The following is a 121896-nucleotide window of genomic DNA, read 5'->3' as shown; positions in this document are numbered from 1 at the left end:
GGAGTCGGAGGTTTCAGTGAACTGAGATCCCGCCACTGCACTCCAGCCTGGGTGACAGAACGAGAGAACGTCTCAAAAAAAGAAAAAAAATAAAAATAAAAATAAGAAAAACAACAACAAAAAAGAAATCTTGGCAGAAGCTTTTCAGTAAGCTACTTGGGGAAGTGAAACTGGGAGCTCTTTCCTTGCGGATACTACCGTTAAGACAAAGACGGCTCCACTCCAGCAGTGGGGAAAGGCGGTAAGTACCGCCCGAATTCGTGGGGATCACACACAGCTGAGCCCTGCTGCTGGGGACCGGGAACGTCCGCAGGCTGAACTTCATCTGAGCTCTAGAAGCGAGTTTTAGGTTTTCATTCTGCAGGGAAATCCTTTAAAAAGGCACCAAAGGGCATGGAACCATCTTCTACCAAGGACCTTTCTCCTCCATTCTCCTACTTCGCAGTTAACTCAAGAGGCGGGAGATTTTCTCCGGGGAACAAGACATTCTAAGCACCTTCCTAGGTCGAAGTTAGGTTTTTAAGGTGTGGAATAGGGTGGGCCCCGAGGTTCCGTGGGGTTCGCGCTTCCATATAACCCCTAGGACTTGCATCTCCTTACTCCCCTGCTTCTTGTCCCCCATTTGAGGGATTCAAATAGTGGGGTGTCCGTTCGGGCCTCTTTGGAAAGCGGGGCCCCACCCTGACTGGACTACGTGAACTTTTAGGGGCAACCAAAAAGTATCTTCGGTGACGAGGATGCAGGGCAGCTTCTGGAAACCTGATGATCTCAGCTCCTCCCTCTCGCTGTTCGGGTCCTAGGCACAGGCTGGGCACCCCCCAACCCGCCCACTGCGGCCCTGGGCCCCCACCCCGACCCCGCCCCTCCTCCCAGCCGCCCCGGCCTGCTCTCACACCTGCCGCCAGCTCGGGTCCCGCTTTTGCACCGTAGAGAGACGGCGTCGAGATCCTGGCCTAGGGTGGGCACCAGGTGCAAAGCCGAGGGAGCGCGCAAGAGAGGGCCGGCAGCCCCTCACCCCGGGGGAGGTGGGCGATTCGGGACTGAAGGACAGACGTCCCTGGCCCGCCGGGCTGGGGGCGGGGAGGAGGGGGTGGAGCCGCCGGGGAGGGCGGTGCCGCGGGGAGCGGAGCCCAGCCTCTCCCCCCACCCGCTTTGGTGCCGGAGTCTCAGTGACAAAAAGCTCCTGCTCGGTGCCCAGCGCCTGGCGGCGGTGTCCGACCGCGAACGCAGAGGGCGGCCACGCAGGTGGGGGTGTAGCCCGAAGGGCCGGGCCGGGAGCTGGGGCTGCAGGCTCCGCCGCTGCGCTGTCAGCGCCTGCCCCGTGGCTCTCGGCTGGAGGAGCGGCGGCCGCCTGCCCGGGGCGCGCGTCTGGCTGAGCGGGGCTGGCGCGTCGGGACCACCTGGCGATGCTGTCGCCGCTGCCGCCGCCTCTGTAGCGAGCGCCCAAGCCCGCCGCGGAGAAAGGTCGGTGAGTTTCGGTTTGTTTCTTTGCCCGCTCCGGGTCGGGGGCGGACAGAGGGGCGCGCGGGGATGTCTGCGCCCCTACGGCGGCCGCGCCGGAGCCGGGAAAGCGGGAAAGGGCAGCTGCCGCCTGCTGTAACTGGGGGGATCTTCTGGACGGCGGATGGGGTGGCGGGGCCGCAGGGGTCCCGGGGAGAGGAGCGCGGGGTCTGGCGGGGCGCGCGGGAGGTGGTCCCGGGAGTTGCGTGTCTCCCGAGCGCTGGCGGAGTTGAGCGGGCGGCCGCGGCGGAGAGCGGCGCTGTCGGCTGCTCGGCCGAGTCCTCGGATGCCCCCTGGAGCTCCGGTCCGAGGGAGCTCGCCTCGTGCCCGCGCCGCGCGCGCCCCTGGGTGTGCACGTGCGCGCGCGCTCGTCCCAGCTTCGCACCCGGCCCGCGCACACCCCGGCTCGCCGCCTCTAGGTCCCCTTGTCTCGCGCCTTCTCCACCCCTAGAAGTTGCCCCGGGGCCCCTCCCGGAAGGAGAGGACGCTGTGACGGGCAGATGTTGGGGGTCTTTTGTGCAGACACATTCGCCGGGGGCGCTTGCTCCTGGAAGGACAGCGGCAGGACAAAGCCAGCTGGACTCGTGGGGCGCTGCTCGGAAGCGGCGGTCTCCAATCCCGCCTGGGGTGGGGGCATGGCTTGGGGAGCGCTGCGCGGGTCTGGAGAGAGTAGAGAAATCGCCAAAACAGAGTGACGGTGACTTGATGAGGTAGCGGACAGGGGCAAACGAAAGAAAGATGCTCCGGATTGCCGCGCTGTGTGTCTGCGCGAATAACTAGGCGCCCCGCATTCCCACATGACCGGGTTACCTAGTAGATTTTGCTAGTGTGTCTTTGCCCCAAGATGTTATTCTCCACCCGCTCCGATTTCTTTTTCCTAGGGCTTACTGTTGCTAGTAGACGCTCTGCCACCAGAGGGGAACTCGTGGGCGGGGGATACTGCGGAGGAGAGGGGAGGTGGTTATTTATCCTATAGAGACAATTAGGAGCCGTGACGCCCCCTTCTCGGCCGCCAGCCCTCCACACCTCAACCGCCTTGCTCCATCTCCCCAGTGTACCCGCTCCAGCCCCGCCGGCCCGGCCTGGGAGGGCGCTTGGATTTCCTTCTCTAAGGCGCGTATCTAACCCTTCCTGCATGTATTTCACTGCAGGCTGAAGAAAGCTCAGTCTCAATTGTGTTTCCTGCCTGTCAGCCTCTTGCCTCCTAAACGCGTACCATTTCCACTTGATGTCATCATGCAGAAGGGGGTGAAAGAGACTCGGTGACAGATTCAGGTAACCCCCCACGATCTGGGTAGCCGCCTGGGTGTCTCTGGGTCATTTGGGCCGACAGTGCTGGCACAGGGCTGTTTGGGTGGTTTCTGCATCAGCATCGTTCCTATCTGTGAGAAGGTGTGGGGGCTGCTAAAACTCCAGGTTCAGAGAAAGAAATTGCAAATGACTTTATACCTTCCCTTTGAAGAAGCCATTGGAGGGAGGTGCAGGGTGAATTTGGGATTGTAGAAATCCCACCTGGTTTCCTTTGATGGGAATTTTGATATAATTAATACACAGGCGGTTGTATCTGAATGTGAGGTTTCCATAGATGCCTGCTTTCTTATCTGTAGTAATATATTTAGGCTTCAGTCTAGAGGTGGGGTATCCTTTGTTGAAAAGGTGTCATTGGAAGGCTGATTGTACTTTTGCCCAGTGCTCTAATTGAGCACTGGTCAAATGAGGTGACCTTCTTATGAAATACTTTCCCCTGTTCCTTCATTGTAATAGTGTTTGTAATATTAAGAGAGACACCCCAGCAGTGAGTACTGGGAGGTGGAAGGAAGGGCCGTTGGGGGCAGCAGAAAGAGAACAGAGAAAACAGCTTGAGTGAAGTTTCCATTTAGATAGCCATGAACCTCTCATCTGTATTTTATCTTTAGGTTATTGGGGCTTTTCCAAAAACTCTGGCCTGTTCTTTTCTTTCCAAGGATAGTTCTGTTTTGATGTCAGCCTAACCGGATCTGGGGTTATCTTGGTAAGAGTGCAATGAAAAAACATAACCTTTAGACTTAGCAGGACACTCCGGCATTAGCATTTTCTCCTAGAGGGCAGAGTCCTGCGCATCCTACACTAGTAGCAGGGAATAAGGATGGTTATGGAAATTGGCTTTCGATTTTTCTTGTAGGAAGACAGATTGCTGAGGGCCAAAGGCTCCTGGTATACTCTCTTTTACACTCAGTAGCACCTTGGTATCTGTGACAGATTCTCTCTTCACCATTTTCCTCCAAATCCCTTGCAAAATGAAGTTAAAAACTTGAAAGATTATTCACCTCTAATGTAGTTTTGTTTTGGAAGGTGACTTTAAAACCATAGGTGACACTAGCATTTATCCTTCTACTACAAGCATTCAGGAGTCACTAGTAAAAGTAGTTGGGTTATCTAGTCCCAGGTGAAACAAAGGCCAGTGCTTTGCAAAGATCAGATGAGTAATATGGTGCTAAGCTAGAGGTATTTTTGACAAGTAATTTTTATGTCAGCAATAGTACAGGGTGTGTACTGTGTTGCTGCAAGAAGAAAACACATGTGATGGCATAATAAGGAATGTAATAATGCAATAGAAACAAGGGTGTGGTTTTCTTTTTTAATAGAATAAACACTTCACACACAAAATTCCATACGGCAAAACAGTAGCCTGCGCATGTAAATGCACGTCCAAGAACAAAGATAGCCACAGTGCAGTGTTAGGTTTCATTGTGGTTTTAAATTGTGTACAGTGATAAATCATAATAAAGTGTCCATTGATGCTTATTTTTTTTTTTTTTTTTATAAGAAGGAGGCTCCCCACCCTCAGATGTGTTTAGCTTTAGGCTGGAGGATCCCTAGACACTATTAGACTGATCTTTGCCTCCAATGCCTGCTTCCTTTCTACAATGCTCATTTATTCATTTAGCAGATGTTTATTGGCACCTGATAGATAATGCTCTGTGATAGGTAATGGACTCAAGGGGTTGGGATTGGGTGTAGGGGGAGACACAAAATTCAACTCCCTATAGGAAGACCTGATTCTAATTAACTTCAATGGAACCTCAAGAATGGTAGGATTGGACTTCTGGGGAGATAAAATATGGTCATCCACCCTTGACTTTAATGCCTTTTTCACTGAGGAGCTCACTGCTTCATAAATGGCTGTTCCTGTTGTCAGAAGGTGGCCTTTTCATTGTAGTCTTTTTAGCTGAATTCCATACAGTTCAATCCTTACATTGTTGAGGGTCATTCTGGTTTCATTTCTGATTTCCTTAGAGTTGTTTGAACCCACCTATACTGTCAGCAACCTCTGCTTTTCAAGATAGTGTTCCGTTCCTGATGAAGCTGAATTTTGAAACAAATGCTGTTTTTCCGTATTATCTGATTTAGAAAACAGATTGATGGGATGCTTTTGCAGATTTTTCTCTTTTTTAAACAGTGACGTACCAGCAAGATAGGTGGGGTTATGCTGCAGTAACAAATACCTCCAAGTCTCCATGGTTAAATAGTTTCTTTCCTTCCCGTGCTGCATCCAGTGTGGTTGGCAGGCGGACCCTGCTCATCGTGGTCACTCAAGGAGTCAAACTGATGGAGTCTTGGTCTTGATGTGAGCTTGCAAGATCATTGCAGCATTGGGAAGAAAATGCTGCAGGGTCTTGCTCTAGCAATTATGTGATCTCACCCAGAGGTGAGTTCCATCACTTTGGCCAGAACTCGGCATATGACACTATTTAATCCCAATTCAATATTTCTTGTGCTGAAAAAGGGAGAAGTGGATATGGGTGAGTAGCACTAGTGACTTCCACAGTGATCTGGTCTAGGTGAGGTTAGAAAGTGTGTCCTACGGGACCTAGCTCAGTGCTTGGTAGGTATTGGATGTCACAAGAGTATTGACTGAATCAACAACCTGTAATTTACAACCTATATATTTACTATTCCAACCTGTAATTTACTAATATATGGTCCGACCCCAACCTGTAATGTACTACTAATATGTTGATATATTATTTACTAACATGGTTGTACACCGGTCATCAAATAAAATAATTATAATCCTCTCTTTGCCTATTTCAAGTGCATGTTTACTCTGAAGTGAAAGGCCATTAGGTATTTTCAAGGCTGATTCACAAGGAGGTTGTGAGCTTAGCATTATGTAATAGAGAGGCGTTACTTACACACTTTCTCTGCCTCACCATCTGCCTCTTGTTTAAGGCTTCCTGAGTTTGTTTGGAACAGCCCAGGGTAGAAAGAGAGTGGCAATGGGCCTAGGACCACCCAGGAGGTGGCCTCCTGAAGCAGAGACCACAGGGCAACAGATAAGATCTAAAGGGGGCAGGAATGTGTTTAGGGTAAGCTTGGGGTCACCCTTTTGTTACTTTGATGTTTACAAAAAGAAATTTGGACAAGAGGCTTTTTCTGGTCACAGGACTAGCAGAACACCCAGAGAGTTCGGGGACATTTGTGCTTCCATCAGCAACTGTATTGACTAGGAGGGTGGTGAGTTTTAAAGCCTTCCTTACCTCACTCTCCCTAAAAAGAGTTGTATGCTATGGAATAGGCATTGCAAGGTGCTCTGGATTCAGCAGTTGGTGGCTTGCAGAGATTTTGCTTGGGGAAGAGCTTTTCACTTATACATCTTTGTTCACATTGTGATAACTGCATGCACGGATGAGCATTTTTAAGATTTGATAAATACCTTAAGCATAAGCATAGAATTTAACAAAATGATACTGCTTTTGGTTCAGTACTCACCTTGGCAAAGTCATTTTTATAAAGATAGCTCTCCAAATAAGAAAGTGGTATGGTAAACTATGTTAGTCTCCAAGTCACAGTGACTGAGGGACTGAGGGGATATCAGTATCAACCTAGGGAGGTTGAGACCACCCGGCTTCATTCAAGTGATAAGATGTAGCACCCAAAGGGTTTCTGAATTGGGAGATGAGCAGCTGGGAGACCAGCAGGAAAAACCAGATATAGACCATCCAAAAACCCATTCAGGGTACCTGGGGTTGGGCTGAGGGCCAGGCACAGACTGAGGGAGAAGGAAAATGAAGCCCTAGGAATAGTCTTGAACTATATTTGGGAAGCCCCAAAAGGCATTTCTATATTTTCTCTGGCCTCTGCATCCCTACCACTTTAATTTCATACCCAAGTCAGCTGGTCAGGTAGAGGACACTTGTGGCGTGAAAGTGGTTTCTGGCACTGCCCATTGTGACGTCATGGAAACTGGAAAGGAAGAAGGCGTTGGTTTTCCTGCTCCTTTCCCCATGGCTTCGAGAGTTCCACTGTGTGATCCTGCAGTCTGACTCCATGATTGAAATCACAACTGGGATAAAGTTGGTAGAGATGCTTCTTAATTTACAGTGGGGCTACATCCTCATAAGTTAAAATAAGTTAAAAATATTGTAAATGGAAAATGCATTTAATACACCTAACCTACTGACATCACAGCTCAGCCTAGCCTACCTTAACCGTGCCCAGAACATGCACATTAGCCTACAATGGGGGCAAAATCATGTAACAAAAAGCCTATTTTGTGTTAAAGCATCAAATATCTCATGTAGTTTATTGAAAGTGAAAAACAGATTGGTTGTATAGGCACTCAAAGTACGGTTTCTACTGAAAGTGTATTGTTTTCACACCATTGTAAAGTCAAAAAATCCAAAGTCATAGGTGAAACAGTTGTAAGTAGAGAACCATCTGTGTTTGTTAAATGCTTAAGGATTTTCTATTTCTAATTGACTCACTGTCATTGTAGGATTTAAAGAGGGAGGCCTCAAATAGTATATCTGTGACCTGCATCTCCTTTGGGTGGTTCTTGACATCCATGATTTCTTGGCCTAGATCATGTTTGGCTGCTGAGGCCTGGACTATGTGCTTTGTGGAGTTGTGAGGGGGCGGCTTGTGATCTCCTGCGAGTGGAGAGGATGCCTTTCTTACCCCTTGATGTATTAATGCCTGCATAAATAAAACTCGTTGCAAACATCCTGCATGATGAAACTTACTCAAACATCACATAGACTTCCTGGGTACCTGCCTTCCATGCAAAGGAGGGGTTGAGCAGATGAAGATGTGCTGCTGGTGGGAGCAAAGTTATGAGGAAGTGGAATCTCCAAATGCTGTGTTCTGTGCTTGCATTTTCTCTTTCTACAACCTCCTCTCTCCTGCCACTGTCACATTCCCACCTACCAAGGAAGTGTAACCTTCCCAGCTCAGTTCTGATGTAGACATCCAGATAATCACACTTAGTGCACTCCTCACTGAGGTTTGACAAGAATTGATGAGATTTTGGTGAAAGCTTTGACAGGTACTATGGAAATAGGGAATACTCTTCTTCTTTTTTTTTTTTTTTTTTTTTGAGATGGAGTCTTGCTCTGTCACCCAGGCTAGAGTGCAGTGGGGCATGATCTCAGTTCACTGTAACCTCTGCCTCTGGGTTCAAACAATTCTCCTGCCTCAGCCTCCCAAGTAGCTGGGATTACTGGGATTATTGTTTTCTATTTTTAGTAGAGACAGGGTTTCACCATGTTGGCCAGGCTGGTCTTGAACTCCTGACCTTGTGATCCACCCGCCTTGGCCTCCCAAAATGCTGGGATTACAGGTGTGAGCCACTGCGCCTAGCCAGGAGCATTCTTCTTAATATTGCTGTTCTGCTCCTTAGTAGATTTACTGTTCCCCTTAGTGACAGTTCCCACTGCCGCATCTTAGTCAAGAACCTTGTTTCTCTCTGGGCTATGACAGTGGTCTTGCTCACTTTCTGGCTTTCCCACCCTCACTCCAGTTTGGAAAATGCTGCCACTCTTAGACCACTAGGCTGATTAATCCTTCATCCCCTCAATAACTTTTCGTTGCTCTTGTGGGAGGAAGCTCATATTGTTCAGTCTTGCTTTTCAAGTTTCTGCAGGTTGACCCCAAACTTCCTTTCCAACCTTGACTTTTGCTCTGCCTGACTTTAAAACTGAACATTAGCTGGGATGGTTAATCCACTGTTGCCCAAAATGTTTTTCATCGCCTCTTTCTTATTCTAGCACATTCTGTGGCCTAAAATGTCCTCTTCCTTCCTCTGCCTCTATCCTATCGTTAAAGCCTCAGTTCAGCTCTGAACTCTTCTGAAAAATTTAACTTGATCACGTTAGCCTTTAGCAATTCTTTATAATCGAAAGTTCGCTGGCAAAATTGCCTCCATGTCTCATTTCATTCAACATTCATTCATTCATTCTACAAAGGGCACTTGTCATGGATTGTCTTATATTATCACCTAAGATTGAAGTGTCTTTTTCTTTCTGTTTAATTGCAAAGAATAGAAATTCACTCCAGCTAGTTTGCAAAAAGGGAGGTAAATTGAAAAGATGTCCCCGGATGTCTTGTCATCAAGCCACATTTCCTAAGAGTTCCGGTGAATGGGACCCTTCCAGTTATCGCTCACCCTGGACCTGCTTAGCTGCAGGAGAGGGTTGGGGCACAGTTCCTTCCAAGAAGACCTGTGGCTGGCTGATGTAGCAATTGTGACCTGCAGTTAGCCTACAATGGGGGCAAAATCATGTAACAAAAAGCCTATTTTGTATTAAAGCATCAAATATCTCTTGTAGTTTATTAACACTGTGTTGAAGGTGAAAAACAGATCGGTGGTATAGGCACTCAAGGAGATCTCAGTTCTCTTGCAAGCTCCTTAAAGATGACTGGATGAGGCGTTACACTATTGTGTATTTAACAATGTTTGTACACAGGAAGGGCTCAATAAACAAATCATTGGTAACTCTTTGACAACACAGAAAATGATTTTGACTTACAGTGATTTAAAGGAATTTTAAACCCTTTAGCTTGAAGTCTCAAAGGAAGTTAAGAGAGAAACTTATTTTTAAGAGCTTCCCCTACTTGCATTCATAATGATTAAATGTTGAATCAAATTAGAATGACCAGGCTGCAGTGAGTATACCAGTGCTTGGGAGGTGAATGAGGGTCATCAGTCTAACAAAATTAGTTGTTATTCCAAGTCTGTTTTCAACTTCCATTTGCCTCCTACTTTGCCCACAAAAAAAAAAAAAAAAAAAAAAAGAAAAAGAAAAAACCTCTCATTGGTGACATATAACAGCAGCTTCAGGACTTTACAGCCCACCAGGCCACCCCACAATCTAAAGGAGCAGGCATTGATGTCTGGATTTGCAATGACTGGGTGTAATTGCCCAGGACTGACCACGCCATCTCCCTTTATAATTAAGGCTTCAATGCCTTTGTGATATACATCTGTTTTTCCTCTCTTCTTTTGATTGTGGAATACTCATTGACATGATAGAAACTCTTCTTTGATACTCAAAATGCTTGATCATTATGAGAGTGTTATTATGAAAGAGGGAAATAAGTTCAGCTGCTTGAAGAAAATGATCAAAAATACATTAATATTAAAAATAATACTCTCAGCTGGGCGTGGTGGCTCATGCCTGTAATCCCAGCACTTTGGGAGGCCGAGGCAGGTGGATCACTTGAGGTCAGGAGTTTGAGACCAGCCTGGCCAACATGGTGAAACCCCATCTCTACTAAAAATACAAAAATTATCCAGGCATGGTGGTGTGCACCTGTAATCCCAGCTACTTGGGAGGCTGAGCCAGGATAATTGCTTAAACCTGGGAGGCAGAAGTTGCAGTGAGCTGAGATCATCCACTGCACTCCAGCGTGGGGGACAGAGCGAGACTTCATCTCCAAAAAACAAAACAAAACAAAACGAACAAACAAACAAAAAACACTCTCAGTTTGAAGGGTAGTGAATGGGGTTGAGATAAATGTCTCAGGAACTAAGTATTTGTTGTGATATTCTTTTATACTTGTGTTGCTCTGGGGTAGGTTTGCAAATTGCTTCCTCAAAGATTAATAATATGAGATTAGAAGTGGTTGGTGAGCACGTGGACAAATTTGTGTACTTTGGAGAATTTACTGCTTTGTTGCATGAGACATAAGATTACTGCTGTTTTAAGTGAGTAATAGTTAATTCAACCATGCAGTTAAAGAGGCATCCTTAACTGGGATAAATACTTCTCCATCTGCTCCCACTCCTTCGCACTGGTACTTCAGAAACTGAAGGTTTCCATCTATTCACAGATCCATCTATTCACCTGTGGTGGTGTGTAAAGTGTCATTTGAAACCCTGAGCATCAGGGATTTAAACCACTTATTGGGCAAACAATTGCATTCATTAAATGTATTTGAATGGCTGGGCATGGTGGCTCACACCTGTAATCTCCGCACTTTGGGAGGCCAAGGTGGGCGGATCACCTGAAGTCAGGAGTTCAAGACTAACCTGGCCAACATGGTGAAAACCTGTCTCTATTAAAAAATACAAATTAGCCAGGCATGGTGGCGGGCACCTGTAATCCTAACTACTCTGGAGGCTGAGGCAGGGAGAATTGCTTGAACCTGGGAGGTGGAGGTTGCAGTGAGCTGAGATCGTACCAATGCACTCTAGCCGGGGCAACAGAATGAGACTCTGTCTCAAAAAAAAAGAAAAAAAAATAATGTTGAATGCCTGTTTTTCCATGCATAATTCCAACAAAAATCCCTGCCTTCTAGCGTCCTGTATGTATTTAACTCATAATTAAGTTGGTTTTCTGCTTTTTTTTTTTCTTTTTTCTGTAATGGCAAAGCTAAAAGGGTAGAGAATAAAAGAAATGTATCTGATATTCTCTCAATTCTTGATACCTTAGCATATGTGCCTGCCTTACATGGCTCTAATTCAGGTAAGTAATTATGAACTGGAATTTTAAAAAGTAAGATGGGTTTGGGTTTAAATTTCACGTCTGCCGTGTGACCTGAGTGCACAAGGTCTGACTGAGCTTTGTTCTTCAGCTGCAAAATGGGGGAGAAGCAACCTCATTAAGTTCGTGTGAGAAAAGGAGAGACTTACATATAAATGCTTAATGTGTTGTCCTCCACAATGTAAGACTAAATAAATGGCAGTTGTCCTCCACAATGTAAGACTAAATAAATGGCAGCTGTTGCTAACGTCATTACACCCAGCATCTAGCATCCACCAATCACTGGGCTCCGTTCTGGCAATATCGGGATGAATAGGCATGGTCTCACCTGAAGAAGCTCTTAAGCTAGCCAAGGAGGTAAGGACATCCAAATAACTACAGCCTCCAGCGTTTACATGGGAGTTTCTTTTGCATGTCATTATTATCAGAGTCTTTCGGTTGGAAAGTCTTTGTAAAGCTTTAAGTGGCTCTGAGTTTAAAATGATAGGCCTTCTCAGGAGGAAGCGGGAAAAAGCTGGAAGCAACTGGAGGAGAGGAGTCTGAGAAAGGGTTCTGAGCTAGCCCATAGGTAACCTGGGCCTGCCTTAAGGGAGACAGTCGCCTTTCTCCTGTGGCTTCACTCTTCCCAAGTGAAATGAAGGACATCTTCTTTCCCAGGGTCTGCTTTCTTGGAAACAGAGTGACTCCCAGATTTGCCCATGACTAGGAGCATACCTGGGTCATGGAACTTTCCATTTTAAAACAGTCCCAGAAAAATTGGGATGAGCTGGTCACCCTCCAGTCTTGTTCTGTGATTGTCGTTTGGCATCCTGAAGCAGGCTTTGTAGAGATCTAACATGGTTAGTAGAGATACAGCCATCCTACAAGAGAGGAGCAAATGGGGCAGAAAAAGATGGGAAAAAAAACATCGTGGCTTTGGCAACCCCTTTATTAGGAATCTGCTTTTTGGAATGGGATATTTATTATGATTATTAAAAAGAAGAGAACTGTTTAATAAAGGCAAGGAAACTAGGCTATACAATATAAAGTGAATGAGACCTTTTAGAAATTCCTCTTAAAAAGGGGTAGCTGCTTGGGGCCCGGTACACACTAGACACTCAGTAAAGACTTGTTGAAATGGTGGCATCAATTTTTTCTTCAGAAATATTTTTGAAAGCTGCATAGAGAAGTGCAAGGGGCCTCTTAGACCTGCATTCCAGGACAGGTTGAGTGGCTGAACGCTGTGGGCTTTGAACCACTCTGTGCCTCACTCTTCTGGGCCCTTCCATCACTCATTTGAAAATGCATGCGTCTAGATATGCTCTGGGCTTCCTGTGCTGATATCTGAGTGTGTTTACGTATGAGCTGATGCTCTTCATGACTCTGTTTTTTTCTTTCTGGTGGAACCGCATGATGCTAGCAGACGAGTTGCTTTGCCTTTTGTTTGAAGCTAGGGTGCCTCTGGAACGTTCCTGTGTTGTAAACATGATGGCAGTGCGGGCTGGGTGGAGTGGGGCATTGTGTACTCAGCACCCTGTGTTTTCTTTCCAAAGATTCCAGAGGGTTTTTGTGATGAGTCTGTAATACTAAGTGGTGGTTGGGGAGGGAACCAGGCCTGGTTCCACCCTATGGCAGAGATCTTAGAGATCTCAGGAGCTGGACTCCAATTTGCCAGCATTTCCTCTCTCTCTCTCTCTGAGTCTCCATTACTAACATGTGGGATTGATGGAGACTGTTAAGGCCCTTAGCCAAGCCACCGATTCTTCTAGTATTTCGCTGATACCGCAGATGATAACCCTTTGTGCTCTCTTTCTCCTTGGAACCTTAGCAAATTGCCAGCAACAGTGATTAGTTTGTTGGTTGCCAGTTCTGTAAACCTCATGCACAGAGCACCTGAAGGCAATTGCCAGACACTTGCGTGTCTCTTTCCCATGTAATCATGATGCACACCAAGATACTGTATTCACTGTGTTCCTGGCACGCCAGATTTCTTCATAGTCTATTACTTCACCGAATAAAAAGGCAAATGACTTGTTTTTGGAAGGGGAATCTTATAGGCAAACAGAATGCATTTAATAAATTGCCTTTATTTTTGCACACAAAGTGCTAAATATTAGTACAAAGAGTTCATTTCTCTGCAGATTAAGTACAGGCTAATCTATGTTTTGGATTTTGGATTTTTTTTGATTTTGTAATATTTGCATTACACTTAACATTCAAACATTATATTTACTGGTTGAGCATTCCACGTCTGAAAATCCAAAATCCAAAGTGCTCCAATGAGAATTTCCTTTGAATGTCATGTTTGCACTCAAAAATTTCTGATTTGGGAACATTTCGGATTTCGGATATATGAATTTGAATGCCCAACTGTAGTTTACTTTTCTTTTTTCCAACAGGGACATCAGATCTATTAAAAATTAATTGTTCATACACCCTATGTCTTATAACAAAATAATACATTATTTAAGAATTGCATCTCAAGGCAGTCCGCACTGCCCTATAAGAAGTCTGTTAATTAACAAGGAACAATGTCTTCACCGGGAAGGAAATAAGAATATGTCAGATTTCACCCCAAATTTATTCCATCTTATTTGTAGAACTTGTGCGTGGAGATGCTAAACCCTCTCTTTGTGCTCCTTAAAATAACATTCTCTTGGGGTCAAATCTAGTTTGCAATGAAGATTGAAAAATGGATGCCATCTAGACAATTTAGAATTCCTCATAAATTAGGAGGACAGTGACAATCAATTTTGGATTCTCAACCTGATTCAGCCTTCTTATAGTTGCCTTGGCATTCATTTGATTTCATGTCTTTGACTGTTGCAAAGGACAACAGTATTAGCTTCTGTTACCGCTTTTAGGAAAGGTGAATGTGATTTTACTGAGACAAAAACCCTAGAAATAGGTTGTTTGCCTGCAATCTGCAATTCTCCTCTCCCCGTCAGGGGAAGCAGTTCTGAACAGGTTCTTTGTCCTCTGGGTTCTGGAGTCTGTTTCCCTCATTTTTATTTCTCCCTCGAGATTCTGACTTGTAAAGAAACAAATTTCTTCCTTTTATGAGGCTTTTTAGTACCAGGTGACTGGTGTCGTTCGATATAATCTGTAGTACTTAACAGCTAAGTACACTTTGTTTTCCCCAAGCTGATTACAGTGAAAATAAAATGAGAGGGAGAAGGCTGGGCGTGGTGGATCACGCCTAATCTCAGCACTTTGGGAGGCCGAGGTGTGCGGATCACCTGAGGTCAGATGTTTGAGACCAGCCTGACCAATCTGATGAAACCCCATCTCTACGAAAAATACAAAAATTAGTTGGGCATGGTGGCGTGTACCTGTAATCCCAGCTACTTGGGAGGCTGAGACAGGAGAATCGCTTGATGCACTCCAGCCTGGGCAACGAGAGCGAAACTGTCTCAAAAAAGAAAAAAGAAAAGAAAAGAAAACTAGAGAGAGAAAGACAACAGTTTGAGGGAGGAGGAGTGAGTAAAGAGAAGAATAAGGGTAAAGAACTGTGTAGGTGTACAGTATTTTTAAAATTCAGTTTTAGTCAAAATGAAGAACAACTGTTGTTTACATAATGGTGTTGGCTTCATAATTAAAAACATTTTTCCCGATGTTTTAGAAAATGACCTGGAAATTTATCAGATACTTTTCCTTCCCTAACTATTTTGGATTCCACAATGTATTTCATGACAACCAAAAGACAATTTGGGAGAGTGGGGGAGATAACTGTAGTACAAATATAGCAGTAGATAGTGTTTATTAGACGCTAGCATGCTTTCAGTTTAAAGTGCTTTAATCACATTACCTGGGAGGCAGTGGAACTTGGAAAAGTCAGGTGACTTGTCCAAGGTTACGTAGTGAGTTTGTACTGGAGCTGGAACTGGGATGTGTGACCCTGAGCAGTCTGGCTTGAGTCCTTCCTCTTCACTGCCTGTGAGCCACACTCACAACTGGGATTAGGGTTCGAAAGCATTTTGAAAACTGGTTCAGTGTAACATAATTTAGGAAGAGATCCGACTTCTTTGCCGATCTGTCTTTGGGAACAAAGATGGACAATTTCGGCCACCCATCTGTTGAATGTGTTTGATGTTAACTTAGAGAACGGGTTGTTTGAAAACATGGATGTCAAGTTTTGTAGGGAAATTTGCAGCGAGATTTCTGGCTATTACCTGAGCTTTGTCCTGTGCTAATTCAGGTTTCTGTGAAGTCAGGTGGTGTGAATTGTTTCTAGAAGGGCCACTTAACTGAACACCAGTGTATATAGTTATGTGAGAGATTCTGTCAGATGCTAGGAGCTAAGGACTTTTGGGAATACACTACTAAAAAGTGTGAACAACAATTTTTTTTTTTTTTTTTTTTTTTTCTGAGACAGAGTTTCACTCTTGTTGCCCAGGCTGGAGTGCAATGGCATGATCTCGGCTTACTGCAACCTCTGCCTCCTGGGTTCAAGCGATTCTCCAGCCTCAGCCTCCTGAGTAGCTGAGGTTACAGGCGTGAGCCACCACACCTGGCTAATTTTGTGTTTTTTTAGTAGAGACGAGTTTCTCCGTGTTGGTCAGGCTGGTCTCGAACTCCTGACCTCAGGTGATTCTCCCGCTTCGGCCTCCTAAAGTGCTGGGATTACAGGCGTGAGCCACCGTGCCTGGCCTCAAAAAACTGTTTTTACAATCCTCCCTCCCTGGTTACTGTTTCCCCCTGACCCCATACCAGAAAGTGGAATAAATCATACCCTTTTTTATTCCCATTCCTTTGTGTAGTTCCCTTTCCCTGGAACACCCTTTCTCCCTATGTTCCTCTCCGCCCTCCCGCAAAACACAGCATAGTGATGGAAAGCTGTAAGTACCACATATACAGCGATATCTATGGGGCACTGAATCCAGGAACCCCCTTAGAAACCAAGATTCATGCATGCTCAAGTACCTGATATAAAATGTCATAGTTTTTGCATATAACCTATGCACTTCCTCCTGTACACTTTAAATCATCACTAGATTTCCTCTAAAGCCTAATATAATGTAAATGCTATGCAAATATAATGTAAACATGATGTAAATATAAATGTAAGTTTTACCATATTGTTGAGCAAGTAATGACAAAATGAAGAAGTCTGTGCACATTCAGTGCGGAGGTAACCATTTGGTATTATTTTTCCTGAATACTTTTGATCCATGGTTGGTTGAATCCACAGATGTGCGAACCAGATATGGAGGGCAGACTGTACTTTCTTCGATACTTCATTCCCATTTCACTTGTCCTATCGATCCTCCTCCAGCTCCCTCAGGCGGACTTACTTTTCTTTCCATTTGTTCTTTCTAATCCCACTTACCCTGTCCGTGATAATTCTGCATATGGTTGCCTCTGCAGCTCTATTGTAAGTTCTTTAGCTGTAGGAACTGCTATCATTTGAATGTACGTGTCCCTCCAAAATTCATGTTGGAACTTAAACCCCAAGATGATGGTATTAAGAGCTGGGCCTTTAGGAGTTGATTAGGCCATGAAGGCTCTGCCCTTTTGAATGGGATTAATGCCCAAAGAGGCTTCAGAGAATGTCACGCCCTTCCATTTCTTCTGCCACATGAGGACACAACAATAGAGTGTCGTCTTAGAAACAGAGGCCTCTCACTAGACACGGAATCCACAGGTGCCATGATCTTGGATTTCTCAGCTTCCAGAACTGTGAGAAATAAATATTTATTATTTACAAATCACCCAATCACAAGTATTTTGTTATAGCAGCACAAACAGACTAAGACAGAAATCTTGTCTTGTTCAGGAGTTTGGATGAATGAATGGAGGCTCGAACAAGCAAAGGAACAGACAAATGATTAACACGTGAGTTTGTTGGGATTGCTTAGGGTGTGTGTTAGTGGACGATGATGTTAGACCTGAGGATGGACCTGTGACTGTGGCAGAGGCTGGCTAGATGCTCACCAGAATCTCAGCATTTTGACCTCTGGGGCTGGATAATTCTTTATTGTGGGAAGACCGTCCTGTGCAGTGTGGGATGTTTAGTAGCATCCCTGGATTCTACTCACTAGGTGTCAGTTGTCCCAGTTCAATCAAAGATGTCTCCAGACATTGCCAGATGTCCCCTAGGGGACAAAATTGCTCCTAGTTACAATCACTGTACTATACCACTTTCTATACCTAGGTGGGGCCATGTGACTGGTACTCACCAATGGGATGTGTATGGAAATGAGAGACAGTTCAGAGTGGGATACCTTTTCTACCCTCATTTCTTTCTAATCTGCTGGTCAGTTTCCAGGGTCCAGGGGAGAAGTCTGAAGTCCTAGGATATGACAGAAGGCACCTGGGTTCCTCAGAGACCTTGTGGAGCAGATCCTCCGTTGCCAAGTGTCATTGGAATACACTGTGAAGAAGAGACTAAACCATTACTGCATTTGGCCACTCAGATTTGGGGGTGTTCATTTCGGCAGTCTACTGTCTGACCTTCCCTGACATTTGGGACGAAGGGACCTTGCTGAAGCAGCCATGCCAGTGAATAAAAATAAAGATTCCAAACTAAAAAATGGGACAGATTTTGTTTTTCTCTTGTGCAGCATCAGCCTTATTGCTATAATGATTATAATTTCTATATTTTATCAGAAAATGAGATGATGATAAAATTCGTTATTCCTACCACTCTAATAATGTTGATGTGTGATTAACAAGCAGCTTTGAGCTGTAAATACTCTTAGTAGAAAGTAATAAAACCTCAAGTGTACTGGCAGTTTTCATTTCACTGTGTATGTATATGTATCTGCAACACAAGTTCAAGTTGAGATATTTGCGGCAATTTATGTATAATGCATTTTAACTTTTTTTTGGGAACAGTGACAGATGTGGTTACCGTGCAGTCACAGCTGTTTCCCACACCATTAATAAATACATCACTGTATGATATGACAGTCTTTGGAATGGACTCTTATATGCTTAGTCCAGCTGAATGCCATGGATTAGTGTCCTGTAAAATGCTGAACCCAAGAACTTGCTTATCAGACTAAATTCAGTGCACCATTCTAAATTTATTCTGCCGCAATCAATTGTATTTGTCATTGTGTCTACGCAGAACCCCTGACCAAAATACGTAAGTCAAATGGTTTCATTTGGTGCCCATCTGGATGACAACAGCCGAGTTGTTTGTGGGAGACAATGGCTATTTGTGGATGAGTCTTTTGGTGGCTGGAAGCTCTGTGTTTGGTTCAGTGGTCTGTGTGCCTGCTCTATTTGCACAGGATTCAATCCTTTGTACAAAGAGCAACCCCAACTGAGTTTCACCATACCTGTCAGTCAAAATCCCTGTCTCTAGGAAATATAGCAGATCTGGCTTGAGGATACAATGGTCAAGTCCCTTTTTCTAGTAAATATCCTGCTAGGTGTCTTAACTTCCAGATGTCTGAGTCTAGTGTTTTGTTCCACCATATAAAGCGTTTGCACAATAATTAGCATAAGACTGACACTTATGCCATGAATCGTGTGCTAGGCTCTAAGGGTTTTGCTACAGTACGTGCATACTCCTCACAGCAATCCTAAGGGGGAGAGTAGACAGTACTATTAATATCTCTATCATATGGGTGAGGAAATTGAAGCACAGAGAGCTTAAATGACTTGCCTGAGGTCACAAAGCAAGTAAAAGCCAGAGCTGGGATTAGAACCCATGCAGGATGTCTCCAGCATTGATGCTGTAAGCCACTGCAGTGTGCTGCCTCAGCCTTGTCTTTTCTGTTAAGGAGATGTGCTTTCTCTGAGATCTCTTGTATTTGCATGACTTCAGCTAACATCTGTATATGATGCTTAAAAAGAGTTGTTCATATTATTGCTTAATTTTTGTGTGGGCTGAGTGTACTTTCTCAACTTCATTGTCAGCTGATGCTCTTGTATCTTTCCTGACTCTTGGCATAATGCTTCCATGTCAGAAAGTAGTTCATTAGCATGTTGATTTGGTTATTTTTATACCAAGATGCTCCTTTAGGAGGTTACCCAGCAGGAGTAAGAACATGTGTACAAAGGTATGCAAATGTCAGGTGGTATGGGAATGAAATGGTAGTGGAATTCGGAGGATTCAGAATGCTTTCACAAAAGATGTAGTATTTGACAATGCCTGTGAAGGGTAGATAGTAATTGTCTGGACACATGGCAGTGAGGAATGGCATTGGTGACAGCATGGGGATAGGTGACTCCTGTCTTCCAGACAGTGAGTCATGCTTTATGACTGGGGCTGGGAGTATGGGAGTATGAGAGTAGGAATAGTATGAAAAAGGATTGGAAAGGTTGGTGGGAGGGGGACTTAGGGATTTATTTGCCAGGAAGCCATTGATGGTTTGGGGACTGGAGGAGGATGTGGTCATAAAGCTGTGTTTTTAGAAGCTTAATCAGGCAGTCATCAATATGGATTGGAGCAGGAAGGGACAAAGGTGGGGAGACCATGGAGGTGGGTGGGGGAGGTCCAGAGATGTAGTGAAGACCTGAACCCCTGGAGAGGGTGGCAAGAATGGGAGTGTGAGTGAATGCAAGAGACGTTTCAGAGACAGAACTAATAGTTGTTTGGAGATTAACTGAATGAGTGGTGAGACATACACAGGTTTTCAAATCTGAGGTATTGGGTGAATAATGGTAACAAATATAAAATTGCAGGGAAAAAAACAGATTTGGGAAAAATTAAGAGTTTGCTTTAGAAACAGCATTGAGCGGACAGGTCAGAGCTGTACCTTTGTGGGTAATCCACGCCCAAATGGTCATTATGAATGTGAGGCTTAAACACCTTGCCATCAGGGAGAGAAGCCCTCTAAACAGCTGACCATGTAAAGGCATAGGTCTGAAGGATTGAAGGAACGAAGAAGAAAAATGTGTTTTCTGGAACAGAGGACACTTGCATGCGCTGACAATTAAATTATATGTCTTATTTAAAGTTAAGATGTAGCTTAACTTATATTTATTATTCCCAAATTGGTTATGATTTCAACTGGATTTAAAATACTGAAAATATTTTACAGACTGTGCTTAAGGACTGTTCCATATAGGACCCTGTCTGGAATATTGGGAATCTGGTTGGCAGATCTCTTCTCATACAAATTGGTTAACTCATTAGCCTCCAAATGTTACCCAAGTTGTTGCCTCATTTAGAATGCCTGCCTTCCCTTTCTTCCTCTATCCTTCTATTCAAACCCTAACTCTTCCTTCAATACCCTGTTCAGATCCCATCTCTGAATTCCTGATTCTGACTGGAAATGGCCTTTGCTGCCTCCAACATCTTGCAGACCATGGCATGTCACTGGGGATGGCCAGGTGCTGGCCGGTGATGCAGGTGGGTCTTTGAGGGCTGGACTTATCTTATTCATCTTTGCATCTCAAGAATCTTACTTATTTTTTTCACCAGGTCAGCATAAAGAGTGTTTAAGGTCTGTACCCAATAAAGCTAAACTTCATCTAAGTTGTAAAAAAGCCCAGCTGAAATAAAATATACTGTGGAAGTGACTTTTTATCCTGAAAACACAAGAGCTAAGAACCAGACTGGGATTAGATACCCCACTATGCTTAGCCCTTAACCCAAGTAGTTAAATTAACAAAACTATTCACCAGAGAACTACAAGCAACAGCTTACACCTACTTGGCGGTGCTTTATATCCTTCTAGAGGAGCCTGTTCTATAATCGATAAACCCCGATATACCTCACCATCTCTTGCCACTCAGCCTATATACCACCAGCTTCAGCAAACCCTAAAAAGGCCTTAAAGTAACCATGAGAACTGTTATGTCTCTCACTAGTTCTGCCTTCTTAAGGACTGTGGTGATCTAATGCTTTTTAAAATAGTCCCACACTTTTTTGAATATGATTTCTTCGGTGGTCCTGGTTGGTTGATGGAGGACTCTTTCATCAAGAAACGTTCTTTCCACTCTGTGCATGCTAACTACACTTTGGTAGCTGAATCCTGTGTCTGTAATCAGAAATACAATATGTTGGCTATCACCAATGTCTAGGTTTATATTTGTCTGCTCTTCGAAAGACACTGACTACCTTGATGGATTCTTCTCTTTGGTCTGTTCATGCGCTGTTAAACTGCGGCAGCAAGGAAGTAATATTAGGGGAAATTATTATGTCATTTTGCCTTTGGTTTTACCTAAGATGTCAGAGTAGCTTTTCAGGAACTGAAATACACTCAAGCCCAAACAAGTAAAACAGTAGTAAAGTATAAAATTAGTTTTTATATTTCTAAAATTAAATTAATTAGACAAAGTACACTTATTATGGTATGAAGAATGATCATGAATAAGCAGAATGAAACTATGCTTATTAAGATAGATTAGGAAAATACTTTAGAGGATGCAAGGGGTTTACTGTTCCTTTTATGAGATTTGTTTACTAATAAAATTTCATCTCCATCAGCCTCAACAAACTCGCAGTAATTAGTTCCGATTAGCTGAGATCTGTTACCCTGGGCTTGGACCGTTCCATTTTCTCGGAAAACAAGTCCACTTTCCTTGGGCTGTGGGGAAAGAAGTTTTATTTCCTCAGAAAATATGTCAGGTAAACGGATGTTCATAACAGACTTTTCAATAATTAGAGTTTACTATGTTAGCAGAAGAAGAAACAAATGGTGGTGGTAACCCCACTGCTGTAAGATGTGAGGCCTGCCCGTGTTTAAGAATGGAGACTGAGGCTGGGCGTGGTGGCTCACACCTGTAATCCCAGCACTTTGGGCGGCCGAGTGGGTGGATCACCTGAGGTCAGAAGTTCAAGACCAGCCTGACCAATGTGGTGAAACCCTGTCTCTACTAGAAATACAAAAATTAGCCAGGCGTGGTGACATGCCTGTAATCCCAGCTACTTGGGAGGCTGAGGCAGGAGAATCGCTTGAACCCAGGAGGCGGAGGTTGCGGTGAGTCGAGACGCCATTGCACCCCAGCCTGGGCAACAAGAGCGAAACTCCATCTCAAAAAACAAGCAAGAAAAAGAAAGGAGACTGCAAAATTTTAAGTACAATTTTAAATATTAAATATTTCTGATATTTGTACTTGTGTAAGTTAAAAAATTACTAATATACTTGGCAATAACTAACTTTTAAGCATTTTGTGAAACTTTGCAGAAGTTACCCAATTTCATTCTCATAATAGTTTAGGAGTAGGTTCTGTCTTTGCCCTGTATTTTTTGATGGGCAGACAGAAAGCACAGTGAACTTCAGTAACTTGCTCAAGATTGTGTTAGCAAGTGGCAGAACCAGAACAGAACCCCAAATCTAGTAAGTAGAAGCATTGATATGTTGTAGTCCATTAAAATATGTTAATCTTTCAAAACTTTGCTGTAAGTTATTGAAAAGTACCAACAAAAGGAAGCTATTATCAGAAACAAAATAAACTAATAATAAACATCTTTAGAGTAATTATTTGCTCACTACAAAAATGAGCATGGTATTAAAAATGAAATATTACAAATTTTAAGAGTTTTAATTTCAGTCATGGTGTGCTATAGTAATAATAGAGTTGTAATATCTTATTGTGGCTATTTTGTTTCTATACCAGAAATTCATCAGGAAATTATAGCACAACAAATAGCTGTGAAAATCATGATAGTAGTAATTATATCAATGACATAGTTGTGGAAGAAGAGAATAATGAGGTTATTTTGAGGGAAGTCCACTACAGTAGAATAGCAAATGCTTTTCAAAGGTAGGGCAAGCCAGAAGGGAAAGAGACCTAACTTTGGGTTTATAATGTATCATGAAAATAGGGGATTGGGAGCAGGGGGTGGTTTCAGGAATACTTTGGTGATTAAAAATTGGACTGCGAGGAGTTAATTTGGAATTTTTAACCAGACATTTTCAAGGTTGTTAGCAATAGTTTTGGCTCTGATAGTAAAATTTTTAAACAAGCATTGTTAGTCTCTAGCTTGTTGCTCTATGAAGTTTGTTAGTCTCTAGCTTGTTGCTCTATGAAATGTTGGAGATGGGGCCTGGTGAAAGGTGATTGGATCATGGGGGTGGAACCTTCATGATGGTTTAGCATTATCCTTTTGGTGCTGTTCTGATAGAGTTCTCACGAGACCTGGTTGTTTAAAAGTTATAGCCCCTCCCCCGTCCTTGGTCCTGCCATGTAAGATGCCTATTCCCACTTTGCCTTCCACCGTGTTTGTAAGTTTCCTGAGGCCTACCCAGAGCTGAGCAGATGCCAGCATCATGCTTCCTGGACAGCCTGCGGAACCGTGAGCCAATTAAGCCTCTTTTCTTTATAAATTACCCAGTCTGAAGTATTTCTTTATAGCAATGTGAGAACTGACCAATATGCTGCCTTTAATATAGGATCCTTTCTTGGAGGCTCCCTCACAAGAGGTTTTAGTTGTTGCCATGAAGATATGTAGCTGTCAGAGGCTTACTACCTCCCAAGTAAATTGCTCTTATTTTATAGTTGGAAAACCTGAGACTAAAAGAGGTAATTCGATAGACCAAGGGCTCTGCAGCTCCGAGGTGGACCATGAATTGTCCCTGCCAAAACAAGCCAGGCTGTTCATGCTCCGAAGCCCAGTTTTACCTTCTGAAGGTTTGGCATCAGGATACCATGAACCCCTGCCATAGAATCCCACAACCTGCAGAGTAGCCTGGTTTTACCATTAGAGATTCATTTCTCAATGATGTGGTGAAAACAGCATGAATTTTGTTCATTTGGTCAGCTGAGGGCAATAACCCTTCTGTTTGTTTTCAGCCCTGTGATCCTAAGTAAATTACTCAGCCTTGCTGAGCCTCTGTGTTCTGGTTTAAGGTGAGACCAGCAGTACCTATCTCAAGAGGTCATGGAGATGATGAATCCTGGTTATTGATGTGGTGGAGCACTTGCAAGGTATCTGGTGCTGTTTTCAGTATTGTAAATGTGTTACCTAATTCTCAGAACAGTAGTCTAAGGTGGGAATCCAGAGGCAGGCCCAGAGGAATGAAATGATGTGTCTGAGTCCAGAAGCTGATAGGTGGACAATTCAGTGTGAATCAATTCCCTTCTGTTTTTTTTTGATGGTGGGATGGGGGGCGGTTCACTGTCTGCGAGTCCTATCCTAAACTGACAGTGTCCTTGTGGAGGTAACACGCACACAGTTCCGAGAGGTTGTAGTAGCCAATGATTTCAATCGAAGCCTAAGGTAATAGCCTCTAACAGAAAATACAAATGCTTCTAGTAAATTCTAATAGCCTCTCTGGGAAGCAGGTGCAGGGCCTTGGGATGCCATTATCAGGATGGGGTTGGGGATGTCTGATGGAGGGAATGTGGAAAAGACTAAAGTGGCCCATTATCTAGACAGCTGGGCTGAACTGATTTGGGGCTGGAATCATGGGTGTGATGTGTGCGATGGGTTAGGAGTCAGGTGGGCGTCGGAGGTCGAGAAGGAGTTAGGGGGACAGAGAGAAACAGGGATGCTCAGTTTCCCCTGGACTCTTTTGCCTGAACTGGACCTGGCTCCTTGTGTGGGTTTAGCCCAAAGAAGGGAGGTCGATAAACCATAGTAGGAAAATAGGACCTTGATCGTTTTTCTTTCTTGGTTAACCTTGAAAGAACTCCCCTTCTTCCTGCATCCTAAAAAAGGAGAGGAAGAGTGCCCTGATGGAAAACCTACAGGGGGTAGCTTTCAGAGTTCATGCTTGGCCAAGAGGGAAACGGCATAGCAGGCTTTGGAACCACAGAGTCGGCAGGGATTTGAAGTCTTCTCTGGAGGGACAGCAAGCTAGCGGGTAATGTGACAGGCATGGTCTCCCCTTTCTTCCTGGGGTGGTAGAAAACCAGAGCAGGGGAGAGCCCAGAAGTAAGAAAATACCATGTGGGAGATGAGGACAGGAAATGCATCAGACATGAAGATTTCCAAGCCTGTGCGTATTTACAGTAATCAATCCCACCCTCATAGGCTGGGATCAGGAGAGCCTGTTTCTCTTTGGAGTGCGGAGGCCACGTCACAGCTGCAATGGGATTTGACCACCAAAAGCTCCCTGCTGTGTTTTCCACACCCCCACCCCAACACAGCTTCTTTGTAATCCTAAAAGCAGGGTATTCATGATACCTGATGTGGGTGCAGGAACGTAATATTTCCAAGTTTTCAAATTATTTCTTTCCAAGAGAGTGTGAGGTGTAGAAGAAATGGAAATACTTTTTTTATGGTATAACAAGTTATATGGTGACTTGCCTGTCTTTTCCTTCATGGATAGAAATCAGAGTCAACAAGCCCAAGGTAAAAGCCTCTATCAAGAAATACAAATGCTTCTAGCAAATCCTAGTGACACTGTTTCTCTCATGGTTTCCTGTTCAAGGTACATTTGCTTATAAACTTTGATTTTCCTTTACATCATTGTTGTGCCAAGTTCATGGACACATGAAAGCTGAGGAAGTTGGTGGGTAAGTGGCTTGTCTGAGTTTATGAAGATAAGCTTCCAGGTGTGTGGATATGTGTGCATGTGTGTGTGTGAATGTGTGTGTGTCCACTCAATTATATGAGTTTTCCTTTTCATTCATTTACTGGACATTCATTTATTTTGAAGTTCCTTCTAAAACCTGTACTTATTCTAATGATCTGTGGTGTCTTCCCGGCACCCTGCAGGATCAGCTAAGTTCTTGATGCCAAACTTTGCTGCATCCTTTATTGAAGGTGTGAGTGTAAAGTAAACCCAAACAAATGGAAATAACACAAAAGTTTGTGTTCCTTTGTCAAGTGGGTCTCTGGGTGTTCACCTTTAGTGCCGTCTGTGGTGAGGTGACAGGGCATTCCACATTTAGTTCTTTTTCAGTAACAGAATCTCTTTTCAGGTGCAGGAGACAATACCTCCAGGGCCCACATTTATTTGGAAGTAGGGATTGTTTTTATGTATCCTAAAAGATGAATCTTGGAGACCAGTTTTTTTGAACACTTGAGTTGCTTGGAAATATGACTGGAAGAAGGCCTCTGACAACTTTTGACCCCACCGGTGATTTTGTGGAGTTAGCAGTTGAAATTTAAGGATAGACATTCCCTATTTCTTTGGATTTTACTAATTAGGGTTTTGTGGTCAGTGAAATGATTAAGACTGGGCTTTCCTTATAGCTCATCCTACTTAAAGAGACATGGTGAACTTAGGACATTTTATATAACAAATGAGATTACCTCTGAGATGTTAGAATGTTCTCAGAATCTTTTCTGATAACCTCAAATGCTTATGAAAAATGTGTGTTCTTACAAATGGTGAATGCTTTTTAGTTACTCTAACCATGAAACTGGGAACCCTAAGCACCTCAAGTATGGGCAATTTATTGTCCATTCGGTTTTAAGTCATCTATGAAGATGTGTGGATGCCGCTGGTCTTTTCGCACTGTTGCTTTGTATGCCTGCTCCTGACTTGACTACACGCTCCACTCCTCTGTCTTTCCGCCACATAACTACAAGGCACACTACTGATTTATGCTTTTCATTCATTTCCTGGACATTCGTTTACTTTGAAGTTCCTTCTAAAACCTGTACTTTTTTTTTTTTTGAGACGGAGTCTTGCTTTTGTTGCCCAGGCTGGAGTGCAATGACGCGATCTCGACTCACTGCAACCTCCGCCTGCCGGGTTCATGCGATTCTCCTGCCTCAGCCTCCTGAGTAGCTGGGATTACAGGCGCCTGCCACAACGCCCGGCTAATTTTTTTTATTTTTAGTAGAGATGGGGTTTCACCACGTTGGCCAGGTTGGTCTCAAACTTTTGGGTAATCTACCCGTCTTGGCCTCCCAAAGTGCTGGGATTACGTGCGTGAGCCACTGCACCCGGCCTAAAGCCTGTACTTATTCTAATGACCTTGGTGGCTTCCCAGTGCCCTGCAGGATCAGCTGAGGGGTGGCTGGGCTGCATTTATCTCTGTCCTGTGGTCTCTGAACTGATACTGAGCAGTGTAGCGGCTCTTGAGACTTGGAATAAGCTGGGAGGAAAAGAGAAATATTGGGACAAATTTTTAACATGCTTTTAAACATCCCTGAAACATAACACAGATATGTGCTGTAGGTTTACAGCAACCCCTAAAGGCCAACCTCTACAGTGGGCAGCATGTTCTGAATGCCTGTGCTGGCTGCGAGGAAAATGGGGAGAGGAGCCAGGAAAAGCCCAGCTGCCCACATTACCGTGAATCTCCTCGGACAGCTTTGTAAGTGAGGAGCTGGGGTATCTGAATTGCCCCTAGGAGGCTCGTTAAGTTCTAAGAAGGTGAGCAAAATTGATTTAATATATTTTTTGTGTTAGCTAGCATATTCATTTAAGGTTAAATTTACATAATAGTAAAGTTGTATTTTTATGTGTGTTTTGTGTATTTTTATAGTACAGTGGGGGTTCCTTATAGAATTAGTGTGCTCTGGACGTTCGTGGCCATTTTATAGGATTTAGGAGCAGTATTTTACATTTTAAATGATTACTGTGAATCTAGTTGTTATTTTTATTTTTCCTGCTGCATTGCTGGTAATATCTAGGTTTATCTGATGCTGAGTTTATAGTCAGAAATGGATCCCAGGATGGTGAGGCCAGCGATGTGGAGAGTTCAGCCTGGTTTACATATGGTTCACCCTGGGTTGGGGGTTGCCATACAGTTTCATCAATAGTGGGTGCTCTCCCTCCTTAAAATTAAAAAAATAAAAAGCAGAACAACCAAACTCCTTTCAAATATCTCTTTGACCCTGCTCCCCCTCCTCCCAGGAAACAGCTATAAAAACCAGGCCGAGCTAACAATTCAGTTTGTCATCTTTTTTTTTTTTTTTTTGAGAGGGCGTCTCGCTCTGTCGCTCAGGCTGGAGTGCAATGGCGCAATCTGCGCTCACTGCAACCTCTGCCTCCCGGGTCCAAGTGATTCTCCTGCCTCAGCCTCCTGAGTAGCTGGGACTGCAGGAGGATGCCACCATACCAACTACTTTTTTGTATTTTTAGTAGAGATTGGGTCTCGCCATGTTGGCCAGGTTAGTCTTGAACTCCTGATCTCAAGTAATCCACCCACCTCCCAAAGTGTTGGGATTACAGGTGTGAGTCACAGCGCCCAGTCCCCAATCTCTTTATATTTGTCATGCGTGGGTAACTCTGAGTTCCCACCTCTTGCTCTGCCACAGGCTTTCTTCCTACTTCAGCTTGTGAGATTCTAGGTGTTCTCCCCTCTGTTGATTGCAATGTTTGATGTTTGGTGAGAAAAAATATTCCTGATGTGCAGTGTTAATAAGGCCACATAAGCCCCTTCCCATCCCTCCACCCCTGCTTATAAGGGATCTGACAGTCATTTTGGGACAAGCCCCTAAGTCTGTTTTTTTGTGTTGTTTTGCTTTTTAAAGTTTCACTGATGATTTGCCTTAATGCATTCCTTGGTGCCAAAGGTATGGGCCGTCTTGTCACATGCTGCTCAGTGGTGGGGACAGCGGGCAACTAGGGGAAAGCCAGAGCCGCTGCTTTGAGGTCATACCCCCAGTGTCACCGCCAATGTTGGGAGGAAGTAGTGAACGGTTGATGAAGGGATGAACGTGGCACTGTAGGAGCACATAGCAGGGAGAGGAGACACGGAGGAGCACAGGGAACACCATGTGCAAGTAACTGATGGAGATAGAGGGCAGATGGAGGGCAGGGGTCAGATGAGGCTGGTAACATAGCCAAGTCACCAAAGGACACGGAGACCCTGCTGGGGTGTGTGGCCTCCCTCTTGGTACTAAGGAGCCATGGGATGGCATGATCAGGTGGCTCAAAGCACAGAAATGCAGGCCGAGAGTATGGGTGTGAATCTCGGCCTCGCAGATCCTCACTCTATAGCTTGGGGGACTATTTGAACATCTTTGCTGCCAGCTCCTGGTCTATAATAAGAAGACAATGAAGGTGACTTCCTCAAGTTGTCCTGAGGATAAAGGAATCCCCATGTATAAGGCACCTGGTGGAGAGTAGCCGTCCATGGGGCTGCCTGGGCCCAACTTGCTGTCTAGAAGCAGTAGGTTGGATGGTTGGCACTGGGGAGAGATGGGAGGCAGGGAGAACCTAGTTTGCAGGGCTTTGTGATGATCTGGGCAGTGGTTACCAGAGGGGGTGGGGCCCTGTGCCACCACCAAATTCCCTTGGAGGTGGGAGTATGTGGCCAGGAATATTCCTGCCTGTTCCTCCACTCAGCCATAAGAGTGAACCCAGGCAGTGCGAGGAACAGACCTGAGAGAAATTTTAGGAGGCAGAATAACCAGGGCTTGGTAACATTTAGGAAGCCTTATATCATCTGTTGGACAACAGGGTAACTCTAGTGCCTGATTGTTCTAACAGGGAGATATGTAATCGACACTCAGCTGACTAGCCTTCCTTGCAGACTAAAAGAAAATAGGCATTTTAAAAAACGGTTTTAAGCAGATTTTTTTTGTAGGTTTCTTTGGGGATTGGGACAGCTTTCATGGGAATATTGGCCTTCAACTTAAAGTGAGTTTCCTTGGAAGTCCATTAGGCTCCATGTCTAAACTCTAATGTTCAGAAAATTCTTTTCTGAGGTACAAAGTATTAGTCTATTGTGAAACTCTTTGTGGCAACAGAGACTCTAAGAACTAAATTCCATAACGGAATGGAAGCTGCTAGCAGGGGATTATCTAGTACTCCGGTTTAGGCAATTTGCAAAAACAGTTCAGCAAAGTCTATAAAGGCAATGGGGGACAAATAGTATTGCTTTTTTTTTGTGCTGCCAACCAGGTTTGTCACGTGGATTAGTAATTTAGATAGGAACAGCCATGAATCACTGCTTAGAGTTTTGCATTTAATTTTATCCTGGAAGCAATTTCCTCTCAAATTCTTGAGCTGTAGTTATTAATGAATTAAACATTATGAAACCCAGAGAACTATTAATTCATTTCAAAATAAGTAGACATTTAAATCTGGAGAAGAAACCTTACATTTTTTCAGTAGTGTTTAATATTTTCAAGCTGACAAAATGTGGCATGGCATTTTGTAGATGTGGTTTCCCCAGAATGATTATTGGTAGGTATCAGAGTATATGTGCCAGACAATTTGGCTGCAGGTTCTATGGGTGTGATATTGTGATATAATAAGAAACATATATATTTGGTTTTCATCCTCCATTTCCTGGTTCTGAGCTCCTAAAACCCTTGTAATTTCCTGCGTGATAGAGGTTATAGGAATATCTTTTGTTTTTCATCATAAACTCCTTTTTTTTTTTTTGAGATGGAGTTTTGCTCTTGTTGCCCAAGCTGGAGTGCAGTGGTGCGAGCTTGGCTCACTGCAACCTCCGCCTCCTGGGTTCAAGTGATTCTCCTGTCTCAGCCTCCTGAGTAGCTGGGATTACAGGCACGCACCACCACGCTCGGCTACTTTTTTTTGTATTTTTAGTAGAAACAGGGTTTCACCACATTAGCCGGGCTGGTCTCAGACCTCAGGTGATCCACTCACTTTGGCAAGCATGAGCCACCGTGCCCAACCATAAACTCCTTTCATCCGTACCTTAGCTTATGCTAATATGGTGACTCTTGGTGGGCTCTTAGCTGGCCTCAGAGTGCCAGCTGGTTGCCAGAGGAACCAACCCTGTGATTAGAGGGTTATGACTTTCAGCCTCATCCCAGACCTCCTGGTAGGGAAGAAGGGCTGAAGATGGAGTTAATCCAGAGCGGCCAATAATTTAATCGACCATGTCTACACGATGGAGCCTCCATCAAACCCCTAAGTGATAGGGTTCTGGTAGGTGAACACTTGGAGGAGCTGGGGGAGGGTGACGCCTTCTACAAGGTCATGGAAACTCTGTGCACCCAACCTGGCCCTGTGTATTTCTTCCATTTGGCTGATCTGAGTTATATCCATTATCATAAACTGTTCCTGAGTTCTGCCAGCCATTCTCACAGAGTTCTGCTAGCCATTATCACAAGTTATTAAACCGGAGAGGGGGTAGTGAGAAACCCCACTGATAGCCAGTCAGTCAGAAGCACAGGAGGCCTGAGACTTATGCTTGGTGTCTGAAATGGCGGCAGACTTGTGGGGCTGAGCCCCTGACCTGTGGGGTCTGTGCTGACTCCGGGTAGTTAGGGTCACAATGGAATTGAATTACGGGACACCCGATTGGTGTTGGAGAGTTGGAGACTTGGCTGTTGAGGTGGAAGACACCCATGTGTTTGATGTCAGAAATGTTCTATGGGTAGAAACAGATTGTGGCTGTAAGGGGCAGAAAAGATGAAGTCAGGTTCTCTTGATAACCAATGACTGGGTGTTTTTCAGAAAGAGGAAGATTAAAATATATGGAAAAGGCAGCTGATTAGAGTGGGAGCTCCCCACCTAAGTTCCTTATCAGCAGTGCTGCTCAGCTCAACCCTTTCAGTCCTGTTCTTACCTCGGACACCTGCCACTCCGCCCTGGCTCTGCCCTCCTTACTCTTGTCAGGTGTTGCTTTGGGGAAAAGATTTGTCCAGTCATCAGATGTCCTTGGACATCAGTGTGTAATGCACCCACCACTCAAGCACTCTTCGAAGCCCAGCATCAGGAAAACATTCTTTGTACAGCATGCTAGTTGAGGACAGGCCATACGGTTAGACAGGATCGCTTGAAGATTTGGAAGCACAAAATGAGACAGGATGCAAAAGCTGAAGACTTGGCTTTTTCAGCCTGGAAAATGTGCTTAGTTTTTTTCCCCAAAGATATTAAATACTTCATGTAAAAAGTCAGTAGGAGAATCTCCAGATTGTGTCTGCAGTGATGTTACCTGAACAACTGAAAAAAGTCAGGAGACTACTTTTTTTTTTTTTTTTTTGAGACAGAGTTTCACTCTGTTGCTAGGCTGGAGTGTGGTGGCACCATCTCTGCTCACTGCAACCTCCGCCTCCCAGGTTCAAGTGATTCTCCTGAGTCAGCCTCCTGAGTAGCTGGGACTACAGGTGCCCACCACCACACCCGGCTAATGTTTTGTATTTTTAGTAGCGACGGGATTTCACTGTGTTAGCCAGGATGGTCTTGATCTCCTGACTTACTGATCTGCCTGCCTTGGCCTCCCAAATGCTGAGATTACAGGTGTGAGCCACCGCACCTGGCCAAGGGACTACTTTTCAAGAGCAGATGTTTTATGGGCAGCACATTTGGTTTGTTTTGGACATGGATGGCTTCCAGAACCTTTGGTTAACCTGTCTCCAAAATTTTTTAAAGATAGTATTTTGGGCTGTGTGTAGGGAAAACTCTGTGTTTTTTTCTTTGTTCTCACACGACAACAATCATCAGCACACAACTAGAGATACCAGCTGAGTATCCTCTAGTTCAGTTCCAACACTGTCTACCCAGAGATAGTGTCAGATCCCACTGGTTAAGGGCTCAGTCCCCAAGACCGCCCCTACCCGCACACCAGTGATAAGTCTGGGCCTCTCTGGAATTTCTGACCCACAAGCTTCAAGTTGGGGTCCCCAGAACCCCTGCTTTGGCTTTGATGAATTTGCTGGAGCAGCTCACAGAACTTGGTGAAACCCTTACTTATGTTTACTGGTTTATTCTAAAAGATACTACAAAGGATACCAATGAAGAGAACGTGGGATGAGAGATGCAGGGCAGGGTGTGGAGCTTCTATGCCCTCCCTGGGTGCACCCTCCAGGAACCTCAGCGTGTTCAGCTGTTTGGAGACTCCTTGAACCCTGTCCACTGGTTTTTTAAGGAAGTTTCATGATGTCTGCATTCCTTCCCGCAGGGCACAGGGTGGGACCGCTCATTGGAGGGTCTTAAGACCCTCCATCAGAAAGACAGTAGTGTTCTGCCCTGGGACAGGTGAAAGGGAGGCAGAAGAAGATCAGAGGCCTGCCCCTGAGACCCAACATACCCAGCATTATAACAAAAGACCGTAACAAGGGCTATGGAGGTCATGAGCTGGGAACCACAGAGGAAAGCCAGTACATATCATAACACCACAGACGGTTTCTTACCCTTTCCTGCCACCTTTTGAAAAGACTCTTGCTCTTACTTCACCTCTTGCTCTTGCTTTGTCAGCTGAAGTTCTTCTCAGGACGGTCATCTCCTCTCTGGGCAGTCGCTGATCCCATCTGAGCCTTAGTTTCCTCGTGTGTGAAATGGGAATGAGAATTTTTGCCTCCTTCTCTGCCACGCACATTGTCGTGAAGATTAAATGAGATGATAGACATGAAAGTACTGCGTCTAGTGCCTTTCTGGAAGCATATGAAGCAGAGAGGAAATGGGGGGTCAGGATGGAGGAGGCAGGGCTTTGTATTAACATGTAAATAGGGAGAAAAAAGCCTCAACTCCTACCTTTTCCCACTCATGGTCCTTCCCCAACTTAGGACCTGAATTAGAGAGAAGGTCCAGCTTCTTCTGGGAAGGAAGGTTCTTCTGAGGGCCTCAGGGAGTTGTCTCCGTTTTTCCAATTTAACCAAGCCACTGCTGTGAAAGGTCTTCCTTAGTGGTGTAGTTTGGATGTCTGACTCCTCCAAATCTCATGTTGAAAATTAATGCCCAGTGTTAGAGGTGGGGGCCTAACAGGAGGTGTTTAGGTCACAGGAGCAGATCCCTCGTGAACAGATGAATGCTCTGTGGGTTGGGGAGTGGGTTCTCACTCTGTTAGTTTCCATGAGGGCTGGTTGTTACAAAGAGCCTGCCTCTTCACCCTTGCTTCCTCTCCGGCCATGCGATCTCTGCACATGCCAGCTTCCCTTCGCCCGCTGCTGTAAGTGGAAGCAGCCTGAGGCCCTCTTGAACCTTCTGGCCAATGGAACTGTGAGCTACATAAACCTGTTTTCTTTATAAATTACCCAGCCTCATGTATTCCTATCTAGCAACACTAAAAGGACTAAGACACTGAGCGTAACATGTACAGTCATGCCTCACTTGATGACAGGGATATATTTTCAGAAACGCGTCTTTGGATGATTTTGTTGTGTGAACATTATGGAGTGAGTACACTTACACAAGCCTAGGTGGTGTAGCCTGGTACACATGTAGGCTATACAGTACAGCCATTGCTCCAAGACCGCAAACCTGTGCGGCATATTATTATACCGAATACTGCAAGCAGTTGTAACACACACAGTATTTGTTTATGCAAGCATGGAAGAGATACAATAAAAATATGGTATAAAAGATAAAAAAGGTACATCTGTGTAGGACACTTAGCATGAATGGAGCTTGCAGGACTGGAAGTTGCTCTGAGTGAGTCAGGATGTGAGTGGTGAGTGGATGTGAAGGCCTAGGACATTACTGTGCACTCCTGTAGACTTTACAAACAGTACACTTAGACTACACTCAATTTATAAAAAATAGTTTTCTTCCATAATAATCTTAGCTTACTGTAACTTTGTAACTTTATAAACATCTAAATTTTGTTTAGCTTTTTGACTCTTTGATCATAACACTTAGTTTAAATCACAAATATTATACAACTGTACCAAAATGTTTTTCTTTATATCCTTCTTCTATAAGCTTTTTTTATTTGTAAAATTAATTTTTTTCTTTTACTTTTTAAACATTTTTTGTTAAAAACTAAAATACAAATGCACACATTAGCCTAGGGTTACACAGGGTCAGGATTGTCAATATTACTGCCTTCCACCTCCATATCTTGTCCCACTGGAAGGTCTTCAGGGCAATACCATACATGGAGCTGTTATTTCCTAAGACAGCAGTGCCTTCTTCTGGATACCTTCTGAACCACTTGCCTGGGGCATTTTACAGTTAACTTTAAAAAAAAAATAGGAGTACACACTAAAATAATGATAAAAGTATAGTACAATAAATGCAGAAACCAGTAGCATAGTTGTTAATTATCATTATCAAGTATTATGTACTGTACATGATTGTGTGTGCTAGACTTTTATGCAAACCGGCAGCACGGTAAGTTTCTTTACACCAGCCTCACCCTCAACATGTGAGTAATGCATTGCAATGCAACGATACTCTGATGGCTGTATCACCAGGCAACAGAAAATTTCCAGCTCCATTATAATCTTACGGGACCAGCATCTTCGATGTGGTCTGTTATTGACCAAAACATTATGTGGTACATGACTGCATTTTCTCTTTGCTATTTGGTGCTGCTTCTGAATTGGGAGGGTTTTATGATTCCTCAGTTGCTTGCTCCCCGCTTATATGAGTTTTCTAGGGCTGCCTTAACAAAGTAGGTGGCTTCAGACAACAGAAACTCTGTCACAGTTTTGGAGGCTGGAAGTCCACAGGCATGGTGTCAGCAGGCCCATGCACTTCTGACACCCATGGGGAGAACCCTTCCTCCCTTCCCCAGCTTCTCATGCTATTGGCAGTCCTTGGCATTCCTGGCTTTTGGCTCCTGTCATCACATGGCTCTCTCTCCTTGTGAGTCTTTTCTGTATTGAAGGACACTAGTCATGTTGGATTAAGGGCTAACCCTACTCTAGTATGACCTCATCTTAACTAATGACATCTGCAGTGACCCAATTTCCAAATAAGACTACATTCTGAGATATTGGGGGTCAGGATTTCTTTTCTTTTTTTTTTCTTTGAGATGGAGTCTCTGTTGTCCAGGCTGGAGTGCAGTAGTGTAATCTTGGCTCACTGCAACCTCCACCTCCTGGATTCGCGCCATTCTTTTGCCTCAGCCTCCTGAGTAGCTGGGATTACAGGCGCCTGCCACCACACCTGGCTAATTTTTATATTTTTAGTAGAGATGGGATTTCACCATGTTGGCCAGTCTGGTGCTGAATTCCTGACCTCAAGTGATCTGCCCGCCTTGGCCTCCCAAACTGCTAGGGTTGCAGGCATGAGCCACCGTGCCCGGCTTAGGTGTCAGGATTTCAACATCTCTTTTTGGGAGACACAACTCAGCCCATTCCCCTGCCCCACACAGGGGGGCAATGCTCCTTTGCTCCGCAGCCTCCAGGCCCTTCTTTGAAGGCAGCATCTCCTGCTCTGCATGGGAATGAAGCTCCCCGACTCTCCAGAACCCTTAGCCTTGCAATTATGTCTCTGACGCATGTGTTGGGAGCCCCGGGAACACTGTGTGAAAGAGACGTGACGTTTCTGAAGCACGTCAGGTTTGAATTTGCACCGCAACAGAGCATGCCCTCTCATGCTCTGTTGCCTATTTCACTGCAGTCAACTAAGCCTGAAACTGAGGGCCTTTGATGGTACCGGTGGGAAGGACAAAAGTCCTTCCAGTTTTATTTGAAACAATTGGTTTGGTTGGAAGTACCGAGGTGGGAATTTGAGCAAGTGCATAGTCATCCCAGTCTGTGGGGTGGAACAAGTGCACAGTGGCATCTGAATGGTGGTGATGACTTGTAGGCAGCCACCAGCCCTCATCTATAATAGGGGGTCATGGCTGAGGGACATCAGACGGGCCCATGTGGGTTAGAAAGGGCTTCCTTCACCCTCCTGTAATTAGATATTGACATCACCCAGTGCATGAGAAACATGGAGTTTCCCCAAATATGATTTATACAATAAGAACAAAGCCAGGGGACCCCAAATTTAGTTTTTGTTTTGTCGCAGGCTTGCTGACCGAACTTAAGCACATTTCCTATTAAAACGGAATCTCCATTTTTGTGAAAATAGTGAAATTTGCTGCATCATGATGTCTGCAAGGCAATTAATAGGTTGCTGAATGCAAACTTCTGGCAGACCTCAAGTAAACAGCCAGGGGTGATGATGAGGATGGCCACTCTCCAGCTTCGTCTCCACGGAATACAGAAGTTTTAGACTGGGACACAGGATTTCAGTAAGAACAAGGCCAGACTTAGGAATGGGTACTGTGGACTGGCTTGGTGGGAGCCCTGAGTGGAAGTTGAAAACTGGGGGAAGTGGAGGGGCTGCAGTAGAGTTGGGGGCCCGGGGCATCTTTCAGGGTGTTGGGTTGGGATGTGAAATCTAGGGAGAAGGTATTGGGGAAATATTTCTAGAGGTGGCTGGATCTCAGGGGCAGATTCCTCATCTAGGGTTTATGGTTGCAGGGGAGATGGGTCCAGAGAGCTTGGGAGAGGGAAGGGCTGAGAGGAATCTAACAAGTGGCTGGATCTCAGGGCAGATTCCTTATCCTAGGGTATACAGTTGCAGGGGAGATAGGTCCAGAGGGCTTGGGGGAGGGAGGGGCTGGCAGGAATCTAACAAGTGTCAGGTTCAAAGAGCTAAGGAATCAAGAAAGCACTCAATGTCACAGAGCTCTGGGCAGGAGGTCACAGCCAAGCCCACAGTCAGCGGGACCTGGGTGGAGTCCCAGAGAGTTATACCAAACTACCTAAATGTCTTTACTAAGTTTAGGGCTGGTCCTGGAAATTGGGGTAGAGGGTTTGCGTGTGACTGCAGAGGAAGATTTCAGAAAGACAGACAATTGTCTTTTTCAGCCTCTGCTGGGGTGGCTCTGCTTCATTTATTTAGTAGATTATAGCAGAGGAGACCCAAACATAAAGCTAAACCCATCCCCACTACCTCAGATTGACTAGAGTTGTTTTTTGCTCCTGCTGTTATTGTTTTAGTTGTCTGATTATTTATATAATCACAAGGCAAATGTGTTATTTTGGAAAATGCTCTTGAATGTAGATGTTTATACACTTCCATGACAAATTTACTTTAAATGACTATTGATGAACAAGACTGAGGCTGAAAGGTGTTTTGTGATAGGCTATTATCTGAAACTAGAATGAACAAGCCCGTAGTTTTTTTTTTTTTAAATTAATTAATTATTTATTTATTTATTTTTATTTATTACTGGCGAGTCCCCGGAGGATATGGAACTTGTGGGGTCATTTGCTACTTTTGTGCCCCTGTATTGTCAGAACACGGCCATGAGATGGAAGCTGTGGTCATTTAAAGGAAGTAACAGTAGGTTTGAAGAAAAATTATAGCAATAACGACAGACTGTGGGGGAACATTCTCTTGCCTATTGCTGTTTGAAGAGAAAAAGCCATTTTTATGGCTTTTGAAAATTTGCTTCATTCTGCCAGGATTCAAACTAGACTATTCTGAGGCCCTAAAGGTTCTAAAGCAATTCTCAGGCAAAATAGTTGGCAGCTTTTAGTATAAAAATTATTTCAGTTTCACCATGAAAATAAAATCATGTGGACACAGTGTGTGGTTCCCAGAGCAGACATTGAAGATCTAGGCTTTTGACATGAATTGACTTTGGACAAATCATTTAATCGCCTTAAGTCTCAGTTTTCTCATCTGCAAGATAGAAAAGTATCTGCACTTTCTCCCTGTTACAGTGTTGGGGGTAATGGAGACAGAGCTTGAACCCTGACGTGTAATGCAAGTCAGGGTAGGAATTATCAGCACAAAGTAAAAAGTGAGATTCCTCTCTTTTATGCCTGTTCCCCTGCCTGTATTTTAATTATATTCACTCTAGAGTTTTGATTGAATAATGCTGGTTTCTCCTTGTTTTACTACTTAATTAATTTAAAATGTTACCCTGGGTAATAGCTCTGTATCTAAATGAGGGCTGTTAGAAGAGGAGGGATTGTGTGTACAGATGCTTGTAAATAATGCTTAGGTGACACTATTGTGATAATTATAGCTTTTTGAAGATGAGCTTTATAGCTAGTCCTCAATTTTCCCGTCGCTTCTTTCCTGGGCTCTTCCACTTCAGGGAGCACATTTGTTACGTGGAGCTAGCTGTTCGGGGAACTGAATCCCAAGAGATGTCAGCAGCTCTGTGAATCCACTTTTCATTTTCCGTGCCTAACTTTGCAGATCCTCAGAAGTACAGAAGATTGCTCAACCACCCCTCCCCAAACTCCTCACCGCTAGTAAGGATGTGGAATGAGTACGCACAGCAGAAAGAAGGGGCATCACATCTCCTAACCACTCCAGTTTTCAACTCCCAGGAATAGCCATCCCTGGATCCAAGAGACCCGGAAGTGATGCTGGGTCCTTGGTGGCTAGAAATGTCCTAGCGATGACCCTTTATGTGGGATTTGCATCTCACGACTGTCTTCCCACCCCTTTCTGCGCCTGTGCTCAGGGGGCCCTGAGTGCTAGAGCTGGCATGAAAGAAATAGGTGCTGTGGCAGATGAGTCCCCAACAGGCATCTTCGAAATTAACTCTTGGGACCCCCAGCCTTGTAGTGTTCCCAAGGGAGGAACCCATTGTGTATTTCCTGGTGTCGTTTTCCAGCTTATGTGTGTTCTCCAGCATTTAGTTTTCAAGAGTCTTCGACATTGGCTTCATTGTCATTGCTTTACTCACCAACTCAATTAGAATCTCATTTCAGATAGAAATCAGCCAGTGAATTTTGTTAATGGATCTTTTGGAAGCTTTTAGAGTCAGAACTGGAAAAGACCTTGGAAGGTCATCTCATCCAGCCCTCTCCCCTTGCAGATGAGAACCTTGACACCCAAAGAAATCATGTGACTAGGCTAGTGAGTTAGTGTCAGAGTGGGGACTAGAACCCAGGGTTCTTTAAGTACCTCGTTGTAGGGCAACATGGTGTGGTCATATTAAAGTATGTGGAGTAGTGAATACTTAGCAGGTGTACTCTCTTTCAGTTTACTCAGTTTATTTTTGATGCTATTGTCACGGGATCCTTGGGGAGTCACTTCGCCAGCCGGAAACCTCTGTGGCCAACGGCACCTTCTGCCTGAGTATTGCTCGTGCCTGCTGGGCTCGTTCTGCCCACTTGGCCTGGCGAGCTGCGCTCAGTTCATGCTACCGGCCCAGATCCCACACCTGCCAAGGATGAGCCAGGCATGGAGTGATGAGACTGTATGGTGAGCGAGTGTGGGGTGCAGCCACTGTGCGCAGCCAGGCACACCCGGGGCTGCAGTGGGGCAGGCAGCTCCAGGCGCTGGCACAGGTACTGGCTCCATGCGAGGCTGCAGCTGCATCATATGTACTGCATGTGGCTTCCACTGCAGGCACCCACATCTGGACGAGAACGCAGTGGCACCCAGAAGGTTGGAGATGCCAGGAACCGCAAGGCCCCAAAGAGGGTGTCACAGCCCTGGCTCGGGGAGCCCCTAAGTCCAGGCTATGGAGTGCACAGTCCTGGCTGCGCCTCCCCCACTATAGCTGGCATCCCTGCAGTGGCTGCTCCAGACAGGCCACTTCTCCCATCACTATGATATCATCATAATAATGAATTACATGAACCAGAACTTCCTAATTTTATTCAACTTTTGAGGTTGACTCCTGGTAAACCAGAATTCTCTTACAATGACATCCTTATTGAAAGGCTTTATAAAATGCATTGTTTTAGTTTTCTGAATTAGTGACCACAGTTGACTCTTTCCTAGATATTGGGGAATCTTGCTGTCCTTCAAATCATTCCTCCCGCTGGTTATAATTGTGTAAGATGATAGCTTCAGAACATGGCTTTGGCGTGAACACAAGCCAGCAGCTCCCTCTCCCCACCACCATTAGCTTATTTAAAATATCATATTTAGGTTGTTTGAATTCTTCCACATGACCTTTAAAAGCCCTATTGCTGGTATTTTATAGTATTTGAGACAGTCTATGAGTTATCTGTAGTTCAGGAAAGTCATGTAACTTGCTGCTATTATACCAGTTGCATTTTGATGTGACATTGATTTTTTTCCACCCGCTATTTTCACATCAGGTTGAACACAGACATAGGCGAAATATAAGCCTGGCAGCGAGCTTTGCTTGGCTTGTTTACTTCTCTCGTTGGTAAAGTGGCCATGATTCAGCACTGGGTTCTTTTCTCCCTGATGTGCTAGTGGAAGGAGAGAGAGAGGAAATTCCAGGTTACCAATAGCAGTATGACCATCATAGTAGAAAACTGCAAATTGTAGTCACTACCTTCTGATTACCCCAGCTAAAATAATACCTCATTCAAAAAACGACTAAATGAGGCTCCAGATACCACCTTCCAGCCCTCTTTAATTCCCTCAGTTGAGAAAGAAGAAGAGGGGAAGAAACTATGGAAAATCATTGAGAGGATGGTTTCCTGTGTAATTTTGAATAGACTGTGTTGAACATGGAAAACACTGGTGTTACCTATTGTGCATTTCCTTCAAGGCTGTTGCTGTGTGTATGTCTTAGCAAGTTCAGATTATTTTGCACTCTCAAAACTGAAAGTTTGCTTTTTACCCCCATATACTTTCTTGCATGACCAGTCTCTTAGATTATTGTGACATTGTAGTCTGTATAATGAATTCCTGCCTTGGTGGGCTTTCTGGTTCCTTTGAACCTTAGGGAAAAGCTTGGTTAGTTTTCATTTGGTATGCATTGGCTGAGAAGCAGAGATAACTGAGGGAAAGTAAAAACACTTCTTGTTAACTGTATAGTGGAAGCTTGGAAAAGAAAAAAATATTGCAAACATCACCTTATCACGGGGAGTCAATAAGCAGTGGCAGAAAGAAAGTGGGGCTTGGAGTTGTAAGATTAGGTATCAGCTTGGACCATTTCCCTGTGTGGACCTGGGCAAGTCATGCAACCCTCAGCCTGAGTTTTCTCAGTTGAAAAATGGGCAGGTGCGCAGGGAGGATGGGCACAACAGGGGTGGCGATATTTGCCTTACTCTGTGGTGAATAACGGACCCCAGAGAAGTCCTTGTCCTCATCCTTGGAACCTCATCTTGGAACTTGTGAATATGTTACCTTACATGGCAAAAGGGACTTCAAGGAAGTGATTAGGTTAAGGATCTTGAAACGGTGAGTTTATCTTGAAATATCTGGTTGAGCCCAATCTAATCACAGGGATTTTTATGAAAAAGAGGTAGAAGAGTCAGAGTTAGTAGTAGGAGATACAGTGACAGAACAAGAGTAATGCAGGGAAAGGGCTTGTGAGCTGGGGCATGCAGGCAGCCACTGGCAGCTAAAAAAGGCAAGGAATTGGCTGGGTGCAGTGGCTCAGCTTGTAATCCCAGCACTTTAGGAGGCTAAGGCGGGTGGATCTTCTGAGGTCAGGAGTTCAAGACCAGCCTGGCCAACATAGTGAAACCCTGTCTCTACTAAAAATGTAAAATATTAGCTGAGTGTGGTGGCATGTGCCTGTAGTCCCAGCTACTCGGGAGGCTGAGGAAGGAGAATTGCTTGACCCTGGGAGGCAGAGGTTGTGATGAGCTGTGATTGTGCCATTACACTCCAGCCTGGGCAACAAGAGCAAAACTCTGTCTCAAAAAAAAAAAAAAAAAAAAAAGACAAGGAACCAGATTCTTCCTTTAGAGCCCCCCAGAAAGAACCAGCTCTGCCAACACCTTCGCTTTAGCAAGGAGACCAATTCAGACATCTGGGCTCCAGACCTGTAAGATAATCAATTCATGTTGCTTTAAGCTGCTAAGTTTGTGGTAATTTGTTACAGTGGCAATAGGAAACTAATAAACTAGCCTATGCCAGTTCTTGTAGTGGTTATATGTGACATTGTATCTTATATATTTATACATTTCAAAGTGCTACATAGATGTTACCACTTTTTAAATGGATCTTTTTATATTCATCTAGATTTCCAGGTTGTGATTAGAATGAGTCAGGAAGACCAGGAGAACAATAAAAAGGGCTTCTTAATTAGGCAGTGAACAGATTGTCTCTGAAAATGTTAAACCCATGTTATTGAATGCTTCTTCATTGTGAAATTATTCATGGCCATTAGTACCTGTGAGGCACTTTTTAGGGGAGCAGGCAGGTGTGTGCCTCACTTTCTGTAGCTGTGGGTCTCAACCTTGTAAGCTCAGTGGAGTCATCGGGAGAGCTTTTAAAAGTCCTGATGTCCAGGCAGCACCCCCAAGACAATTGAATCAGAACCTCAGGAAGTCAAACCACAACAATGGAATTTTTTAAATCTCTCTAGGTGATGGAAGTGTGCAGCTAAGTTTGGGACTCACTGCAGAGGTATTGTGTTTGCTGAATAAGATTATAAATCAGTTTCTCTTTGAAGACTGACAATCTAGATGTTCTTTTGAGTTTTGGGGAAAGTGGGTGGTCTGTTGAGGACTCTGTCTTATCTCTTTCAATGATGTATACAGTGAGCGATGATGTAATTGTGGCAGGAAATACAAAAGTATTTGTTACCTAACACTCTTGAGTGTTCAGCACACAGGTTGGTATGTCCTGGTGGCAAACACATTTTCAATCAGCCAACATTTTTCTCCTCTTGTTGCCCAGAGGTTTTTCAAAAAGCAGTAGTGAGGGGAAAAAAAGGAAGATGTCTAGGCCTTTTCCTCAAATGGGTGAGTCCCTTGAGACTTGAGGAATATTGTTTTTACTTCTGTCTTATGTCCTTATGTTTCCAGTCTGGAGGAGAAATAATCATATTGGAATGTTTTCCTTTGGAACCACTGTTTCTAGAAGCCACGGTTTTTGAAAATTACCATTGCTGCTGCCCTCGTCATATTCCTGGGTGTTTTGAGAGCAGATGTGCCCCCTGGCTGGCTCTGGGCTGCCTGTCACTGAGAGCGCCCTGGCCTTTGACAGTAGGTGATGTCATTTGCCTTATATATGTCACAGGGAAGATATTATAGATAAAATTGTTTTAATAAGCCACAAGGTGCTCTGCAGATGTCGTTGTTATATTTTCAATGAGACTTTTAGGTTGAGGTTGGAAAGATGATAGAAAGCCTGTAGAATAAGTTTATTATATTCCTGTACTGCTGTATAAGAACAGATGGGGGTTGTTATTTTCTAGTATCCTATGGTATTGACCAAGTAGAGGCTCTAGTGCCACGTAACTTCTTACTGGTTATTTAAGCAATTGAGTTTAATTTTCTCAACTATAAATGGAAACATTAATGCTTGGCTTTTTTAAGGTTGCCCTGGGTGAACTTGGGTGTCCAGACAGTCTGGATTATATTGTCTCAGTTTAACCCTTGGCTCTGAAACTTACTGTCTGGGGGATTCTCAGGTAGTTACTTCACTTATGTGTACCTCCATTTCCTCATCTGTAGAAAATGGGTAAATAAGATCCCCTTCCACAGGGCTGTCGTAAGGATGAGATAAGGCACGGGGAAAACTGGGCACCGTTCCTGAGCGTCTCACTGTAGCCTCACCCCTGAAGCTGGGGCAGCCCAGGCACTTGGGTAAGCGTTTTCTCCTCTTTTCCTTCTTCTCTCTTCAATAAGCATTTATTGGACACCTACTACTGGTAGAAATATAGTATAGATGCAGTGTTTATGCAAAGTGGACACCCTTGTGAAGGACTTCAGCGATTTAAAGTTTGATTTAAAAAATGAAAATAAAAAAATAAAGTTTGATTTAAAATATTGACACAAAGTAGTGATGGGAGGGAGGGATGGGGTGAGTACAGCCTGTCTCTTTCTAATGGGTCAGAAAGATAAGACCTCAGAAGGTTTATTTGCTCCGACCAGTGTCAGATCATAAGATTTTTTTGTTTTGTTTTGTTTTTAATCATTGTGTATATCAGCAGATGGTCTCGAGGACCAAGCAGAGAGAGGTTGCTGGCTGATGCACCGGGTGGTAGGTACCCTGGGGAGTGGCCGTGATTCTCTGATTTGATTGGCTACACAGTCAATCATGTATCAAAGCAAACATGGTAATTGGGCATTTCCATGTGCCCAGAGCTTCACTAGCCATTCAGGGGTGCAAGCTGTCTGCTGGATGGAGCTTCTTGAGTACCTGCACACCTCACAGCCTAAGGGTGAGGTGCTCAGGGGGAGGATGCAAGGTAGGAGGTGAGTAAACTCTCATCAGTTCCATGAGCTCAAAGAAGTGGTTTGGATAAACCATAAAGCTGTCTATATTTTAACCTCTCTGTTTTTAGAGTAACATTCACGTACAGGTTTACTTTGTTGTCCTGAATTTATATCTTTTTCATAGCAAACGGTCCAAACTGAAATCCTCCTTTTTCCAAGATTCCCTTAGTAAATATTTGTTGTGCTCTAATCAAGTATATGGAGCTTGAGTCTGCCTCTCAGTAACTTGAAATTTATTAGTGATTAGAACTGTTAACTAAGTTTGATGGTGATCATAATTGCACTGTGTTACTTTTAACTCTGCTTTTCAAGAGTGGAAAAGAATTATTTCAAGGGTATAGAATAATTCTAGCAAATGCTCAAAGAAATTTTGTTCTGTCACCAATTTCACTTAAAAACCACATATGAAAAATGAGAGGATTGTAATAATGATAATGATAGCATTCTGCATTCAAGGAGTTATTCTGTGCCAGGCGATACGTCAAGGGCTTTGCACACATTTCTCATTTTATCAGCCAGAAGCGGTATGATGTCGTGCTTTCTTAGTGTTCACATTTTACTGACAAGGGGCATTGAGGAATAACAAGGTTAGATAACGTGCCCACGTTCAAAGAGCTTCTCAGTGGAAGGCCTTCCATTTGATTCCATACTTATGTGTGCTTTCAACACTACTGTATTATTGCCTTGGGTAGAATCCACAGTTAGGTGGTTGAGAGAGAAGAAGCTCTAAAAGAGAGAGGAAGAAAATATTGGCTAATTCACCCCAATATGTCCCTGCCAGGTTTGGATGAAGAGAAACCATATTTAGACATCTTAGAGATAGTAAGCACTGAGAGAGAGAATTGCCTCAGGCCACACAGTATTTGATAGAACTTAACCCAGAAGCCAGGTGCTCCTCAAACTCATTTGATGATGTCAGGGCATGGTGGCTCAAACCTGTAGTCCCAGCAGTTTGGGAGGCTGAGGCAGAGGATTGTTTGAGGCTAAGAGTTCAAGACCAGCCTGGGCAACATAGTGAGACCCCTTCTCTTAAAAAAAACCAAGCCAAACCAAAACAACAACCACAACAACACTCATTCAATGAGGATTCAGTCCATACAACTGCGTGCTTTCAAACTAATTGATAGAGGAGAGATCCATTTTGTTTTGGATAATCTAAAACCATAGTTTTAAGAACTTTCCATTTGAGTTAAATTTTGAAATTTCTTTCTGCATACTTTGGAACACTGCACAGGGTTTGGCATCAGCTCAATGGCACTTTGGGTAGGTTACTTCAACCCCCTTCATATGGCTATTGGGAGGAAGAGGCGCTAATGACACCTAAAGCTTTGTAGGCATTTGTTGTAATTGCTCAGGGATTGGCCACTTGTGATACTTTTGACATAATTTTAGAAAAGGGAGCCAAGTTCTCAAAAGTAATTATGGGTCCAGGGAAATTCCTCAGGGTTAACTTCAAGGTAGCAAAAATGTAGATTTTCTAAAAAGGAAAATTTCTGGCCATGCCACATAGTGATTGGGTCTTGGATTTTATGTGTTGTGTACTGGAGACCATTTGCCCCAGACAAAGGATTTAGTACTCAGATTATGAGCTGGTAAAGCCCCGTAGGGCAGTACTCCCCCGATTCTCCACCCATCTCCCCTCAGTGGAGCGAGAGAGAGGAGGCAGGGAGTCATAGCACGGGTTGACACAGACTTGGCTCCCAAATCCCGGGGGATTCACAGTTGACAATGACGGGAAAGTAAGGAATGCTCGAAGGCCCTCTCCAGGCTCCCCTTCCCTGTCTTCCCTGGGCTGGTGCAGAGTCCAGGATCTCCATGGGCTATTGGTTTGTGCTGGAGATTCTGCATCCCTGTGGATCATTCTGCAGTCTTTTGAGACCTCTGTGGGCTGTGTCCTGGCTCTCCTGTCCCCTGGCTTCAGGTTGGGTTAGGCCACTGGCAGGAGACTGAAAGACAAGATGGAGAATTCTGAGTATTTTCTTCCTCCCTGCCTGAGCCTCTTATCCCATCTGTACATCAGCTCCTGCCGGGCACGCCTCTTCCGTGGCTCCAAACTTTCACTGCTTCTGGTGACAGCTGCTGTCTTGCCCCCTCCTCTCTGAGGTCAGTAGGGGCTTTCCACAGGTGCTGGTCTCTGGGGGCCTTGTAGGACCATTAACCCTGCATAGACCTACACACAGTTCCTTCCAAAGCCTCTCCACAAATACTACTCAGGAAGGTAACTGTGTTAGGCTTAGCCCACATACAGTCTGGGGGGCTGTGTGTAGAAAGCATACGGATGTTGCTTGCTATTTTCTTACTGACTTGTGGTTTTATCTGGGGGAAGGTGATGGTAGCAGGGTGGCGTTGATTTTTTTTTTCTTTGACTATATTTGACATATAAACTTAGAGCTTCTCTTTTAGGCTATGGAATCATTTAAAAATGTGGCATAATTACTAATGGTTAGAAAAATTGTGGAAGCACTGATATCTTGCAAAAATATTGAGAAAGCTAGAAAACTTTAGCTGTTGTGGTGGGTCAGAGAGAGAGGGAGAGGGAGAGACAGGGCAGAGTGAGTTAGAGCCTGCTCTTCATGCTACCTCATAGGGTTTTAGTTAGCTGATGTGAGAAGAGCCCAGAGGCACTTTTAAAATCAGGTGTCTACTGTGCGCCAGGCACAGTTCTAGATGCTGGGAACACAGCCCCGAATGAAACACACAGGGGGCTTATGTTCTGGGGAGATAGCGGGCGACACCAAGTAAAATCAGATGGGTAGATTACATAAGGTGTTAGAAGATGATCTGTATCTGGAGAAAAATAATCACAGAAAGGGAAGCGTGAGTGTTGTGAGAGTTTGCAATGTGTGAAAAGGCAGTCAAGGAAGACCTTCTGAAGAAAGTGGTATTTGAGCTCAGACTTGAAGGAGGTGAAAAGGAAAAATACATCAGCATCTGAGAGAAGAGATTCCAAGCAGAGGGAAGAATAGGTAGGAAGGCCAGGCCATTGACTGAAGGGGAGGACTGTGGCTAGAGCAGGTTTGGGAAGTGGATGGGAGGGAGACTGGGAATTCCATTTTGGAAATACTAGCTTTGAGACGCCTGTGAGAAACCCAAGGAGTGATCTCAAATGCATGACTATTGTTGATGATTAGTAGTTTTAAGTTTCAAATTGTATCACTGTTGATGGCTTGCTTTCTCTGAGGTGTGTTTTAAGAAACATAAATGTTTACACCATGGTTTCGGTAGTGATTTTGAGAGTGAGCCTAGGGGCAGAATATGCAATGCCTGTATCCTCCCTTGATAGGAAAACCACCTCTGCATAGTTAACAGATTTGAGGACACTTGCGGGAATTTTTTCCGAGCTGAGAGATTTTTGCCACTGTTTGACCAGCTCTGACTGTAACAATACCAAACCCTTTTTTAGAGCAGAGCTGTGTTTTATGGCATTATGCAATGAAAGTTTCAAGTCGCCCACAAAAGCAGACCCCATGCAAATAGAAATAGCACATTTCTCAAAGCCCCAATTTGCTTGTGTGTTAAAGCTTTGCTGCCCTTTTAGATGTATTTTTGCTTTTAAATGTTACTCTGGTACTTCTTTTTTTGTATGTTTTTCTCTCCACTTCTCTCTTTTTATTTATTTCTGAAAGTTCTGTTTTCTTGGTGGCAATGTTGCAGTTGCTCCGAATAGTGAGGTGAGGCTAAGTATGGGGGAGGAGTACCAGTGTTTGCTGAACAGCTACTATGTGCACTTCTGGGCTGGATACCTTGCTACTTACCCCCATTTAATCCTCATAACAGTATTTTGATGGAGGTGTGATTGTCCCTGAGTTACAGATGAAGAAGCAGATACTCAGTAAAGTTAACTTGCAGAAGGCTGCATTACTAATTGGTGACAAGAGTTGAGACTCAAATCCAGACTAGTGGATTTCCAAGCTCCAGAGTCTCCACAGCTCAGGCAAAGCTTTCTCTGCAGGCAGTTTAGTGCTTCTAGATATCAGTGCATTGCATTGTCTGGCTTTCGTACTAATGAAGGTGAGGAGAGCAGTATTAATATTTCTATGTCTGGTGCTTCTTTCATAAATGTTTCTATGAGTTTCCCAGACTGTACAGAACACCTGTCCGGTGCCAGGTGTTTGCTCAGTGTTGAGTTGGTGGCAGCAAGGACTTCTGGAGCTTCCACCCTAGCAAACATTTAGGAAGGAATCACTCAGGAGAAAAGTGTTGCGGGGAAAGGAAGGAGTAGGTGCTCAACGAGTGTGCATCTGTGAGTTGGGGACCACTTTTCCCCTTACCTCAACCTGTAAGACAATGAATTGTCCAGATCAGGGAGGTAGAGAAGAAACTCTTGGCAGCAGAAGCAACATGAACAGAGGCACAAGGTAGCAATGAGATGAGATTGAATGAGATGAGATTGAATGAGATGAGATTGCACAGGCACAGTGGGTAGAGGGAGGTGAGAAGGGGGCTTGCTATTTGGTAGTAAGTGACTGTGTGACTGTTGTACCTTTGACTTTTTATTACGTGACACCATGGAAACTCCCCAAAGGTAGTTTTTTGGGATTTTTTTTATTAAAAAAGAAAAAATTGAGGAAAAGGCAAGAACAAGAGAGAGTGATTGGGTTGAGAATTATGAAGTGTACATCTTTGTCCTTTGAGGCTGCTATGAGAAAATACCATAGACTGGGTGGCTTATAACAACAGAAATTTCTTGCTCACAGTTCTGGAGGCTGGGAAGTCCAAGATCAAGGCAGATTTGGTGTCTTGTGAGAGCCCATTTTTTGGTTCATAAAGGGCATCTGCTGTGTCCTCACATGGTGGAACGAGATAAGTGAGCTCCGTTGGACTTATTTTATAAGGGCACTAACCCCATTCAGGAGGGCTGAGTCCTCATGACCTAGTCACCCCCCCACCCCCCACCCCAGACACACAAAGTCCCACCTCTTAATACGTTCACATTGGTGATTAGGTTTCAACATATGCATTTTGGAGAGACACAAACATTGAGACTGTAGCAGTGTGCATTGACTAAATTTTTGAACAGGCCTATGGTCAGGTTCATCAAACAAAAGTGATTCCTGAGAGGAGGGTTGCAATGAGGAGTACTATTATTCGGACTGCCTCTGCTATGGGAGGTCAGTTCCTTGAAGAATGAAGATGGCGAGTGCATTATAGGGCAGTAATCTATAGCCTTGTTTTGGTGAAAAATTGACTTCACATAAACCCTTCAATATCTTAAAGTACAAATGTATCTACCATTTTAAAATGAAACATTATAAAAACTTTCCAAACCTGCTTTAGGGGAAGCAGCCGTTTTGACTATAAACTTCAAACTTCACCTAAATAGAAGAGAGATTGATGTTTTCCTAGCACAGAAGCTCCCAGGTGGCTGAGTAAGTTTGAGCGGCGGCAGCCTGAGTGGTCTGCTCGGCGTGCCCAGCTGGCTGGGGCTGGTGTGTGGGCTTGGCAAGAGGTCTGGCACTCTGAGTAGACTTCATTGTTTAATGAGGTTTTATTTGAGATCCCTAGCATTGCTCTTCTTACATAGCACAGCCAAAACTGTCACCTCTACAAGGGAATAAGAAAATCGTCTTGGGTGGGTGCAGTGGCTCACGCCCATTATCCCATTGCTTTGGAAGGCAGACGGGGGAGGATAGCTTGAGCCCAGGAGTTTAAGGCTGCAATGAGCTATGATCAGGCCACTGCACTCCAGCCTGGGCAACAGAGTGAGATCCTGTCTGTAAAAGCAAACAAAAAACCCACCACCCATCAACAAAATAAAATCATCTTAACTCAGCCTTTGCACTTGTATAACAATCCTCCAGTGGCACCAACGTTTTCAGCCCTCATGTCCACTTATGGCCCTCAGGAGGAACGGAAGGAATAAAATGAATGAAATAGGCTCTTTGTTAGTTGCCCTTCATAAATTGTTAATCACTGGGGCTAGTAGGTGAATAAATGCCTTTTTTTTTTTTTTTAACAAGGCCGTTGTGAATATCTAAAGGTCATCAGAGCCTTTTAAAACTGGGTTAAAATGCATTTTGCACCTTCCCTTGATAAATCAAGTTTCATCACATCTTACTGCCCTCATTAGACATACAGGTTTTAAGCACGTATGACCTACCGACCCATGCTGTGGTTACGCTTATTCTGTCGTAAACCCCAGTCATTGGGTAGACACAAGATGAACAATTTGTTGGCCTGTTTGTGCTAGTGATTTCAAAAAGGAAGCTTAGCTTTTAGATAAAAAATGCTACTGTAAATATTCTGCAGTCCTGAACATGTTTCTTACACACAAACAATAATACCAACAAGCACATGAAACTCACCAGAACCAGCGTGGCTTTTTCCACCAGATCAACATAATGGATGGTTTTCTTTTGCCAAGGTGAAGGATAGTGGTAAGGTATTGTTTTTATGATTGTCCAATAGTCTTTTACTCATAACTCCTCTCAGGTTTGTTGGTGTGAGATTTTATAAAAGATATTTGCTCATGAATTTGACTTTGACTTTCATATAAAATGATTAGTATCTCCCTTCCTTCCTTCCTTCCTTCCTTCCTTCCTACCTTCCTTCCTCCCTCCCTCCCTCCCTCCCTCCCTCCCTCCCTCTCTCTCTCTCTCTCTCTCTCTCTCTTTCTTTCTTTCTTTCTTTCTTTCTTTCTTTCTTTCTTTCTTTCTTTCTTTCTTTCTCTCTCTCTCTCTCTCTCTCTCCTTCCTTCCTTACTTTTTTTTTTCTCTCTCTCTCTCCCTTTTTCTTTCTCTTTCTTTCTTTTCTCTCATTCTCCTTATCTGCTTATCTATTTATTTTTACTGTGGTAAAATACAAATAACATAAAATCGAGCATTTCAACCATTTTTAAGTATACAATTCAGTGGTGGTAAATACATTCACAATGTTGTACAACCATAACTTCCATCCATCTTCGTAACTCTTTTCATCTTGTAAAACTTAAACTCTATGTCCATTAAATAATAACTCCTCCTTCCCCATTCCCTGGCAACCATGATTCTATTAATTCTTTCTGTCTTTATAATTTTGACTACTCTAAGTACCTCATGTAAGTGGAATCACATAGTATTTGCTTTTTGTGACTGGCTTATTTCACTGAACATAATGTCCTCAAAATTCATCCATGTTGTAATGTGTCAGAATTTCCTGCTGTTTTAAGGCTGAATAATATTCAATTGTATGGACATACCATATTTTGCTTTGCCATTCATCTGTCTATGGGCATTTGGGTATTTTCCCATGTTTTAACTGTTGTAAATAATGTTGCTACAAACATGGGTGTAGAAATACTCATCGAGACCCTGCTTTCAATTTTTTGGGGTAAATACTCAGAGGTGGAATTGCTGGATGATAGGTTGATTTTATTTTTAATTTTTGAGGAACTGCCATACTGTTTTAAAACAACAGTTATTGCTATAGATTTTTAAACAATAGCCAACAATCCTGAAGAATGTTAATATCTAATTTAGTGATGCTTAAGTTGAGAAACCAGTGAAACTGACTAGAAACACACCACTGACCGTAGTCATTTCTAGTGAGAGATGGCTTTTCTGTAGGGTGTGCAGGAGCTGAAAAGAAAATCGTTTTCTCAGTCATTCAGCAACAGTTGTTCAGGTGCTCTTGGCACATACCTGGCATTCTAAAATCCTTCCCACAAAGCAGGTTATCAGATACCTGGCTAGCTCTGAACTTTAAAATGCAAGACACTTGGAAGGAAAACACATTTAAACCACTTCCATTCTATAGAGTCAGGTTGCTGTGAATGGAGAGGTTACCAGAACGAGTCATGAAACAGGATGATATGGTTTGGCTCTGTGCCCCCACCCAAATCTTGTCTTGTAGCTCCCATAATTTCTCCATGTTGTGGGAGGGACCTGATAGGAGATGATGGAATTATGGGGCTGTGTCTTTCCCGTGCTGTTCTTGTGATAGTGAATGGGTCTCCTGAGATCTGATGGTTTTAAAAATGGGAGTTTCTCTGTACCAGCATTCCCTTTGCCTGCTGCTATCCACATAAGATGTGACTTGCTCCTTCTTGTCTTCCACCATGATTGTGAGGCCTCCCCAGCCATGTGGAACTGTAAGTCCAATAAACCTCTTTCTTTTGTAAATTGCCCAGTCTCAGGTATGTCTTTATCAGCAGCACGAAAATAGACTAATACATGGGAAGAACAGAAACTCACTCATGAAGGTGCTCAATAGTCCAGCATTTGACTTTTTGCCATGAAGGAAGAGAGAGGCCAGAGAAGAGTCTCTTGCAGGTCCTAATTTTTGTGAAAACAAGTCTCCAGGGAAACAAAGCCCTTGTGACTACCGGCTTGGGTGTGACAGCTGCCAGCAATGACAGCAGCCTCCAGAAGAGAAATGGGCCACTGGGGAACACGAAAGAATGTGTTTTGCTTTTATGTCTGGTATGTGGTCAGCTGTCAATTAATAGAACTGTGCTGTGAGTTAGAAAACTAGGCCACAAAGGGGCTTTCAGGAAATGTTTATAATGTGGAATTATTCTGACACTCACTGTGATGGCTAGAAAATGGAACAATGGCTTGTTCATGACAAATTGTTCAGTAGGAAAAAATGTCATAAGCAGAATTTCTGGTTAAGAAAATAACAAAGTGAATATGATAAACTTGTGGTAAAAATACATGTGATCCCTTAATAAAACTCAGAGCTGGATTTAGTTTTGTGATTTGCTGTTAGATTCCTTGTGCTAGCTTTAAAGTGATACCTTTTAGTATAGCCCAGGGGTCAAATGCAACCCACCTCATGTTTTTGTAAATAAAGTTTTATTGGAACACAGTCATGTCCATTTGTTACATATTGTTAATGTCTGCTTTCTGTTAACAGTGGTAGAGTTGAGAAGTTGTAACAGATGCTGTGTGCCACACAAAGCCTAAAATATTACCATCTGTCCCTGTACAAAGAGTGTATTGACCCATGTTCTACAACTTTGCCACTGAAAGCAGGATTAGTGATTCACTGGCATGTTGAAGTTTGAGACCAGTTCTTCACTTGTGGTTTCATGGAGAGGCTTAAGTGATTGCACTCCATGAAATTATACACACAATTCTGTTTTTGTACAAATGTGTGTTTTTCTGCATCTCTACCCACTCAGAGGTAGAGGGGTCTGTAAGCCTTATCACTTTCTCAGAGTGACTTCTAACTCCCAAAAGTTAAGAATCCCTAGATTAGAAAGGGTGACCTTGACTCAGTACAGGTTCATGTCTGAAATGATGGTTGGAAAGATCTTACCCTTCTACACCAAAAATAGATCCAGCTCAAGTTCATTTATTCGTTAGTCTTAAATAGTATAAATTTGCAGCACAGCACAGAGGTGGGCTATGTCATTTTGTAGCTATTATTAATGGAGAAGGGACTATTTCATGAATATTGGCTCCTTGTGCCTTAATAACCAGTGTCATGTTATGTTGCAGGTCTGCAGATATTTATTACATGCCTCTCCCACCTTGATAAAGTGAAAACTCTCTCATGTCCAGAATTTTAGGACTTTGTAGTGACTTTTAATGGGAAACTAGAAATCACAGCTAGTTAGCTTGACAGTCTTATTAAACTTCCATCATGTATGGAACCCTGCAGGAATTTCTAAAAAGCAGAAGATGAAATCTGAAATGGACCGAGCCTGACTTCTGATCAGCTTCCCTGTGAACTGCTGCTTCATGTGCCCCATGGGTCTTTCTCACCCCATGCCAGCCTCCTGCAGTAGGTAGTAGGAACCAGATAATTTATGTGTGGTTTTGTGTTACCCAGATGGACAGGTGCTTCTGGAGATGGAAGCTGGGAAGAGCAGTTAAGGGAGGAATAACAGTGGTGCTTTTAGAAAGCTGTGGTTTCACAGGTAGGGAAGGAAAAAGACTCCGAAATGCAAAACTAGCCGAAGAGAACAGACCTTGTCACTTCCATGAACCTAGAAAGGTACATGCTACACTGTCTATCCATTAGAGATTAATGTAGGGAAGGATGGACTATTGCTATTAAAAATATACATCCTTTTTGGATTTTTCAGTGGGAGAATTCTCTAGAACAAATAGGTCCCTGGGTGCTAGGCCCCCTTCTAGGAGCTGGGTTCTGGGAGCTGGAATGGAATTGTGCAAGGTTCAGGACTAGTTCTCAGGCTCCCTGGGACCCAGGGACTCCAAAAAATCCATCTGTGAAGCCACAGGCTAGAAGCATATGCACAGAGTATGGCAAGGATGATGCAGTCAGATAGAACTAGGAGTTTCCAGACTAAAATGTGAAGAGAAGAAGGACCACTTAGAGACAGAATACCCACCCCACCCCCATCCTCTGCCCTGTACCCACAGCCCCTTGGGGTTCTGGGTTATGAAGAAGAGACAGACCAGGATCCTAGGAGATTTTACAGATGTTGAGGCTTGCCTGCTTTGTGGGAGCAAGACTTTGGACACTGTGGTCCATTCAGGCTGTTATAGCAAAATACCATAGACTGGGTGGCTTATAAACAACAAAACCTTATTTCTCACAATTCTGGAGGCTGGGAAATCCAAGATCAAGATACTGGCACATTCAGTGTCTGGTAAGAACCCATTTCCTGGTCACACACAATATTTTCTTGCTGTGTTCTTACATGAGGGAAAGAGCAAATAAGCTCCCCTGGGCATTTAGGTTACATTTGTTTCCTAGCCGTGCCCATGGGGATGCATGGGAGCAGTGATACCCAGTGGCAGTGAGCACACCTGTTACCCAGGCCTTGGTTTCTAAGTGACATTTTTCACTAAAAGGAGCCAGGGCTCCCTGGAGAAATGGCTGAATCTGGGCCTGGGGATGGGGAAATACAAATTGAGCCTGAAATATTTTTTCATGTCACAAAGTAAGACAGTGCTCAAAGAATGATGGGGACATATCAAAAGCGCACAGGAGCCAGCTTGGAGGTGGTTGCCCTGGCCAAGCACCTTGGCCTGAAACCTGAAACCTGGGACAGTTTCAGCATCAGAATAAAGATAGTGTAATAGATCATAAATCACTGAATAATATGAAATCTATGAGTCCATATCACTATAAATATATAGGAAATAAGTGAGAATGTTCTAACTTCACTAGAATGCCAACTAATAAATGTGGAAGAAAAGATGGGATTTAAAAAATCATTTGGCAATTATTACAGTTGTAATTAATTTAGGCGAGACATTTTTAAGAGTGATAGATTAGTGGGCAAAAGTTTGATAAAGAATAGGATATTTACATAGTCAGGGTATTGCTCCACAAAATACTTCTTAAATGTAAAAAGAGGAGGAGAATCCAAGGAGGGACAGGTGAGCAAAGTTACTACAACACCACTACCTGCTAGGATGGAGTGGGAACATTATGGCATTGCTTCTGTAATAGCTCCTCCTCTCCAAAATAAAAACAAAAACCAAGGTAAACCTGAATCCATTCATGAGAAAACATCACACAAACCCAAACTGAGGGATATTCTATGAAATATTAATAACTTCTGGAAATCTTTACAACTGTCAACATTATGAAAGTCAAAGAAAGACTAGGAACTGTTGCAGATTGAGTAAGACTAAAGGATTATGACAAGTAAATGCAACCTGTGATCTTAGGCTCTATCCCTTTGCATTCTTGGAGGAACACTGGGTGAAATGTGGATGAGATCGGTGGTAGTGTACCAAAGTAGATTTCCTGATTTTAATGACCGTACTGCAGTTATGTAGAAAGTACTTGGAGCATATGGGCATAACGGGACCTCAGGCCTGCAGCTTACTGTCAAATCATTCAAGGAGGGAAAGTTATTAGTACTTTTTTTTTTTTTTTTGCCACAAAGTGGGATCTGATGGGTGAACATTATGTTTATTGAAGTTGTAGAAGATAACGGCCAAGTTCAGCTTGGATTGGAGAAGTGTAAGGAAGGTGAGAGTGAATGAGCAGTTTCTAATATTATCAGCAGAGAAGCAGGTTCTCACAGGGACAAGGAGGATGAGAGGGCAGGTGGGATGTGCTGTAGCCAATTTAGGGTCAAGAAGCATCAGCTGACAAAAGGAGGGAGTCAAGGAGTCAAGTCATGAGAAAAGGCTGGATGAAGACTGATAGATCTGAACGTGGAGGTGAACAGCGGAGGGAGGTGCATCAATCTTTGTCGGCCCTCTAGTGCCATCCTGATAAACCGCAGCTCTTCCTTCTCTTCCCGGCCGTGAATGTTAGTGCTGTCTGGGGACTGTCTGTGGCTATCTATAGATGCTTTGGGACCAAGTTGGGGGGTTGCCAGGGACTTCAGAGGAATGATGACTGTTCGTTCTAGAAAAGGAGGTTGGTTTAAGCTCACACTGAGGTCCATTTCATTGAATCTTGGTTCTTTGAGATTCATTTCTGCTAATGTTAATGAAAATTTGGCTGGCTGGAAGTGCAGATCCAAAATGGGAGGATGTAAGTACGACTCCTCTGTCTCTGGTTACAGGGCTGATCTCTGGAGTCTTTTATGATTGCTACTTTGGTCCCTTGAACATGCCAAAGCAAATGAAGAGCCAAAAGAGGAGTCTGAAATTGAATTAGGATTGTTTGTGTTTCATATTAATTCAATTCACCAAAGGATATGAATGCCTAGTATGTGCTTTGGATGCGGCAGTTTACAAAGATAATGAACATGTGTTTCTTGCTCTACAGGAAACAAAGTCTGATGGGGGTGAGAATGGTGAATGAACAAGTAATTATCATGCAGCACAGGAATTGTTTAATAGGGACTGATAAAGGCTGAGGGTTTGGGAGGGAAGGAACCTCTACTTTTGTATGTGGGGGCGGGAAGCCTTCAAGTCAGAGGAACCATGTGTGTGTTTCTTCAAAGACTGGCACAGAGGCAAGACATCAGAGGTTGAAGAGTGTGTGGAGCCTTGGTGAAGACAGGAGGGCAGGAGATGAGGCCTAGGTTTTGTTGGATCCAGATCCCCAGGACCTTGTGGGCCATCCTTGCAAAGTCTGAAGGGAAGAGTGCATTTGGGTGCTGTGAGCCAGGAACTCTGCTAGACACTTTGTCTGCGCAAAATAGAAATTATATCAAGAACAGCACCAAGTTAGGAAGCGTTATTTTTGTGGATCCTCACACAAGTTGTTTAAAGGGCTATTGGCAGCTTTTCTAGAAGCACAAGAGGCTTGCTATCCCTGTTTTGAGGCTTTCTCCTATCAAGAATCTTAGAAATAAAAGGAACAGGTGGAATGGAGATCTGTGCGAGGGATTTTGTTATATGGGGATGCAGATAAGTCCATAGTAATTAAAAAATACTTTGAAAAATGTAAAATATGCAGAAATGTGGAGAGATTGATACAAAGTCAGCAGTCTTAACATTTCATCTCATTTGCAGACATCATGACCCTTTTCCCTGGAATACTTCCAGTAAATATCTCCTGATAATAAGGACATTCTCTGACATAATCGCACCATTATGACACCTAAGAAATTCACATTAATTAAATAATGTCATCTAATATGCAGTTCATATTTTAAAATGCCTTGTATCACTGTGGGCATTTTCCCCACTCAATCCTGGATCTCATTGTGGTTCATGAATAAAATTTGGTTTCCTCATCTTCTTAGTGAAATCTAGAACAATCTCTTTGCTTTTTGTTTTCCTTTCCATGACATTGACAGTTTTGAGGACCCAGGACTAGTCCTACATGTCTCATCATCCCTGTCATGACTGGATGCAAGACGAACATTTAGGCCTGATACCTCATAAGGGATGTTGCCTTCTTCCCATTGCATCACCTTGGGAAGCATGATGTCAGCTCTTCCATTATTGAGGGTGCTAAAGTTGATCTTCGGTTAAGGTGATATCTGTAAAGATAACTCTCTTTATCATTTAATAAGCAATCTGTGAGCTGATACTTTGAGACATGTAAATATCCTGTCTTTCAAAAGCTTTAATCTAATGATTTTAGCATCTATTGATGATTTATGCCTAAATTGGTGATTACATTGGAGATGGTAAAATGGTGGCTTTCAAAAAGTTTAGTCAATCGTAATCCCCCCTCTATCCCTGCCTTTCTTTCCCCTTCTTTTTCTGTATGTTTCCCTCTTTGAGTGTTACTATGGAGTCAAGGATTTTTTTTAAATTCAGTGTCTTATAAAACATCACCATCTGTCTTAGCTAGCTTGGGCTGCCCTAACAAAACAACATTGACTGGGTGGGTTAAACAAGCATTTATTTCTCATAGTTCTGCAAGCTGGAAAGTCTAAGATCAAGGTGCTGACCATGGTCAGGTTCGGGTGGGAATCTTCTTTCTGGTTTGCAGACAGCTGCTTTCTTGCTGTATCCTCACTTGGCAGGAGAGAGAGAGGGTGCTGATCTTTTCTTCTTCTTTTAAGGGCACTAATCCCATCTTGGGGCCTTACCCTCATGACCTCATCTAAACCTAATTACCTCCCGAAGGCCCTACCTCCAAATGTCATCATATTGGGGGTTAGGGTTTCAACATATGAATTTTGTGGGGACACAGACATTCCGTCTATAGCACCCTTTTTTTTTTTTTTTAAATATTCAGATGTTTCCAAATTTGGCCACTCCACTGTGAGCTGGCTCCTGGGGCCTTTTGACATGTACCCATGTCCCCACTTGATAGCACAAAAGGACATTCCAGGCTCACTTTGTATTTTCCCTCCCCTAGACCTGGAATCAACCATTTCTCCAAGGATGTCAGCTTCTTTTTAGTGAGAAATGCTATTTAGACACCAAGATCTAGGAACTAAGTGTGCTCATTGTTACTGGACTGTCACTGTTTCTAGGCCTTTCAGTTGACAAGGCTTAGAAATTTACGTATTATTTTAAATCATGGGCATAATCTGATGGTTCCAATTTAAATTCAGTACAACTATGTTCCTTCTCACCTTCTCCCATTCTAAAATTTTTGTCTCTCCTTCCACAGTGAGAAAGTCTTGGCCTTGTTTTCTGACAATATCAATCTAGTTGCTTATTTGTTTTAGCATATGGTCTATACAAAATAGTTTCAGAATTACTACTATACTAGTATCAATACCAATACCAACAACTAACCAACTAGGTAAAGTTCATGACTGCTTTACAGTTATTATTGTTACAGAATGTACCCCACTAAAGGCGTATGGAGTGCTTGTATTCAAAAGAGATTTGAATGTGGTTCTATTGTTGAGTTGAATCCAGTTTACTTGTTTCTGTTTGTATTTAATTTTAGGGTTTGATTTTGTTCATCCTTTTTAATTTATTATGTTTGATATGTAATATATTTACATGGATCAAAAGTCAAAAATTCAAAAACGGCATATTGAAAGAGGTCTCCCATGCCTTTACTGTCTGTTCCCACCTCCCTCCTTATTCATGACCCTTTCCTTTAATTGATTTGTCCTTTCTGTGTTTATTTTTGTAAAAATAAACAAATATATATTCTTACTCTTTCACCTTGAAATAAGGTGAACTCTTTCACGTAACAATATAACCTGGCTCCTATTCCAAAGCCATTCATAAACATCTTTCTTATTCTTGTTTTACAAACACATACTACTCCATCAGGTGGAGAGATACAGTTTAGTCAGATTCCTATGGATAGGAATTTAGAATTTTTTCCTATTGCAAATAATGATGAAATGAATTACCTTGTAAATATGGTGTTTTGTACTATGGAGCTGTATTTTCAGAGTGAATACTTACAAATGCAATTGCGGGGTCAAAAGTTAAATCATATGTAGCTTTATTGGATAATGCCACATTCCCCTGCTACCATTTTGTCTTCCCATTTAGCAATGTGTGAGAGTGTCTATTTTGGGGCAAATTGTTAGAGCCCTTTTTAGTTAGAGTGAGGAATTATCAGTGACTCTCAACCCTCAATTGGCATCAGAATCACCCAGGGAACCTTGCCTTTTTGCAGATCTTTGCAGTGGGACCTTACACCCAGACACTGATTTATCAGGTTTTCTGTGGACATTATGAAGCATAGATTCAGATTATTTTGTAGATGTACTAGTTTAACATCTGAGTTTAGTTACCTACCTAGTAACTTTCTTTTAACTAACCATTCTGCGAGGAGATATAATAAAAGCATACTCATCATGTATGAATCTTACTATACTCATGATTTCTGAATTGCCTGCAAATACTGGTAGCCAGATATGCCTAATTTTTTTTAAATGCCTAATTTCAGTTAGTTTTCACCCCTTCTACAAGCATTTATTGAGCACTTACTGAGTGCCAGTCATTGCCTAGGTACTGCAGAAAGAATACAAGCCAGACCAGATCCCTGTCCTTGGGGTCTTCTTTGTAGCCAAGGGAGATGAAGGTAAATAAAAGTCAACAGAGTCCATCAGTTGGCTAGATGCTGGGTGTGTTCCTGCCCTTTAAGGAACTCACTTTTCAGTGTGGGAGACACAAGGACACAGAATATGATCATTCTAGAAAGGGGTCCTAGGAGAACATAGAAGTGGTGTCTAAGCCAGCTGGTGGGGAATGGGAAGGCTTCTTGGAGGAGGTGATAGACATTTGAGCTGAAAGCAATGTGCCTCTCTCATCTGTAAGCCATTCTTTCTCTTGGCTTGGGATGCTGTCCTCCTCTTTTTTGGTTCCAGGCCAAAAGGACAGCATCCCAAGCTAAGAGAAAGAATGGCTTAGAGATGAGAAACGCACGTTGCTTTTTGAGATGTGCAAGTGACTCAGAGTTGCTGGAGTGTGGGATTCAAGCCAGGACATAACAAAAATAAGATTGGACAACTAACCAGGGGTCACATCTTTTGCTCCAGTGTCTGGTGCATAGTAGGTGCTTAATAAAGCACTGGATGGTTGATTGAGTGAATGAAGACTTGCTGATTTATGGAAAAGAGCAGTTTTGCATTAGATTTTTGCTAACCACACATAATTAAAGGAGTTGGTGTTCTTAGCGTATCTAATATTTTATTGTGTGGATAAAACTTTTTTTTTTTCTAAAAAGCCCAAGTGGCAACCAGATTATGAAAGTAGCTATAATTGAGAGAGGTCACCTGAGGTGATATATCACCCCATTCTAGATCTATGGACAGAAAGAAAAATCTCTTCAAATTGTTGTCACAATGCTTTTGTCTCTTTATCTGCTTATTATAATCCAGCTTCAGGGATGGATGACATTTTTAAAATGCATAGTCCCTTTGGCCCTGAGAGCTCTTGTAATGTTTCCCATCAGCTAAAGAAAAACAAACAGATGAGACTAACAGACGGCCCTCGCGTTCAGTTATGTTAGCCCTAGAATCACTTCCTCAGGAAATCATGTTTGTGTGTGTCTGTGGTTCTGTGGTTTCATTGATATTCCATTAGGGGGAAACACAGAGGAGTTTCGACAATTAAAACGATCATTTGAAGGACAGGAGTTCTTGGTGGAAGCTGGAATTGGATTTGCAGCTGTGGCAGTGGGGCATTGTGAATCACCTTAAACTTGGATTTCTTTGAGGCTTTGCTACCTCTGCCTTCTTTCTAATGTAGGTTAAATTTCACCTTGTTTTATTTTAAGTGACTCAATAACTTGAGAGTATTAGTTAGAGAATTATTTTCTGAAATAGACTGGCTGTCTCAATAAGCCAATTTAATCTGATTCTTGAGAGCTACATCAGCTAATGGTTGGTGAGAAATCTATCTTCATTTAAATCTGTATTTGTTGTTTTACTCCTAGTATGGCTGCATCCCCAGGAAAGGCGTCAGAATATGCATAAGGCAAGGAAATAATAGTTTTCTCTGTTGGTAGAAGTCAGTGCATTTTAGTAGAGACACAGGCTGAGGAGTGGAAGAAAGCACGCTGCCATCCCTTAACTGGCACAGTGACTGAATTAATATATGCCTTACAATTTCTTCTGCTTTGATAAATATCTTGAATTAAGCAGATACAGATTTTCCATGTTATAGGTACTCATAGAATGGGAACAGACTGATAAAAGCCATAGCAATATATCCCTGTGTGGAGTGAAGGTCATGATATGCCGAGTGGCAAGATGTATTATCATCTAATTACTATTTGGTGATTGAAACCATGTTCTTTGTATCTGGCAAGACCTAGTAATACAGGTGGGCTCTAAACACAGAGTGGCCTTTAAAACCCTGTCAGTTTTATTTGCTGGCCCAGAAGATTCTTGTAAGGATTTTCTGCCTGTAAAATGCATGCCTGTTAAATCAGGCTGTTTTTTTAATTCATAGGTAGAATTAAATATTCTACCTGTGGGTAATTAAAATATTTTGGGTAATTAAAAAATATTAACTTATTGATTTTAGATACTTTTCATGACTATTCTGAGAAAGATAAGTTATTGAGAATATTTTCACAAAGGAAATGAAAGCTGAAACTCAAGATGTTGTTTGTGGATTAAACAGGCTTAATTCTACAGGGTATGCATAGCTATTTGGGAAATATTTTTGTCTTACTGAATTAGAATAGCAGTTTTTACCAAATGAAACTTAATTACTTTAACTAAAATGACTAGCTTAGGACAAATAAATATTTTATATTGTAAAAATAGACATTTTTATTTTTAAAGTAGTTTTAGTTAAGTAGTACATATATACATGTGCACTTAAAACAAAAACGAAAATCCATATACTGTGAATAACACTAGTACAGACTTTCCTACTTGTGCACATCTGAAATGCTTTAGAATGCATTCACCCCAATCAAAAATATATCCTTTTGCATTGGTAGAAATTACTATTAAGTGTTGATCATTATCGATTAATTCAGATGTTTAATGGCTCTCAACAGTTTACAAATATGACTTGAATATTTTACTTCCCCTAAAATTGAATACATTTGATGTTATGAAGGACAATTGCAACGACTGTAACAAAACCAGTTCAAGGCTTAGGAATGTGTCTCGTAGTTTCAAGAAAATGAATTGGATTTTATTTGGCCTGTATGTGTGAGTATCATTATAGATCATGACATACTCCCCTACACACACCCACACCCCCCCCCCCACATACTACTATATTTATAATAATATTTACATTTTAAATAGGTTACATAATTTTTAAAAATGTTCCGGAAGTAAATCGTTTCTTTTTTTCTTTTTTCTTTTTTTTTTTTTTTTGAGACGGAGCCTCGCTCTCACCCAGCGGGAGTGCAGTGGCTCGGTCTTGGCTCACTGCAAGCTCTGCCTCCCAGGTTCAGGCCTCCCGATTAGCTGGGACTACTGGTGCCCGCTACCATGCCCAGCTAATTTATTTGTATTTTTAGTAGAGACGGGGTTTCACGATGTTATCCAGGATGGTCTGGATCTCCTGACCTGATGATCCGCCCGCCTCAGCCTCAGACAGTTCTGGGATTACAGGCGTGAGCCACTGCGCCCAGCCAAATTGTTTCTTATTGATGACAGGACTCAAAGTTTTTACCATTTAACAGGACACTTTTTAAAACAGAAGTCATTAACATGTAACATTTTTAATTAAATGAATTATTGTTTTCTATCTGACATAGAAAATGTATTTACAGTGGTTTTTGTTTGTTTTGCTTTGCGGGTAGTTAGTGACAGTAGGAGGTGAGCATTGTGTTCTCAATTGCTTATTTTTTTTCTTACATCTTAAATACTTTGTGTATAGTCTTGGATATAAAAGTGTGAATAATCCATAACCTCACATTTCAGTTCCTGGATCCTTAGAAAGTTGAATATTCCTATTACAGAGATAATGAGGGAGACAATAAGAGCAGGGTGCATTTTCATCCTGGTGTTATTGAATAAATTAGTGCCCAGTGTGTGCCATCTACTGTGCTGGGCAAGCTTTCATTAGTCTGTAAAATGTGTCCACTCAGAGAGGAGGAAGGAGCTCAAGCTGAATAAGCAGCAAAGGGAAAGATGATGAATCTGAGCTTTTCCCCTGGCTGATTCTGTAATCACAGCCCAGGGTTTAGAGCGGGAGGGATTTACAAAACGAGAAGTGGCTGTGGACTAGAGACAGTGGTGATCTGAGGACCTAAAGACCAGCCCCAGCCTGGCGCACAGAACCCCTTCTAAGTACTTAGCTGCAGCTTTTCAGAGATGAGGAGAATTTGAGTGCTGTTAAGGTTTAATCTCTATAAACATAAATATTTGTGATTCATAGTCTCTTCCATATCCTTTGTTTCTTTCTAGAAGGCCTATTAATGGAAATACCTATTTCTTTATTGTCTAATAATAGACCTGGTGAAATATAACTTCATATAAATAAAATTATAGGGTAAAGCTAGTTTCCCAATAGTTGTCTAAATTACACATACAAGTCAGGACTTTGCTAGTTACAAAATCTCAAGGGGCAGGAGAGTATTGGCCATTTCTGTAACCTTCAGATACCACTCTCTTTGCTGAACTTTGTCACAGCTGTGCCCCTCAGAAATGCTTCCTCCATCCAGTTGCCTCACTGGGAAATCAGGGATCTTTTCTATACTCCTCCCTTACTCTCAGCTCTCTGTACTTCAAGCCAATCTCCAAGCCTTCTTCCTCCTCCTTCATCCCTACCTTCATTCCAGCCTTGCCCCTCTCTCCTTTAGTTCAGGCTCTGCCAATTCATGTCTCACTCTACTGCCAGAGTGGCTTAAAAAGAAAAAATAATACACAGTCAAATATTACTCAGCCATAAAAAGGAAATTCCGATACATGTTATAATGTGGGTGGACCTTGAAAACATGCTTAATGAAATAAGCCAGACGAATATTAGGACACTGGTCGAAGGACGAATAGTGTACAGTCCCACTCTTAAGAGGTACCTGGAACAGGCAAATTCATAGAGCCAGAACAGTGACAGGTTAGTAGGGGCTGGGGGCGGGAGAAATGGGGAGCGGTTGTTGAATGAGTATGGAGTTCTGTCTGGGATGATGATAAAAGCTCTGGAAAGGGCCGGGCACTGTGACTCGCGCCTGTAATCCCAGCACTTTGGGAGGACAAGGTGGGTGGATCACTTGAGGTCAGGAGTTTGAGACCAGCCTGGCCAAATAGTGAGACCCCCCCCCATCTCAATATACAAAAAATAGCCAGGCATGGTGGTGCATGCCTGTAGTCCCAGCTACCCGGGAGTCTGAGGCAGGAGAATCACTGGAACCCGGGAAGCAGCGGTTGTAGTGAGCCAAGATCACATCACTGCACTCCGGCCTGGGCGACAGAGTGAGACTCTGTCTCAAAAAAAAGAAAAAAAAAAGGCACTCTGGAAATAGATGGGGATGACTACACATGATGGTGACTTAAAGCCATTAAATTATACACTTTCAAATGGCTAAAAGAGTAAGAATATTAATAGCAATAATAATGCAGTTATAACAGTTACACTTGCCCTTCTGAAGTCTTCACAAGCCCCACAGCCTACAGGACAAAACCCAGATTACAGAATAGGAGGGGACCGACCTTTCTCTTCCATTCCTCAGATTCTCGCTTCTTCTCACAACATAAGAACTTCCGCTTCCAGCTGCTCCTGGAGGCTTGGCCTTTCTCAGCACCCCTTGCTTTGGATTGGAAGAGGAGGGGAAAGGTTTGGATGGCATCCTGCCCCTTCTCCCCTCTTCACTCACCATCAACTGCCCTACGATGTCTCTCTCTCTTTCTCTCTCTCCCCACCATCTCTCTCTCTCCCTCCCCCCCATCTCTCTCTCTCCCTCCCCCAATCTCTCTCTCTCCCTCCCCCAATCTCTCTCTCTCCCTCCCCCAATCTCTCTCTCTCCCTTCCCCAATATCTCTCTCCCTGGGCCTTGTTTTGCTCTCTGCTTCTGCTGCCCCCTAGTGACCTGGCCCATCCCGGCTGCAGGGACAGCTGCTCTGGTCCTTGGGACCACTCCTGCTTTAGAGCGCTGGGGCCAGCAGAGTGGACCTTAACCCCCATCTGTTTCTGGGTCTGTGCCTCCTCTGGCCGAGCTGATTAGTCATCCTGAGAACTGCCACACCGCACACCGCACACCGCTAGGCAGGCCAGTCCTCCAGGCTGTGCCCTGCGTCTCCTTCCCGCCTCCCCTTAGGGTGATATTTGCTGTGAGAAGAGCTAAACCACCTGCCGTGTGCCGCCCTACATGCTCAACATGTATGAATGCATGTTAATCTTAACAACTCTATTGCAGGGGGATTTGACTTACTGGAGGTCCCAAGCTTTGGTCCCTGCCCGTAACCACCCCAGGCACTGCCTCCCCTCGTCTTGGTCTCTGTGCCTTTCTGTCTGCTGAGTCCTCACCCTTGAAATTGAAATGGTATTTTTTCTTGAAAAATCCTTACTGGCTGCCCCAGACAGACATAAGTTCTCCTTCTTCCAGTTCAACCTGATACTTCCACGTGAAGCCCAGATCAATCACATGACTGCAGTTTCTTCATGTTGAGCATGGCTGTCTGTATTCCCCACCAGCCTTAGCAGGAGAGGACCCTATCTTTTTCTCTTTAGATTCCACAAACCTAGAGTAGTGCCTTATACTCAATATGTATTTGAATATGCCTGTGTTAATAGTTGTATTTGTTACTCTATGGCTTTCTCTGGGAAATACGAATATGAAGTTGGATGAAAACTTTGTTTCTAAAAGCACACTAAAGTACCCTGAGAATTCACCACCTTTTTTTTTTTTTTTCCTAAACCAATACCTATGGATTGGGTTTTAAATACACAAATTTGCCAGTGAAATGGTGTACACCTGTAGTCCCAGCTACTCCGGAGGCTGGGGTGGAAGGATCACTTGAGGCCAGGAATTGGTGGCTGCAGTGAGCTATGAGTGTGTCCCTGCACTCCACCCTGGGCAGCATGGCAAGATCCCATCTCTACAAAAAAATATTTTTTGGAAAAGTAGCTGGGCATGGTGGTGTGCATCTGTAGTCTCAGCTACTCGGGAGGGTAAGGCAGGAAGATTGCTGGAGGCCAGGAGTTCAAGGATGCAATGAGCTATGATCATGCTTGTGAATAGTCACTGTACTGGCTTGGGCAATATGGCAAGACCCCATCTCTTAAAAAAGAAAGGAAGGAAGAAAAAACCACAAATTCAAATTCTCTGGAAAGCAGAGCAGTGGCCATTCGTGGCAGAGATAGGGGTAGATGGATGAACTGCACGAGGCACAAGGGAACCTTTTGGGGTGGAGGAAATATCTTGATTGGCATAGTGGTTACACAGGTGAGTACATTTGTCAAAACTGGTTGAACTGTACACTGAAAATATGTGCATTTTATTGCTGATACACTTTGCCTTAAAATAAATTTAAGAAAGCAAGAGGAGAAATCTGGTTTTTTTTGTTAGGTTAGAAAAGGTGGATTAATGATGGATGGTGTTGGGTTGCACTGCTGTTCCATATCTAGTTTCAAGGTTTGTACTTTTTTCCTTCCTTGTTACCTTGCCTAAATGGAAAATCAACCCTCATTGAGTTACTGCAGCTGGAAGTAAGAAAAAGCAGAAGTAATGAGCAGACTGACAGCTGACTCCCTGTAGTGCTTAATTTTAGTACCAATGCCTTTAGGAATTCTTTGCAACTTCAGTGTAAGGCTTAACTCGTGCGATGAATCATCAATATTGAGGGTAGGTAGAGAAATTGCAGCAATAAACACTCTGTGCTCAAAGAAAATGAGGTTATGAATGGCTTTTGAATAGACTTATTTAAAGAGATATCTATAAAACCCACTGGGCTTTTACTTTACCATTCTTTCCAAATGTTACTATAGAATGTTCTCTGGGTAATTTGAGGAAATTTAAAGAAATACATATTTTTTAATGTGTGAAAGTAAATGAGTCTTAACAATTAGGTAGGTTTTTGTTGTTGTCGTTGTTTGTTTTTTCATTGAGCCAAGATTTTCCCTCTATGCATCTCCTTCCAGTCTTAGGGTACCTCAAATTAATGAAGCTCTACTCATCATAAATCGTACGTGTTCTTTAGTATTTTGAAGGAATACTGAATGTGTTTGGGCAATTTATTCAATGTCCCTTCTTGATTGTCAAGGTGAACCACCATACGATACTGCTGTGTAGAGTAAGATTAACCTGGCCAAATCGAAATTTATTCAGCTACTTTGTAGCCTGCTATAGCTATGCAAGGGAACACGGGAATTATGGCCAAAGTTCAGACTGTAAGGAGGAATTTATTATCATGTCTTTGTGAGTTTCATCAGATAAGGAATTAGCTTTAATCTGGAGCTATCATTATGACTTTTGGTATCATTGCACATATTGTTGAAATAATAGATCCCTATTTCAAAGGATGAAGAAAGCTTGGACCCCTTCCTATCTGTTCTCAATAATGACAAACAATGGCCGTTGTTTATGTTCTTTGCTCAGCTCTTTCTGATTGTCTGGAAACAGTTACTTAAAAACAAAATTGCATCTGTAAGCCTTATTGTCTCCAAAATAGAATGCACAATAATTTTGAAAATATTTTGCATTCTGGATCTTGACAGAAAACTCAGGTAAGGTAACCACTGTTAGAGCAACAAGCTGATTTCCAGGTAGGTGTCTCCAGAGTAATATACTAAATTTAGGAGAATCAGGAAAGGGCTAATGGAAAATGGTATAGATCTGAGGTCAACAAATAATAGCCTGTTTTAATAAATGCAGTTTCATTAGAACTGTTGGGGAGGAAAAGTTCTTGTCCTAGGTTCAGTGTCACGGACATGCAAATGAAAGTAACCAAAAACATGTAAAGAGGAGAAAAAGTTTGTAGATGCATACAATATGTGCCCAGATGAATGTAAGGATTACATACCTAACTTAGTAGGGGAAGGGAGGGGGGTGAGAAAGGCCTCTATGGGAAGAACAAATAGGTATCTTTAGGAAAGACAAATGGGTTTTTAGGAGTTCAAACAGGAGATAAGAATGTTTGTGATTTGTGATAAAATGTGTGTTTGCATGTGTGAGTGGTTTTTCTGTCTTCTTTGTGGCCATGAAACTACCCTGGAGAGGGGATTTATGGTGGATTTCTCTTGGTTTCTCTCCTGGAAATAGACCTGCCCTGAAGAGGGAATTTATGGCAGTTCTCATTTCTCAGAAGTTTCTGCTTTTGGTTAGATAAGGGATGTTCCACAAGTCTTCTTTCTGCATCTATTGAGTCTCAAATGCCTCCAGCTTTAAATAGCCTTTATACCAACTCTGAGGTTTCCATTGGGTCCCCACAGAACACGGGCTTGCTCATTCCTTGAGATACTGTCTATGACTGCGTTCACACTTTGATGGCAGAGTTCAGTATCTGTGAAAGGCACTGTAGGGTCTGCAAAGCCTAGAAGCTGCATATACTACCTGCCCATTTCCAGGAAAAGGTTGTGGGTCCCTGACATAGATAAAATATAATGGGAAAATATTTTTGAAAGCCAACAAATTGACTTAAGGTTTCAATTTGTTCTGGAATTTGTGGTTGGTAAAAAAATTAAGAATAGGGAACATGTGTAGTTCATTTTATTAAAATGTAAATTTGTACATGGTAACTTTGGGCCTTTGGGGGCCCTGTATATCTTGGACATGAAGAGCAGGGGCACTGGAGGGCTGTAGCAGAGAGAGGCCTTTGCTCTCCAAGGGAGCCTAGCTACTTGGAGGCCCTTGCAGCCCCTAAGGCACAACTCTCAGCCCTCAAACTCTTCACTTCCAGTGATGACTCAGTGTGCTTCCCTGGTCTGTGGCTGCCTCCAGACCTTAAGTTACCATCTTAATATCTTGCATCTCTTGAGGTTTGTGGTTGGAGTCTACCTGTATGATGCTGACAGGGTCAGTTGTGATGTTTAATCAAATAGAGGAAATGCCACTGTCCTTCCCCTGAGTTTTCTTCTCTCTCCAGTATCTCCGGAGTGGAAAGAACAATGGGCCAGCTGGTAGGCTCCTTAAATTCCAAATGTGCTTTCTGGCTCTGACAGGCGATGATAGTTCTGTTTAATGTTTCTGCTTAATCCCTATGTATGATCAATTGGACGTACAGGCTCAGTTGAAGAAGAGTCTCCTTCCAGTTCTGTCTACTCTTCTCTCTTTCCCGTGGTTCTCTTTGTATGGTTCTTTCCTTCTGGTTGTACATCCAGGCTCCTTGAGGGTAGGACTCTTGTTTGCCATGACAACCCTAGTGCCTTGAATAGTACACAAGGTGAGTTCACAATAAACATCTGCTTACTCATCACTATGTGCTTTGCAGCCGTTCAGCTGCTGGTAAGACTTAGTAGGATTTTTGTTTTTCCATCTCTTTGGCTTTCCCTGTGTGCTTGATTTGTCAGTTATTTCAACTCTATTCAGAATTCTAGCAGTCGGGGTAATTGATCATCTTTATTTGCTCTACCTGTCTGTCTGTCTGTCTGTCTGTCGGCATCTTTTATCACTCCCTCTTTCCAGGGAGCCTGGGGATCTCCTGACAGTCTTTTGTAGCTCTTTCCTTCTTTAATGACCATGAGCAACTTTTTCTTGACTGTCATTGAGTGATCAGAGCAAATGAAGATAAAGCCATGTGTTTGATAAATGCCAGTGCTAACCTTGGCTTCCTGCACAAGCCAGAAAACTGTGCAGCTTCTTTTCAAGGTAGAGTTGGGAACCCCTTCATCCGGTAACAAGTTTGGGTAATAGGAATATCTTTCTTCATCTGGGAAGGATACCGATTAGACTTGAAGGAGTTTTTCTTTTGACAGTTGCTAAAATATTGAAGTTGTAGCATTTTCTGTTAGGGTATGGGCTCTAGCTAGATGCGTTCATTAAGTTGAAGGCATAAAGGGAGAACTTTCTAAGTAGTTTACATGCCCACTCCCCCATCTCACATAAATGTGCATTCTTGCCAGATCACTAACAGATAATATTTGTAAATCATCTGTCAGGGATGAGAAGCATAGAATAAGTGGCCTGGTAGTACTGCCATGCAGTTGGAAACCCAGCAGTGCTTTCAGCAATTATTTAGGTCAGAATATTTTTACTAGAAGGTGCTTTAGGGGACCATCTAGTTCAGAGTCCTCATTTGTCAGGGGAGGAAATAGGAGGTTCATCTGGAGGTTATTTGCTTAAGGTAACCTATCTACCTGAGGACAGAATAAGAGCTAGAATCCTTATCTCCTGATTCCTAATAGTAATGATTGGCAGATGTCCAAACAAAAACCAGTAGTTATCATCACTCATTGCAATAATGACATGTGGCTTTAATTCCTAAATATGTCTAGATCCAATATACTTTGATTTCTAAATATGCATCACCAAACCGTGGAGGGGTCAAATTCATTCATTGTTTGTTAATTTGATGTAAATGAAATGCACCGGGGCTGGGTAAATACCTCTCTGGTGACCGTGGAGCTTGATGAGTTGAGTTTTGTAGTGACAGAATTGGCACATGCCCTAGCAGAGTCCCCTGGCACAGGATGCCCGTGGCTCCATGGCACATGCAGACAGGGACAGCACCTAGGCTGCAGCCAGGCCAGTTGGGCCCACACTTTTCCTAGTGGGCTGTGCTGGCAGGGCCAGGCCTTCAGTTGTGTGGTGAGTTCCTGGGGTGACCTTGGCCTTCTAGATGGTGTGCTGCTTTTGTCTGGGTCAGCCACTGTTATTCTCTCCATCCCATCCTGCCTGCCTCCGCCACCTCGGTCAGGTGGCCTCCAGCACTGTCAGCATCCCCTGCCCTATTCCCTGTTTAAATATTTAAACATCTTAAATAACCAAAAGGCCGGGCGTGGTGACTCATGCCTGTAATCCCAGCACTTTGGGAGGCTAAGGCAGGCAGATCACTTGAAGTCAGGAGTTCGAGACCAGCCTGGCCAATATGGCGAAACCCCATTTCTACTAAAAATTTAAAAAAAAAAAAGCTGGGCATGGTGGTGCACACCTGTAATCCCAGCTACTCAGGAGGCTGATGCAGGAGAATAGCTTGAACCCAGGAAGCGGAGGTTACGGTGAGCCGAGATTTCACCGCTGCATTCCAGCCTGGGTGAGTGAGAGTCCGTCTCAAAAAAACAAAAAACATGTTTAAATGACAATTTTCACTTTCTGAATTCTTTGCTTCATCAAATACAGCAAAACCAGGATGCTCATAGGAGGAAACTGTGCAAATATTAGAGCTCGAGCCAATGGAATTCTCAGTTGAGATTTGTCAGAGTCCTGCTCCATTAAAACAATGACTGTAGTTACATCAGTTGGACGATGCGTGTATGCAGCAGTTGTGTCCTGGAAGGATTGCTTTTTGCTACCAGAGGACAAAAAGTCAATGACACATCTGTCACCAGGCATTCCCATTCTTGCCACTAATTGGAGTGTTTGCTAAGATCCAATATAACTAAGTGGCTGGCAAGCCAGCTGAAATATCAGATGAAATGGAATTGTGATTATTTTGTTTAATCCCATTTCAAATATTTATATTTTATTGAAGATTTGAGTAGATGGCCTGTATCAGAAAGATGTGCTATTTTAATAGGAAAAGAAAAGCAACGTAGTGCCTAGTTTAATCTCTGCATCTGAGTTTTTTCCCAACACAACCATTGAATTTCGGGTCCTCATAGAGACTATCAACTGGAATGCTTCAAGGTCAGCCAGATGTAATCAATATCAGATAAGGCCACAATTCTACAGAGAGGCTTCATAATTAACCCCACTGTCGCAGAATGTATGAAGGTTCTTAAGAGTGTAAGCAGAGTAAAACGATCTGGATTATCTACTTCACTGGCTTTTTTTATCCTTGGGCTCATATCCCTGGACTTCTAAAAGCAACTGGGATTATAAAAATTCAATGTTGGAGAGCTTTGCTATTTTACCACCTACCAAATGAATGGGCGCACTTTGTCACACCCGTACCTTTTCAAAAGATGAATAAAATTATGTATAGTTTTTAAAAAGAAATTTTATTTTGTGAAAGTAAATTGTTATTGTAAAGGACTTTCAAAAGTACCCAATATCTATGGCCTCAAAATAACAACAGCAACAACAACACAAAGACCCCTTTTGTTTATCTGTGTGTTGTTCAATTAATATTATTTATGTAACTAGGTGCTGTTTTATGAGGTTATGTTTGAAATAAGTTCTATCTTGGGAGCCATCCGTTTTTTGAGAATGCCCTCCCTGAGCTACTGTTCTTCTCTTTGTGGTCTGTTTTTCTCTTTGATCTTGACTTTAAGTTATTTTCAAATAAATTGTGGTGACATTTAAAAATTGTTCTCACATATTTTCTTATATACTTGTTCTTATGCATTCTACTGAAGTACTCTTGCTCTTTAAATCTTAATGAGTATTTTATTGGAGTATCACATCTTGCTCTTCCTGTAAGGTAAACAAGGCCAAACACAGGTCTCCGAAGCCCCCAGCCTTTTTGGCACCAGGGATGGGTTTTGTGGAAGACAACTTTTCCACAGGACGGATGGGTAGGGAGCAATGATTTCAGGATGAAACTGTTCCACCTCAGATCATCAGACATTAGTTAGATCCTCATAAGGAGTGTGCAACCTAGATATCTCACGTATGAAGTTCACAATACGGTTCATGCTCCTATGAGAATCTAATGCCATCGCTGATCTGACGGGAGGTGGAGCTCAGGCGGGGATTATCTCTCACCAGCTGCCCACCTTCTGCTGCGTAGCCCGGTTCCTTACAGGTTGTAGACTGGTACCGCTTGGTGGCCTGGGGGTTGCAGACCCCTGCCCTAAAGTAATCACTGATATGTGTTTATTATAACACACTTGATAGGGAACTCTGAATTTCTTCTCTGGTCTACGTGGACTTTGTTTCCATTCTTTCTTCTATAGTTGACGCACATCTTTAGACTTTATGATGAAAGGGTTTGGAAAGAATGATTCATCATTAGCTTCACTCCATAGCCTCATAAATTTCCTTCTCTTGACCTAACGAATCATCATCATTACTAATTATGCTCCAGAAAATAAACTGGAATGCAGTACAGGCTGGCTTCATGTAGAACACATCAGTGCATAAATCAGAGAGGCTGCTGTCAAAATGGCTTAAGTGGCTGAGCGTGGAAAATAGGAACTTTTTCCCATTCTGTTTTTATGTTCAGCTTGAATTGTAAGGCCTAGAACTTACTTGGATAGAGTTGGAAATTGAATAGGATAATCTAATTTTAAGGAAGCTTAACACAAATCAAGAGAACATTACTTGGAACATAAATTTACGAGTAAAATTGCCTAGTGGTTTTGTTGACAAATGATGGTGCGTAGGTCTCAGGGCAGGGCCAGGAAGAACACTTGCGTGCCTCCTCCTAGGCTGTTCGAAGTAGTAGCTCTTTGATAGCCAGGAAATGCCTCTGGGCAGATCTGTGCCTCAGCGCAGAGCACTAGACTGAGTGGAGAGGAAGTGGAGAACAAGCACTGTCCTCTCTGAACCTTTCACTGTGTGGAAGTATGTGGATCCCCTGAGCTCGCTTGACCTTCAACCACAGCTCCATCATCCTTGCTTGGCCAGGGAGAAAGCAGCCTCAGAGAAGGTAAATGACTTTGGTCTATGTCACAGCTGGTTAGTGACAGAGCTAGGCTTAGAGCCCAAGGTTCTTTGAGTCCGAAATGTCGGTTCTTCCCACCCTGCTGAGCTGCTTCCCACGTTGTTATGTAGAAGTTAAGGCAAATAGTATGGAAGGAAAGAAGGTTAATAAGTAAATCGGTGGTCACTGTTTTGATAGAATGTCATGAAACATTTTTGTCCTCAACCTCATTTACAATTGAGGGTGGTTGTCCTGGGTGCAATTGTTAAGGAAAAGTCTCTCCAAATTCATAAAACTGCAGGAGTCTGTAAAATTTTATACCCTGCCTCATTTTATTGTTTCTACCCACCCGTAGCTCAGCGTGATCAATCCTTCCCCGCAGGCACAGCCACATCTCCGTAGGGTCAATCATAGTCTCACCTGATCTCTGTCTGTGCACTTTAACCTGGAGAGAGATAGAAAAGGATTCACCAACGAACCCTGTATTTTGTTTTAAGAAAAAAAAAAAAATGTATTACCTTGGGTATAAAATTATAGAAGAATTTTATCCTACTCTCTTTGACTCTTTTTTTTTTGTGAGATGGCATCTCACTCTGTCATTCAGGCTGGAGGGCAGTGGTGCGATGTTGCCTCACTGTGGTCTCCACCTCCCAGGTTTAAGCGATTCTCCTGCCTCAGCCTCCTGAGTAGCTGGGATTACAGATGTACACCACCACACCCAGCTAATTTTTTTTATTTTTAGTAAAGACAGCATCTCACTATGTTGGCCAGGCTGGTCTTGAACTCCTGGCCTCAAGTGATCTGCCTGCCTTGGCCCCCCAAAGTGCTGGGATTACAGGTGTGAGCTACTGTGCCTGACCTTCTCTTTGACTCTTTAATATCTTCCTGATTAACTTAAATACCTTCCCCAGCACCTCCAGTGGAATATGGCCCGAACAGAACTCACTGTATTTCTCTTCGTGATCCCTATTTCTCATAATGACACTACCTTCCTCTAAAGGCTTCATTTTTGGCTTCTTTCCCTGTACAACCTCATTGTAATACCCTGCAAGATCCTGCTGGAATTCTGTGAACCTCTTCAGACATGTCATCATTCCGTGCTAATCATCACTATTCACTTCAGCTACACATTAACTCTGGCCTAATGTTGTGATAGCCTCCCAATAGGTCTTTCCAGTCTTCCCTTGAATGAATTGTTCTGCTACTCTTAACCTTTCTGGTGTCTTCCCATTGCTCACTCCTGAATCCTTGGCCTGAACTGGGGGCTGCCCATGGTCCGCAGTCTGTGGCCTCTGCCTGACTAAGCTCATTTCTCCCCTCCCTGTGTGATCTGCTATCCCTGGTTCTGGGGAGAGTGCTTGCAGGTTCTCTGAGAGTTTTATTTCTTTAAAAGGCATCTGTATCAGAGACTGTTAAGAGCTAAACCGATCAAACTCTTAGAGAAGACTTCTGTAAGTTACTCTAGTATTAGAAACAATCCTCTAGCCAGTGTCCCACGTAGAGTAGGAAATAATTCTATAATCACTCAACCTTCTTTCCTTTGCTCATGCTGATTCCATAACACCAAATCCCCTGATTTTATGTGTCTAATTCCATAATCCAGAGTTTTCACGAAACTCTCCCTGATTCCTTCGGCTCCCTTAGGGTACCTTGTATTTATGTTACAATTGTCTAAGTACTTAGCACTCCCATCTCTAGGCCAGGACTTTCTTATGGGCAATGACAAGATCTTAGTTACAAGGGACAAAAAGAAACATCATGCTTGACACATAGCAGATATTCAATGAAAATTTGAATGAATAAATGAATGAAAGAAGAAAATACATTCATGTGTTCTTCTTACCTAAGTTTAAGTTGTTTTCAGGTAGAATCTGGGTCTGATTTATATCCTACAGTATTTAGCATTGTGCTTTGTGCATAATAGATATTCCATAAATATTTTTTGAATTAGTGGATAGCTATGTAGTTGATCCTGATATGAACTTTCTGAATGCTACATTACTGTATTTCACTTTCGGTAACTTAAGTGCTTTTAATGTAGCTAATATATTTTATTTTAAAGTATGTTGATCTTTTGATTGTTACTAGTTTTTAACAGTGGTTATTTTTGTCTTTGAACTGGTTTTTTTTTTTTTTTTCCATTGTCGTTTTGTTTTGTTTGAGACAGGGTCTCACTCTGTCATCCAGGCTGGAGTGCAGTGGTGCAAACATGGCTCATTGCAGCCTCAACCTTCCAGGCTCTGGTGGTCCTCCCACCTCAGCCTACAGGGTAGCTGGGACTAGAGGCGCGTGCCACCATGGCTGCCTAGTTTTTGTATTTTTTGTAGAGATAGGGTTTCACCATGTTGCCCAGGCTGGTCTGGAACTCCTGAGCTCAAATGATTCTCCTTCCTCAGCCTTCCAAAATGCTGGGATTGCAGGTGTGAGCCCCCACATCGGCCAGGTTGGCTTTTGCTGCATTCTTAATTTCGATTGTTAACACGTTATGTGTCATGGGTGGAGGTGCTTTCTTAATTTCACAAAGGAAATTAGAAAGAAAGAAGAAGAGTTAATTTTAAGAAAAATGTGAAGGAGCTTATCTATTTGTTATAGTTTCCATCTCTAGGTGTTGGTGGGGTTCTAGGACTAGCAATTTTTTCTGCAATAGTGATTGAGTAGTTCTTTCTAGAGTCATCATGACTCCATCCAGGGACACATAATTTGGATGCTTTCAATGGGAAACTGAGTCAGGCAGCCTTTATTGAAATGCCAGTGGAACATTAGAGGGCATTCCCAAACTTCAGTGAAGCTGAACTGAGTTTCTCTGCCTCCCCTCCATACCAGGATGCTAATAGTTTTGTTTGTTTGTTTTTGTTTTTGTTTGTTTGTTGTTGTTTTTTTACAATGAGGAATGCTTGCCAGTCTTCCCTGACAACCTTTAACTATAGAATATTTTATTTCAATTAGTGAATTAATGTTTCAGTCATCTCTCTATCTGAGGGCTTTGGTTCCAGGACCCCCATGTATACCAAAGCCTGCAAATACTCAAGGCCCACAGTTGGTACTATAAAACCCAAGAATATGAAAAGATGGCCCTTGGTATACAGGGACTTTGCATCCTGAGAATGCTGTATTTTAGATGTCATTTGGTCGCAGATGCAGAACCCACTCATAGAAAGGGCTGACTGTGTCTATTCAAAAAATTCGTACTTAAGTGGATCCATGTGGTTCAAACCTGTGTTGTTCAAGGGTCAATTATACTTGCTTTTAGTCATACTACTTGGTACACGCCTAAGTAGTAATGAAACAAAAAGAACTGACTGGAAAATGTCAGTGATGTCTTTGTGATGAGCGTGCCTTTGTGATCCACACTGCCTTAAGGTTCACTGCTGCTTTTGGTTTTGTTGCTGTTCGGGGTTTTTTGTTTTGTTCTCTTCAAATGGTTTGGTGGGAAAGATGAAAGATGCCTTCACGTGCTTCTTCTGTAGTGTCACTTTAATTCTCTGTGAAGAGGAACATTCCTAACCCATATATGTGAACTGAGCAAGCTAGTTATACCTAGGTTTGTGAAGTTGCCTAAATCTTGCAATTAAGACTTACAAGTGGGTAAATAGAGTCAGGAAAAAAGGTCAGAGGATCTAAGGAGAGGAATTTACTTCTAGGAAATGCTATGAACTTATTGGAAGCAGGAGAGTTTCTCCAGTATATTTTAGAAGGATGACCCAGAGTTTGCTGAAATGTACAAAACAGAAACAACATACTCTCTTTTTATGAAATGCGGAGGCATCATCTACACCTGTTGGAGGTGTTCATTTCTTTAGAAATGAACGAAGTATTTGCCATGACATGCTCTCGGAGATAACTTTCATTTACCTTTCACTGGGCGTTATGGGAATCCTGTAGTCTCAAGAGTGGTACATTTTTAGACTTTTGGCCCAGTGTCAAGTCTTTTGAGCAATGGTATAAATCCATTAGATATGTTGACATCTCAGCTTCTTTGAAATGATTAAGATTGTTTGCATTGTTTGTCTCTCTCAGAAATGAACACACCTGTGAGTACTGGATGCCTGTGAGCTCGCCATCACCCGCACTGCAAAGACACAGGGCGGCAGCCTCTGAGAAGCAGCTCCTTCCCCTTCACCTTGGCCTTGCCCTTCCTGCTCACAGTCCACCATGGAGACGCTGTCCCAGGACTCTCTGCTGGAATGTCAGATCTGTTTCAATTACTACAGCCCCCGGCGCAGGCCCAAGTTGCTGGACTGCAAGCACACCTGCTGTTCAGTGTGCCTCCAGCAGATGAGGACCAGCCAGAAGGACGTGCGGTGCCCCTGGTGCCGCGGTGTCACCAAGCTGCCCCCCGGCTTCTCCGTGTCGCAGCTCCCGGATGACCCGGAGGTCCTGGCTGTCATCGCCATTCCACACACTTCCGAACACACCCCGGTCTTCATCAAACTTCCCAGCAATGGGTGCTACATGCTGCCCCTGCCCATCTCCAAGGAGCGTGCGCTGCTGCCCGGAGACATGGGCTGCCGCCTGCTGCCCGGGAGCCAGCAGAAGTCCGTCACCGTGGTGACCATCCCTGCTGAACAGCAGCCTCTGCAAGGTGGGGCTCCCCAGGAGGCAGCGGAGGAGGAGCAGGACAGGCGGGGCGTGGTGAAAAGCTCCACCTGGTCGGGGGTGTGCACTGTCATCTTGGTGGCTTGCGTCCTGGTCTTCCTCCTCGGCATCGTGCTCCACAACATGTCTTGCATTTCTAAGCGCTTCACTGTGATATCCTGTGGCTGAACAGGGCTACAGGGAAGTCTCTTGTGGGTGCCAACTTAGGGGTTGAGCAGGTTGATGATGAGATCCCGGTGAGAAGATGGGGGGCGACACTGACCATTTGGTGCTGAGCGCTGGCCTCTGCATTGCCTCTTGATTACCCCAAAACAGACACAAAGGGCAGAAGATGAGGTCTCAACAAGATACCAAGCGAATTGTTCTGAGTGTTGATGGCAACAGCTTGGAAGATGATTGCATGCATCCTCATAATCATGTATTCAATGGACTGTAATTTATGATTTTTCAAAATCATGTTACGAGATAGACATATTCTACTTAGACGTGAAACTGTACAAGTGCGTACAATGTGACCTTCTCTAAATGTGGTAGATTCAAACAAAGATGCTATGTAGACAAGTAGAATTAAACCTGCGAATCCGTGTAAAAATTCAGTGAAGACATGCACTGCTGGCTTCTTTACTTTTTTTTTTCTTTTTATTGAAACCCAGTCTTCATTTAGTTGCTAAGGCTTTTATACGTTTTGAATGGCACCAAAACAAAATAAGTCAAAATGGACAGTCCTTTTTTTTTGGGAGAAAATATTTGAACAAGTGTCTCCAATGTGTTGTGTTTTGTCATGAACCTTCATTTTCTTCGCTTGTAATTAGAACTTGCTACGTGTTTATGAAACTGAAAGCTCGACAGGGGAGCAATAAACCGAGAAATCATGAGAAATGTCTAATCCCACAGGAAACCTGTATGCCGATTTTTCTCAAGCCATCTCACAAGCAAGAATTTCAAATGTAAATACTGTGTATGTGTGTGTGTATGTATGTGTGTCTAATTTGATTTACCTCAGGTGTTTGAGTCTTTGCTGAAGAATCCTGGATTAAGACTTAATTGGGCATGAGTGAGTCCAGCCTCTGAAGCGGTGGCCACTTCATGGACATCTTGACCCAGCAGGGAGCCTCCTGCCCGTCACCTGCAACACTCACCCCTCATCTGTGTATTGAAGTCCTGCCTTTTGTAAGAGGCAAATGGAGAGTAACAGAAGAGTGTCTTTTCTTCTGGTTTTGGAGTCTCGTGCTGGCCATGAGTGTTGTGATTGACGGCCAACCCGGGAGGGCATTTTAATAGACGGTCTGTGATTCTTTTTTGAAAGATGCTCTTCCACAAGAGTTAAGCCAGTTAGAATTCCAGTTTCCTCTTGTTGATATGAGAGAGAAGATCTTCTGCATTTTAACAGTTTTTACTGAGAAAAGTGGCAAGGTAAACTAACAGCTGAAATTCCCAATATAAGTGGACCAGTTCCTCATAAACTGTCAAATATTCTTAAATGTGTAATGATCTGTAGATGCTCATGAAGAAAGATCTGCCAGAAGTGAGTGATAAATTCCTCTCCCTGGGTGCATGTGCATTCAGAAATAGCTGTGAGCTTTACAGTTCTCATCTAACTTCTTTTAAGGAATTCATGAAGCAAGTGGTATGTGACAAGGACTCCACTTATAAATGTAACTGTTTTTATGTTCCACTGAATCCCTGAAAATGGTGAGGAGGGTGGGGGGAAGTGAAGGAAAGACAAGCAGGGCTAATTCCAAAAAGCAAGGCTAGAAAATAGCCCTGTGAGGTCAAGACAATTTAATTTATTTACATGCTACCTGTTATTTTCAAGCAGCACAAAATATGCATATAAAAGTGATGGAATTAATGTGAAATAAAACAAAAATATAGTGACTACAATACAAAGCTAATACCGCTAATTGGCATGAGAATTTCAACATAAAATTATGAGCTATGATTTTTCAAATTTGTCATAAAACCTTTAGGAAATGTATTTGAAAGCTCAAAATAGAAATTAGGTTAAAATGCCATTTTATTGTGTAAGCTCTTGGGCATTATACAACAAATAATCTAGGATTTATTTGGTATTAATAATTTAGGTATCATATTAGCTGAATAGTATCCTCTATTACATAACATAATATACTGTTGGGTTAGTGTCAATTTCTCAAACTCTCCCAGGCTGCTGTAATGCATGTCTGACCTAATTTCTATTTCTCTTGGAGGAAAATACACACACACACACACACACACAAACACACACCACAGAAATGTTGCATTGAGAATGCTACATTTCAAATAGACTTTACCCTTGCAATTTTAAGCTATGCCATATTCAGATTAATTTTGTGAGTGATATCTGCATATGTTTCTGTACAGTATGAAATGACTGATTCTGTAGTGTAGTACGTGATAGAGTTCTACTTGTTAAAGTAGGTTAGATATAGACACTAATGTGTGTAATGATAGTGTCCTGTGTTTCTTAGTGCAAATCTGTAAAAATGTCCATAGAACTTTTACTTAAAAACAATCCTGTGCTAGAGCTGCCATTAAGCGTGCAAAATTAATCCGCTGTATGGTAGATTCTTGACCTTAAATTTAACAATAACAACCCAAATCAGATTATTAATTTTTTTTTTTTGCGAGTCTTACTGACCTAAGAAACATTGTTTAAATTGTTTAAATGGATTCTACCTGCAGTTATTTGTATACCTGTTTGTTGGGGTGTGCATTCTTGTGTGTGTGTGTGTGCGTGTGTGTGTGTGTGTGTGAGAGAGAGAGAGAGAGAGAGAGAGAGAGAATCTCAGTCTGCCAGATAGAATTTTATAGGCTTAGTGATGTTTTAATGTTGCTTGGCATCCCATTGCTCTGGCCTCTTCTGGAATTTACCAATGACCCTTACCAAACACATCTACCCATGTGACCAAAGTCCACTGACACAAGAGGCCAGAATTCATACTTGCACATTAATGAAAAGTCACAACTGGAAAGCACAGAAAGTTAGAGCTGAAAGCAGCCTCCGGTGGCTTCATTTTGTAGATTAGTCCATTTTGTAATTCTGCAGACAAGGGGGGATATGAACTTTGCACTGCAGTGTCTTCTTGTTCCATCCTAGGTCTGTCCACATCTCTATCTGGCTATGATCCTTTCTAGGGTTGATGAATACCCTTTATTGAGTCAACTACTACTTTAAAGGATTTTTTTTGTAGGTTTATGTACTCATTTTAGTTAGCATCTACCTCTCTGGGAAAATGAAAGGAGGGTTGACTTAGGGATGAGTATAGATGTTGAAAGACAACTATCAAACCATGTGGTTTGAGTTTTTAAAATTGTAAAACATTGGTGTCCAAACCTCCCACCCCACTTGTATGTAAAGGACAGTGAGTGTTGTGTAAATAGTAAACTATAAGAAGCATGAGTTTTCATCTTTATTAATGATCTTGAAATAAGTAAGAGAATGCTTAATATGTTAAGTAGAGCCAAGAATGCTACTAAGAAGCATTGTCTTTGGAAAAATTTTGTATAATGACTTGGGGCATAAGTTGTGATGAAAAGGCAACTCGGTTTTCGGTTCCAGTCATACTTAGTGATCAGAAAGCTCTAAGATATTTTCTTTAAAAATAGAATTAAGTTTAATTTTTTGCATGGCTTACAGATTGAGTCCCTTGAAGGTTAAACCATGTGATGGTATAACCCGTGAGATCTTCTAGATGGGCTCTGTTCAATAGGGCTTTCTGTGATGATGGGAATGCTCGAAAACCTGTGCCATCTGGTATAGTAGCCACCAGACTTTTAGGCAGTTAAAATGGGGTTACTACAAGGTAAGAACTGGATTTCAAATTTTATTTAATTTTAATTAGCTGAAATATAAATAGCCGTATGTGTCTAGTGGTTGCCATATTGAACAATGCAGTTCTGGGTGATTGTGCTTGGAGATCTAGCATCAAGGTATTAATGGCGTAACGGTGAGGCTAAGAAAAGAGTTTGTGGGCTAGGAACATGCAGGTAGAAAAGGGCAAAAAATTCCTTTCTGGGCTTAAAAAGTGTATGATCTCAAGTATGACAGTAAAAATTCATTGTTGCCCTTTGGAACTGTTGCTTATAGACTTTAGACCAAGGAATGATCAGTGAAGCTTAAAGAGCGCTTTATTAAGCCGCTTTTCTGGGATCATTAGTTGCATGTGAACCTGTTGTCCAAAAATAGTAGTTAGACAGTAGCTGTAAAACGTTTGACTTGCAAGCTATGCATGACCCGTACTGTGAAATTGGGTCTTGTGGCCAAAAAATAAATGTTACAGGGAAAAAAAAAAAAAAAGTCTAATGAAATTCCTGTTCACTTCCAATATCTTATCCAAACTTCATTGCTGTATTAGTAAGGTGCAAATGTAAGAGCAAGCATGCTTTGCAGTGTTCAGACTGGTTTTGTTTGCCCTTGAAGGCCAGCTTGTCATTGTATTTGGTGTGGGCATATGTGGGCATCATTTTTCAGATGCCAGACTAAAATGTAGGTACTATTTTTAGAATGAGATTTGACATTGTTTTAGTCACTTTCTTTTTTAAGGAAAAATTTCAGTTATCACTGAGAGTTGAAGATTTGAAGCTTTGCACAAAAGCACTTCTTTTAACAGTAAAAAGTATTGTCCATGAAATTTAAAGACTTGAAGGTTGCTAAAGCTACAAGAATTACTTTTTAGCTAAATAAAAGGAAGCAGAAAATTCAGTTTCAGATATATTTTCCCATAAAGACCTGATTCTTACTGATAATCTGGTATTTATTCCAGTCTAGATTTTGATTTGAAGAGTTCCCATCCCTTTATTTGAAAACTTACGTTGTTTCAAAATTGGTTAGTCTACTTTTCATTGTTTTCCAAATGGAATATATACAAAATGCATTTACTTCATTTTAGCAGAAATGGGTTGTTTTTTTTTTGGGGGGGGTTTCTTCTAGAACTCATCAATGGGCAAGACTTTCCTTCTTAGCTTGCCTTTAAAAGTCATTTATTTTATTTTATTTTTTGCCAAGATAGTAATCTTTCTTTAGCCTTAAGAGGAAGATAGAAGTTCAAAAGTTATCAGTGCAAGAGGAGTGATACACAAAAGACTTCAATTTCTATCTTTTCTCAGAAAAATGATGCTGCCCACCAGTCAGCATTTTGTTTCCACATAAGAAGTGTCAGGTAGTCAGTCTGTCATCCCTGACCTAGATAGAGAAGCTGTTGCTTGACATTTCCATCATTCTCAGTAAATTGTCACCCACAAGGTAATTCTTACCAAAACAGAAACTACTGAGAAGAATAAGGTAGTCAAGATAATTCAGTAGCTGTTTTGAAAGTAGTAGTCTATTTCAAAAGCAATGATGTTCAGTTGCCGAATTTTGTTCAACATGAGACACTTATTTATATATTTATTTATTTATTTATGAGATGGAGTTTCACTCTTGTTGCCCAGGCCAGAGTGCAATGGCATGATCTCAGCTCACTGTAACCTCCACCTCCCAGGTTCAAGCTATTCTCCTGCCTCAGCCTCCCGAGTAGCTGGGATTACAGGCATGCGCCACCATGCCCGGCTAATTTTGTATTATTTTAAGTAGAGACGGGGTTTCTCCATGTTGGTCAGGCTGGTCTCCAACTTCTGACCTCTGGTAATCTGCCCGCCTCGGCCTCCCAAAGTTCTGGGATTACAGGCGTGAGCCACCGCACCCAGCCGACATGAAACACTTCTAAAAGATAAATGGAAATTCAAGCCATTGATTTTTCTGACACAACTGACTTACTACACACACACACACACACACACACACACACACACACACCATGATTTAGCTGTAATTGGAGTTCAAGTAAAATCTGTTATTAGTCATGTTTTGCAATTTGTGAGTTATACAATATTGGATTAGATGTTAATTTCTTAACTATTGCTATGGGCTGCATACATTACGTCAAACTAACTACCTTTGGGAGTGTCCATATAAACACTTGAAACTTTTCAAATATATGAGGAGGTAGGTTCTACTGTATACATTTTATTGGAAAGCCGTTGATCATTAAAGAACATAAGCAGGTGGGGCATTTAATTTCTTCCAAATACCTTATTTTTGGATCTGCTCAAGTGGTTAGGGCAAGTGCACCATTATTCCTGAACCCCTGCAATTTGGGTTCCCATTTTTCTGCACAAATTTTCTTGCTCAGTCGAGCCAATGACTTTTCTTTTTTTTTCAGAATTCACTGCCTGGGGTATCCCACTATATATATATCTCACCTATGATGTAGTGGTGCTTGAAACACTCATCTCATAAGCTAGCTTTTATTATTCTAATCTAAGGTTTTTTATATTATTCATACTATGATATTTTTAGGGACAATCAGTAATATTTGGGGCAGAGTACTGAGGGACCTCTTGAAGTCTGCAACAGCATGCATTTTCTTTGTTTTTCTGGGAGTGCTTCCCTGTAGTTGTCTTTGTTCTAGAACACTGCTCTAAATTTATTGCCATGGGATGTAGGGCTAGTAGCCCATGTGAAAGTCTTCTGTAATATCCTTGGGATGTGAGTTATTGGGTTATTCTAACAGGAGTTTTCCAAAGGGATGGTCCATTTTTAATTCAACATTTGCTTTTTGAAGATCCAGAAGTAGACAGTTGGATATAATAGTGGTGGAAGAGCATGGGTTGTAAACAGAAGGAAACGGAGATGACAAATGCCTCTTAAAGGGGATCTAGTTGATACCTCTGTTAAATAGTGGCAGAACACAGTAGCTGGTACCTTACACTGTGCTTTAGGAAAATTCTATGAAGATTTCATTTACAAATCCTCATAGGATTTTCTGGGTTGAGGGACAACCCAACTATTAATTAGAGGGAGAGGGAGAGGGAAAAGGAGAGGGAGAGGGAGAGGTAGTGGGAGAGAGAGAGGAGAGGTGAAGCATTGGATCTATGTCAAGGGACAGGCAGATATACCGAGAGAGGGAAAAAATACTTAATAAAGGAAGAGTATAGCTGCAAAACAAGACATACAGGAGCTGAAGCAGACATGGCAGAAACCAGCTGGAGAAAGCACAGGACAACTAGGACAATTTAGTTAAGCACAATCTGTCATTCCAGTATGGACTACCAAGTTCAATTCAGGATGCTTCAGTTGAAGACATGTGGGGTAATGTGCTCAGCTGGCGAGGGTCCAAGGAGGCCCCATTTTCCCTGTCACCCTATCCTATGCTCGTGCTTTGGATCGTTAGCACACTAGGCAATTTCAGAGCCCGCTCTAGAGTTGGTTGCCACATCAGTACAGACAGACTCTAGAATCCTCTTAACCATGGAATGCAAGGCCTATTCCTGTGGATCTATCCTGACTTGATTATGTCAGTACTGTTGGGAAAATGAGTTCAAGAATATTTCAGTTTATATATCCTGGTCGCTGTCATATGTTTTTTCATTTCACCACTTGTTTGTGTTTGCCTCACTCAACAGTCATAGGTGTGGAAGCTGGTTTCAGCTTGGGACTGTTACAAACTCCCAACACAAGCCATGTAGCTGCAGCCCAGGATTTCTCCCACCCTACAGCTTCAGCAGTGGGTTCCCTGGCCCTCTTGATAACAAATATTCCAGTCTAATGGCTAGATTAATGCTGCTCAGAGGCTATTAACTCAAATCCTTGATGTGTTTCATTTACAATTATGTGGATTATTTATTTTAGGAGCTTTTTTTTTAAGGGCCAAATAGCCCGACAGATAAATGAGCTGCTGGGCTGTGTAGAAAATACTGTCCAAATGTTGCCAAATATTGACTTCGTAAAGGGGATATCAAGCTGCTGTTTATAAATCTGAATGTCTTAAAAGCATTCTTGCTTGCTCTCTCTGTTATAGATGGTGTCTTAGCCAGTCCTGAGTTTTCCAATGAACCCAATTTTAATATATGGTATTTTTGTATGCCAAACTGGTGTCTTGTCCTTTGTATATGTGGTAATGTTGATTTTATGACTACTGTAAAAACACATTTGCTATGATTAAAATTCATAAAATGATTTCAAATAGACTCACGTATTGCTTTTTCCCCCCTCCTAACCCCAGGAAAAGAAAAAAAATTGGTGAGATTTTCATCATCAGTTATTCTAAGGATTTTAGTAGACTTGGGTAATAAAGCAGTAAGAAGATCCTGAGCCAAGGATTTCAAATGGAGGTGACTTTCAAGTAGATCCTCTGAGAGGCCAAAGAACACATCTTTAATGAGTAAGCCCAAGCTTGTCTTTGCAACTTGGGTTTTCATGGCTTCTGGTGGCCCTTCCTTTATCCTCCACTGTTTAGAAATTGTGCTGCATGCCCCAGGCCCCAGAACCCTCTTGTTGCACCGTATACAGAACAACTTCATGCAGCCCCTGTGTAGTCAGGTAGAGTGACTTGGCCTCTTGGCCCTGAGTCTGGAAAGGTGTTCTTCAATTAATGTTCTCATCAATAGGGTATTTTGGAGAGCCTTTTTTGACAAAAAGCATCCTCTCTTTCAATAACTGGATCATATCAATGAATTTCAATTTAGTTTAACAGGTAGCCTACTCCTAATTAAGGGCTATCAATGACCTGGTATGCTTGGGTGCAGGTGTAAGCATGCTCTGGCTTTCTGGGAAATTATAAAGTAATCCCCATAGTTTTAAAAGTGAGATGTGGCCAGGCACAGTGTCTCATGCCTGTAATCCCAGCTTTTTGGGAGGCCAAGGCTGGAGGATAACTTGAGGCCAAGAGTTTGAGACCAGCCTGGGCAGCATAGTGGGACCTCTGTCTCTACAAAAATTAATGAGGAAATTAGCCAGCCATGGTGGTGCATACCTGTAGTCCTAGTTTACTCATGAGGCTGAGCCTAGAAGTCATTTGAGCCTAGGAGTTTGAGGCTACAGTGAGCCTGATTGTGCCACTGTACTCCAGCCTGGGTGACAGAGTGAGACCTTCTCTCCCAAATAAATAAATAAATAAATAAGAGACATTACTGTGATTCAATACCCACTTCTTATACCAAAAATGCAAGGAGTATTGTATTGTCTGTATTCTTAAATGTGCAAAATTTATTTCTGATCTGTGGATTTCCCTGGTTTCAAGTAGCATGGGGCAGAGGTGGGTGGGTGGGTAGGAATTTCTTTGCTAGAGTTGGTTACTCATTCTCGAAGCTCTCTATCAGCTACAGAAGAACTTGATTAGAGGAAGGCAGAGAGGCATTTAAGGAAGGCATTTAGATGCCCTGGCTTCTCCAGGTCTTAGCTCCTTCATGCCGGGAGCCAATGGTATCTACACTCTTATGTTATCAAGACTCACCTGTAGACTTGATGGGGACAGAGCAAAGGAGAGGAGGTCTTGGGAAAGCTCTATAGGTGCATCTTGCCTGGGAATAGACACATTGGCAACCTCTTCAGATGACACTATTGGTGGTGGCACAGGTTGTCTGCCTCTGGATGTGGGCCTGGAAGGGGAGGATGAGGCCATGCTAGCTCCAGGATCCCTGCAGAGGAAGAATGCGTGTGAGTAGCTGAAGATTAGGCAGAGGGATATGAAGGTGCAGAGAGAGAGGGTAACCAGGTCTGGCATTCACTGCATGCCATCCTCACCCTCAGGCCTCCCACACACACAACCCTCCAACACTCCACCTAATTTCCTGAAATGAAAGCCCATCTACCTGCCAATACACTATTTTTCTTAATGCTTTTGTTTTCAGAGATAATTCTTGGAAGAGAAACCCATTTTCAGTGTACACAATATAGCACTAGGCTGTGTAAATGGCAGGAGAGGAGTGGAAGGGTTTCTAGAATCAAGACTGAATCTCTGCTTTGCTTTTTATAGATTTGAAAACTTTTGCACAATTTTACTTGACCCATATAATGACACAGCTATAATTCGATTCAGTCTCTCTCACTCCCCAAAACTGCTCCTTGAATCCCCTCTTTATTGTGTTGGCACATGCGTATTTGTTTTTATTATTTGCAAGAGTAAGTGAATGTATAGACATGTACGTGTGCATGTGTGTGTATACGCATGCATATGTGAACATTTCATGGACTCTTGGCATAGATTTTTTTCAAGGTTAAGAGGGTGAAGATCTTTAAAGAGGGATCAGAAAAACACTCTGATTTGGGATTACTTCTTTTATTTTTTTAGATCGAGTTTCACTCTTGTTGTCCAGGCTGGAGTGCAATGGTGCGATCTCAGCTGACTGCAAGCTCCGCCTCCTGGGTTCAAGTGATTCTCCTGACTCAGCCTCCCAGTAGCTGGGATTACAGGCATGTGCCGCCACACCTGGCTAATTTTGTATTTTTTAGTAGTGACAGGGTTTCTCCATGTTGGTCAGGCTGATCTCAAACTCCCGACGTCAGATGATTCACCTGCCTGGGCCTCTCAAAGTGCTGGGATTGCAGGCATAAGCCACTGCACCAGGCCAGGAAAGGATTATTTCTAGGAATAATGAGGAAAATTAGGGAGAAGGAAAGCCCCTTCAACCTTTTGTTACTTCACGCAGAGTTTCCATGATGGGCGGGGACGATGGCTGCTGAGATGAGCAAGGTGGGAACAGCCCCTGACCACGTAGGGGAGAAAGAGAAACTTCTTTTCTCACCCATCACAAGGTTTACGGCTGACACCCATCAATAAGATAAATGCATAACACATTTATTTAATATAAACTTTATGTGACATGGGAGCCTTCAGAAAAAGGACCCAAAGACTCAGAAGAAATTATTTTTATGGACGCTCATGCAGAAGTATAATTGGAGGACAAAAGGGTCTAAACTACTGGTGATAAACTGGGGTTGGGGGAACTTAGTAGGACCCGTTTGTTCAGATTCCTCCTGGAATCCCTGCATGCCATTTCTTTTCTCTGGTTATAGGGTGACGTATCTGTCATATGGGGATCTTCAGGAGAGAAAGGAGGAAGAAGATCAGAGAGTGAGCTTCCTAGATTTTAAGGTCTGCTTCAGAGAAGAAGGGGCAGGTGGCATTCTAGTTTCTATGGCCCAGTTCAAGAGAAAGAGGGTGGAGAAGGTCAGAGAGACCTTCCTGCTTTCGAAGTTTTCTCAATTTCCTTCGGCTTAAAATATTCAGTATGCCAAGGTGCCATACATTGGGGTATCATGTTCTGAACCCTGACTTCATGTGAACCTTAAAGTCTTGTAGGAAAGACAGGCAATGATAATAAACAATGTCCAGGTCCAGTGCAGAGGTGTAGGGGATTTGAATGCATGTAAGAAGGAAGACAGATGGAAGCCTTGCCTGATGGGCTTGCCTGATGGGTTTGGGGTAGGAGCAGAGTCAGAAAAGGCGTTCTGGAAAAAGTGGCTTCTAGGATAAGAGCTAAGGGATGAATTGGGATCAGTGAGGAACATTTCTGGAAACACACTCAAGAAGGGATCACAAGAGAAAAAGGAGGCATAGGGCATGGAGACTTCTCTCTGGGGTAAGTTGGCTTCTCTTGTCAGCCTCCCTGCAATTTGTACATTGTCTTGTGCCAATTATACTGCAATTGATGATGTTTCAGTATGACATCCCAGTCCCCAACAATATCCACTGCGATGGTCTGTATGTTATGTCCCCCTCCAAATTCATTTGTTGAAATGCTAAACCCCAAGATAATGTTGCTAGAAGGTGAGGCCTTTGGTGAGGTGATCAGGTCATGAGGGTGAGGCTGTCATGAATGGGACTGATGACCTTATAAAAGGGACTCAAGGGAGCTGCTTTGCCCCTTCCACCATGCGAGGCTGGAAGTCACCATCTATGAACCAGGAAACGGGCCCTCACCAGACACCACATCTCTCAGCACCTTGATCTTGGACTTCTTAGCTGCCAGAACTGTGAGAAATAAGTTTTTGCTTATAAGTCACCCAGTTTGTAGTATTTTGTTATAGCAGCGCAAACAGACTAAGATACCCATAGAAGAGCATTTTACAAAAGCACAACTATAGGGTTGATTTTATAGGTAGATACTTTTTCATAAGACATAATTACATGTGAAACTGGCTCTGCAATGGACATTTGCTTCATCATGTTCATATAACATGTAATTATTTTCTTCTGCTTATGCTCTGTGCAGAAGAAAAGAATGCACAGAATCTTTTATTCCAATAGTTGTGCCACTAGTTTCTGAATCAAACAGATTCAGACTCCAATATTGCTGACACGGGCTGCAAATAAACCTCTGTCTAAGGTACAGTCTTGAAAAGGGCATTTTCCAAGCTGTGTTTTGAGATATTATTAATAGTAGGTATTTTATGAAAAATATTTTGTGATTAAATAAGCTGGGAAAACACTGGGTTAAACAGTTTTTAGTTTTTTAATTGCATAACTTTTCAGAGCCTTTAATATGTACATTAGTCAGGGTTCTCTAGAGAAACAGAACCAACTGTGTGTGTGTTGGGGGTGGGGGTGGGGAAGGGGAGAGAGATATTTTAAGGAATTGGCTCACATGATTGTGGATTGTGGCAAGTCTAAAATCTGCAGGGTAGGTCATCAGGCTGGAGACCCAGGGGAAAAATGATGCTGCAGCTTGAGCCCAAAGGCGGCCTGTTGGAAGAATTCCCCTTTCCTTTGTGGGGGTCAGTCTTTTTTCTCTTAAGGTCTTCAGTTGATTGCATGAGGCCCACCCACATAATGGAGGGCAGTCTGCTTTACTCAGAGTTTATAGATTTAAATGTTAATCATATCTAAAAAATGTCTTCACAGCAACATTCAGAAAGGTGTTTAACCAAATATTTTAGTATTATGGTCTAACCAAATTGACACATAAAATTAACCATCACAATATGCTAAGGGGCCCTGGACATCTCTAAAATGGGAATATAATATGTATCACTTTCTCCCAATTTATATGAGTAAAGAATCCATCATCTGCACAATGTCTATTGATGTCTAGTAGAACATGGTTGGGGGAATACTGGCCTTGAATGATAATTCACTATTTTGACTTACTCCATTCATTTCTGCATTGAAGTGATACTCAAAGGCTGGCCCAAAGCAAACCAACCACCAACCTATAAATTAAGTGCCCATATTTACATAAGAAGATTGAACCATTAGCTCGCATTTTGTAAAATAACCCGATACTTATATTAGATTTACCTTGATGACATATTGTAAGTAATTTGCAAGCTAATATGTACTGCAGACATTACCAATGAAATTTTCTTATATGAGTAAATTATGGGGGAAATATGTATACATCTGCTTTAGCAATAAGAGTATGGATGAATCATACTTAAATGCAGTGCAAACATATCAGAGTCTAGTTTTAGAAAATTATAGCCTGAAAATTTATAAATATTCATTACTACATATTGTGGGGTTAGAAATAACCCACAACAAACTAAACTGATAATGATGAGCAAAACCAACAATAATTTGCTATTAAGCAAGAAGAATAGCAATTTAAAAACATGATCAATTCAAGACAGCACTGATGATAAGTATCCTTCCCACAAATTGTAGGAATTTCAACTATTTGCACATGCAGTAGGAGCCCAGCAATGTTGGGAAAATATCGAATTAACAAAATACAGAATTGGAGCCATTGCTAAACACTCTAAGCTCTGAAAAGCACTCATTTTGGTTCAAAAATGCAAAATTTAGCAAATCATCTGTAGGCAGTTATTAATGAGTTGATCTCATTCAGGCATTTAACAAGTTTTGGGGTTGCTAAGCAACCTGTTAATAAAACCTATTGGCCTTCCCAAGTGGGCAGAGGGCCATGCATTGAGAACTGCTCCCTAGAAGATTAGGCAAACAAAAAAAAGAAATTTATGAACGTCGGCAATACATATAAATGAGAAATGGAGCAATTTTCCATTTCATAAAACATCACTTTAATAGAAATAAAATTTCATGGAATAAAATCCATAGTTGTAATATTTACTTTCAAATATGCTCAGGATATACTCAAGACAAGAACTATCCATGTTCTAAACATTTCTATCAGTGTTTATGTACTTTAAACACATAAGATCCCACTATGCATTGGCTAAGTTCCCTATGAAATTATACCCCCCACCCCAACCACTTAGGACAAATCACACCTTCTTTCTAGCTTTATGTCAGACAACCAAGAAATTGTCTACTTTTTAAAAATCCCATATTGTTGCCTCATCACCCACATTTGGAAAGGTAAAATTCATTCCTATGTAAAATGTTTGTACCTCCTTAAGTTTCAGTCCAGCTTCTCCAGCCCTTCACAAAGAAGATATTGATAGTTTCGTATATTTATATGGAAACGGTTATTAATTTTACAATGACTTCTGTTTATGTAAGTGATGTTTTGCTTACAAAATATAGGATAGACTAAATAGTAAATTTTGCAGAGAAGCAGAATTAGTGAATGTGGTGTGAAATGGGGAAGACTTCCTATGAGAGATTTTGAAGTAAGCACCACTGGCAGCGGAGAGCCTGTTGCTCCTGCCTGGAATGTCACCGATAGACTGCATCTATCCATTCTGGCCACTCACCACTGCATCCCGTGGCACCTAAGAGAATAATTGCTACTCAGTAAATATTTGCTGGATGAATGAGTGTCTAAGTCATACTGTCTGCTGAGACAATTGAGTAACATTAGGCTTCGGATGCACCAACAGTTTTGGAATATTCGGGGTGGCTGGGTCTCTTTTCTTGGCAGATCTCATCATTTTCTGCACTTAAGAGTCTTGCAATTGCTGTGGGGAATAGTTTGCTCTCTCTTTCCCGCCCATCAAACCCATTTTAATGAGCTGTTTCTGTTCTGCTGTCTTCCTGAAATAAAATCATTTCCTCTTCCTCAGAATGTTCATGCTCAAGGCTGACTGGCTTGGCAACTGGGTTGTTAATCAGAATTAACTAATGTCAAGTCTCTATCTGCCCTATTACTTTGACCATTTACAGATGCTGTGCATTTTCCCCATAGTCCATTAATTTGAATACATGATCACACTCCATTCTGTTGTATTCAATTACGGTGCTTGCTTGGTATGGGTTTAGGAGGGAGGGGGCAGGGCTGCACTAGGGTGAGGCAGGCAAGGTGCCTAGGGTGGAACATTTTAGGGGGCGCTCACTCTTTCGGGGGTCTCCCTTGCCTCACCCCATCCTGGCACTGGGAGGGGAAAGATTTGAGTGTGTGTGAGCATGTGTTAGTCTTGACTGTAACTAGATCAAAAGTAAGATCAGATACACATCCCTGGTTTTCCCAACAGTTGCCAAAGCAATCTTCTCAACATAGTGCTCGGTAAATACGGCATATGCGAAAGTGTAAAATAATCCAAATTACAAGGTGATACCTTATCTTTTCAGTGAGAAGACCTAACAAACAAAGCACAATATGATTTAGGCCAACTTGAAGATGTCAACTTTTGTAGATGTAGATGTGAAACGTTCACTTTACGTATGATTCACCTTCATTGTACAGCAGGTTTTAAATCTTATGTTTTTCTATTTGCCTTTTTAAAAAGCCAATTATATCAGGTGACCTGTATAAGAATCTAAAACTAGCAGTTTCTGGCCTGGTGCAGTGGCTCACACTTGTAATCCTAGTACTTTGGGAGGCCAAGGCAGGCCGATCACATGAGGTCAGGAGTTCAAGACCAGCCTGGCCAACATGGCGAAACTCCATCTCCACTAAAAATACAAAAATCAGCTGGGCATGGTGGTGGGTGTTTGTAATCTCAGCTATTCAGGAGGCTGATGTAGGAGAAACACTTGAACCTGGGAGGCGGACGTTGTAGTGAGCTGAAATGGCACCACTGCATGCCAGCCTGGGTGACAGAATGAGACTCTGTCTCAAAAAATAAAAATATAAAAATAAATAAAGTAAAATAAAACGAACAGTTTCCTCATATTACAATCGGGGTAGTAATAGCAGCTGATTTAGAGGGTTGCTGTGAGGATTAAAACAATTAAGGCAAATAAAAGACTTAGGACAGTTCCTGGCATATTGGGAGATCTCAGCAAAGCATTGCTACATGTGTGCGTGTATGCTCACACGTGTAGGTGTTTCTAGCCCATGTGTCTAACCCAGGTAGAACTTTGTTGTTCAAAGCATCTGGACCTCATACTAGAAAAGACAATGATGATGTAAATGAGGGCTACCTCTTCCTTTCTAAGGGCAAGATCTTGAGGGGAAACAACCTTCCCTTTTCTCTGGGAATATACAGTATTTATCAAGTAACCAACTGACTCCACTTGAGAAGACCTGCATTCAAATCTCAATGGGAGGTTCTAGAGAGATAAGCTGAATTGAGATTGAGGAAAAGGCAGTTGGGAGACAAAGCCCCCAAAATAACAATGACCGATTCTCTGTGCACATAGGACTTCCTTGAATTTTCCATGCCTTTGGAGAGCTTTTTCCCCCTTTTCTTACTTTTCCCTCAAATAAAGAACCTGTTTCTCATCTCGTTACCATCTCCACTTTACTCATCAAGACTGAGTGACTGGATACATCTAATTCAACTGGATTTATTTGAGAAGCTTAGGAACTAATTTATTTCATTGATTCTTACAGCTTGCCCGCTACCCAGGGATTCTGGGCACATACAAATGATCTGCTTGAGATTGGCAAACAAGAACTGGTGATAGATGAAGAGTAAGCAAACAGTCTAAAAACATTAGTCAAAAGGACTCTTCCCTTCTAGAAATGCTTGGTTAAGCAAGTTGGTCTTATAATTTTCTTGGATCTGGGCATTTAGGCTCACACTGCTTGTCTTTTTACTGACATGCACAAGAGAAGTGTTTCTAAGCCCCAGGGTAAAAGTGGAGTAATCGGAGAGGAGCCTCGTGGGGCAGTGTGAGGGCAACAGGAGGCCAGGGGCACCTGCCACTCGCCCTGCAAAGGTCTGGGCTCTTCCCCTGGAGGGCTATTTGTTTTGTGATTCAATAAGGGAAAGGCTGTGGGGCAGATGATTGTGTGTCCTCCAAAGGTCTCTAGTAGTTTCAACCTGGATTCAAGGAGAAAAAGGGAAAGATGCTAGTCCACACTAAAGAGAGGCCAGGAAGGAACAAAACTCTTCCCTTGTTGAAGGGAACCAGAGTTGAAGATTGTCTGAAGATTCCCATTTGGGAGAAAAGCACTAATACTGAAACAATAGAAATAAAACCAGAATGCTGTTTTTGGTCCTCCTTTTAAGTCCTTCCTGGGCTGAGGAGACCTTGGGGATACCACAGTGTTCCTGTCACTTGCTGTCAGTCTTTGAGCAGGCCACCTAGCTCTCTGGGCCTCTATTTTCTTATATGAAAGATGATGAGGTCGCCCTGCAGTAGAAGTTTTCAAAGGATGTTCCCAGAGAGCCCTAGGAGCCACCAGGGAACGACTAGGGAAGGCTGTGGCCACTCCAACCAATCCAGCATACATTTTGTCTGGGAAAAGGAGTTCTACTGGAAAAAGGTGATTTCTTGGTGATTTCTAAGGTGCTTTCCAGTTCTACTATACTTTTTCTCCAGCCAGTCTTTTCCCACGAATTTGTTTAACTAGTTTGGGCAGCTTCTCTCAAAGGGATTCCCGAAACAAACTGCTAACATACCCTTCTTTAAGGTTGTTCCCTCTACCAGGTGGGTCAGAGGCCTTTTGTTTTCTTCATAGTCAAAGTTCGATGGGATAAAATGGCTGATTTTTTAAAAGGCAGCCTCAGAACAATGAGGCTTTGAATGGGCCTCTCAGCCCAAAGTGCTCTCTAAATGGAAAATATTATTACAGCAGGACTAATCCCTTTTTATAGCAATAAACGCAGACCGAGTCATGTAAATACACTGGCAGAATCAGCCAGATTTAACTCTCTGAATGGAAAATGTTTTTCAACAAGTGGGTCCAGGAGCAACAAATAAATGATGTGCTTAGCAAGAGGGGAAGATGTGACCTTGGCCTTTTGAATGCACTCATATATGGGATGCAGGAGAATGGAGACACCAAACAAAATTAGTGTATATTAATGTGCCAAACAACAGCACACTTCTCATGATGTCAGAGAAGCCTAAAAGCAAATTAAGCCTAAATAGGGCACCAGATGCTTTTTGGTTTTCTTAGTGATGGAGACAGATCTTCACAGCCCTATTAGCCTTTCCATTTAAAGCAGAAATTTTACCCAAGCAGCAGAGAGGAGGTGAAGGCCTCCTGTCAAGCACCTCATAAATTCTCATTCACTGTGCCAGAGCCATGTGTCTGTGCAAGTGGATTCACTGTTTATTTAAAAAGCAAACCAGAGGCACTCCTGCATTTCTTCCCATTTGCCAGGCCATTTGTGTCTAAATCAATAACTCTGAGACTCCTACAGTCTGTTAAAGTTTCAACTTTCTTTAAAATTTTTCATTCCCATGACTGATAGCATATTGTTGAGAAAACTTTTATTTTCTGGGGATGCATAAGTAGGAAAATTGTGGGGAGGGGAGGTTTGTTTGTTTGTTTGTTTTTTTGACACAGGGTCTTGCTCTGTCACCCAGGCTGGAGTGCAGTGGTCCAAACACAGCTCATCAATCCATGGGCTCCAGTAATCTTCCCACTTCAGCCTCTCATGTAGCTGGGACTACAGGTGTATGCCACCACACCTGGCTAATTTTTTTATTTTTTGTAGAGACGAAGTCTCACTGTGTGTGTTGCCCAGATTGGTTTCAAACTCCTGAGCGCAAATGACCCTCCTGCCTTGGCCTTCCAGAGTGCTGGGATTACAGGTGTGAGCCCCACCACACCTGGCCAGGAAATTGTTTTGAGCTGATTATTCTATGGAGTGATGGTGGAAGGAAACCTGGACCACAGTAAGCAGATTTGGGTCTAACTCGTACTTTTCAGTTTGCTATCTGTATTGACCTTGGGAAAAATGAGTTCATCCCTCTGAACCTCAGTTTCTTCATCTGCCAAATGGGGACGATAAAACCTATTCTTCTTGCCTGTCATAATTACTCTGGGCATCAAGAAATATAATGAAGCTTGCAAAAATGCTTCAAAAAGCTGAAAAGTATAACATAGGTTAATGAAATGCTTCCCTTAATAGCGAATGCTCATTAAATGCCTGTTAAATGAATGACTACAAAGACCAATAAAAGAAGCACTGTCTTTGTTTATTTTTCTTTTATTTCTTTATGGCCACTGCCCTGATTTAGATGTTCATCAGGAATTTCCAATCTCCTCCTGACTAATGGCCTTGTCTTCTGCTCTGTCTCTACCACTGGCTCTTTACTAAAGCTTGTACATTCCTTCAAAGACCACAGATTTCTGAGGATGCCCCTCTCCTCATTAAACCCTTTTCTGGCTCCCTGTCGTCAATAAGACCAGGGTCCAGGTAGCTTAGCATAACAACACCCAGGTTCCTTATGAAACTCCTCCTACCTATATACCCCTCCAGTCTATTTCTAAGCTCCCACAGCGTTAAACTATTTTAAATGTTCCCTGGATGCATTCGTTCATCTGCTGTTTCTCCCTGCCTGTCAGTCTGATCTGACTGGGAAACTCTTTCAATTTTCAAAATCTAGCACAGATGTCATATGCACCAGGAAGCTTTCCTGACCCTACAAGAGAGACCTCAGCTGTCTCTCCTCTGTGGTTCCCTGGTAAGTTAAGGATTTGTATTCTCATGCTTATCATCTTAGCATTCATTGGCTTATGTGTCTCTGTCCACTACTAGATTGTGATCTGCCTGTGAAGAGGGATAGGATCTTAGTTACATTTTTTCCTTCTGTCCACACCACCTTGTGCAGTCCTTGGCTATCAGAAAAGCTGATGCTCTCAGGGGCCATTGAAAGGCAAGTCAGGATTTCTGCACCTACATTGAATGGCTGCAGCTTGTTCTACTTGGATTCCTTTTTATTTATTTGCTTGTTTTTGTTTTTTCGAGACAAGGTCTGACTGTTGCCCAGGCTGGAGTGCAGTGGTGCAAACACAGCTTATCACAGCCTCGACCCCCTGGGCTCAAGTGATCCTCCTGCCTCAGCTTCATGAGTAGCTGGGATCATAGGCCCCCACCACCATGCCCAGATAATTTTTAGATTTTTTTTGTAGAGACAGAGTCTCACTATGTAGCCCAGGCTGGTCTTGAACTCAGGGGTTCAAGGGATCCTCCCACCTCGGCCTCCCAAAGTGCTGGGATTACAGGTGTGAGCCACCACACCAGGCTGGATTCTCCCTCCCCCACCTTCCTTCTTCTGTTCCTCCTTGCCTCTTTTTCTTCTTTCTTTTCCAAATATTTTTGTCACACTTCCCTACTGAGAGTTGTCCCTGTGAGCCTGCTGTGTAGTGTCCTCTGTTTCCAACTTTCAGTGTGAAGGCTGAAGATGAGGCCACTGTATGTCTTATGGGAAATGTGCATGGGCCTGGGTAGCTCTTATCCTTACCATTAACAATCCTTTATCAATCATTAGTCTCTGCAAATGGTCTGGATTAACTAAAAAGGACTAATTTAAATAAATTGTCTAGAGTACTTAAATATATTTACATATTTATAAAGATCAGTAGTTCTGTATCCTGTAACCAGTCCCTGAAATGGAATGAAATTACTAAAAGTTTTCTGAATAAATACATACTACCATGTACATGTATATGCAAGTTATGTATGACATTGGCTATTAGAAATATTATTATCCTAGTTTTTCAGATGAGGGTGCTAAGGCACACAAAGGTTATATAACTTTCCTAGGGCCTTATAGGTAGCTAATGGTGGCAAGGTTAAAATCCAAGCTGTCTGAAAATCATAGATTTCAATAAATCAATATCCTTTTCTTTTCAGAGAATTAAAGCTTTGAACGATGTATAATTAGTCAGTTTTAATGCCAAAAGCATTATTCCTTTTGTATGTATTTACAACTAAAATAGAAAAAAAGGTGAAGGAAATATGGGGGAAAAGAACAATATTTTTAAAAAGTGGGATACATGCTACAACATGGATGACCTTGAAAACATGCTGAGTGAAATAGGCCAGGCACAGAAGGACAAATATTGAATGATTACACTTCTATGATGTTCCTAGTATAGGCAAATTCGTAGAGATAGAAAGTAAAATAGAGGTTACCAGGGACTAGGGGAGGGGAAATAGGAAGTTACTGTGTAGTGGTTACCAAGTTTCTGTTTAGAATGATGAAAAAGTTCTGGAAATTGATGGCAGTGATGGTTGCATAGCACTGTGAATATACTTAATGCCACTGACCTGGCATTAACACTCAAAAATGGTGAAAATGGAAAACATTATTTCTATTTTTCCACAATAAAAAAAATTAAAATAGGCTGGGCGCAGTGGCTCACGCCTGTAATCCCAGCACTTTTGGAAGTCGAGGCGGGTGGATCACCTGAGGTCAGGAGTTCGAGACCAGCCTGGCCAAAATGGTGAAACTCCATTTCTACTAAAAATACAAAAATTAGCTGGGTGTGGTGGCGTACGCCTGTAATCCCAGCTATTCCAGAGGCTGAGGTGGGAGAATAGCTGGAACCTGGGAGGCAGAGGTTGCAATGAGCTGAGATTGTGCCACTGCACTCCAGGCTGGGCGACAGAGCGAGACTCCATCTCAAAAAAAAAAAAAAAAAAAAAGATAAAAAGCAAATGAGGAGGAATGCTAGCAGTTTTGTAAAACTAAAGCTTCCTCCTGAGGCAGCTAAAGAGGTGGGAAGTGTAATAGAGACTCTGACACTTGCTGTCAGCAAACAGAGTTCTGACACTTGCTCTCAGCAAACAGAGTTTAATTAATCAGGGCAAGGCCTTTTTCACCAGCTCTTTCCAGTGCACCAAAGGCTCAGAACAATTACTGTTGACAGAGCAAAATCATGTGGCAGGGAGAAAAATATCTTAAGTTTCCTCTTTAAAATTTGGGAATTATCCAGAGTAAATGCACTGTGTCTATATCAGGGTAAGCGGGGTTAAATATATTCTGCGCACACTAAAACTGAAGTCATCTGAAATGCAAAGTGTTGGATGAGAGAAAAAGCTGCTCATTTAGCTGACCTGGGTCAGAGCTGCAAAGCAGTCGTCCCATCCAGCCAGAAACTGTGTTTCATTTTACATACAAACGTGTTTCTCTTAGTTGCCAATACTTTAAAATCTGGCTATTTCTTACAAATATTTGGATTTCTAACTTTTCTTGAAAAATCAGAAGATGCGTGTTACCAGTATCATAGAGTGGGTATTGGTTCTTCCCCATCTCCCTGGATGTGCAGAATTAATATTTCTATCCTATTCTTAGTCTCATTCATTTATGTTCTCTGGTTGGCCTCTGTGGCCATTTGAGTTCCCTATATCAGATTTAAGTCTTACTTTTTCCTTTTTGTTTTAATACATTTTTTGTAGAGATGGAGTTCTCGCTTTGCTGCCCAGGCTGGTCTCGAACTCCTGGCCTCAAGCAGTCCTTCTGCCTTGGCCTCCCAAAGTGTTAGCATTATAGGCATGAGCCCCTGCGCCTGGCCTTACCTTTCCTTTATCTCACCTCCTCAGTAAAACTTTGCCGTCTTTTGACTTTCTTCCTTGGTGTCTCTTCATTCCTGTAGTAGTTATTATGTCTATACCATTCTTGGTTCTTATCACATATTATTTTTTATAATGTAATGTAGGCATGCCAGAAAGTTCCATATTTTCTAAAAAAGAAAATTTAATTATTTTGCCTCACTCTCTATTTCTGTTTCTGAAGACAGTCAATGAATATATCTGTCTCATGACCCCAGCTAGATTGTAAGACCCTCAAGTGCATAGACCATACCTTAAGACATGTTTGTTTGTTTGTTTGTTTGTTTTTTCACCAAGCATAGGTTGAGTTGTTGTCAATAATAAATTAATAGGTTTGGGAATGTCTTTAAGAACAAACATGACTCATGAGTGCAGACAGGCTAGATTATCCATGGCTAGAACATAGATGAAGAAATGGACTTCATCTCTTGGGAAGTCAAGGCATTTTCCATATCCGATGGAATTAAATTATCATGTCTCATCCTTTTGCCAATACCTGTCCTTGTTTAAAGGGCAGAAAGTATGATGGACTCATGCAAATTCATCCTTCAGTCCTGGGGGAGGAATTCATGGCTTCTGGATTGGCTTGATTATTTTTGCACAAGGAGGCTTTCCCTAAGATGATAAAGGCATTTTTACCAAAAGAAGATAGCAGCTGTGTAAGTTCACGCTATAGCATTTTCAGTGAATCAATGTTTAATTATGATTATAACTCTGTAACTGATATGACTTATGTGTTAGGAAGAATGGTGGTTTGGAGATGAAGAAGGGAGGCTATGACAAACAGAAATTTTAAGAGAGGGTAAATGAAGTTCATTGTTATTGAGAAGTCACAGTAATTTATATTAATAGGAAAAACATTCTTGAAATTTAAAGAAAAAATGTGAAACTAAATAAAACGTTGCAAAAATTGAGCCTTGTGTGGTTTAATACTCTCTAGTAAAGTCAAATACAGGAAATCTTTGCTTTGCATGGCCCCAATTAGTGTGATTTTGAATAAATTTTTTTTCACTTAAAATATTTTTTAGTCCTCATGTGTGGAAGGCACTGTGGGGAGTGAGATAAGATGGGGTTATGGTATAAATTTTGCCCCTAAAGGAAGGAATTTTAGAATGAAGAAAGGAGATGGGGAATATACAAAGGGATTATAATGTAAGTTAAATATGATTTTCTTTAACGATAAGAATATTTACTATCAGCTACGTGCCAGGCTCTGGGCTAAATACTTTCCACGATTTAACTTATCTAACTTTCACAACCACTGGGTACCTCCTTTTTCAAAACAAACAAACATAAGATGTGACTTAAAGATGGTAAATGATTTGTCCAAGGTAACACAGCTAGAAAGCTGTGCTCTTAACCATTGTGCCCTGTTGACTTGTCTAAATGTGATAAATATCAAGACGAAGGTGTAACTGGAAGGTAAGAGTCTGCTTCTACTTAGGAGAAGGGAAATTAAGGGAGGCTTCTTGGAGGAAGTGGCCTCACTAGTGGCATTTGACTCTACTATATGCAGAATTACTTGGATTCAGGGAGAGGACATTCAAAGAGGTTTTAGTATAAACAGAGGCAGGGTGTTAAAAAAACTTAAGAGTGCACTTAGGGAGGACAAGAAGTTTGTGCTTGGCTGAAATTGGAGGGTAAAAAAATGTACATATAAGCTTAGAAGGAAAATTTGAGGTAAGATCACACAAGAAGGCTTAAATGCCAGGCAAAATAGTTTGAACTTTGTTGAAATCAATCAATAGTACCTATTGAAACTTTTGAGCAGAGAGGTGGAATGAGGAAAGACTGTGTCTTGCAATGAATACGCTGGCCAACTATGCAAAGGGTGGATTTGATCAGGACAGTCTGGTCAGAGAGACCAATTAGGAGTCCTGAAAAGGGCATTGGCAGTGAAATGGAAAGGCATGAAATGAGAGGCAGAATGGATGGCATTTGTGATGACTGTGGCAGGGGAGGGTCCAAGAAAAGGGAGGGTGGAATAAAAGATAACTCAACCTGGTGAGAAGTCTAGATAATTCTGTATTTTCTTCCAATTTACACTTTGTTTACGCTTTAACATTTATCTTTGATCCCCAGACAGAAGTCAAATCGGAATTTTATTGCAGAATTCTTTTGTGAGATTCAGTGAATGCCAATGGAACAAAGCTACTTAAATTATGAGCTGTAAAGCTTCACGTCTCTTTTCCCAGTGAAAATCTCATTAGCCTACCATTTGAAAAGTAGCACATGCAAATCTGACTTTGTTTGGCTTGTACGATTTGATCCCCTTAAAGTGATAGTTTTTTAGGAGTGTGGCAGGTAGCCTGAAATTTCAATTAGATAAGCTAGAGGTTTACCTGTTGGAAGAGAGAGATATTATCTTCCTGTTGCTAGGTGATGGGTCTCTGAAGCAATAGTTCAGTCTTAAAGGAACAGGGCTGTTTTTAAGTTCCTTTTCTTTTGAAAACAAAGATCAGTTTAAAACTAACCCCAAATGCTCTGCTCGAGTTGTACACAGAATAAGACAGCCTGCCTGCTGTAGATCCACCAAATCTTCCATCCACCCCAAATTTTCATGGACAAGCCTCCTTTACTGTAACTTCAGGGGGATGGGCAACGATAATAATGAGAAGGATTAATGCTGGGAGCTGTCCTCATTGCTTTGTATGCATTGTTGCTTCCTAATTTTATGATATAGGTACTATTTTTCTTCCCCTTAATGATAGTGTGGCAGTTAATTTTATGTGTTGACTTGGCTAGACTATGGTACCCAGCTGTTTTGTCAAACACAGTCTAGATATCGCTGAGAAGGTATTTTGTGGATGCGATTGACATTTAAATTAGTACACTTCGAGTAAAGCAAATTACTCTCCATCATGAGGGTGGGCCTCATCTAACCAGTTGAATTGAATCTTAAAAGCAAAGATTGAGGTTCCTTGAGGAAGCAGAAACCTTCCTCAACACTGTAACATAGAAACCCTGCCTTGAGTTTCCAGCATGCTGCCCTGTGGAACTCAAATTCAAGACTTGCAACATCAACTCTTATCCTCACTTCTCACCTGCCAGACTGTCCTGCAGATTTCAGACTTGCCAGCTCCCGCAACTGTGTGAGCCATTTTTTTAAAAGACATCAATCTCTCTTTCTCTCTCTCCGTTTCTTTTTTTCTCTCTAGAGCTATCTGTATCTCTATCTACCTACTTATCTATCTACTGTTAGTTCTGTTTCTCTGAAGATCCCTGACTAATACAGATGGAGAAACTGAGGCCTGCACAGGCCATTTTGTTCAAGGAAATGCAGCTAAAAAATGGCAGAAGCAGTACCTGAAGGGATTGTGTTTGCAAGAGCCTAGTCTCCTAACAGCTAGACTAAGCTACCTCGTGCACACGGATAGAGAGTGACTAGTGGCAATTATATTCTATATCCAAAGCCCAGAGAAGGAACATTTATTAAAGGAATTTTAAATTCCAAACAAGGAGACGTAGATACTAGAAGAGACTCTGCTGGCCTTCTTCACCTGATTACGCCTCTTCTTGTCTTTGAGGCAGGAGCACCAACCTAAGTCTGCCCAGGAGGTTTAGTTGCCTCTTTTTCCTGAGCTGCTTATTTGACCCAGTTCCCATGGATTCTGCATCTCCAATTCCCTACAAATGGTTCTAACAGTGACTTTTGGCTGAAGAAAGAAGACAGTTTGTATTTGAGTCCTGAGATAGGGATATTCACAATAGTATCACAAATATATTTATCTTCTTTTAAAACACAGTGGCTTGGTCTCCTTGGAGATCAGGGCTTATATACAATTTATAAAGCCATTTTAAGATAGGAAAGCCTAGGCTTCTGAGGTAGAACTAGTATGGTCTAGGGTATGCAGGGGGTGTGCACCTCCAGATCCTGGAACTACATGAAGGATGGTGATCCTGAAAGGTGCCATCTTCCCTGGACTATATTCACCAGGAACAATGAGAACTCAGTGTATATGGGACCCAGGACCAAACTGGGAACTTCTCCTATAAAAGAGCAATTTCTGGGGAATTTGCCCCTAAAAATCTATATCCTAGCAATGGGATTCTGGGGTAGATTTTTTTGTGCATATGGCCATGATAATTTCCTTTTCTGTCCTCGGGTAGCACCCTCCCACACTAACTCTGAATTTGGCCACATGAGTTGTTTTGATTGATGGTACAATAACAAACACGACGCAATCGGAAACTAGAAAAGTAGTCCCACTGAATGTTAGGACCTGATCTTTCTTTCTGTTTTTTTGGAACCTTTAGACTACTATGTGAAGAATCCCAGGCTAGCCTACTGGAGGATAACAGGCCGTATGGACCTTCATGATAAAAACCTTAAAAGAAAACTGGATATAGAAGGAACATACCTCAAAATAATAAAGTCATATATGACAGACCCACAGCTAATATTACGCTGAATGGGGAGAAACTGAAAGCCTTTTCTCTAAGATCTAGAACAAAATATGGATGCTTACTTCCACCGCTGTTATTCAACATAGTACTGTAAGTCCTAGCTAGAGCAATCAGACAAGAGAAAGAAATAAAAGGCATCCACATGGGAAAGGAAGACATCAAATTACCCTTGTTTGCAGATGATATAATCTGATACTTAGAAAAACCTAAAAAGTCTACAAAAAACTAATAGAACTGATTTTTAAAAAATGTAGTTAAGTTGCAGGAGGATACAAAATCAACATACAAAAGTTATTAGCATTTCTATATGCCAACGGTGAACAATGTGAAAAAGAAATTTTAAAAGTAATCCCATTTACAATAGCTACAAAAATTAAACATCTAGATCTCTATAATGAAAACTGTAAAATGCCAGTGAAAGAAATTAAAGAGGACACCAAAAAATGGAAAAATATTTCATGTTCATGAATTGGAAGAATCAATATTGTTAAAATGGCCCCACTACCCAAAGCAAACTACCGATCCAATGCAGTCCCTATCAAAATACCAATGACATTCTTCACAGAACTAGAAAACAAAATCCCAAAATTTAGGATTTGTTTCTGCATTCTTTATTCTCTATAGCCAAAACTATCCTAAGCAAAAAGAACAAAACTGGAAGAATCATACTACTTAACTTCAAATTATACTACAGAGCTATAGTAACCAAAACAGCATGATACTGGCATAAAAACAGATACATAGGCCAATGGAATAGAATAGAGAACCTAGAAACAAATCCATACACCTACAGTGAACTCATTTTCAACAAAGGTGCCAAGAACATACACTGGGGAAAAGACAGTCTCTTCAATAAATGGTGCTGGGAAAACTGGATATCCATACACAGAAGAATGAAAGTAGACCACTATCTCTCAGCATATACAAAAATCAAATCAAAATGGATTATAGAGTTAAATCTAAGATTTCATACTGTGAAACTACTGCAAGGAAACATTGGAGAAAATCTCCAGGACATTGGTCTGGGCAAATATTTCGTGAGTAGTACCCCACAAGTATGGGCAACCAAAGGAAAAATGGACAAATGGGATCACATCAAGTTAAAAAGCTACTGCACAGTAAATGAACCAATCAATAAAGTGAAGAGACAACCCACAGAATAGGAGAAAATATTTGGAAACTACCCACCTGACCAGGGATTAATAACCAGAATATATAAGGAACTCAAACAACTCTATAGGGAAAATCTAATAATCTGATCACAAAATGGGCAAAAGATTTCAATAGACATTACTCAAAAGACATACAAATGGGAAACAGGCATTTGAAAAGGTGATCAACATAACTGATCATTAGAGAAATGCAAATCAAAACTACAATGACATAGCATCTCACCCCAGTTAAAATGGCTTATATCCAAAAGACGGGCAATAACAAATGCTGGTGAAGATGTGAAAAAAAGGGAACCCTCGTATGCTGTTGGTGGAAATGTAAAGTAGTATAACCACTATGGAGACAGTTGGAGGTGCCTCAAAAACCTAAAAATAGAGCTACCACAAGATCCAACAATACCACTGCTGAGTACATACCTAAAAGAAAAGAATCAGTATATGGAAGAGATATCTACATTCCCATGTTTGTTAGAGCAAACTATTCACAATAGCCAAGATTTTGAAGCCAACTAGGCATTCATCAACAGATGAATGGATAAAGAAAATGTGGTACATATATACAATGGAGTACTATTCAACCATAAAAGGAACATCCTGTCATTTGCAAAACATGGATGGAACTGGAGATCATTCTGTTAGTGACATAAGCCAGGCACAGAAAGACAAACATCACATGTTTTCACTTATTTGTGGGATCTAAAATCAAAACAATTGAACTCATGGACATAGAGAGTAGAAGAATGGTCACCAGAGGCTGGGAAGGGTAGTGGGTGGTTGGGGAAATGTGGAGATGGTTAATGAGCACACACAAAAAATAGAAAGAATGAATAAGACCTACCATTTGGTAGCACAACAGGGTAACTAGAGTCAATAATAGCTTAATTGTACATTTAAAAATAACTGAAAGAGTGTAACTGAGTTGTTTGTAACACAAAGGATAACTGCTTGAGGGGATGGAGACCCCATTTTCCATGATGTGATTATTCTGCGTTGCATGCCTGTGTGAAAACATCTCATGTACCCCGTAAATATGTACACCTACTATGTGCCCACAAAAATTAAACATCAACAAAAAATTTTAAAGATGCCATCTGGAGCAGAGATGATTCATCTCAGTGGAGGACCCCGGACCAATCAGCCTGCCGACTGCCAGTAATCTGAGTGAGGCCATCTCACCAGATTGGCCATAGTGCATGGGAGTGCTGGACAGATTTAGCTTAGCCATTCCAGAAGAAAATCCCTGCTGACCCACAGAATTTCAAGCTAAATCAAACGTTGTTTATTTTCTTCGTTTAAGAGATACTTGTTATGCAGCAAAAGCTAACTGATAGATACCACTGCCCTTCATTAAATGGATACCATTTCTGTTTTAGAAACTCAGCAAGTTTCTAAAACAGATGTCTATCAACTTAACCAGACCCAAGATACCCACAAGCTGTTAACCTTAAGAAAGGAACTTGAGTTTATTTCCTTTCTATACTTTATATAATTTATGATTTATACTTAATCCAATTGTTACAGCACACCAATATCAAAGCATATTAACTTTTTCCAAAGTAAAACCTCAACAATTAAGAATATTTCATAGTAATTTTTGGAGTTTCTCTTTTATCTTGATGTTGGTATGATAAAAGGACATAGCAATGTCAGTATTGATGACATTTGCAATTGAGATAATATTTACATTTCCAAAAATATCCAACTGCTGTTAGACAATTCTAACAGTATTTTGATAAATAGATATAAATATATATTCTAATATGTTATCAGAATAAAAGTTTTATAAGAGCAGCCCTCTTGCCTGTTTGAGTCATTGCTTATCCACAGCACCTAGAATGTGGAGCAGAGTAGATGTTCAGTAAGTATTTGTTTAGTGAATAAATGAATGACTACGGACCCAAATGACTTGGTTAAGTGTACCTTTAGGGTACTTTAGAACATTTTAAAACTTTTTCTATTATTTATCAAATGGATCGATTGCTGCCTTCACACTGCTTAATTATCTTTTCAGCATGATTACTAGGGTTAAAATATTCATATAATGCTTTTATAGAAGTAATATGTTAATTCTCCTTAAGTTCTGCAAATCATCAACCATTCCAACAGAGCTCTAGACTGTCACCACTTGTATCATCTCTATTTATATTCCTCTTAATCTAACAAGGAAGAGCGCTCTCCAAGACCTGTAATAATTGATAAGACCATTAATTATGCAATCCGAAGGCACCAACCACAAGGGTAACCAAAGTCGTTTTTGTCTGAATGAATGCCAATCATGTTCTCAAGCATGGGCTGCTCTATTAAGAAAGAGTATTGAGAAAACAAAGAAGCATTTGGGCTGTGGTTTAATCAGATATTTTTTAAAAGGCTGTTGGATTCCAGCTGTGTAGGCAATGACTGAACTGAAACTGAGTTCTTAGCCCTGCCTGCCTGATTTGAATCACTCAGTGTTTTTAAAAAATATTGTCTATGGTGTATTGGTATGAGTATACAGGAACTCTCTGTACTCTTTGCTCAATTTTTTTGTAAACCTAAATCTGCTATAAAGAATGAAGTCTACTAATTTTAAACAAAAGAAAGATGCTAACACAAAAGAAAGATGCTAACACACATACACATGTTTTTGTTTAATGAATAAATGAATGATTATGGACCCAAATGACTTGGTTAAGTGTGTAGCTCCTTTGGGGTACTATAGAACATTTTTAAACTTTTTCTATTATTTATCAAATGGACTGATTGCTGCCTTCACACTGCTTAAACACACACATACGTACACACACGCAAATGCTGATTGCTGGTTCCCACTCCAAACCAAATGAATCATAATTTCTGAGGCTGGGGTCTGTGCATCAGAATTTTTTTAATGCTCCCTAGAGGTTTCTAATATGCAGCTAAGTTTGTGAAGGATTGCCTTAAAGGTACTGTAGCTTTTCTGGCTAATGGAGTAGCCCCTTGTTGGCAAATGGGTAAAGGAGTTTGATTTTGCTTTAAAATGTCTATTGGATGTTGAATGGAAATGATGGATAGAAGCATTACAGGCCTAGAAGTGTGCTAATGTCTGAAAATAGGGAAGCACTACTCAGCAAATCATTAATCACAACTGTGCTTACACGGAATCTTCTAAGAAGGAGCCCCGTTGAAATCAGTGATCGCCTTACTGTGTGACAGCCTCTGCTGCTTGTCTGTGCAAGACAATGGGCCTGAATTTAGCAACTATGTGCACAATGTGTTCAAGGGGACAGCCCCCGCCCATTCCCATATGTTTACAGTCAGATAGCCTAAGGGTTGGCTTTGGGTCCTAATCCTTCAAGATAAACTGCAGGCAGGATTCTAATTAATGAGCTCATTTCATCTGAAGCAAGAAGTCCACATACTGCACAAGAGAGACACGTATCCATCAAGTATGAGTGAGGCTTGGGGCCCACAGAATATGTTCTATTCATGCCATTTAATGTCTTTTATCAGTGGCTCTCAGAGCACTTTATAAACATTAACTCTCACTGCACTCTTAGGAAAGTTACTGATAATGTGGGAAAGCTCTAGCCTTGGGTCACCCCAGGAGATCCAGCTGCTACTGCTCCAGATCCTTCAAGAGCTGCTCACAGCCCAGCCTGGGGAAGGCAGGAGGAAGGAATGAGCAGTGCTTGGTAGGGAAAGAGAAAGTGTGGAAAGTGATAATTCTGGTCCATGTTCTGACTCAACATTGGCAAATCTCAGACTTCAGCATCTCCACTGAGAAATAGGGTGATGTCTCTTCTTCCCAATTTCAAGGGATTGTCCCAAGGTGGGGACTCTGCCTCTCTTAGGGGGTCCACTTGCTCCTTCAAGCCCTTAACTGTGGTTTCCTCCCAGGCAATCCAGTACCAGTGAGGAGTGTGAGAGTTAGTCTGACTAGGTTCAGGTTCTAGCTCTGTGGTCTCAGGCTAGTGAGTCAACTTGTCTGGGCTGCAGACCCCGCTCCACACGACACCCCCAAATGAGGTTGATCCTATGACTCATCACACAGGGCTGTTGTGAAGATTAAGGTAAAGGAGGGTTAGGATTCTGCCTGTGCCCTAAACTCTATGCCAGCTGTTTAAGACACTGTCAGGAACATAGTTCTCCATAAATGTGACTGTTATTGCTGCTAAGATTTCTCCTTATCCTTGGCCTATGACAGAGGTAGGGAGACCAGTTAGGAGACCATTACAGAATCCAGGCAAGATGGCACGGAGGCCTAGTTTGGAAAAGTTGGTAGATCTGAGAGCTATGTGAGATACAGAGCATTGGTTAGGCTGCCATTTAATCCTTGGTGGAGGCTTCAGGGTCTCCCTTTGGGCTTCTGCTTCCGTCCTTTCTAGGGAATCCCCATTGTATTTCTTTCCTAAGGCTGTTGTAACCACAGACTAGGGGGCTTAGAATAATAGAAATTTGTGGCCTCACAGCTCTGGAGGCCAGAAGTCTGAAATCAAGGCTCCCTCTAAGATTCCAGGTGAGGATCTGTCGCATACTTCTCTTCTAGCTTCTGGTCGCTTCTAACAATCCTTACATTCCTTGGGTTGGAGCCGTATTCCTCCAGTCTCTGCCGCCATCTTCACATGGTCTTCCCTGTGTGCCTCTGGGTCCAAATTTCTATTAAAATGTACATAAATTAGTCCAAATTTATGAAGACACCAGTCATTGGGTTAGACCCACCCTACTCTAGCATAACCTCATCTTTATTTGATTATATCAGCAAGACCCTCTCTCCAAATAAGGTTACATTCACAGGACTTAGGGATTAGTACTTGAACATCTTTTTCAGGGTCACAGCTCAACCTGCCTACAATCCCCTTTAAGAATGCCAGTCATGGCTGGGCGCAGTGGCTCACGCCTATAATCCCAGCAGTTTGCTAGGCTGAGGAAAGCGGATCACCTGAGGTTGGGAGTTCGACACCACCCTGACCAACATGGAGAAACTCTGTCTCTACTAAAAAATATATAAAAATTAGCCAGGCCTGGTGGCGCATGCCTGTAATCCCAGCTACTTGGGAGGCTGAGGCAGGAGGATCGCTTGAATCCAGGAAGTGGAGGCTGTGGTGAGCTGAGATCGCCATTGCACTCCAGCCTGGGCAACAAGAGCGAAACTCCGACTCAAAAAAAAAGAAAGAAAAAGAAAAAAAAAAAAAAAAGAATGCCAGTCACAGCAAGCAAAAACAATTCAGTAGCCAATGGCATGGTTTTGCTTTCATGAATTGTATTACCAGCACCCACTAGATGCCTCCTTTGCCCCAGGTAGGCTGGGAAGGGGGTTCTTGGCAGGTAGGATGATGCCACCCTCCTTGGGGATACACTCCCTCTGGGTGAGCCCCAAGTGTTTGAGCATCAAAGAGACTCTGGAAACTTGGATCAGCCTCTCACAGGCTTTGCAGGACGCAACAGGGGATTTCCTTAACCAGCTCTCACAGGCAAGCATCAGCCAACAGCTTCTTGCTACTTTGTCCGGGCTTTGGGGCACTAAAACTGATGCCTTATCGCCTAACAGCAGATGTTCTTCCTGGGGCTTCTAGAAGGAACATCACCTTCACCAATATTAAACATACACTTTTACAACAAACTCAATTCAAATGCTTCAAAAGCAGACTTCCAAGAACATACACAACAGCAGGATTACTACATTACCCCTAAACATTTCTTTTTTACAAATACATGTCAATTCTTTTGAATATTCAAGTCCTGTTTCTTAAAACACAGATCTGACCACCATTAAAACATTTGCTTTTTACATACAATTCAGCTTATCAATGGCCTACCAGATAGGCAGAGCTTATAAATTTTCTTCTCAGGGGCACTGGCCTACCTGAGGATTCTCTCATGCCTCAGGAGAGGTATAACCAATGTGATTATAACTGACGGGAAGTGGGCATGAGAGAGGGGGTGAAGTAAAAGATGAGGTGGACTTTCTGGTTTGGGTAATTTATGGTATATTTGCCATTTCAACGGATGGCATATTGGAAGAGGAGTTGGTATGCAAGTGGAGGTATGTTGAAAAAACAGTTTTTCCTCTGCTCTCATGCCAAAGTGTGGGGAGGGGGAGTTTCCTAACACACCAAGCAGGCAATCAGTTCTTTTATTTTCTATTTTTATTATTTTATTTTATTTTTCCATAAGTTATTGGGGTACAGGTGGTATTTGGTTACATGAGTAAGTTCTTTAGTGGTGACTTGTGAGATTTTGGTGCACCCATCACCCAAGCAGTATACACTGCATCATATTTGTAGTCTTTTTTTTTTTTTTTTTTTGAGATGGAATCTCGCCCTGTCACCCAGGCTGGAGTGCAGTGGTGCGATTTCGGCTCACTGCAACCTCCACCTTCCGGGTTCAAGCAATTCTCCTGCCTCATCCTCCTGAGTAGCTGGGACTACAGGCGTGTACCACCAAGCCTGGTTAATTTTGTGTGTGTTTGTTTAGTAGAGATGGGGTTTCACCGTGTTAGCCAGCATGGTCTTGACCTCCTGACCTCGTGATCCGCCCACCTTGGCCTTCCAAAGTGTTGGGATTACAGGTGTGAGCCACCGTGCTCAGCCCATATTTGTAGCCTTTTATCCCTCACTCCCCTCCCACTCTTCCCCCCAAGTCCCCAAAGTCCATTCTATTATTTTTATGCCTTTGCGTCAGCTTAGCTCCCACATATCAGTGAAAACATACAATGATTGGTTTTCCATTCCTGGGTTGCTTCACTTAGACTAATAGTATCCAATCTCACCCAGGTCACTGCAAATGCTGTTAATTCATTCCTGTTTATGGCTGAGTAGTATTCCATCAAATATATACACATATATATATATATACACACACACATATATATATACACACACAAACACATATATATATATACACACATATATATATACACACATATATATATATATATATACACACACATATATATATATGCCACAGTTTCTTTATCCACTCGTTGATTGATGGGCATTCGGGCTAGTTCCACGATTCTGCAATGGTGAATTGTGCTGCTATAAATATGCGTGTGCAAGTATCTTTTTTATATAATGACTTCTTTTCCTCTGGGTAGATACCCAGTAGTGGGATTGCTGGATCACATGGTAGTTCTACTTTTAGATTTTTAAGGAATCTCCACACTGTTTTCCATAGCGGTTGTACTAGCTTACATTCCCACCAGCAGTGTAGAGTATTCCCTGTTCACCGTATCCACGTCAGCATCTACTGTTTTTTAATTTTTTGATTATGGCCATTCTTGCAGGAGTAAGGTGGTATCGCATTGTGGTTATGATTGCAAGCAATCAACTCTGCAGGGAATACCAGCTGGGTGTCCTCCAATTCAATTCTGACACTGTCTACCTGGAGATAGTGTCAGATCCTGCAGGTTGAGGGCTCAGTCCCACGAGACTGCCCCCAACTTCCAATGCCTATCACAAATCCCAGGTGCTTCTTACCAACCAACTGTAAATCGAGGTTCCTAAAATCTCCTTTCTGGGGTTGATTAATTTTCTAGAGCAACTCACAGATCTCAGGGAAACAGTTACTGGCTTACTATAAAGGACGTTACAGAGAACACACATGAAGAGACGCATAGGGCAAGGTATGGCGAAGGGACTCAGAGCTTCCATGCCTCCAGATGTTCAGCTGTCCAGATGCTCTCTCTATATAACCCGTCTGCTTGGGTCTTCTATGGAGATTTCGCTGGATAGGCATGATTGAAGATGGAACAACTGTTATTGGACGGAAAGGGTAGGAGCTAATACTAATGGACTGTGTCGGGGAAACCCAGCAAGGCCTGTTCAGATTCTTCTTGGCCTCTTAGTGCAGTGTTCCTCCTCCAGCGGATAGGGCAGGACCTCTTCTGAAATGAGGGTCTCATGACCTACAATCAGACCAGGTAGGTCAGAGAATTTATGACCAATTTCGAGGCAAAACTACAGGGGAAATTAGAGCATATTTTTAGATTCTATGACCTGCCTTGGGGAAGAAAATAAAAAGCAGGTGAAAGGAGGGCAGGAAAAAAATCAGGGAGAAAGAGAGTTGGCTTTTCAAGGCCTGCTTCTGAGGCCTAAAGCACCCCAACATTATGGTAAAAGACTGTCTTTTACCTTTATCGCTCTGAAATTGCTTTGGAACCGAGGACAAAAGGCCAAATACCTGAACAAAAGATACGCTTATTTATTGTTTTGGTTACTTAGGAAATAACAAGGATGATGAGAGTTAGAAGCCAGGAACCCTGAAGGAAAACTTGTGTGTATATATATGCACACACACACATATATATACACACACACACATATATACACACACATATATACACACACACACATATATAGAGACACACACATATATACACACACATATATACACACACATATACACACACACATATATACACACACACACATATATATACATACACATATATACACACACATATATACACACACACACATACACACACACATATACACACACATATATATACACACACACATATATATAGACACACACATATATACACACACATATATATACACACACATATACACACACACATATATACACACACATATATATATATACACACACATATACACACACACATATACACACAAACATATATATACACACACACATATATATACACACACATATATACACACACATACACACACACACATATATACACACACATATATACACACACACATACACACACATATACACACACATATACACACACATATATACACACACATACATATACACACATACACACACATATATACACACACATATATATAAGTTATATACATATATACAAATTATACATATATACAAGTTATATATATATACACACTATATATATATACTATATATATGTATATAAAATAATGTCACAAGTGGGGAGGGGCTACCATGAATTCAAGTCTGAACAGGTTAAGTTTGAAATGTATTATGAGGCATTCAAGTGGAGCCGTCTGGAAGTTCAGGGGCCCTGTGAGTCTAAAGTTCTGAAGTGAGGTCTCTCCTATAGATGTTGACTTAGGCGTCATCAGCATATGGCGGTAACTGGGCCAAAGAGTGGATGTGATCACTCGAAGGGTGTGCAGAGAGAGAGTGAAATTGAAGCTGGGATGGAGCTGGGGGTTGGGTGGCTGCCAGCACTTATGCAAAGAGGATGAGCAGCCATGGGGAGCCTGCAGGATGGGACCACGGGGCGGGGGGCAGTAAGGGGCGTGAGAACCACAGGTGGGAGACAAATAGGGAGTCTGTTGTGACAGGAGAGGGACAGAAACTATGAGCTGTTTGAAAAAGGAGCTGGTGATCACCAGGATAAACTGCTGCTCAGCTGTCCAGCCAGATAAAGAATAAAAAGCATCCATTAAATTTTAGGAGAATAAGGTGCTTGGCAGAGTGGAAAGGATATGAGTCTGAAGGTAGCAGTTGGAGAATGAAAAATTAGATTATACAAAGTATAGAAAATTATTTGAAGAAAATTGGCTGGAAAGGGGTGAGAGAGAGAGAGAGAGAGAGAGAGAGAGCAGTAGCTGGAAGTGAACATGGAATTTTGTTTTTCTCTAAGGTGGGTAAGGCTTAAGCACATTTATGTGTAGATGGGAGAAAACCAGGAGAAAAGCGGGGCTCGAAGGTCTAGGGGAGAGAGAAAGAGAAGGAATGATAAATGGAATGATGTCCCTGAGAAGGCAGAAGATGCTGGAATGCAGAGGCCTGGACCAAGTGAGGCACTTCTTTTTTTCTGTAAAAAGATGTTTCTCATATTCAGGCTCAGCCTGACAACTCTCGTGCTCTGTTAGCCTCACTTCCTGAAACGCTGAGGTGTTTGCAAAGAGGCTTTCTCCTTCTCTCCTTCCCTTCCCTTTCTTCACTCCTCATGTCTGTCCTGATCCTATTTTTTTCTTATGATTCCCCTCCCCATCTCTAAGGAACTCCAGTTTACAAAGAGATACCTGTCTAAGCTGCCCCAAACAGGGCTCCACATACCCACCACCTACTCAAGGATTCCTGAGAATACCTGCCTACTGCCTACTTCCCACAACAAACATGAACTCTGGGCTATTTTCAACATCCTCATCATCACATTAATTGCTAACTTATATATTTCCAGTCAGTCTTACATGCCAACGTTCACATTTCTCTCCATACAAGTGAGTCACTGATCCCTCCAGCAGCCCTGCTTGTCCTTACCTCCCTGACTCCACTCCTGCTGCTTTCCTACGTTGAAATAACCTGCCCTGTGCTCCCAGCCTCAAAAAGCCTTGCCCATCCTAGACAGCCCAATTAAAGTGTCAATCAAGCCCTGTTTCTTCTGTGCTTTGATGGAGTTGTCCGCAACCATCAAACCACATTCCCACATTCTCCTCTCTGGTCATCTGTCACATGCAGCACTGTACAAAGTTCTTGCTTTCCTGTGGATAAGAACCATCTGATCTACAGTGAGGTTATAAAGTCCTTGAGGGCAGGTCCCATCACTCTTGATACCATTCCTGCATTCTCTGCCATACCTAGAATAGCTGAGAGAGATGACCCTTGATGTGCATAAATATTCCCTTGAGAAATGGGCAATAGGTTAGTTTAGTCCAAACAGGAATAGGCAAACTGTTAAGGGTGGAAAGAATGATTGAATCTCATGTCAGCCCAGAAAGGTGAAGAAACTTGCTTAAGTCATACAATGATTGAGTGACAGAGCTAGGACTTGAACTCAGAACTTCAGACTTTTGGACAAATATTTTTCTCCTTATATCACATGGGTTCCCTCATATTTTGCTGATCATATCAGCACTTTCGGGCAGAATGTGCTTCAATTTGAAGTGGTAATTAACTCTGATTTCTCTTTGTGCTCTACATTTTCCAGCCATTTGAGCATCTCTGACTCTAGCTCATTGTCATGTACATCTTCCTTCAGGGAATGGGAAGCATAGTCTTCAAAGTGTCCCTAGAGATCCTCCAGCTCCTTCTTGAATATCCATCACTGGGAAGCTCATGGTCTCAAGGAGGCAGGTGAATGACATGGCCGCTCTATTAATAATGTTAAATTAGCTACCAATGGGTTTAAATTAGAAAGTCTCATGGGACTTGTTTCCAGAATGTGGTGAGCGGTGATAACCAGATTAAGTGATCATTATATAAGCAGAATGGGTTTTAATCATCCATCTTGAGGTGAATACCAGTTGCCAATGTTACCAGATTAAGCTGATCACTATTTGAAGTGAAGTCGTTTCTCATGGAACATAGCTCATCCATAACCACTTACTCTTGGAGATGCTGCATGTGAAGGAGTTTGCAGTGAAAGAACAAACTGGCTTTACCATAACAGAGCACTAGGTTTGTTCAATGGTTTGTTAACATTAAATGGTGACAGAAGTCACCGTTGTGGATACAACAAAAGACAGAATCAAATAGAAACTTCTGGAAGTATTTAATGCTAAGTCAACATTTGACTTAATTCCTTTGAACCAATGATGGTTCTCTTTAATTTCATTTTTTTAAAAATTTAACTTTTATTTTAAGTTCAGGGGTACATATGCAGGTTTGTTATAGTGTCATGGGGGTTTGTTGTTCAGATTATTTCACCACCCAGGTATTAATACCCATTAGTGATTTTTCCTGGTCTGTTTCCTCCTCCCACTGTATTTGTCAGAGTTCTCTATGAGTCCTCTATTGGGATAGAACTAATAGGATATACATATACATACGAGTTTATTAGGAGAATTGACTCACACGATCACAAGATGAAATCCCACAATTGGCTGTCTGCCAGCTGAGGAGCCAGGAAGCCACTCTGAATCCCCAAACCTCAAAAGTAAGGAAGCAGTAGTGCAGCCTTCAGTCTGCGGCCAAAGGCTAAGCTGAAGAGCCCCTGAAAAACCACTGACGTAAGTCCGAGAGTTCAAAAGCTAAAGAACTTGGAGTCTGATGTTTGAGGGCAGGAAGCATCCAGCACAGGAGAAAGATGGAGGCCAGAAGACTTAACCAGTCTAGTCTTCCCACGTTCTTTGGTCTGCTTTTATTCTGGCCATGCTGGCAGCTGATTAGATAGTGCCCACCCAGATTGAGGGTGGGTCTGTCTTTCCCAGTCCACTGACTCAAATGTTCATCTCCTTTGGCAACACCCTCACAGACACACACAGGAACAATACTTTGCATTCTTCAATCCAATCAAGTTGACACTCAGTATTAACCATCATATCCATCTTCTACACTCCAATAGGCCCCAGCATGTGTTATTCCCCTTGATGTGTCCATGTGTTCTCATCATTTAGCTTCCACTTATAAGTGGGAACATGCAGTATTTGGTTTTCTGTCCCTGTGTTAGTTTGCTAAGGATAATGGCCTCCAGCTCCATCCATGTCCCTGCAAAGGACATGATCTTGTTCTTTTTCAGGGCTGCATAGTATTCCATGATGTATATGTACCATACTTTCTTTATCCAGTTTATCATTGATGGGCATTTAGGTTGATTCCATGTCTTTGCTATTGTGAATGGTGCTGCAGCAAACATACACATGCATGTGTCTTTATAATACAACAATATATATTCCTTTGGATATCTACCCAGTAATGGAATTGCTGAGTTGAATGGCATTTCTGTTTTTAGGTATTTGAGGAATCACCATACCATCTTCTACAATGGTTGAATTAATTTCCACTCCCACCAATAGTGTATAAGTGTTCTTTTTTCTCTGCAATCTTGCCAGCGTCTGTTATTTTTTGACTTTGTGTTAATAGCCATTCTGACTGGTGTGAGATAGTATCTCATTGTGGTTTTGGTTTGCGTTTTTGTAATGATCAGTGATTTTGAGCTTTTTTTCATATGAGTGTTAACTGCATGTATGTCTTCTTTTGAAAAGTGTCTGTTCATGTCCTTTGCCTGCTTTTTTTTTTTTTTTTTTTTTTTTTGAGGTGGAGTCTTGCTCTGTCGCCCAGGCTGGAGGGCAGTGGCATGATCTCGGCTCACTGGAACCTCTGCCTCCTGGGTTCAAGCAATTCTTTTGTCTCAGCCTCCCGAGTAGCTGGGACTACAGGTGCCTGCCACCATGCCTGGCTAATTTTTGTATTTTTAGTAGAGATGGGGTTTCACCTATTGGCCAGGCTGGTCTTGAACTCCTGACCTCAGGTGACCCGCCTGCCTTGGTCTCCCAAAGTGCTGGGATTACAGTCATGAGCCACTGCGACCGGCCTGCTCACTTTTTAATGGGGTTGTTTGTTTTTCTCTTGTAAATTTGTTTAAGTTTCTTATAGATGCTGGATATTAGACCTTTCTCAGATGCATAGTTTGCAAATTTTTTTCCTATTCTGTAAGTTGTCTACTCCATTGATAGTTTCCTTTGCTGTGCAAAAGCTCTTTAGTTTAATTAGATCTCATTTGTCAATTTTTGCTTTGTTGCAATTGCTTTTGCCGTCTTCATCATGAAATCTTTGCCCATTCCTATGTCCAGAATGGTATTGACTAGATTGTCTTCCAGAGTTTTCATAGTTTTGGGTTTTACAGTTAAGTCTTTAATCCATCTTGAGTTAATTTTTGTATATAGTTCCTTTCATAATTTGTTTTATGTTTTCCAACATTTTAAATCTCTAATGTGCTTTCTCTGTTTTAAAATATCTGAGTCATTATTGTTATTTTTCTAAAGTAGCATTACAAATTATGTAAGTAAACAAAATTTTCCAGTCCCATCAGGAAAAATACATTACCAATATTACTAGTCCCCAACAGACAGACAGCCTGCTATAAAATAGCAAATTCAGCATTCTTGACTAGTGGGATGAGGTCATTGTATATCACATTAGTTAATGCATAATCTTTCTTTAAATACTTTATTTCTAATCCCCTCTCCTCCACCAAGTTATCATAAAATCTTGGTTCCCCTCCGCCAGGGAAATTGTCAAAATTCTGCTGCTATTGACACTCGCCCTCAAATTATAACACACAAGCCAAACATTTTAATCCCATTATCCATAAATTTGATGCTACAAGTTATATGTAGACCATAATTCATTTCTAGAAATTGTTGTCATAAAGCAACTCTCTTAAAGCAAGCTATATTTTCCCATGGGAACTGTGATAACTGGGGTTGCATTTCTGATCCAGAATGCAATATCAAATAAATATGGCTATGTGAAATGTGTCATAAAATCAAATATACAAAATGATTAACCTCTTCAATTAACTAAAGTAGTAATGCCTATAAATTAGGCATAAATGTACTGCGTACATTATACAACAGGCTCCCAATGGGCCACAGAGTGCACAAATGGCACATAAAAATTATGAGTAGCCAAATCAAAGATGTGACCTAAAATAAAAGCTGAAATTTGCTTTATATCATAAA

At 42.1% G+C, this 121896-nt stretch overlaps 1 protein-coding gene across 3 annotated transcripts; it reads left to right on the top strand.

Moving 5' to 3' along the window:
- The first annotated feature begins 1179 nt into the window (after positions 1-1179).
- Positions 1180-80570, top strand: RNF152 (ring finger protein 152). 3 transcript variants are annotated; one of them, XM_025365344.1, is made up of 3 exons: positions 1180-1464; positions 2652-2775; positions 79040-80570. In XM_025365344.1, the coding sequence occupies exon 3, from the start codon at positions 79175-79177 to the stop codon at positions 79784-79786; it is 612 nt and encodes a 203-aa protein (XP_025221129.1). In that variant the 5' UTR covers positions 1180-1464; positions 2652-2775; positions 79040-79174; the 3' UTR covers positions 79787-80570. The 3 variants fall into 3 exon arrangements, with proteins under 3 accessions (XP_025221129.1, XP_025221130.1, XP_025221128.1); XM_025365345.1 differs by lacking the exon at positions 2652-2775; XM_025365343.1 differs by lacking the exon at positions 1180-1464 and having other exon boundaries at positions 2493-2775.
- Positions 80571-121896: the final 41326 nt, after the last annotated feature.

Source organism: Theropithecus gelada, chromosome 18, assembly GCF_003255815.1.
Source record: "Theropithecus gelada isolate Dixy chromosome 18, Tgel_1.0, whole genome shotgun sequence".
Classification (NCBI taxonomy): Eukaryota; Metazoa; Chordata; class Mammalia; order Primates; family Cercopithecidae; genus Theropithecus; species Theropithecus gelada.
Note: the sequence above shows the minus strand (reverse complement) of the source record. Positions and strands in the feature narration are given on the sequence as shown.

What these genes read in the sequence shown, in the direction of transcription:
- RNF152 (XM_025365345.1), top strand. Translation starts at nt 79,175, where the DNA reads ATGGAGACGCTGTCCCAGGACTCTCTGCTGGAATGTCAGATCTGTTTC.